We start from the raw sequence: 144,179 nt of genomic DNA, 5'->3' as shown, positions 1-144,179 counted from the left end.
AGTCCCTCCCATGGCTCCATCGGTCTTTCAGGTGCTCACATACTCAAGGCCCCTCTGCTTGAGGCCTCTTTGTTGAATGTAAAATGATGTCTGAAGGTGGAGCCTGCCAGTTCCTTCACTGGGCCAGACTCTCAATCACAGAATCTGCATCTAGGATAGAATTTCTGCAGTGATAATCTATCAGTAATGAATAGGTTAAAATACAACATGGTCAACAATATGGAGTGAGCATTAGACCACAGGCTACTGCTCTAGTTATGGCATTGTGGCAGGTGACTCAGGTTTACCTGCAGAGAGGACAAGACAGCAGTGTGCAATCAGAAAAACACGGGGTTGGGTACATCCCCGGGCCGGGTCCAGCCTCTCCCCTTCCAGCTGTATGAACTTAGGCAAGGATTATAACTCTTTTAGCCTCTGATCTTCTGTCTAAAAATGAGGACAGTCATACACAGCTTCTCATATTGTGAGGATTAGAAGCAATGGACATATAACACCCAGCACATAGAGGATACTCCATTAATACCATGACTCCCTTTCCAGGCATTTATAGGAATTTATAATCTAACAGCTGAGACAAAGCAATACCCTAAATCTTATAAATTCAGATTAAGTATTTAAAAAAAAAGAGTATAATGTCTTTGCTTTAAACACTCAACCTAAATAGAAGGCAGACAACTGTTCTCCCTCATTGATGGAGAGGTTTAATGACTCAACTTACTAGTGAAATCTGAATCAGGAAAGCTTTGTATTTTTTTAGAAAGTTCCTGACATATCTCCTCATTTCAATTTTTTTTATTGTTTATTTTTATTTTTGAGACAGAGAGAGACAGAGCATGAACGGTGGAGGGTCAGAGAGAGAGGGAGACACAGAATCCGAAGCAAGCTCCAGGCTCTGAGCTGTCAGCACAGAGCCCGATGTGGGGCTCGTACTCACAGACCGTGAGATCATCACCTGAGCAGAAGTCGGACGCTTAACTGATTGAGCCACCCAGGTGCTCCCTCTCCTCATTTCAAAAGCAATTAGAAAATTATTCTAAAGAGTTCTAATTAATATCCAGGCCTTCCATACACCGTGTGTGTTATTTTCTGTAAAATATTTAAAGCAGATAGAACCATGTGTTATGGTTCTGTCCAGTTATACCCTGGTTCTCAAAAGGACCTGCCTGGGCACTCTGCCCCCCCACACCATATGCTATAATGGCCTGGGTGCTAATTTGTGACTCATGTGGGAAGCGGAAGAGAAGAGTTCTACCTGGATTTGGTAAAATAACTTGGAAGCCCCAGTAGAAGGCATCTGAAAATGCTATTTGCAGAGAGTGAGGACTGAGAAAGATATCCTTTTGTACTTTATGGCACATAATACGATTTTTTTATGTTTTTAGAACCATATAATGACTTTTCTCTCCAAGAAATCCATCACCTGTTTGATCATTTACACTCTGTTTAACGGGAATGAAGAATCCTCTAAATGCTATAAAAATTGCTCAATTTTAGCTGAGTTTCACCTAGAATGATTTATTTTCCTTGTTCTTTTAGCAGACATTTTTGTTTTAAACTGCTGGTCTGCCACACAACTTGTCTTGCACCCACAAAAAGATAAAAAAGGGAAGCTGAGAGATGTCAGCTGTTTCTGGGCTCAGCGTCATCAGGTTCAGTGCTAGGATATCCTCAAGATAGGATATGAGTCAGGTCAAGGTTTAAGTTGTGAACATTAACAACAATGAAGGACTACCTTCTTCTTTGAGAGAAAGCTGGGGGTTACTATAATAAGGAAGGGAAAGAGATAGAAGAAGGAAAGAGAGAAAAATAAACTGACATATGCTACGCTGAACGTACAGCTTCTGGGTCAGCTCAGGCAGGACACTTAAGCTATTTCATCTGTATCTGATATAAAAATAAGGGCAATAATTTATTAAAATATTTTTATGAGTATTAGAAATAATACCCGTAGGTTGCTTACAGACCGGGGAAAAGATAAAGCTTCCTTTAAACTAATCATGACAATGTACATTTCACCAGCACTGAACGATGTCAGTAGCCCTCCAATGAGGATCAGAGGGCAGGGTTGTTGAGCTTGTCTATATGGCTAACAGTATCATGTTATGGAACGAATGGGAATTTAAAGCCAAAGAACATCCATCACTTCTTGGGATCTTTGGGAGAAGCAGTCAGCCAGAGGCCCTGAGTCTCTCTAAAACCTCCTATCTGGGCAAGACAAATATTCAAAACTCTCACCGCTCTCCACTGAAGCAGTTCCCAGGGTTGTTTACAGTGAACAGCCTTGAGGGACAAGATTATGTCTATTTTGGAGACAAAGAGCAGGTTTACTTACTGCTTGCTGTAAAATCGCAGATTTTCGAGTCCCAACATTTTTCAACTGTGATACAAACCCACTGCATGAACAGCATCCATCTGAGCCCTTGGTAGAACTTGAGGGTGGTGGTGAGGGAAACCAAAGTAAACTGTGGCGCTTGCTATGCTGTGCATAATTATGTTCTTGGTCTCTGATCCAGGAGTCTTGTGCCTCCTGTCAGGATTCATTAAACAGTAGTAGGCTTACTTACAAGCTAGTAAGTTGGACAAAATCAAATCCCAGACTTCATAATGTCCTAGATCAAATTATTTTATCTCTCAAATTCTTGGTTTGCTCATTTGCAGAATACCCACAATAGTAGTACTCTTAAAGGATTGGTGTGAGCATTTAAATGTTGTTAAATGTTAAGGGCCTGGTCCAGTTCCTAAGCATCTGTTGAGTGGTTGGATCCTATCCAAGACTTCCAAGCTGTATGGTTGTCGCTGTACCATTACTACAGTGCAATCAGAGCCACACTACCTAACAGAACATTGATTTCTTCTTTTTTCCAAGTGTCATTTTCACCTTGCCATTGGACACTAAGCAGCTTGAGAACAGGGTGTGCATTGCATGTATATTTTGTAACCCTGATTGTTGCAAAGTACCTAGCACCCAGTGATTGATGGACATTTACCCCTTCCCTTCAGGTAAGGCCTTTAGCTTCCTGCACCTTGTCCCTAACACAGAATTGATAAATAAAACCCATTTTACTCATCTCACTGTTTTTTTTTTTTTCTTGGAGGACGATGACCTCACAATGTCCTTGTAAACTTATGAATGTTTTAAATCATGAAGTCATAAGATAATAATTCACATTATCGAATGCTCCTTGTATCAACTGCTAAATCCACAAATCTCATTTAAGCCTATCATTATAGGCTCATTAAATATTTTTCTAATTATTTTACAGATTGAGAAACCAAGACTCAGCAAGTTTAATTTTCCCCAAATCACAAAGTTACTAAGTTTGATAGACTGGATTTGAATCCAGGACAGTAAGATTCTAGAGTTGTACTGTCCAATATGGTAGCCATTAGTCATATGTGGCTATTTTGATTGAAATTAATTAAAATTAAATAAAATCAATAATATTACTCTTCAATAAAGGCCATGGGCACCAAAAATCTTTCCAAGGTTAAAGTACCAGCAAGTGACAAAACCAGAATCGAAACCTAGGACTGTTGATGTAAAGCTGGTGGTACAGGTCGGTCTCCATAGTATTGTGGCTTCCCTCTTCCTGGGATATATGGTTGCTTCAGTTTGTTTTTGGCACTCAGCTTTATTCAGATGAGCAGCTGAAGCTCCAGACTTGAAAGCCCTAGGGATTAGTCTTCTTATCTAATTTATCCCATGTCATGTGAATGGAAAGCAGAGAACACACTGTCTTACAAATAATTGATGATCAACAAATGTTTGTTGAGGCAAATTATCATCCTTTTCATTAACTGACATTGTTACAGACATGAAACAGAGATATTAGATGAAAACAAGTCTGGAATCTTGGGACAAGAGAGCTGTCTCACAGCTGACATATTTATAAGTATGGGCACTAAATACTTCCCCTGGGCTGAGTGGGTGCCCAGTGAAAGACAAAGACAAGGAATGTTACAGAAAGCCAGGACATACCAGCTATGCGTAGAGAGCAGTCAGAACAATCTCAAGAAGTGGAGAGACTGATTCGGGTTTTGAAGGGTGATTGGACTAGAAGTATAAGCTTCTTAACAAGGTGAGACCCTGCTTTCTTTTCTAACGTATTTCTTGACAACTCAGCATATTTAAAGCTCCATATTGCTTGCAATTTTTACACACATTTGGCACTTCTTGCTTACCTGTGTGTTTTTGTTCCTACATTCAGCCTATAGATGATATACTCACTGTCTAGTTAGTTCCTAATGTTTCCTCACGAGTTATCCTTTAAGCCATGCATAATCCCCATAGGACTACTTGGTCATGCTCCTTTGTACTATTCGAGAATCCTGGGCTTACCTCTAAAACTTCACTTACCTGATTTGTTTACACTTCTATCTCCCTGGATCAGTTAGCTTTTTCTGCTTAAAACACCATCTCAAAACTCAGTGGCTCAAAACAACAATCATTTATTATTGACCATGAATCTAAGAGTCAGCTGAATCATTCTGCTGCGCTGAGCTAGGTTTGGCTGACTTCAGCTGGGCTCCCTCATGTGTCTGCAGTCAGTTTGTGTGTAACTTGGGGTCTGACTGATTCAGGATGGCCTTTCTTACATGGCTGTTGGTTGGGGGACAGAAGAAGTGGGCCACATGTCTCCCTCAAATTCGACCTGCTAGCCTGGGCTTATGACTATGGCAATTGGCAGAGTTCCAAGAGCAAGAGCAAAAGCTTATGAGACCTCTTGAGGTGCAGGTTTAGTAATGTCATGGTGCCGCTGCTGCTACATTGCTTTTGCTCAAAACTCAAGATTTGGTGCAAATCGTATTGCAAAGAGGTGACAATTGAGGCCATTTCTGTAAATGATCTAGCACACTCCTTGAAATCGTCCTCATCAGCAAAGATGGGAACTAAGATTTACTCATTTATCTATGTCCAGAACCCACCAGAAATTAAGGCTTTATGATATGACAGGGCTTTGTTTTATTGCAGATGCTGATGAGTGGAAAATATTGAAGATGCTCCAGGCAAGAGAAGATGGGAAAGTGGAACAAGTATGTTGGTTGTCACCATGGAAAACAGTTGCCATAAAGGAAGTCTTCTGATTTTTCTGCTACCAGGACAAACCTGGGAAGTTAGTAATCATATCATTTTCCTCTTCTCCCATATATTCCATGTATCTTCTCCTTCATTGACACCTCCCCCCACAACTCCCCCCCCCCCAACCCAACACACACACAAAGATATTTCTGATGAGGGAAATATAGCTCAGAGGATACTCCTGGTAAAGGCACTCTCTTAATTACTACATAGATCTTAAAAAAATGTTTTTAATGTTTATTTGTTTTTGAAGGAGAACAAGAGACAGAGTGCAAGTGGGGGAGGGACAGAGAGAGAGGGAGACACAGAATCTGAAGCAGGTTCCAGGCTCAGAGCTGTCAGCACAGAGCGTCATGCAGAGCTCGAACCCATGAGCCAGGAGATCATGACCTCAGCTGAAGTCGGACGCCCAACTGACTAAGTCACCCAGGCTCCCTTTGATTACTACATAGATATTTACCACTAATTCTGTCTTCTCTCTCCAAAGATTAACTGGGCTGAGTAGGTATGAAATTTGAGGGTTAATGTACCTCATGAAAATGTCTTATTTTCTAAGTGTCTTCCTGCTTCACTCTCCTCTCTATGGCTCTTAAGACCAGTGTGTAGGGACAAATCCCAAGAAGGAGCACACTGGAAACATGGAAGATGGAAACAAGTAAGAGACAGCAGTCAAATACAGGCTTAAAAGCCAATACGTCTCAGTCAAGGTCAATTTACAACCTATTAAAATTCTCTCACACAAATATCTACTGCCAAGCTGTCATCTCTAAGGACTCCATTTTGCCCTTCACCAGTTTCCTCTCCTTGGAAGAGGAGAGAGGCTGGACTGCAGCTATTCTCAAAAGAGTTTCCCAAAGTACATTTTATTAAATATAATATATCAATATCATATATTTAAGTATATATAATAATATTATATTATATTATATTATATTATATTATATTATATTATATTAACTATTAGGATTAGATGTGGGGATGAAGTTTCCATGTTCTAAAATCTTTGGGACACTTTTGGCTCAGTCAGCTCAGTTCGACTCTTGATTTTGGCTCAGGTCATGATCTCACAGTTTGGGGAGTTCAAGCCCCACCCTGTCTCTGAGCTGGCAGTACAGAGCCTGCTTGGGATTCGCTCTCTCTCTCTCCCTCCTTTTTCCCCTCCCCTACTCAAGGTGTCTCTGTATCTCTCAAAATAAAAGTAAGAAAAAAAACAAAAATGAAAAACAAAAAACAAAACACAAAAAAAAACATTTCTAGCCAAATATTAAAAAAATAAATAAATAAAAATAAAATAAATCAAATCAAATCAAATCAAATCTTTGGGACACTTTGAGACATGCTTCTAATTATATATCTACGTCATGGAGGTTAGTATTGCCTGCTATTTGCATGCTAGTTCACCACTGAAAAGTAAGGTAGAATCTATGCATTTCCTTTGAAACATATTTTAGAAAATGATGTTCCAGTTTTCAGAGGATGTAAGGAAATGATAGAATTCCCATTGATACCTAACAAATTACTCCAAAATTTAGTGGTATGACAACCATTTACCATGCTCACAGACTTTCTAGGTCAGGATTTCAGACAGCATATCAACAATGGCTTGCTTCTACTTCATGATATCTAGGATCTCAGTTGAAAGTCTCAGAGCCTGGGGGCTTGAATCATCGTAAAACTCACTTACTCAAATGTCTAATGATTAATATTGTCTATAGGCTAAAATTTCAGCTAGTGCTTCTGCCCAGAATACCTACTCATGGTCTTTCCATATAATCTGTACCTTCTCACCACATAGTGACTGACTTCCAAAAGAAGGCATCCTGAGAGAGCCAGGGGTAAGCCATGTCAACTTTTATGACCTAGCCTTGGAAGTCTTGTAGTGTCACTTCTGTTACATTCTATTCATCAAGGTGTTCACAATCTGCTGTGGTTCAAGGGGTGGGGGGGAGGGATTGATGGATGGTGGCAAGGCTCTAGGACAACATATGGGACTAGAAATATTGATGTGACTTAAAACAAACAAAAACAATATTCCATACTAATTATGTGTGGAAGGCTGTAAGTATATGAGCTTAATAAGAACAGAGAATTTGGATAGGAAAGTAGGGAAGATAAGTTTATAAATGGAGATTAGAAAACACAATATTCTAACTGGTCCATATAAACCATCATGAAATACTTGACACCAGCATATTATATTGCCACAATGAAGCAGCCCAGCATTTGGGAGTTATGAAGTCAGATAAATGAAAATATCTTCTACAATCTCTACATAAGGATGTTTCACTGTATTATCTTTCACTCAGAATTCAAAAAATGTCACTTTGAGGCACTAGTCAGAAACTTACATTCAGCTAATGACTGTGATATAGATGGGAAATTGGATCTGTGCCTATATGCTGAGTTATGAAGAGAATGATAACAAGTATTATATTTAATGAAGGATATTGAATATTAAAATACAAATTACATGTTATAAACTTCTCCAGTCTTCAGCAACCTTTTAGAATAAATAGTCATGGTTAACATAGACCCTTCAACTTTTAAGAACTTCTGTATTATGGATGTCTTAATGTTTCAGGGGAGATATATGCTCCCCCAAACTCTTGATTTTACTGGTTAAATCCAGGGCTTGGGTGAGGTTTCACTCTCCATCAATCTATACTCCACATTGCTGGGAGCCAGCAGTGCCCTGCTGGACATCAAGGGCTGCCCTGGACATGAACTCTTTCAGAGCTTGTTGGAATAGCTGGAGGGAAAAATGTATCTGTTCTTTTTTTGTTGTGCTCTGTTGTTGGAATGGTCTCAAGTTTTGATAGAGTGTTTAGCAAAGCAGCAATTCCTTAGGCATTTATCCATGGAACTGTGTGAAAGGTATAGTCACCTGAGAGTAAAAGTATTTTTCTGAAAGATTACATCTCAGGACACTTGACTAGCTCAGTCAGAAGAGCATGTGACCTTGATCTTGGGGCCATTAGTTCAAGCCCCATGTGGGGTGTAGAGATTACTTTAAAAAGTTATGTCTTACGGTCTTTTGGTTATACCAAGATGGCATCATCCATATCTCCAAGTTACTCTCCCTTATAACTAAAAGAACAAAAACAAAAACAAACCCTAGACATAACACAATAATTCAGCATGGAGAGTCCCTAAAATGTAGAAAGAATAAAGTAGGTTACTTTGGGACTTTCCTTAGAACCTGAGGGACAACATAGTGGTGAGTTCCTTGGGTCTTTTTATTGCCTCCTGTATACCACAGAGTGCTGGCAGAAGCCTCAGATCTAGAACCACCAATAAGCACAGAAAAAAAAATGTAGCTGCGAAAAAAAGTCTGTTTCCCTCAGCCAAAGAACAAGACAGGATGGCCTACCACCAGAAAAGTTTTTTGAAAATACTTTACACCAAACACTAATGAGAAAATCATACTTTTCAGCCCTGGAAGACTCATCGGGGATGAGTAGAAAGTTGATCCTCCATATCACCTTGCCATCACTCCTGGAAGCAGGGGACTTGCTCCAGTGTTCGCTCTGGATATTGCCAGTGAGGTTGAGCAGATTGCTGATCTTTTATCCCTTTTCTGGCAAAAGCAGTGGCTGTGATTTGATGTCCATACAGAGAAGTGCTGGTGAGGCTGAGTGGTGATTCATTCCCCACACAATCGGAGGAGGTAGAGTTCTGATTGTTCTCTGTTCTATATTCTATGACAATGACAATTCTAGTGGGGTCCATCAGTGAGCAGAAATGGCTCTCCCACTCAGCAGCCATGAGACTTAACCAGATGATGTGATGTGAGGCTGGTAATCACTAGTCTTCACTCTCGCTGTTCTTGCCCACCACCCTCCCCATGCCACAAGGACCCCGTGGGCAGCTAAGAATATACAACCATGCAGACATCATTCAACAGCAACAGGAAGACTGCCTATTGAATACAGAAGATTCAATAGAATACAGAGTTTTGTAACATAATATCCAAAATGTCCAGACCATAACCATAAGTAATTCATACCAAGAGCCAGAAAAATCATCCACAGACAAGTACTGAGATGAATCAGAGGTTGGAATTTCTTGACAAGTATTTTAATTTTTTTATTAGTTTTCTTTATTTTTGAGAGGCAGAAAGAGACAGCGCGTGCGGGGGAGGGGCAGAGAGCTAGGGGGAGACACAGAAACGGAAGCAGGTTCCAGGCTCTGAGCTGTAAGCACAGAGCCCAACACAGGGCTCAAACTCATGAACCGTGAGATCATGACCTGAGCCAAAGTTGGACACTCAACTGACTGAGCCACCCAGGTGCCCCTTGACAAGTATTTTAAAGCAGCCATCATAAAACTGCATGGACAAGTAATTATGAATTTCCTTGAAACACATGAAAAATTAGAAAGTCTCAGCAAAGAAAAAGTTATAAAAATAGACCAATAGAAATTATAGATCCAAAAAGTAAATAACCTCTCACTCACAAAACAAAGATACAAACAAGCATACAAACACCCCTCAGGGGGTGGGCTCAATGGTAGAGTGGAGGTAATACAGGATAGAATCAGCAAACTTTAGGACAAATCAATAGAATCTTCCTAAACTAGGTGATATGGAGAAAACAGACTGACAAAATTGAACAGAGCCTCTGGGACCTGTGGGAGAATATCAAAATATCCAACATCTGTATCATTGGATTTCAAGAAGGTGAGGAAAGATTAGGGCTGAAAAAATATTCAAAAACATAGGGGCAGAAAATTTCAAAAATGGTAAAAGACAAAAAACCTACAGATTCAAGAAGCTGAACACACTACCAAAAAGGATAAATTCAAAGAATTTCTGCCCAAAGGACATCATAATTAAACTTGGGTAATCTAAAGCCGAAGACAAAATCTTGAGAGTACCAAGAACAGAAAGACACATCCTTATGGGGTGGGCGGGGAATGCCGATTTGAATAACAGTGGATTTCTCACCCCACACGGGAGGCCAGTAGGAAATGGGACATTTTTCAGGCACTAAAGGAAAATAATTGGCAATCATGAGATCCAAAAGTATCTTTGAGGAATAAATGGAAAATAAGCACATTCTTAAATGAGGGAAGACTAGGAAAATAAGTTGTTAGCATACCTGCCTGGAAAGAAATGTTAGGGGAAGTTCCCTAAACAAAAGGAAAGCACTAACAGTAGGCCACTTGGAACTTTGGAAAGAACTTTATAATAGATGCATGTGGAGTAAATATAATAGACTATCTTTATCATTATTTTATTAAATTGTATTTGATGGTTGGAGCAAACTCATAAAACCATGTGGCGTGCAATAAATGAAGAGGGAATACTTGAGAAAATTATATTTCAGTAACTGAAGAGGGTAAAGAAACTTCACAGAAAGTAAGTTTTCTACAGTTCACTTGAAGTGGAAAGACATCGATGCCAGGTCTCTGATAAGTTATGTGAATATATTTTATTCTTGGGTAACCACTAAGAAAACTGTACAAAGTGATAGACTAAAAAACAGTGTAAATAAATCAAGTTGGTTCTTCTTCAAAAAAATCAATAAAATTGATAAAACCCTAACAAGACTGGCAAAAGTAAAAAAAAAAAAAAAAAAAAAAAAGGAAGACACAATTCACCAATATCAGGGATGAAATAAGGGACCCAGGGGATATCACGATAAATCCCTCAGTCTGCAAGGAGGTAATTAGGAAACACTGTGAACCACTTTACACTCATAAATTTGACAACTTAGAAGACATAGACCAAAAATCAAACAAAATGAAGGTGAGATCTCTAGTAGTATTTTATTCATTAAAGAATTTGAATTTGTAATTTTTTAGAAGAAAATTTTTTGGTTTATTTATTTATTTTGAGAGAGAGAGAGAAACAGAGAGACAGGGAGAGAGAGAATCCCAAGAAGGCTCCATGGTGCTGTGAGCACAAAGCCTGACACGGGGCTGGATCCCATGAACCATGAGATCATGACCTGAGCTGAAATCAAGAATTGGGCACTTAATCGAGTCAGGACATCCAGATGTCCTGAATTTGTAATTTAAAGCCTCCCCCCAAAAATCTCTAGACCCAGGTGGTTTCATTGTCAAATTTTACCCAACATTTAAAGAATTAATGCTAATTTCATTACTATCTTTTCCAGAAAATAGAGAAGGGGACAATTTCCCATTTATTTTATGAAACTAGCATTACCCTGAAAACAAAACCAGATAAAGATTACAAAAAAAAGATAACTACAGACCAATATCTCTCATGAATTTTTACATAAAATCATCAGCAAAACGTTAGCAATTCGTACTTTATCTAAAAATTAACTCAAAATGAGTCAAAATTGAAATGTAAAACATAGGGGTATCTGGGTAGTTCAGTTGGGTAAGTGTCCAACTCTTGGTTTTGGCTCGGGTCATGATCTCATAGATCGTGAAATTAAGCCCTATGTTGGACTCTGTGCTGACAGTGTGGAGCCTTGTTGGGATTCTCCCTCTCTCTCTCTCTGTCTCTTCCCCTTCTCTCACTCTCAAAAATAAATAAATAAACTTTAAAAAACATAAAACAAATAGAAGCATGTCTAGGAAAAAGGCTTCTTAGAATGATGTCCAAAAACATGGAAAACAAACAAAAATTGATAAATATGATATCATAAAAATTAAAAATATTTTCCCTGAGAAAAATTCTGTGAAGAGAATGAAAAGACAAGATTTAAACTGGCAGAAAAAATTTGCAGCCATATAGATCTGACTAAGTACTAATATCTTGAATATCTAACATTCTCATACCTCTGCCATAAAAACAAAACATATGGAGGGCCTGGCTGGCTCAGTCAGTTAAGCATCCAACTTTGGTTCAGGTCAGGATATCACAGTTTGTGGGCTTGAGCCCCACGTCGGCCTCTGTGCTGACAGCTCAGAGTCTGGAGCCTGCTTTGTATTCTGTGTCTCACTCTCTCTCTGTCCCTCCCTTGCTCATGCTCTGTTTCTCTCTCTCTCTCTCAAAAATAAATAAACATTAAAAAAATTAAAAACAAAACAAAACAAAAACAAACAAAACGTATGACAAAAATAAACCAGTCCATCTAGAATACGGACAAATGCATGAAGACACATTTTACCAAAAGGAGTTATACAGATGTTAAATATGACTGAACATCATTACTCATTAGCCACAAATGAGATACTATGGCACGCTGACCAGAGTGGCTAAAATGAAATAAATAAATAAATAAATAATGACTACACGGAAGGTTCCAAGGATGGTAGGCAAATTGGACTGCTCATACTTTGCCAGTGAGTACAATGTCACAGCCACTCTGCAACACAGTGTGGCGGTTTCTTAGTAAATCCAGTCAGGCAACCACCACATGACCCAGCAGTTGTACTTTTAGTCCGTCAAGCCAGAAAAATGAAAACTTATATTCACACAAAATTATGTACACAAATGGTCATAGTTATCTTACTCATAATATCTAAAAACAACCCAGAGGTCCTTTTGTGGGTGGATGGTTAAGGACACTGTAGAATGCTGCTCAGTAATAGAAAAAGAACTGATACACACAGCAACCTTGATGAAACTCCAGAGAATTCTACCAAGTCATAAAAGCCAGCCCTCAAAAGTTACCCATTGTATGAGTCTGTCTACAGAACATTTTTGAAATGAAAACATTGTAGAAATGTAGAACTAGTGGGTGCCAGAGGTTAGAGGAGGGAATGGGGATCACAGATAAGTGGGTATAGTTATAAAGGGGAACAAAGTGGATCTTTGTCTTGATAGAAAGGCTCTATATCTTGACTATATCAATGCTCATATTCTGGTTGATATTGTACTACAGTTTTGCAAGATATTACCACTAGAGGAAATAGAATAAAGGGTATCTAAGCTTTTTCTACATTATTTCCTACAGGTATGTTTGCACTTTCATTATCTCAAAAGAAAACAAGCATTTAATTTAAGTAACCACTTCTTCCCTTTTAATGGTGGAGGTGTTGTTACCAGGTCTGTTTGGGATACTTGCATCTTCTTTGACTTTGTGTGCATTCTTCCTGAAGAAACCTCTCATTTTTTCACAGGTCATCTTGAGAGGAGCCCAGCTGTGTGTGTGCATCTGTGCATGTATGTGTGTCTGTACGCCCATAAATACACACAATGTACATATGTTTATTATATATTTTACTGAAGCCAAGCTGCCACAAAATTTACAAATAATAAAAAATACAGTACTCTGTACTATAAATTCCATACAGCAAATCGATTCGCACAGAATGCATTGTTGGTTTTTGCCAAACTCGTAGGCACAGCCAACCTATGGTTGCAACTGACAGACAAACGTAGCTCTCCTGCGGTGTGGGTTATTTGTGTTTACATTAACAAGAAGGATGCAAAAGTAAAAAATGAAAACATGTCAGCACCTTGCTCATTTGTCAATGACCTGAGTGAGTCAGAATTATCTGCTGATTCAGATAATGATTTTTTTTTTTGATAGTGAAAGAACGTTTTCTAGATTTTTGTGCTATTTGTAATGGAACAGCTATGGACTCAACGTATTTTGAAATTTAATCTGCATTATTAACCTTTCTCTATTTTTTTTTTTTTTTTGTCTAGACAAGAGTCAGCAAACTTTTACCATAAAGTATTAAAGCATAATATTTTAGGCTTTGCAGCTCAGGCAGTCTTTGTTCTAATTACTTAGCTTTGCCATGTGGCTCTGGCATTGAAAGTAGCCACAGACAATACATAGTTAAATGGCCTGGCTGTGCTCCAATTAAATTTTATTTACAAAAACAGAGAAATTATCTCTCATCTATCTATCTATCTATCTATCTAATCTATTGAGAGTGAGTCTGGGTAGCATGTTCTCTGTTTTTAGTTTATAACCTTTTAAAAACGCAAAACACATCCTTAGCTTGCAAGCCAGATTTAAACCACTGTCTTAGTTTGGTGATCCCTGGTTTAAACAGACAATGAAACAATAAACCAAGACTTACTTTGTGTGATTTGTCTATTTCACTGGTATAAAGAATCCCATGGTTGATTTTAAGCTGCTAAAGTTATGTCAATGAACCAAGAGTTAGGAAGACAGGCATACAAAACACCATTATATGTATTTCCACAGAGCATAGAAAATAGTCAGATGCAGTGAAATCATGAGAAAAAGATGACTTTTGAGTATGCACCACCTTTGTTTTGAAACGATTTAGTTATAATTAAATTTATTAAAAAGTTTATTTATAATATGTAATATGGTAATGATGATAATTGAGTATAAATTTAATTCCACATAAATTTATTAATAATAATATAAATGGAATTAAATTTAAATCTCATCATAATTATAAGCTGGAGGTGGACATATTATTACAAGTGCAAATGTTCATGGTCCCAGGACTATGTCAGGTACAGTGTGCTGGAATAGAGTTGAAGAAGAGAATAATTAGTGGTCCCAGGAACTGCAGTAAAGATCCAGAGAGAGACCAGAAGTCCACGGGATATTAGAAAAGCAATCATTATGTTTGGATAGGTAGATGGCAAGTGGTTTGGGAAAACTTCAGAAATGGGGAACACATCCATTGTTAGACAATGACTCCCCAGCACATTTTCTAGGCCTGGGTGGGTGACTGGATGATATTTCACATCAGTGGTCTTAATAAGGACTCAACGAATAACAATAATAATGATAACAATAAAACTATTAAATAGGGAGAGAATGAGAGGATGGGACTGGAGCCCATGTACTTGTTCCACTGAACAAGAGGAAATTGTCCTTTCTAATGAGAATGTATTCTCTGGAATGCCAGATGGCCAAACCTTACTAGGTTCCCTTGTACACATGAAGCTTGCAACAAGCTTGCAAAGGAAGAATTAGCATGTATTCCCTCATTCACAAATTAACAGGAGGGCTCACTCCATTCCAGCTCCAAGCAGACATCACTAGCTGTGTGTGGCCTCAGCGTATGTTACAGCTCCCAGCTTTCCATCTACTACAATGCCAATGTCACAACGGTGTCAGGGAATTTGGCCTAGTGAAAGGAGTGAATGCCAGACAAAGCCAATGAGGGTCTATCTCTTATTCCTTGATGTTTCTCTTTGTTCATTCTTGATCTCTGACAAGTTGCAGCTGAAAGGGAAGAATTAATCTGTAGCAAATCCTATGAAACATCTGTATGAGGAGGAAGACTCCTTCATTCAGCAGCCAACAAGAATGTCTCCAAGGGTAAGGGGTGAAGTGAAAAGTGTCAGGGAGCCCTGAGGAGAGAAAGACTGCTCCATTAAACAATAATATATTGCTGATCCAAATCCTGATGAGGAAGGCAGTTTAGTTATGTAAAAATGGAAAACTGGCCCAGGGGAAAGAGGTGAGCTGCAAAGACAGGAAAAATGTGACATTCAACAAAGGTGCTATTAGAAAGAAAAATAAAGACACAATAGTGATACCAATGGAAGAAGCTAAATTTAGGGGTGATACTAAAGATATCTAGAGATACTAAATTTAGAGGTGTTGTCCACTGACAATTGGCCTTATAGAGAAACACGGCCAGGACTTGGTCAGTATGTGTCCAGAGTAGTGACTCCTGGGTCTTTGAAGACTGGAACCAGGTTTTCTTTCACTGGTGATTGCCATAAGTAATGCTAATGTAATTTTAAGAGACTGGTGCTTTCTTAGAAAAAAATATATAATCTGCATAAGCTATCCAGAGATTAGAGATGTTAGCCTTTTTTTTTTTTTTTCTATAGCACTGTAATAAAAGTACTTATGGGGGGATGGGGCAGAATGATATTGCTTCAGAGTAAGTTTTATCCAGGTGAGTTTGGTAGAATAAGCCAAGAGATGGGACTTCATTGCCTAAATATATCTTCCCAGTCAACCCCCCAAAACTCTACCCTGTTTCCCCATCTGAGTGCAGGATGATTATTAAGCTGCAGATCTAGGAAACACTCCAGCAGATATTACCACCTGGAATGACAGGGACTGCATCCTTTGTCTTCTCATCAGAAAGAATTCAGGTGACAGACCTGGAAGGCACAAGCAAGCAGAGTTTATTGAGTACAGTCACAAGAGAGGTGAGCAGGCAGCTTGAGAGAGACTCAATTGCCCAGAACAGAATTGGTACCAGGGTTTTTATTAACTAGGGGGTAGAATATTACTAGGGGGTGGAATAGTCATTACTTGTTGGGTGGGGAGAGGCAGGGTTTCCCTCCTTTTCTTCCTAATTTGGTTAGAGGTTTCCTGTCATAGCATCCGCCATCTTGGGTCCATCTGGTTTGATCTGGGTTTTTGTGGAGAGCTGCCAGGACAGGTCTCTGACTTTCCCCATACCCTTTCTTATCGTGGTGCACCTGCCCAAAATTCTTTAGTTTTATTACCTAGCATCCTCTAAGAAGGTTGGATGAAGGTGAGGATGGGCAAACCACGATGATAATTGCATTTTTTTTTTCTTTTTGTGCCTGTGCATCCTGTGGTTTCTGTATTAGAATTCCCCTTGGCCCTCGGGGCAAGATATGCCTAATTGCAGTTCACAGATGTCTCTCCTAACACATTCACCCTCCCTGCCCCCGTCTCTGTGGGACCCAGGCCTCGCACAACTATCTAACTGCCTACCACCCAGCCTGTGCTTCAGTCTCCCATATGTGGTCAGTTTCTAGGCCTGTCCATTCGACCACCTACACTGAGTCCACCTGCCTTTGAGTCAGCCACATTGTTGCCTCCCTCCCAGGCACTTGCTTCTTGTCTGGATGGTTGCTGATTTCCCTTCCTGAGTTTCACCTCTTTTCTCCATCTTCCCAACTGTTGCTGGAGCCATCTCATGGGGGCATTTGCTTGTGCGCTTGCCGTCTGTAAGTACACACAAGAATTCCTGGTTGTACTTCACAGGCACTTTGCTGTCCACTTTCTGGCAAGGCTCACCCCCAGTTCCATCCCTCTCCCAGCTTCCTCACTCCCACCCTACCCCAACAGCAGACAGCAGTGTGCATTTCCAGCAACGCTGAACTGCTAGTACATTCCCGTGGTTTTGCACACTCTCTTCTTGCTTTGAATGACCTTCCTCTTTTCTCTCTCTCTCTCATCTTGAATTGAGTTCCTAGTCATGAGACAGTGAAACCAAAGGGATCCCATGAAAGAAAAACAAAATTTTCCTTTTGCTTCTTTTCCTGCTTCTATTCTTGCTAGGGCCTACACCCCCCACTGACTCTACAATTGCCTTAATGTATGTCCTCCTTGAAAGGGACAAAGAGTTAATGCTATCTTTGGAGTCTTCCAGAAAAATAGATAATATCTAAACCATTGGCACTAGACAACTTGTTGCCCAGACTCCTGGCTTCAAGGAATAAGTGACTTATGATGGACACTTGAACTTGTCCTTGTTCTAACCAGTTCCTGGGTGCTTGAGAAGACATGTACACCAAGCCATTGTCCTCAGTAGAAACCCCCAGACCCTGAACAAAGGTGAGACTCATGCTCCTTTCTTTTACAAATCTTCCAGATGGTCTGTCTGTGTCTGGTCTCTCTCTCTCTATTTTCAATAGACTCTGTCTTCATGTCTTTCTGGTTCTATTTGATTTCCATCTTGTATGAAGCCAAGGACCCTGTTGCCTCGTCCTGTGGGATCCCCCTCCTCTGCCCTGCCCCAACCCCGCTCTGGGTCCTTGAACCGGCTTGCCTGCATCAGTTATTAGAGATGAACACTAACAGTCTTTCAATCCCTCACCCCATCTAACCTGGGTACAGATTCTTAAAACATACAAGTCTTCTTTCTAAGAAAGGAAGGAAATGGAAGGGAAGGAAAGGGAAAGAAAGGAGAGGGAAGGAGAGGGGAGGGGAGGGGAAGGGAAGGGAGGGAAGAAGAAAGAAAGAAGGAAAGAAAGAAAGAAAGAAAGAAAGAAAGAAAGAAAGAAAGAAAAGAAACAAAGAAAAAGAGAGATGAAGAATTGCCTCAATACACATAAATTTTATTCTGGAAAGATACTTACAGATGCTGCTTCCCTAGGGAGAAGTTAGGGAATTTTTTAAGGCATATATAAGTCAATTTCTTTTCTTTTTTTTATGTCTTTATTTATTTTTGAGTCAGAGAAAGACAGACCATGAGCAGGGGAGGGGCAGAGAGAGAGGGAGACACAGAATCTGAAGCAGGCTCCAGGCTCTGAGCTGTCAGCACAGAGCCTGATGCGGGGCTCGAACTCATGGACTGTGAGATCATGACCTGAGCTGAAGTTGGACACTTAACCAACTGAGCCACCCAGGCGCCCCTATAAGTGAATTTCTTAACACAGCGGTGGGAAAAAAATGTTTTTATTTTTAAAAAAGGAAATGTAAAGTCTGAGACATAAATCACACAAACATTTACTAACTGCCTGTGGATGATTATATACTGAGAGAAGTGGCAAATGAAGGAGGAAAGGTCATCTTGAAGTTTGAATTTTATTCAGTATGAAATGAAGAATTTAAAAAAGTATTGAGTAATGGAATGACATACAGTATGCTTTTTACATTTTCCTTTTTTAATGTTTTTCTATTTATTTTTGAGAGAGAGAGAGAACGCGAATGGGGTACAGGCAGAGAGAGAGGTGGGGAGAGAAAATCCCAAGCAGGCTTCTCACTGTCTGTACAGAGCCTGACATGAGCTAGATCCTACGAACTGTGAGATCATGACCTGAGCTGAAATCAAGAGTCAGACATTTAACCAATTGATCCATGCAGGTGCCCCTACATTTTCTTTTTAAAATTTTCATATTGTACAATTGCAATTTTTAAATTGGATTGTGTGTTTTTATTGTTGCTGTTGATATATAAGAGTTTTTAATATATTTTGGTATCAATCCCTTATCAGATACATGCTTTGAAATATTTTCTCCTATTCTATTGGTTGCCATTCACTCTGTTGACAGTGCCCTATGATGCACAGAAGTTTTTAATTTTGATTAAGTTCAATTTATGTAGTTCTTTTCTTTTATTGCCTCTGCTTTTAGTATCAAAACCCAATATTATAAAGCTTTTCCTTTATGTTTTCTTCTCAGAGTTTTATAGTTTTAACTATTACATTTTGGTCTTAGCCCATTTTGAGTTATTTTTTATTTATAGTATAAAGTAAGGGCCCAACTTCACTCTTTTGCATGTGAATATCCAGTCTTCCTAGCACCATTTGTAGAAAAGACCGTTCCCTATTGAATGGTCTCAACACTTGTAGAAAATTATTTGACCATGCACACAAGGCTTTACTTCTGGGTTGTTTTTTTCAATTCTATTGGTTTATATGTCTATCTTTATGCCAGTACCATGCTGTTTTGATTACTGTGCACTTGTATTAAGTTTTGAAGGCTTTTATTTCTTAAAGAAGGGTACAAATGATCTCATCTCTGGGATAATCAAGTGGGACAAATTATTCCTGGTCAGCTACATGAATGTCACTATTCTAAACCCAGGGACTAGAGGGACAGATAAGGGAAATGGGTGATGATTTCACTCAAGGGGATAATCAGGGTACAGCGACACATAAAGGAAGGTAGACTGGAGCAGTGTAGGCTGCTTTGTGGGTCTGCTGCCATGAAACAAATGAGGCCTTTTGCTATCGGCCCTGGATCTGGCCAACAGTCAAGAGACCTATATTTTCTGGGACAACATATGTACTGATTATTTGTATGGTACACCATAATGAAGTGGGGACAAGTACATCAAAAACATTGGACCTAAAAAAAAGCTAAAAATTGCTAGTGCGGCTCTTGCCACATCCTGAAGAGAGGTGGTGTCAATCACCTAATTAGTTCATGACACCAGAATGGGACCACTTGCCTGGAGAGGGGCAGAAGCTAAGACCAGCCTCTGACTCTTAGTCAAGCCCCAGGACATTTCCTGAAGAAGCCATGGGTGAAGGGATCCTTCAATCAACTTCCCTCAGGGCAAGATTTCCAGGTCACATTCAGTTACAAACAGTTGCCCACATCTGCAATCCAATTCCAGCTTTCTTTGGCTGCATTTGGGACACAAAAGGACAATTTATAAACAAAAGAGAGCTTGTGAGGGACTTCTGTTATATGTTCCCCTCTATGTCTTTGTTATAGGTAGAAGTTCAGAAAGCTTTGGTAATTTCCTGTCCCAAACAATTGTATCTAGGATTCTAAATCGTGTTGGGGCAGGGGTTGGGGGGGGGGGAATGTCATTCATTCCAAGGCTGTTGAAGTTTTCAGGGAACTTGTGATTTTTCCTGAAGATTCTCCAAACAATGTGGATCAATGTTCTCTTCATATTGTTGACTTTCTAAGCATAGTACCACAGAATCTGGGAACGTCAGCACTGGGAGGGAAAGATCCAGCTTGATGTGTATCCAGATTTATGTATACACTGTATATACCAGACTGGTCATCAGAGACAGGAACTTCCAAGCCACATGGCCTGCGGATTGCTGAGACTGCACAAAAGGCAGACTCCCTGACTCCCAGCTGTTTCTCCCTCCACTGCCCACAACACCTTGCCCCCAGTGAGTGTAATTCACAGTCACCAGTGGGAAATGGGACCAGCAGCTGCTTCCTCCAGGCACAAATCCTGAAGACTGGATGTATTCAGATGCCTCAGTGCCTTCACAGGGCACCTTGCATTGCATAAGTGCTCAGGATTGGCCTGCAGATCTACTGAGTCACTAAGTCCCCTAATTAAACATTCTTGAGTGACTAAGTAACATAATTGATTATGAGGGTGTTATCAGAATTCTTCCCCCTTCCCAGGGCTCCAGTATCCCTTAATAATATGAAGGATGCTGACCACTATACTCTAGAAGAGATTAGAAAATGTAGCCACTGTACAAATATAGTGTTTGCCCTGCAACAGGTCACATATATGTGACTACAGCAGAAAGCTGTTCTTTTGCCTTTGGGTCCTTTAATCCTTCCATTTGGAACTCTTATTTTTTCCTCAGCTCCCTTCTTCCCACCTTCCTTAAGGAAAGAATCCTTTCTACCTCCCTTTCAATGTTGGTGCCTCAAAATATCTCCTGGCTGCACCAGGTTTCACAGAGGTCCACTCAGATAAGGTAGACCCCTCTGAACCCTCATTTCTGAATGTAGTTCCTTCCAGCCTGTCCTCCCTGCCCGGGTCAGTTAGCCTGCCCTCTGCTCTCTGGATCTCTCACTCCCCTCACAAACTGTTGGGCATGAGTGTGTATGGACAGTGCCCCTGATATTATGGGAGTAAGTACTCTGCCCTAGCAAAACACAAAGCCAACAAAAATCTTGACAGGAGCTTCGAAAACCCTTTACTAGATTAGAGGTATTTGAGGAATCTGAGAGGGCTTGGGAAAGGCTGTTCTGGAGAAAGGCATTGAAGAGCTCCATAGAACTCACTCTAAGTCAGCCCTACTCTGCATATGCATGACCCCCTATGAGACTGCAAAGGAAAAGCTGTGAGAAGGTGAAGGTGGTGGTCATTTACAAAGTCTTACACTGATTCTCAAGGGTAGCTGCACATTAGAATGTGCTGGAGGATTTAACAAATACCAAAGCCCAGGCCTTATCCCAGGTCAGTTAAATCGGAAACTCTGGAGGTGGAACCCAAGGACAGTTACCCCCTTATCTGCAGGAGATAGATTCCAAAGCCCCCTGTGGATGCCTGAGACCATAGAGAGTGCTGAATGCTTTGTATACTACACGTTTTCTTATGATAATGTTTAATTTATAGATTCAGCACAGTAAGGGATTATCAGCACTGACTAATAATGAAATAAATAAAGAAAATATGCTGTAATAAAAGCTTATGTGAGTGTGCTTTCTTTCTCTAAAAATATCTTATTGTACAGTACCTACACTTCTTGTGATAAGGAGAGATGATTAGATGCCTACATGATGAAATGAAGTAGGTGAATGATGTAGGAGTTGTGATGTAATGTTAGGCTATTATTCACCCTATGACCATATGTCAGAAGAAGGACCATCTGTTTCTGGACTATGGTTGACCACGTGTGACTGAAATCGCACAAAGTGGAACTGTGGTTAAGGGCAGGACTACTGTATCAGTAGTTTCAAAGGATTCCAAGGTGATTACAACGTGTGGCCAAGACAGGAAATTTGAAATTCACAATAACATTAAAGAAAGAGAAAGAAGATTTGTGAAAATAGCAATGAGGTTATTTCTATCACCTGATAAAATCCTGGGGCCTGTGCTAAGCACGTTGTAAGATTATAAGGCATTAATTTATTTAACATTTCTAATAATGCATTGGGATTGGTAATAGAATCCTCATTTTATTTATTTATTTATTTATATTTATTTATTTTTTAAAGTTTATTTAGTTTGACAAAGAAGGAGAGAGACAGACAGAGAGAGAGAGAGAGAGAGAATCCCAAGCAAGCTCCATGCTGTCAGCACAGAGCCCGATGTGGGGCTTGACCTCAAGAACCATGAGATCATGACATGAGCCAAAACCAAGAGTCGGATGCTTAACTGAGCCATCCAGGAGCCCCTAGTATACTCATTTTAGAGATGAGGAAACTGAGAATCCAAGAGATAAATAAGTTCATCAAGATCACAACTCACAAGAGGTAGAGCTCAGTAAGCAACAACAACAGAAGCTTTGGGTCTGTTTGATTCCAACAACAGTCTGGATTCCAGCCTCTCTACCTTATTCCTTCTCTATTTTTTGTCAGTCTGCTATTGAAGAATGCCTATGGAATAGGGCTGAGCACGGTGGTGGGAAGCAGGCTAATAAAACTAGTCAGCTGCAAATAATGTGTCATCATGAAAAAGAAAGGATGACTCAGAGGGCAAACAAAACCAAGAGCCCAGAGGACAAAGTTGAGGACCATGGAGGATTATTCCAGGCTTGAAATCTAATCAAGGATTTGCAGCAAATAAGGCGGTCACAGGGAATAACTTCGAAAACTGTGATTCCCTGAGCAAGGGTGAATGGGGTCCTTTTATTTAAGGTTAGGATGAATATTTAGAAAGGAGGGGCCTCGTCATAGTACGTAGAGGTGGGCATAAGCCAGTGTATGTTCCAGAAGGAAACAAGCCTGTACATACATTGCATGTTATGTTATTGAGGCTTGTGTTCCTCCTTGAGTCGAGATGTCAGCAATATAATGAGGTAAGGGTTACTGTCAGTCATTCCATGGGTCACTCCATGGCCCATCACAGTGCATGTGTGAGTCAGGGGTTGGGCTCAAATTGGCCTGGGTTGTCTTGGCCCCAGAGCTCTTCATCTAGGCAGTCATTATTGCTTGAGGGGTAGTTTTGGTTCCTATCACAGGATGCTGTGCCCATTGGGTCTTTTGCCTGAGTTATGAGGTAACCTGGAAAGAGCTTAAGGAAAAATGGGGACAAAGGTCAATGGTCCAAGGAGGAGGTGGTAAAGGTCAGGTCTTGCAGTCTAGCTGGTGACATCCCCAGGATCCACAGTCTATTTTTTTTTTTTTTATTGAGAAACTGCTTTGGAGAAATTTAGATTGGAGGCTTATAATTTGGCTTTAAGTAATTTTGTATCTTTTCTACCATATTGGAAGGGTTGGGTAGATGGCCAGTGCTTACAAATAATATTCGAGTAAATTTGAGTATCCAACAGGCTTTATTAAGCAATTCATGCAGCATCCCATCTAGCAAGTAGTGAGATGCTCTGAGGCTTTGTACCAAAAGGAAATTTTTTTACAGGAAGGTAGGTAGGGCAAGAAGTTATGAGCAAAGGAAAAGAAAGGATTGTTTCGGGCCACAATACCTTCTTTTTGCAGGGAATCTTGCTGAGGGCAGGGTTTTTTATTGTGCAGATGACCTCACTGGTGCTGATTAAGACATTTCAGATTGCTAAAATCTCACATTCCTGGGATAGGTTGAAATTTTAATTTGTAATCCTGGGGGAAGGGGGTGCAAATGACTGCATTTGGGGCTTGTGCTTTTCTTTTTCAACACCAGTCACCACTGTCAACCTGAAGTACAGGAAATAAAGAAACTTATGGCTATTCTGAATTCTCAGACAGGATCTAACACTCCTGCAAGCCTCTGCTCTACTTTATTCAAATCTCTAACTCTGTTCCTGCAAATTTACCAGAGAAATAACTCTAATATAAAAAGAAAATAGAGAGTTTTATTTTGGCTCAAATTAGGACAGCTGCCTGGGAGATAGACTCTTCACAGGGAAGAAAGTGCTCCAGAGAATGAACAGTTTCCACAGGGGTATATACTTTTTTACATCTTGTAAAAGCTCAAAAGATTATAAATTAGCATATAGGCAAGAATCATGAGTTTTAACATAAGGAACACAGGGAGTAGAAACATTGATCAATATCTTAAGAACAAGATGGTTTTCCTTTAGGCTACTTATTCACAAAGCAGATGTACAATGCATATTTGTCGGGCTATCAATCAGTCTTTTGGTTTGAACAAAGTTTATGTATGGTGATGCTGACTTAGAAATAAATCTAAATGGCTTCCCTTGTAGATCAGGCTGTAAGAGAGTTTTTCTCTCATCAAGTCATTCTACATCATGCTCACTTAATTATGTGTAACTCTCCTTAGACTAAGATCTTAGAAAAGCAATTACAATTCATTTCCAACTTTGTATTATCATTAGTTAGATGCCAGAGAGGGCCTATGATGATTAATTGTTAATGCCCCCATTCACTTTTGGGGGCCTGACAGATGATGCTTACTGGTAGCAAGCAGGATGTGTAATGGCACTACTCAAGTTGAATATGGGTTCATTTTCTTCTCAGACATGAGAAGAAATATTTTTTTTTTCAAAAAAAGAGAAAGTTCCTTGTAATTCACATCCCTACCCCAAATATCTCTAATTGATACAGAGACTCAAGGGCCAAGTAAGCAATCATAAAACACTGTTAGGACCTTCAAAAATGCAAGCCATCAACTTTCAGAGAACAATGAAAGATTCAAGGCCCTCTTGGGAATCAAGGGATGGAGACTTGGTTTGAAAATGAACCTGGGGCGTTTGCATATGCAAAGGCCAGGTCATTTCTTCAGAGAGAAGTAACTGTTCTACTTCCTGGATGGCACTTTTTCTAATGGAAATGAAGCAAAACAGAAAGGTGCTCACAGCAGAGGGTCCTCAGAACTCACCAACACCTGACACCAATCAGTCAAAAAGAGCAATTCCAGTCCAGTGCCCAACTCTGTGGGGAGAATGCTACTTTCTTCTGACAACCTCCCAGACTTCCTTCATCCCTTAACCAAATTCTTTTCTGACTATTCTTTGGACCCTATTGAGAGTCCATGCCCTTATGACAAGAATTGAGCTCTGTACTTCCTCTTTTCACATCTGGTGCTCAGCTATACAGGATATTTTTGTGCATTCTGTTGCTTTAAAAAAAAAGACTATCAGGGAAGGGTTTCCAAATTGATGGGAGAGACCCTCCTGCTATATCTTTGATCTCTCTGCTATTTGTAGGTAAACCAAACCAGCTAGGACCTGTCTGTAGGCAGCAACTTGTTAATTTGTTAGTGTTCTCACAGTCTGCCTCTGGTATGCATAGGCTTTCTGCCTTCTGGGTTAAACTCAAGGAGGAAGCAGAAAACCTCACATAAGCCTAAAACCTACAATATTTAGCACAGATTAGTAGACTGCCGAATGCCATTTTCCTCTGAATTAACTATATTTTCTTAATTTTCTGCATTCCTTTATGCCCCGGCCTTATTGAGATAATAATTGACATAACATTCTATACATTTAATGTACAACATGATGATTTGATGTATGTATATAATGCACAATTATTAGCATAACTAGGTTAGTTAATCTGTAACCTTACACAATTACATTTGTGTGTGTGTGTGGTGAGAATTTAAAACCTATTCTTTTGGCAAATTTCAAATATATAATAAATATTGTTAACTATAGTTACTTACTGAATAATAGATCACCAGAACTTATTCATAACTATAAGTTTATATCCAACATCTCATTTCCTCGCCACACCCCATACTCCAGCCCTTTGGCAACTATTGTTCTACCTCTGGTTTTCTGTGTTTGATTTTTTTTTTTAGATCCCACACATAAGGGATATCATGCAATATTTACCTTTCTCTGTCTGACTTATTACACTTAGTTAGCATAATGCCCTCAATGTTCATCCACGTTGCTGCAAATGGTAAGATTTCTTTCTTTTTTATGGCTGAATAATATTCTGTATATGTATATATTTTTCTTTGTCTCACATTTTCTTTATCCAGTTATCTGTCAACAGACACTTAGGTCGTTTCCATGTCATGGATATTGTGATATTGACAACATGGAGATACCGTTAATTTTTCTCCTTCTTTCTTTCTTTTTTCTTTCTTTCTTTCTTCTTTCTTTCTTTCTTTCTTTCTCTCTTCTCTCTCTTTCTTTCTTTCTTTCTTTCTTTCTTTCTTTCTTTCTTTCTTTCTTTTCTTTCTTTCATGAGACAGCATGAGTGGGGAAGGGCAGAGGGAGAGGGAGAAAGAGAATATTAAGTAGGTTCCATGCCCAGCATGAAGCCCTATGCAGGGCTTGAACTCACAAACCATGAAATCATGACCTGAGCTGAAATCAAGAGTCAGATGCTTAACCGACTGGGCCACCCAGGTGCCCCTAGATAGTTTTTCTAGTTAGTTAGTGATTTCATTTCCTTATGCTACAAAATAGGATTGTTGGATCATATGGTAGCTCTATTTTTAATTTTTTGAGGAATCTTTACATGTGGCTGCACCAATTTATATTCACACCAAAGTACGTAAGAGTTCCATTTACTCCACGTCCTCGCCAGGACTTGTTACCTCTTTTCCTTTTAATAATAACATTCTAGCAGGTATACTATATCTCCTTGTGGTTTTGCTGCTAATTAGTGATGTTGAGTGCCTTTACTTGTGCCCATTGTCCACTTGTCTATCTTTTAAGTTTTAATTTTGTCTGTTTTTATCTTTTAATTTTAATTTTTAATTTTTTAATTTTTTTTCCATTGAGTTGTATAAGTTCCTGAGATATTTTGAATACTAACCCCTTATCTGATACATGGCTTGCAAATATTTTCTCCCCTTTCATAGCCCCTTTGTTATGTTGTTTCTTTTCTGCAGATAAGCCTTTCAGGTGGATGTAGTCCTACTTGTTTATTCTTGCTTTAGTTGGATGTGCTTTTGGTGTCATGTCTAAAAAACTGTTGCCAAGAGCAATGTCGAGGAGATGTTTCTCTGTGTTTTCTTTGAAGAGTTTTACAGTGTCAGGTCTTACGTTTAAGTCTTTAATCCATTTCAAGTTAATTTTTTGTGAGTGATGTAAGATAGGGGTCCACTTGTATTCTTTTGCATGTGTGTATCCAGTTTCCCCACTACCATTTATTGAAAAGAGAATGTTTCCCCCACTGAGTGTTTTTTTCAGCTCCCTTGTCAAATATTAGGTGATTGTACATACATGGATTTATTTCTGGGCTCTCTTTTATTTGTGTATGTTTTATGCCAGTATATTATGGTTTTGGTTACTATAGCTTTGTTGTATAGTTTGAAATAAAAAAGTATGATGCCTCCAGCTTTGTTTTTCCTTATGAGAATTTCATTGGCTACTGGGTTCTTTGGAGGTTCCAGACAACTCTTAGAATAGTTTTTTTCTATTTTTGTGAAAAATGCCACAGGAATTATGATACGACTTTTATTGAATTTAAAGATTCTTGGGATAGAATGGACATTTTAATGATATTAATTCTTCTGATCAATGAACGCAGGATACATTTCCATTTATTTGTGTCTTCTTAAATTTCTTTCATCAAATTCTTACAGCTTTCCATGAACTAATCTTTCACCCCCATGGTTAAATTTATTCCAAAGTGTTTTCTTCCTTTTGATGTTCTTGTAACTAAGATTATTTCCTTTCTTTCTTTTTCAGATATTTCATTAGTGTATAAAAAGCAGAACTGATTTTTGCATCATGATTTGGTGTCCTGCAACTTTACTGAACTTAATTATTAGCTTTAACAGTTTTTGGGTGGACATTTTAGGGATTTTCACATATAAGATCATGTTATCCAAAAATAGAGACAATTTTACAGCTTCCTTTCCAATTTGACTGCATTTTTTTCTTCCGTAATTTTTGTGGCTAGGACTTCTAGGATAATGTTGAATAGTAGTAGTGAGAGAAAGTACTATTGTCTTACTCTTGATTTTAGAGGAAAAGCTTTCATCTTTTCATCATTGGTATATTAGTTGTGGGTTTTACAAATATGGCCTTTATTTTTTCATGTTCTATCTATGCCCAATTTGTTGAGATCTTTTTCATGTAAGGGTGTTGATTTTTGTCAAATGCTTTTTTTTGTATCTATTAAAAGGATGATAAGATTTTTATCCTTTATTCTATTAATGTAGTGTATCACATTTGATTTGTGTATGTTGAACTACCCTTGTATCTCAGGGATAAATACCACTCCATTATGGTGTATAATCCTTTTAGTTTGAATTACTGTTGCTAGAATTTTTTTTGAGAACTTTTACATCTATATTTATCAGGAATATTTTCCTGTACATTTCTTTTCATGTGGTGTCCTTATCTGGCTTTGGTATTAAAGTAATGCTGGCATCACTTTGGCAAAGTGAGTTTGAGAGTGCTTTATTTTCAGAAGAGCATGAAAAGGATTTGAATTATTTTTTCTTTAAATGTTTGGTAGAAATCACCACTGAGACCCTCTGGTCCTGGGATTTTAGGATGTTTTATTTTCTGCATTCTTAATATTTTTCTATCTGGGGCTTCAGTGACTAAAGAGGGACTGTCCCTCCCTGGGTTAGGTCAATTCCTAAAGATGGCAAGCAATGTGCCCAAGGAATGTACCTTTCATATACAGATGAACCAATACAGAGCCTATAAGCTTCCCACCCCATCTTCTTTATTGGGTTCTTACACTCCAAGACAATGTTCCCTTTATCACCCCAGGGCGAGGTAACACACAACTAGAGAGAGCCTCTGTGCCCAAGAGCATGTTGAAATTATTCAACCTAGCCAATCCTAAATTTTGTTGGCTTGCCTTGCACTTCTTTTCTCAGGAAACGACAATAAAACCTCTCACCCACATTTTCCCCTCACTGCCCTTGATTGCTGGCCAATTCTGGTGTTTCTCCATGTAGTCTTGCATGGTGTAGATAGCATGACAGTAACTCTTAGTTACTGTGAGTAACAATACTGTCTTTTCAATTATAGTCATCCTTTGATCTTTTGGTTTCATCACACCTAAACAATAATAAAAACCACATTTTAAAACATCCTCACACTTCTTTTTACTAGCAGAATTCCTCCTATGTAGAAGGTTGTAATGCTATTCTCCTTCTCACTTTCCTCGTTAGAGGTAGCCATGGGATCCAGTTCTGGTGAATGGGACAAAAGAAGTAAAAGAAGACTGCTTTTACGAGGCATCTGGAAATGTTATTTCTACTAAATAAAATTAAGAGATGCTGGGGACAAAATTATTCTCTTTAGTGTATGGACTGAACACAATTGTCTTAGGATATGATGTCTTAATGTGAATTGTCGTCTTGCAATCAAGGAACAACATATCTCAAAATGAAAATCAACCCATTGAGGATTATGGCAGAGGCAGGAAGGAAAGTGCTTAAGTCTCAGAAGACAGTATTGAACAGCTGAGCTGTCAGCACAGGGCCTGACGTAGGGCTCAAACTCATGAACCGCGAGATCATGACCTGAGCTGAAGTCAGATGCTTAACTAAGTCACCCAGGTGCCCCAAATCCTCACATTGTAAGCCAATTTTTTATAGCATCTTCTGCAACTTCTAACCAATGACATCCTAAATGCTACAATCTGCTTTTTAGAAGATTATAGGGTTTTCTTCAAGATAATTAACATGGTACTTGATTTCTCAATTGGCTTCCAATGTGCTTTTTTTTGCCTGAAAAGAATAACAGAATCTCTAGAAGAAAAAAAATCTATGAAAAAGTGAAACTCCTCATGAAATATTTCCATCATCCATAACAAAACTTCTTGTAAGCTTTTAACTTAGGAAAAATTAGAAATTTATACAGAACGAAGAAATGAATATGGTTTATTATAGATGGCTATGAATGAGTTAACTACTATATAAAGTGCTCTTTATATCTTTTGTTTTAACAAGTACAAGAAATAAACTTTATAAATTTATATGTTAAAAATGCCTCTAGCAACACTAAACTTAGAAGTATAGATTGAAGAGGTAGATTTTTGTGGTGGTTAAAACCAGAGTCCCTGGAGATAGATGATTTCAATTTATAATCCTGGCTTAGCATCTTTCTATGTGTAAAATAATGGGGAAAGAACTCAGATTGTCTTAGTTGTTCTTTTACATTTTGAAATGGAATGATGACATATAGTACTATATATTTATATATACTCTACGTATGTCCATACACACACACACACACACACACACACAACCAATATACGTATAGTATATATTGTACTTGTATATATAAATTTCCTTAAGACACCGCTAGAAGCTTAGTAAGTGCTGAATGTATTAGCTATTATAATTATCAGCTATATTTTTACCTGCTATTCATCTGTTTTTTGCCCTACTCATCACACAAGATAAGACCCTTCAAGAAATGCTGGTTAAAAAAAAAAAAAAATATATATATATATATATATATATATATATATATATATATATATATGTTTAAGAAGTATTGCTTTCTTTATAAGTTTAATCCTTTATATTTGGTCCATGTCAACTTGATCTTCTACTTCACAGGTTAATTTTTTCAAGCAGGGGTATTGGTGTCAGCCTCAGAAGTTCAATAATTTCGATAGATAATGTTTTCCCTTATTGGTTTTATTTAAATGTCAAAATATTCTTTGCACTGAATTCCAGCTCAGGGAGAGATAAAAGACTAAAACTTGGTAGACTAATATGAGTACACCAAAACCAGGCTTCTGGGAATCACTGCTGCACATTTATAGCAAATTTCCTTACAATAAAACCAACCTCTAAATCACTGTCTTTTTACCTGTTATGTCACCTTAGAGAGCCCAAGACTACATGACCATTACTATAACCAAGCACCTACTGTACATCAAATACTATGCAAAGTGTTTGATCTGCATTAGCCGATTCTACAAGAAGCTTATGTGGTACATGTGGTTCAGGGGAATCCAGCCAGTTGTAGCCAGTAAGTTGTAGAGCCAGGAATAGAGCAAAGTGTTTTTGTCCCCAGCTTTTTCCCTGTGAAATCTTACCAAAATATTTTTTTATGGTTGATTTTTGGTAAAATACACACAACATAAAATCTACCATTAGAGACATTTAGTAAATTTACACTCTTGTGCAATTATCAACACATCTAGTTCAAGATCTTTTGCATTACCATTAAAGGAAAACTGCCACTCATTATGAACCACTCTTGGTTCCCCCTCCCCACTATCACTGATAGCCACTGATCTTCCTTCTGTTACTATGAGTGCTCCTATTCTGGATATTTCATATACATTGAATCATACAATTATTTAATGGCCTTTTCAATTAGAACTTATTTGAAATATAGAAAGTCTATATAAGATCAAATCATTGAAATGTCTTACTGTAATAGAGAATTTTGTAGATATCATAGTAAAATAATTTTGATCTTGAGTATTTAACTTAATTTACAACATGAGAAAAGCTGCCAAAAAAGCATGAGATTTGGAACAAAGGGGTTTGAATCTAGGATCTATTTCAATTATCTGCTGACTTTGTGATGCCAGGGAAATAATTCAAGATAAGATTCTAGGGGCTACAGAGCAGTCAGTCTATATCATTTTGAAGTCTAGTCTTAGAATGCTTCTCCCTAGTAGTCTATGTTCTAAAACAAGGCTTAACTCTGGTAGCAGCCCCTGGGTAGCACCATCCTTCTTTGTCCTGAGAATCAGGACTAGTTCTACCAATAATATTAAAAATAAATAAAGAGATGACTAATTATATAACATGATTTGAGGGTCATCATAAGACCTGTGCCACCCCAAATATATTCACAGTCAGATTGTCCTCTGTAGCCAAAAATTTACCTATTAAACTCATCCTCTGAATCCACTGAATAGAGGCATTGTTTCCACAGAGTCATGGTTAGACTGTGCTTGTGTTGTCTAGTTGCTAATTAATATGCTTTTACACTTTGTGTCCTGTGAATAGACCATTTTCAGCCAAGCGTTTGTAACGTAACACCATAACTACAATCAAGTTCTGCCTCTCCTAGGAGAAATAGCATGACTCTGCTGCCTGACTTCTGAGCATCTCTGCCTGAACATCTGAACACCCTGGTTGCTACCAGATCAAGTCATTTTGTCATGTCAATTAGGCCTGGTTTGCACTGTTACTGTGGCCAGTGTGAAAGCAAAGGTCTCAGCTTCCCACAACTCTGATCTCATCCCTTCTGATTTCCTTTAATTTTTTTACTGTGATGGATGCTGGAGAGAGTATAGCAAATCCCTTAAGAGCCTGGACTGTGACACCTGCAGTGTGTGCCTTCATCTCTGGCCTTTCACGTACAAGGTAAGTGTCTGTGAGCAAGTTGCCTTGCTTCACCTCAGTAAGACTCTGTTTCTCACTTGTACAGTGGAAAAAGAAGGAAATTTTGTTGACACACATCTCTGAGAAGGTGTAACTCATTTTACCAAGATGTGCATCAACATGATTAATTTAATAGAAGTTTTGTGTTTAAACTGGCATTCAGGCAAGATTGTACATAATAACTTCAAGGGGAGGTTGCAAATATGAAAAAGGGAAATGCTCTGAATGAAATGATAGCTAGTGTTCACAGCACATGCAAGATACAGAAACTATAATCCACATTTAACAGTGAGAAAACTAAAGCATAAAGAGGTTAATAGGTCCAAGGTCAACAGCTGGTGAGTCATAGGTCTAGGATTTGAACCAAGGCAGTTTAGTTCCAGAGCCTGTGATATCAGAAATTTGGTTGTATTTCCTGAACAATTAATCTAGAACAGAATTTCAATATGGTTTATGTTATTGGTTATGGTAAAGCTGGGTCCAATGGGAGTCAATAAGGAAGGCAGTTTCTGCATGTTCTAAAAATGCTAACAATGAAACTGTGGTACACCCAGGAAGAAATAAATTCTGAAGCAGTAAAGGTGTGCAAGCAGAGATTGGAACATAATCTTTGGGGACTGCAGTAAAAAGTGTTCCTGCACTAAAAATGGCAGGTGAGTTTGGTAAATCTTGGGTTTCTTCCGAAGATTCTATGAATGCGGACCTCAGTATTCTGGACTAGATCTGCCATTTTCTGCAGGATTCCATATACACAGCCTTCCACTGAAACATTCATGTGCATCAGTTCTAATCTTCAACATAGATCTGAAAAAGCCTGCTGTCATTCCCATTTCACGGAGGGAGACATTGGTCTCAGATACATACACAATGAGTAGAGTGGTGGATATTATCTCAGGCTTCCTAATTCCAAAGCTCATGCTCTTTAATAGCCACTTTTGTGTTATACTGAATTTCTCAACAATAGCCCCAAAATGAGGCATCTGTGCAGGAGGACTTGCCTGATTCATTCCTTACTGTGTTCTCTTTAATTGTTGTAATATTAATGTAGATGAGGGTGGTGATAGCATTCATAATTATAATTTGAATACCACCCTAATTGGCTTTTATTGCTTCTTGGGAATGGGTCAGGGTTGTACATGGAATATTTAAGTTGAAATGTCGTTTCCAATACTTAATAGAATCCAATTAGGATTTTATTGATTAATTAGTGTCTACATGAAGCATTCTATTTTCCAAAGGCCAGTAATGCGCCTGACTGTTCCCTAAATGTTAACATATTCAGATAATTATAACTGCATCATACTTGCTGCTTAGACTGCTTGAGTTATTTGCCTTTACTGGAGTTTCAGATTCAAGTAAGGCAATCTTTTAAAGTAAAAATGATATTTAAATAACCTGAACTAATCGTTATGGAAAACCTCTCTTAAACATTCACTAATTTATGGCTATAAACGTGCTAGCATCTTTCTACACAAAGGCTCATTTGCAAATCCTTTAAAGGTGACAAAGATGGGGTGGGTAAAAGGGCAGACTGTATAGCCAATGAAGGACCCTAAAATATTGCAGTGTTTTAGGGTTGGATGTATTAAGGAATTTCAAATTTCAAACAACTGTACAGTGGCATGAATGAGAAACATAGGTTTAAAAATCAGACCAAGTATTATCCAACGAGTGGTGTTCAGTAAAATTCCGTGTCATGTAGGAATGGTTTGTTATTATCACTTGCTTCTCTGAAATGACACGAGCTGACACTGGATGGTACTCAGTGCCTGAAGAAAGTCATGTGAGTAACTGGAAAAGATTAGGAAGAGGCAAAAATGCATGAAACAACTTTTGTTTGTTGGACCAGTGCCCATCTGTACTGGGTTGATGCTTGGGTCACAAATGGACAGACCAGCAAAAAAGTAGTTATATATTGTTATGAGGCAAATTACAAGAATGATATATCTGAGACACATATAAGTCCCAAATTGTACTCTGAAGGAAATTAAGTCACTGATGTTTGAAATATTTTCTAGTTGTATTTAAAATCAATATTGAGCATTTACTATGGAAAAATATTTTGCCAATTGCACACATATGTGGAAAGATAAATGTTCCTAAGATGCATGTGCCAGGCTGTACCATATACATGACAATGCAATGTAATATACTATTACCACAAACTGTAGTATGGTTATCCTCATGTTACATAAAAAGATGGTAATAACTTAGACAAGGTTAAGTAACTTGCCCGAGATTATCCAGTTATGTCCAAATTACAAAGTCTGTCTTTATTAGAACAATCTGGGAATAACAATAACAATACCAGTAATAATTACAAAAACAGCAAAATTCTGGGGCCATGCCTTTCCAGTAGAAACACAATCTATGGCAGTGAGATAAGCCACCTATAGTGAATTAGTTAGAGTTCTCCAGAGAGACAGAACCAACAGGATGTATGTATATGCAAGCACACACACACACACACACACACACACACACACACACACACACACAGATTTATTATCAGGAATTATGTCACACAATTATGGAGGCTAACAGGTCCCAAGATTTGCATTCAGCAATCCAGAGACCCAGAGAACCTGTGGTGTAAACCTCCAGTCTGAAAACCAGCAGCTTCAAGACCCACAAGCCAATGTTAACATTTGTGTAAGAAGGCAGGAAAGGACCCCTGTCCTGGCTCAATAGCCAGACAGAAGTTCCTCTTGCTCAAGGGTGGGTCAGCCTTTTTGTTCTATTTAGGCCTTTAACTGATTGGATGAAGGCCACTCACATTGGGGAGGACAATTTGCTTTACTCAGTCTATAGATTCGAATGTGTATCTCACCTAGAAATATCCTGACAGAAACACACAAAACAATGTTTGCCCAAGTATCTGGTCACCGCTATTTCCAGTCAAGTTTCCACATAAGATTAATCATCACATGCCATTTTGGAAATCTCCCTAGGTTATTTATATTCATAAGGGCCTGAACCCCCTGGGATATCCCTACCATTGTATTCATTAGGTCTTAAATTTGTCCATTGAAATTACTTGAAGGGCTTCAATAGTGACTTATGCCTTTGTTCCCATCCCTAGGAATTCTTCTTTAATTAATATGATTTTAATGTGTAGTCAAGCCTGAGACTAAGGTTATAGCCATTGTTCTGAAATGAAGCTGGTGGCCCTCTGTTCCTAGCTACCAGGCATTGTGGTCTTCCTGCCCCTCTTGGATGGCGTGCCACGGCCAGGGATTGTGGTCGTTCTGGCCCTCTCAGATGGTGTGTCACTGCTCACTCCATACTGAGAAGTGGCCAGGGATCAAATTACACCCACAGCTTTTAGACTCATACAAGGACAGTCCTGACATATATTTTGGCTATCTCCATCCCATTGCAAGGAGAAAGCTCTTCCCCCAAGGGATTTCAGACCTATTTCCCTTTTGCACAGAGAGAAGGAAAATGTTCATCTTTGTCCTTTAAGCCAATACTTTATGAGTTGCCAATGACGCTGACACACTAGCAAATTGCTGCTCCAGAGAAATTCAGGAATGACAGTCATTGTTTCTAAATGGTATTTCATAGGTTTTCCACATCAGCACACTTGCTGAATGGAGAAATTGCATGCAGTGGCCTCTGCTTGTATTACATTTGCAGTGACTGTGTTTAAAGAGTATGTGTTTGTACACAGGTAGGGAGAGTGGATCAAAGGTGCCTGGGTCACACCTATCCCATGTTCAGCAAGAAAAATGATCAGTAATTTGTGCATGTCATGTGCTCAACAATTGTGCATTAATAACATCAGCTCCTACTTTTGAGCATCTTCTATGTGACAATCATGGACAAATGCTGCGAGTAACCTCTGAGTATGAGTTGGGTCTCTATTCTCATAAGAACATACAGCACACAATGCACCATACACAGGTTCATGTAAAATAAGTTGAGAAAGGATATGCTAACATGTGGGAGCCACAGGGATAGGAAAACACCAGCGAATGATGGTTGGAAGAAATTGGACTAAGTCCATGTTTTTAAAAGTGCAGGTTGTGGGGGCATCTGGGTGGTTCATTTGGTTGAACATCAGACTCTTGATTTCAGCTCAGGTCATGATCTCGGGTGTGTGGGATTGAACCCCGTGTGGGGCCCTGCACTGACATCATGGAGCCTGCTTGGGATTCCCTCTCTCTGCCCCTCCTCTGCTCATGTTCTCTCTCTGTCTCAAAATAAATTAAAAATATTTTCACAAAATAAAAAGAAAATGAAAGTACAGATCAGGATATGGTAGGGAAAAATGGTGACAGAAACTTCTAGGCAGAGTACGACTTGAGCAAAAATCTGAGATTGAGGAATGAAGGCAAGAGGTGGGCAATGGAAAGACTTGCTTCTGGCAGAGAAGTCTGGAGGAGTTGGCCAGCCATGGTGTGTGTATCTATATCTATATCTATCTATATCTATATCTATATCTATATCTATATCTATATCTATATCTATATCTATATCTATATCATCTATATCTGTATCTATATCTATATCTATATCTATACCTATCTATATATCTATATTTGTATCTATCTATAGATATCTACACACATATGCATACATATATATACATATACATATTTTTTTTTCCATAAAAAATAGCAGAAACCCATGTTAGTCTGTACCTATCTCTACCATAGTTCAATTAGCCATTCTTATATTGGTCTGCTTAATCATTTTTTCCCCAACTAGAGTGTCAGTTTATTTTTAGAAAAGGTTTCATATTAATCTGTATATTCCCACTTCTAGTTTAGTATCTAGCATAGAGTAGGTGCTCAACAAACCAATGCTAAGTGAATGAATGAATGAATGAATGACCTGTTGCGTGGATACAGGATTCAAGTAATTTACTTTCCTTTTCATATACCTCTTGAGTGAAAACAATAGTTTAGGGGAAAAATGTCAGTTTTTATAACAATACTGCATTTGTTATTGTGTGTGCCAGTTATTATTATAAATAAATAGTGTATTTCTATACTAGCCACTTACTAGTTGTTGTTTTTTAAATTTATTTAAAAAGACAAAAAAATTACCACTAGATTTTGACTTGAATTGTAGGCAAAACACTTGTTGGCTTGTAAAAGCTCTGTCTCCACAGCAATGAGGGCAATGAAACAATGTTTAGGACAAAATTTAGTTTTTGAGGTCTGCCTGAATTATATTTTTTCTGCTTTGATTTATTGGACTCTTCTTAGCGCTTCATTATAAACATGTATTTCTTTGGTGCTCGGTCAGTAGAGCATGCAACTTTTAGTGTCAGGGTTGTGATTTGAACCCTACATTGGGCATGGACTCTACTAATTTAAAAAATGTATTCCTCCACTTCAGTATTGGGTAAACAAAGATGAGTAAGGCTCTCTACCTCTGGTGCCCAGTGGGAGTCAGGGAGGGTGTTGGTCAGTGTCAATAATAAACAGTAAACACACAAAAGATTTAAACACATATTTTTTAAAGTTTATTTATCTACTCTGAGAGAGAGAGAGTGAGTGAGTGAGTGAGCAAGGGGCATAAAGAGAGAGAGAATCCCAAGCAGGCTCTGTGCTGTCTGCACAGAGCCTGAGACAGGACTTGATTCCACGAATCATGAGAACATGACCTGAGCCAAAACCAAGAGCCAGCCAGTTAACCAATGAGCCACCCAGGCACCCCAAACATATTTTTGTTTTAATTGAGGTAAAATTTGCATACAATGAAATGCACAGGCAGTAAGTATACAGTTCAATAAGGTTTAGTAATAAGTACAACCATGTAACTAACACACAACAATCAAGGTATAAAATATTTCTATCAACCAAGAAGTTGGAGCCATATTGTAGGCACAAGGTGGAAGTGTGTTACATGTTTTATGACTCTATTTAAATGGAATAATTTTTTCACTGAGGTTTCCAGTTATTTCCTGCTAGTATAAAAATACTGTATCTCGCAATCTTGAGAAATTTACTTATTAGTTGAGAAATTTCTTTTGTTTTGTTTTTAGGTTCCTTAGGGAATATTGATTTGAAGTAGTAGGAGCAGATACCCTTGTCTTATTTCTGTTTTTTTGAGAAAATGTTCAAAATTTCACCATAAATATATACTAGCTGTAAGGATATTGTAGATATGCCTTATCCTATCAAGAAATTTCCCTTCTACTCCTAGTTTTCTATTTTTATCATGGATGGATAGCGATTTTTATCCAATGGTTTTCCTACATCTGTTGAGATAATTCTTTCCTCCTTTACTCAGTCAATGTGATAAATCGGTACATTTTTGAATGTTAAATCCACCTGACCACCTGGGATAAACACTATGTGGTTATATAATGTACTATTCTTTTTTATATATTGCTAAATCTGTTTGATAATATTTAGTAATTTTTTTTTTTTTTGCTATCGCTGTTTACATTCAGAAGAGACTTAGTCTGTAATTTTCTTTGTGAGGACTTTCTCAGGTTTTGGTATCAAAATCTCCTAGCTTGATATCCTTTTCAGAAAAGAGAATGTCTAAAATTTCCTTAGGTTCAGTATTATTTCACTCTTAAACATTTAATAGTATTACCCAGCATAATTATTTTGTGTTTTCTTCCTGATGAGGTTTTTAATTATGAATTCTTTCTCTTTCTCTCTTTCTCTTTCTCTTTCTCTTTCTCTTTCTCTTTCTCTTTCTCTTTCTCTTCTTTTCTTTTCTTTTCTTTTCTTTCTTTCTTTCACTTAGATTTTTATTTCTTATGAGTCAGTTTGGTAATTTCTGTTTCTTGAGTAATTGGTCCATTCTCTGAATTGTCAAATTTAATTACAAACAGTTGTTCAAAACTGTTATTTATTTTACTTTTAATGTCTGTAAGATGTATAGAGATAATGTTTATTTTATTTCTAATTGTGATAATTTTTTTATCTTTTTTAAAAAAAATCTCATTAGTCTTGCTTGAGAGTTTTCACTTTATTAATATTTTAAAAGAACCATCTTTATCCATGACTTTTTCTATTTTTGTTTTTAAGATAAAATGAATTATGTTCTTATTTTTATTATCTTCTTTTTTTCATCTTACTTTGGGTTTAACTTCCTTTTCATTTTTCTTCTTAAGACAACTGATTTTAAACCATCCTTTTCTTTTCTAAAATAAGTATTTAAAAATATAAAATTCCCTCAATTGCTACTTTGGCTGCATTCTACAAGTTCTGTTATGCTGTATTTCTGTTATAACATGAGTTAAAGTTAGTTAAAAATATTTCCTTATATGTCTTGCAATTAACTTATTACACAATTATAATTATGAAGTGTCTTGTTTAATTCCCAAATATTTGGGAACTTTTCTAAGTGTGCTATTGTAACTGAATTATAAAATAATTATGTTCTGGTCAGAAGTTGTATTATGAAATATTCCAATCATTTAATAATTTGTTGAGATTTATTTTAATGTCCCAATATGTAATCTATCTTAGTTTTTTTAAATGTATTTTTATTTTTGAGAGACAGAGCACAAGCAGGGGAGGGCAGAGAGAGGGAGACAGAGGATCTGAAACAGGCTCTGAAACGCTGATAGCAGAGAGCTAGATGTGGGGCTCGAACTCACAAATATGAGATCAAGACTTGGGCCAAAGTTGGTTGTTTAACCAACTGAGCCACCCAGGCACCCCTGTAGTCTATGTTAGTGAGGATTTCAGGTGTTATTGAAAAACAATTTACATCTGTCAGATGTCATGTTCTATAAAGTCTAATAATGTCAGTTTGATTAATAGTGTTCTTCAAATGTATATTGTTATTATTTTCCTATTGTTTTTATTGGTTACTGAGAAATTAAAATTACCTGGAGGTCAGTGCTCACCTTACACCAATTAAATCAGAATCACTGGAAATGCACCCTCGACCTCAAGTAATTATAATGTGTCAGCAGGGTTGAAAACCACCAATTTAGAAAAAATGAAATTCTTATTGATGCTATATTTGTTGACAAAAATGCCTTTTATAATTATGTTGCTTAAATGTGTACAAAATAGATATTTAAACTTTGATTATACCTTACTTATAGTATAGAACTGTAAAAACAAGATAAATATAAGAATTACATAAAAGGCACAAAACCAATATTCAAATTAACAAAATTAATTTAATGTCTTATGGATTGTGTTTTGCTAAAACAACATTGCCAGTGTTGGCTTTAATAGTGGAAAGATGTGGCTTCAGATTTTGTTCTATATTTAATTTCCTTTTACATTTTGAATTCAATAATACTTATGCAGAGATATTTCCTATAACTATGTTGTACTAAATTGTATTGATAACAGCATTATTATCTGGTTAAAAAAAATGATCATTTTCTGTTCTTAACCAAAATTTTGCCAGCAAGCAATTCTTGAAGGCTAATATTAATGAACGGTATCTTAATATTTGATATTTTTTCTATATTATGACAGAATTTTACTTTTATTCATTTGTAGAAAAACAAAAGTATTCTTAATAAAAAGCAAAAACACCATATATATTGAAAGAACTGTTCCCCATTTGTGGTGGATTCAGCTCTCTGCTACCCATTGATCCTTCCCTTTGCCATTAAATGCCTGATCATTGTAGAACCTGCCTAAAATTTTCAGAATACTGTCCAAAAAAGAAATTTTGAGGCTGTTGCTTGGAGGTGAGATGACACTCATATCTGTGTTCATTGACCCCTGCCACTGCAAAGTGTCATTGTTGAGTCACATTTATAGTTTCTGAAAAACTGGGAGTCTCTTGCTCCAAATGGCCCCTAGTCACACAACCATTGTCTTGTCAGGCAAAGGACTAGCAAAGATGGTGACCTTATTGGACATCAGACAATAAAGATGTCCAAGCTTACCTGCCAATAGCAAATCCTGTGCTACTGTGATTATGTTAGTGTGTGTACCAAGGATTTGATAAGGTCTTACAGTTACTACGTACATCACTTAATAACTCTGTTAAGTTGTTTGGTCTAGTTGAAGATCAAATTATGATTATACTGTTATTAAAATATGTCTCAATGCAATTGTTTATGGAATAGGAACACGACTCCTTCTTGCTTAGTTATTTCTGTATGTGCTACTAGTAAAACTTTGGCAAGAGTAAAACAGTGATAAAAGCAAAGTAATGCCTCAACTCTATCAGTTCAACCAGAGAAGCAGAAAGACTAGTTTACAACATAATGGGATTTATTGCAGAGGATTAGCTGACATAATTGTAAGAGGTGTTTGAATCACCTCCAGAAGACTATTGTCTTTGCTTCTGAAACTAGAGCTTGAAGTCCACCTGACAGACATGCAGAAAGAAAAGACGGAATCAAAGTGGGAGCTGTCAAGGGTAAACTGAACCTACATCAGGAGCTAAAATCCCAAAAGGAAGGACCAATATCTTCATCAGTTCTCATTGTCTCTGACTTTGGAGCTATGGGTATTCTTCAGAAGCCTGGACCTTTCATCACAGAGCTAAGCATACACATGCATCCCAGGAGTTGGGAAGTAAATGTATCTTAAAAACTGATGCAGACCTTAGAATCTTGGGTCTGAATTAGATCATAAGATGGTCATAAAATGATCCTGAATACAGAATTATAATTTTTTTATATTACCAATGAAATAAAAACAAAGCAATTAAAACTACTGTGGTTTCCGTCGGAATTGTCATAGCAATCACAGAACCCAGTTTGAAAAGCAATTGCTTCACATTGGTGATACTAAATTAATTTAGACAATAAACCCCATAAGCAATTTCAGAGTTCTGATCTGTGTTGGAAAAATATGATAAGATCTGGAGCTGCAACATTAAATCAGAGGCTCTGTTCACAAGGAGCACCTATAATCCAAGATCAATAATCACGTGTTAACACAAAGTTCTATGGTCAGAGAACAACATAGGATCCAGAGTTTTGGAGAAGATTTATATTTATTTTCTGGGGCTTTGCTGAAACAAACTGGACTGTCTATCCATCTCCCTTTACTCAATTACCACTACAGCCTAACTAGAGAGCTATTTGAATGGATATCCACTCACGGTTGTTTGTGTGATGAATATCCACTCTGAGATTCTCCCTGTTTCATCAGCTGTTGTCAGTGGCTATTTGTGTACCCACTTGCTTAAAACTGAAAAATGGGAACTGGTGTTCTAACAGCCTCTGGTAGGTTTTACATAGAGAATAGTTAAATGTAAAATTCCCCTTTAGGTTTTGTACAGCATGGTTTTGTCTCCATTTGGCATTGATGATGTCTGACTCTTGGACTATTTCTCCAGGAGTCATTAAGTTCCAGTGGACTTGCTGAGGTAGATTTAAATGTGGCAAACTATTTACATTGTCTTCAGTAGAAACTTGCCAGTTAGCCACATTCATGTTAGAAGGACTGTTTCTTTTTTTTAAATTTCTTTTCTTGCATTACTAAAATGAATCCCATCAGGTTATGGTTGTATAATTCTTTTTGTATGTTGCTTTATATGGTGTAGTATTTTTTAAGAGGATTTTGCATCAAAACATATGAGTTAAATTAGTCTTTAATTTGCTTCTCTTGTGATTTCTTTGATTTTCATGTGAGGATAATACTGACTTCATAAAATTAATTGGAAAGTGTTTACTCTTCTATTTTTTGATAGAGAATGTTGATAACTGGTATTAATTCTTTTCTAAAAGAAAAGAATTACCAGTTGAAGCCTTTTGATCCTGGTCTTTTCTTTGTGGGAAGTTCTTAATTAATAATATAGTCATTATAGATCTATTTTAATAGTTTGTATATTTCAAGATTTTTGTCTATTTCATCTAGGTTATCTAACTTGTTGGCATCCAGTTTTTCATAGTATTCTCTTATAATTCTTTTTTATCTCTGTAAAGTAAATAGTAATGCCCCCCCTTTTTTTCTGATTCTAGTAATTTGAGTTTTATCCCTATTAATGAGCCTAGCTACAGTTTTGTCAATTTTGATGATCTTTTCAAATAACTGGATTTGGGTTTTGTTGGTGCTCTCTGTTATGATTATATCCTTTAATTAATTTTTGCTCTAATCATTATTTCCTGTATTAAATTTCTTCAGGTTTAGTTTCCTTTTTTCTCTGAGTTTCTTAAGGTTACAGGATAGACTATTGATGTCATATTTTACCTCATCTTTGTAAGTTTATTTATTTTGAGAGAGTGAGAGCAAGTGGGGAGGGTCAGAGAGAGAGAAAGAGAGAGAGAGACAGGGAGAGAGAGAATCCCAAGCAAGCTCTGTATCATCAGCTCAGAGCCCAACATTGGACTTGATCACACAAACCATGAGATCATGACCTGTGCTAAGACCAAGAGTCAGAAACTTAACTGACTGAGCCACGCAGGTGACCCAGACTTCATCTCATTTCAATACAGGTGCTTATAGCTATATATTTTCTTGTGGGCACTGCTTCAGCTGAATCTTCTATGTTTGGATATATTGTTTTTTACTTTTCCATTTCTGTCAAAGTACTTTATTTTCCAAGGTATAATTGAACAACAGAATTGTAAGATATTTAAAGAATAACTTGCAATGATCTGTTATATGTATATTGTGGAAAGATTCCTCCTATAAAATTAACACATCTATCACCTCACATACTTGTCTTTGTGTGTGTGTGTGTGTGTGTGTGTGTGTGAAAGAGAGAGAGAGAGAGAGAGAGAGAGAGAGAGAGAGAGAGAAAGAGAGAACATTTCAGTTCTACTCTCTTAACAAGTGTCGATTATACACTACAGTCTTATTTACTATAGTCACCATGTTCTATATTCGATATTCAAATCTTATTCATTTTAGAGCTGACACTTTGCATCCTTTTGTAAAACTCTCCCTATTTATTACACTTCCTAGCACCTAACAGCCACTTTTCTACTCCTTGTTTCTATGTGTTCGACTTTTCTTTAAGTTCCAAATATAAGTGATTCCATTTAGTATTTGTCTTTCTGAGCATAATGCCCTCACAGCTTATCCATGTTGTAATATATCTCACATCTTTATCCATTCATCCATTGATGGGCACTTAGGTTATTCTATATCTTGGGTATTGTAAATAATGCTGGAATGAACAAAGGAGGGCAAATATCTCTGTGATATCCTGCTTTCAATCCCTTTGGATATATACCTAGAAATGGGGTTGCTGGATCATATGGTATTTCTATTTTTAATTTTTTTAAGAGCTTCCATACTGTTTTCCATATTCCATTTCCATACTTCCAATTCACATTCCCTTCAACAGTGCACAAGGGTTATTTCTTCTCCATGTCCTTGCCAGTGCTTATTATCAGTTGTCTTTTTTTTAAGTTTATTTATTTATTTTGAGAGAGAGAGAACACACATGAAGGGAGGAGGGGAACAGAAAGAGGGAGAGAGAGAATCCCAAGTAGTCCCCATGCTCAATGCAGAACCTGATGGGAGGCTCGATCTCAGATCTCATGACTGTGAGATCACAACCTGAGCCAGTATCAATATTCGGACACTAAATTGACTGAGCCACCCAGGCATCCCTGTTGTCTTTTTGAAATAGCAATTCTAGGGTGCAAGGTAGTATAACACTGTGGTTTTGATTTGCATTTCTCTGATATTAGTGATCTTGGGTATATTTTCATGTACTTTTTGGCCTTTGGGTGTCCTCTTTGGTAAAATCTGTGTTCCGGTCCTCTGGCCATTTTTAATTAAGTTTTTTTTGTTGTTGTTGTTCTTCTTCTTTGTTTTGTTTGGTTGTTTTTGCTATTGAGCTGTATAAATTTCTTGTGTAGCAGTAGATTAAGTATGCCCACGGGGAGAGGTGAACTCATGGGCTTCTATGTTGCCACTTGGACTGGAACCACTCTACCAAACTTTCTTCTAAATTTCCTTGTGGCTTATTCTTTGACCCATCAGTTGTTGGAACATCTGTAGTGAAATTTCCATATATTTACTGAATTTCCCAAGTTGGCTTCTGTTATTGATTTTTAGTTTCATTTCATGACTTTAGAGAACATGATTTTGTATGATTTAAAACCTTTTAAATTTATTCAAACATGTTTTATGGCCTATGTAGACAATGTTCCAGTGTACTTAAGAAGAATGCATATTCTGCTGCTATTATCTGTGAAGGTTGCTTGCTTTAAAGCATTTTTCAAGTCTTCTATTTTTTGCTTTTATTTTCTGTGTAGTTGTTGTAGCTGTTACTGAAGGTAATGTATTGAAGTTCCAAGTATTACTATGAAATTTCTTTCTTTTCCCTTCAATTCTGTCAGTTTTTACTTCTTATATTTTAGGATTCTTTTCTTTCATGCATATATGTTTATAATCAACTTTTATCATAAAAAAGTCTTTAGCAACATTATTTATCTTTTAATCTCTATTAGGTTTTCTATTGTTACTGTAAAAAATGACCTCAAACTTAATTGCATAAATCTCAAAGTTATTATATTTCAATTCTGGAAATCAGAAGTGCATTATGAGTCTTATAGGATAAATTTAAGCCATCAACTGAGCCAAAGTCATTTTGGAGGTTTTAGGAGAGAATACTTTTTTCTGACTTTTTTAATTTCTAGAGGCCATTTGCTTTCCTTGGCCTATGATCCCTTCCTCCATTTTGGATGCACATCATTCCAGTCAATTACTTCTTACATCATATTTCTTCTTTCTGACTTTGATTCTCATTCCTCAAGATCCATAACACAATCACACCTGCAAAGTCTCTGTCGACACATATTGTAACATATTTATGACTTCCGCGGATTAATATGTGCACTTGGGTGATGGCCATCATCCTACCTACCATAAAATATATCTTGTCTGATATTAATATAGTCAATCTATTTGTCACTATTTCCATGTATCGCTTTTCCATGATTTTATTTTCAACCTATTTGTATTTTTGAATTAACGCATGTCTCTTGTAGACAGCCTATAGTTGGATAATTTTTTAAGTTCTTTTGCCATTTTCTGCCTTTTAATAATGTTTCATTAATTTACCTGATCAATCTAATTATTGATAATGTAAGATTTATATCTACTTTTTCCTGTTTCTTTTCTGTATATCTTATGTCTTTTTTCTCCTAATTCTTCCATTATTGTCTTTTATGAGTTCAGTAAATATTTTATAGAGTAGCCTTTTACACTCTTGTCATTTCTTTTAATAGGTATTTTTTAGTTATTTTCTTGGTAACTTCCCTGGGGGTTACCATTCATGTTTTAATATATAACTGTTTAGTTCATACTAACATCAACCTAATTTTTAGTATATAATAGCTCTGGCACTTGTTTAGCTTCATTCAATCTTCTCTCTGTAGTGTTATTATATGTATCACATCTTATACATTGTGCACCCATCAACAAAGATTTATAATCATTGCTTTATAAAGTTGTTTTAAAAATATGATAAGACAGGAGAGCCTGTGTGGCTCAGTTGGTTAAGCTTCTGACTTCAGCTCAGGTCATGATCTCGCGGTCTGTGAGTTCAAACCTCATATCAGGCTCTGTGCTGACAGCTCAGAGCCTGGAGCCTGCTCCAGATTCTGTGTCTCCCTCTCTCTCTGCTCCTCTTCTGACCAATAAACTTAAAAAAAAAGATGACAAGACAAAAAGTTACATACAAAAATATATTTATACTATGTTTTATATTACCTATATATTTTAATTCTTTTCATTCTTCAGGTGGATTTGAGTTACGATCTAGTGATCTTTTGTTTCAACCTGAAGAACTCCCTTTAGTATTCCTTGCAGGGCAAGTCTGCTGGCAATAAATTCTCCCTGTTCTTGTTTATTTAGGGATGTCTTAATTTCTCCTTAATTTCTGAAGGATAGTTTTATAAGCTATAAAATTACTGGTTGACAACCTTTCTTTTAGCACTTTGAATATGTCACCCAACTGTACCTTGGTCTCTAATGTTTCTAATGAAAAACTTCATGAGGATCCCTTCTATATGACGAGTCTTATTTCTTGATGCTGTCAAGAATATCCTTGTCTTTGAGTTTTACCACTTTAGTTATGATGTCTAGGTGTAAGTCTCTTTGAATTGATCCAACATGCACTTAACTGAGATTTGGGGCTATAAAGATTAATATTTCAAAATCAAATTTGGAAAATTTTTGGTATTATTTATTCAAATATCTTTGTGCCTCCTTCTTTAACTTTTCTTCTGTGACCCCCATTATACATGTGTCCTTATTTTAGATGGTGTGCCATTGATCTCTGCAGCTCTGCCATTTTTCTTCATTCTTTTCTTCTTTCTGTTTCTCAGACTAGATAATTGATCTGTCTTCTAGTTCACTGATTCTCCCTCCTTGCTCAAGTCTCATGTCAAACTCTAGTGAAATTTTCATTTCAGTTATTATAAACTGACAGCAGTGTATAATAAAGAATGTGATTCTTTTTATAATTTTTAGAAAATTATAAAATTTTATAAAAATTATAATTTTTATAATTTAAAAAAATTTTAAATATTTATATTTGGGAGAGAGAAAGTGAGAGAAAGAAGTGCAAGTGGGGGCAGGGCAGAGAGAGGGAAACAGAATCTGAAACAGGCTCCAGGTTCCAAACTGTCAGCAAAGAGCCCAACATGGGGCTCAAACTCACAAGCCATGAGATCATGAACTGAGCTGAAGTCGGATGCTTAATGGACCGAGCTGCCCAGGCACCCCTTTATTTTATAATTTTGCTTTCTCTTTGTTGATATTCTTCATTGTGAGAAATATAGTTTTAATACTTTCTTTTAGTTCTTTATATGTGGATTTTAGTCCCTTAAGCATATTTATAATAGATGATTTATTATTTATTTATTTATTTATTTATTTATTTATTTATTTATTTTCTACTAAATCCGGTGTCTGGGCTTCTTCAGGGATAGTTTCCATTGACTATTAAACTTTGCTGTCTATGAGCCAACATTTCCTGTTTCTTTGCATGTCTTGTATTTTTGTTGTTGAAAATTGAATATTTAAAATCATATTATTTGGCATTTCTGGAGATCAGATTACTTTCCCTGCCCAGGGCTTGTTTTTGCTGCATTTTGTTGTTTTATTGTTATTTGTTTGTTTAATGACTTCTCTGAAAAAATTCTGTATAAAGTCTGTGATGTTTGTTGTGTGTGTTCACAGAAGTCTCTGCTCTATTAGATTTGTGGTCAGCTAATAATTCTATAAATATTCTAAAATGGATTGAACCAATGGTTTTCTAAGTATTTTCCAAAGAATTCCATGTGCATATTGAGGCAGGAAGTCAACACTCAGCCTGACATTTGAGAACTCTGATTTAACCTCCATTTCATGGTTGTACAGAGCCTCAAAGTTAGTGCAAGGTCAGATCTTAGGGCTTTCTCAGTCTTCTTTTCTTAGTATGTGCACAGCCCAGAGCATGCAAATAACCATATTGGATGGTGCTGGCCCAGTGCGCGTGTGAAACATGATATGTGGTTTGAACATCAAGACATAACAGTGAGATTAGTTTTAATTTTTATGAGGTGTCTCATCTGGAGTAAGTTAACCTCCCATTATTAGGGAATTTCTGTAATTCCAGAAATATGCCAGAGACTTTCAAAGACACTCTGGATATCTTCTTCTCCAGATACGTTTTTTAAGTTTTTTAAAACAATTATTATATAGTTTTCACCAACTGTTGTCCACTGCCTCAGGCAGCTGCAAAGTCAAAAATTTCTTCTCATTGTTTTTTGACAAATGCTCTGGGGAAGCTTTTGCAGCACTGGGTGTGCTCTGAGCCATGTCAAGTAAAGACAGTCTTGCAAGTAGGATCTTCCAATGACTATCAGACAGGTTAAAGTAATGACATTTCTCTGGCAATGACAGTTCTCTGGTTTGAAGGAGGTTCAACACTATCTGACTCTTCGTGTTCCTGCCAGGTTACTAGTTTACAGTGTAATTTCAGCCTACAGTTTTCCAAGGTTACTATGGAGCTGGAGTGGTATGGATGAAAATGAGACTAATGAAAGTACCACGAAGTTTACTGTTATTATTGAATTCAGCTGTTTTCTCTAATAAATTGCTTTGTGGAAACTCTGGTTAATTTCCAGAGTCTTGAAAAAAACTTGGTTCTCACAATTTTTCCTAGTTTTCTAACTTCTTTTATGGAAACAAAAATTCAGAGGTCTTTATTCCATCATTTATGCTAAGTCTAGGGATTGCATTTTGAAAAATGAAAAAAGAGTTGAAGAGAAACAGTGATGCTAGACTGAGGAAAAAATCTGAGTTAAAGAAAATTCTTTCTAAGAAAACTATTGTTTAGGCCTTTTTTGTCTATACAGTAGCCACCAGCCACATATATCTGTTTAAATTCAAATTACTAAAATTAAATGAAATTTAATATTCAATTTCTCATTCACAGTAGCAAAATTTGAAGAGTTCAATAGTCACATGGAGCTAGTGACTAACATTTTAAACAGTACAAATTTATAATATTTCCATAATTGATAAATGCTCTACTGGAAAGTGCTGGTCTAATGTGTCTGTAAAGAATCGTGATATGATTTGAACATCAGATTATGAGATTGAGATTGGCTTTAATATTTATTAGCTGTCTCATCTGAAACAAGTGACTTAATTTCTAAGTACGAGGGATCTTGAAGCAGTAGGGAATGCAATTTTTGAATCAAGAGAACACATGTGAAAGCATCTTAACTCAGATTCCAGCATGTGGTAGTATTCAATACATGTTGCTATTCCTCTCCTATGCCCATATATTTTCACTTTTACTTTCTCTTGAAATACTTGCCAAATGAACTGTCTTCTTTCCTGATAACATGGAATATTAGTCTCTCTTTCTTCATGTGAGCAGGTACTTTTAGGTAGTGGAAGAAAATATCACGGAGTCAACAACCTTCAGGGACAGAGAGGAGGTTACCTTCATTAGAGGTCTATTTATTTATATGTGGGGGGAAGACTGGATCTCAAAGTGGAATCCCTCTGTTATTTTTATTCATTATGGTTCTAGAAAGAACCATAAAACAGGACAAACCAAGCCCTTTGAGGAGCCAGATCCACCTTTGGTTTGGACCACTCTCCATTCTGTGGCACCTCACCACTCTCAGCTAGTCTCAGCATATGGTCTGTAAACCTGTTTCCACTTACAGAGACATTTTTCTGTAAGTAAATAATATTTTCTCTTTTATAGTTAAGCATGAAGCTTTTATTGAAAATTTCAATTTAAAAAAAATTTTCTAAATTTCTGTTAGGTAACATAAAGCCAAATGTCAGTTTTTGATGTACAGTTTAGTGATTCAACACTTCCATACATCACCCAGTGCTCATCACAAGTGCATCCTTAATCCCCATCACCTATTTCACCCATCCCCCCACTTACCTCCTCTCTGGTAACCAGCAGTTTGTTCTCTATAGTTAGGCATCTGATTCTTAGTTTGCCTCTCTCTTTTTTCTTCCTCCTATGATCATTTGATTCATTTCTTAAATTTCACATGTGAATGAAATCATATGGTATTTGTCTTTCTTAGTCTGACTTACTTCACTTAGCGTAATATTCTCTAATTCCATCCATGTTGTTGCAAACGGCACAATTTTGTTAAATTTTTTTTAAAAAATGTTTATTTATTTTGAGGGAGGTGGGTGGAGAGAGGGGGAGAGAGAGCGGGGGACAGAGAATCTCAAGCAGACTCCTTGCTGTCAGCACAGAGCCAGATACAAGGCTTGCACTCACAAACTGTGAGACCACGACATGAGCCAAAATCAAGAGTTGGATCCTTAACTGACTGAGCCACCCAGACAGCCCTAGATTTCATTAAATTTAAGAAAATATCACTCTTGGCTTTTTATAACTCTCATTTATTAAGAAACAAGGAATGTATTTACTTCTTTTCTAATAAAAGTATACATTTTCACTGCAACATTTTTTTCCTTAAAATCCTTAAACTAGAAGACATACAGTGAGACACTAAAAGCCATGGATTCTTTACTGGTGCATCTTAATGGTCACTTCATGTCTGAAGGAAAATGAATATTCCTTATGGGATAACTCCCAGGATTTATGAAGAAAGGACAAGGCTGTCAACAGTGATATAACTTTCCTATTAGGCTAGAATTGCACAGTGAAAGATGGACCTTGGCTTTGCTAGGAACCAAGCTCTCAGAGGAGGTTGTAATAACATGGAACCCTCCCCCAACTATCTTCTGAAAAATAAAAGAAGCTGTGATTATGGTAGCCTCCTGTAAAGCCCAAAGCTATTAAGTCAAATTTCTTTGAAAAAGTTTTGGGTTAGGAGATTCCAAAGAGTAATAAATGCTATACACTTTTCTTGAAGAAAAAAAAAGTGTATATAAACTTTTTTTAGGGAAATAAAACTACTATTTTCATAAACTTACTACATTGTTATTTTATTACTTAATAAACTATGACTTAACTGTCCAGTATTGCTTCAAGATTTTCAACATTTCAAATGTTTTTCTCGACCATTATCTCTGTTCGTCATAACACTTTGAAAGGGATTAAATTTTCTAATCGCTCTATTTAACAAATATAAAGACCATAGAACAATAGCCAACTACTTGAACTTGAGGGGAGAAAAGTCCAGCTTTCCTGCCTTATAGTTAAGGAAAGATGACTTAGCATCATAATTAAGATTTTAAAAAGGTAGCATCATGATTGCTGCTCATCTAAAGGATCCTGTACGTGTGTTGCATGGAGTTTCATGATTTCAAAGCAAAAGAAGGATCGATGGGGGAAAGAACAAGAGGCAAACAGGTAAAAAAACAAACAACATAATTCAGGAGATATGAGATGGGGTGCATTGGGTCTGTCACAAGGGGATGGTTGCACTTTGAATCTGTGCTGGTGCACATAAAGCTCACCATCTCATTGTCTTTGCAGAATCCAGGGTGATAAGAAAAAAATCATGATAAAAGATAATAGAGGAAAGAAGGGTCAGAGAGGGATTTCATTGAGTCTACTTCAGTAAGCATTGAAGCAGCCATTAGGGATTCCCCATTTAATTGTTGGGACTTTGGAGTCAAAGCTTATTGATCAATATTCTCTCCTTTGGGGTGCCTGGGTGACTTAGTTAAGCAATCGACTCTTAATTTCAGTTCAGATCATGATCTCAAGGTTTGTGAGATCAAGCCTTGCACTGGGCCGTGTGCCATTAGTGCAGAGCCTGCTTAGGATTCTCTCTTTCCCCCTCTCTTTCTCTCTGCCCTCCCCTTGCTTGTTCTCTCTCACTTTCAAAATAAACAAATAAATTAAGAAAGCATATTTTCTACTCTGATATCTAGAAATAGGCAAAAATACAACCCTGTATGATTATTCATTTAGTTAGTTACTTAAAAAAAGGCATCTGATAATAACTCTGTTTTGAAACTTTTAACTTCTCTTTTCACCCAGGTTGTTTGCAGCATTTATGGACCTTTGGGATTCCTGACTTACTGATGGTGGATTTACGGTATAATCCAATGGTTACCCCAGTACAGGATGCAGAAAAAAACTCACCCTAACACAGAACATGTTCTCATTATGGTGGAAGCAACAGGCATAGGCTGCTAAGAACCCATATGAAAAATGGATGATGGGATAGATCTCGCTGGTTAAACTGGGGCAGAAGTCAGACTTCTTTCTGGATTATGCCCTGCTCACTCCTTTGGAAAAAAATATTATATTATGGAGAACGACACAAGACTCATACTGGGAGATTCTAATGAAACCTTGTAATATGAGGAGTTTTTGGAACTTCTGAAAGCCTTGGTCAAACACGTGTGCCTTTAAGTTGAGTTGCAGACCTCTCTATCCTTGCCCTGGTTTCATTGATATTATAACACCAAAAAAAATATTCTGAAATATCTGTCATCCAGATTAATTTCTGTGTTCTCTACATCCTTGCTGCTCAACATGTGGTTTCTGAACCGGCATTGTTGTAATCTCTCACACATTTGTTAGAAAGGTAGACTCTCAAACTTTACTGTAGACTTACTGTATCTGAAATTGCATTCTCAAATGATCTCCTAGTCATTGGATACACATTTGGCAAACAATGATCTATATTACCACAGCATTCCAAGGGGCCATAGGTACTCAGTAGGGAGTTGGTTCTGACATCCAGTCATGATGAGGTGGGTGAGAAACTTCATTAGCCAATGAAAAAGAATAGTTAAGTCAGAAGACCCTGAAAGGTTTTTCTTGTCCATCTCTTAAGGCAAAATGTAAGCCAGAAGCAAGGAACAGCCTTGGGGAGGAAGAGGGCTTCATATTCCAATGAAGACACATTTGGAGTGATCTTAAATGAGAACCAAATTCATCAGCTTTAATGAACGTCTGAGAAAGTGATGGAATTTTAAGATTAGTACAAAGTAGGTGAACACTGTTTAGGATTTTCCATCTGGGTCTAGGGAAGAATCTGGGGTAATAGCCATTTATGTGCCACACTGCCTAAGAATTCTTTGCTTTTGTGCATGAACACTGTTTGCAGAAATAAACCATTTTCCTTTTTTTTTTTTTTTTTGGTGTGTTTGTTTATATTTCAGATATAATCAGGATACTGAAAAAGGATAGTAGCCATTTTCCTTGGTATTGCTACAGAGATCCCTGGTATTTCTATTTCATAGTATTTTGTATGCTTTTTACCGCTGAGTTAGAATGGCAAGACTCCCCGCCTGTTTTTACTTTAAGTTACATGAGGCCAACGGGTTTGTTGGTGGTGTTCACCAGCAGGGCTTTTGGAACCCGATGGAACAAATAGCAACTGCTACTTGTTTATGTGCAGAAGGCAAGTGATTCATATGTAGGATAAAGACTACTATGGTGGTAGGTGAGCAGAGGCTTGAGGCGGCTCAGAGAGGAGGACCTCACTACCATCTGAAAGACGACCAAGAGAAGTGGGGGTGCACCCACCCCAGTGGGGTGCTTCAGAAGAAGAATGAAATGCAGTGCTAAAATAGAGATAGTGAAGAGGAGGTGATGAGAAATCAGTAATCAGTAGAAGACCAGAATGAGCTTAAATGCTGGGGCATAAGAGAAAGATAAATGTCTCTCTTGGAGTCACTATTTTGGTGACCAAAAAACAAACAAACAAACAAACAAACAAACCAAAAAACAACAAAAACCCTAAACCAACACACACACACACACACACACACACACACACACACACAAACCTGTACAAACTAGCAGCTTAAAACAGACAAAACCAACAGTGGTATGTCCTGCCTAGCTCACCATACCACATATATAATGTGTTTCATTATTTCACAGACACACAAAAAAGTGATGGCCTATCACTGTACTTACTGAATGTGATTTGTGATAGTTTGGGTTATCATGTAATTGCATTTTGTTTAAAATATTGAACAAAGTCAATAACAGAGTTATAAGGAAAAATCCTTATCAGGATGAACAAATTACCTGGCAAGTGAATTAATTAACACCAATTTCGAGCAATGAAATACATTATTAATTACTCTCTATCACTACAGATTGCTTGCGGAATGGGTAAGTTTATTTATCACCATTAACAGTTTTAATTACTGAAACATCAACAATTAATAAATTTTGAAAGTGTTCAGTGTTAGATACTACTGTTTTATCATATTTAAAATTCTTGATCGGTACAATGTTCTTTAAACTCAGGCTAGCGCAGGTAAATCCCCAATCTGGGCACTGTTTTCCCCATTTGTAAAGTTTGCCATTGAACAAGGAAATTTCTCAAATGCCTTCCCACTCTCAGATGTTATGTTACTAATTATGAAAAAGATATAGATTTTTAATGCCTTTTACACAATATATAGGACTTCAAGTTTATAAATGTCTTTTTTTTTCAATATATGAAATTTATTGTCAAATTGGTTTCCATACAACACCCAGTGCTCATCCAAGTTTATGAATGAATGTCTTTGAGATACATTGTCTTATTTGATTTTCAAGTCAACATTCTGTCTAGGATGCTGGGTTGAGGGAATTTTTTTTTCTTTTCTAGTACATTTCATTTTTGAAAAAAGGACACACACAAGCATATATAGTATTAGTAATTCCTAGAAAACTAGAACACATTTATGCTCATCATTTTATTTTCTTTCTTTCTTTCTTTCTTTCTTTCTTTCTTTCTTTCTTTCTTTCTTTCTTTCCCTCTCTCTCTTTCTTTCCTTCTTTCTTTCTCTCTTTCCTTCCTTCCTTCCTTCCTTCCTTCTTTCTTTCTTTGAGAGAGAAAGATAGCGTGAGAGGGAGCATGAGTGGGGGAGGGGCAGAGAGAGAAGGTGTCAGAGCATCTGATGTGGGCTCTGCACTAACAGCAGTGATCCTGATGTGGGACTTGAACTCACAAACCATGAGATCCTGACCTGAGCTGAAGTGGGCCACTCAACTGACTGAGACACCCAGGTTCCCTTGCTGATCATTTTCTAATTATAATTTTAGGTAATAATTTTATTGACCTGGATATAGATTGTTAAAGAAACCATTGCTTTGTGATTTCAAACCCTTTGGCCACCTTAAAGCATGGCTGCTAGGAAGAGTCACAAGGCTAAAAACATCGCTGTAAAATGTGTGTCCATTTCTGCAAGTTTTCAAACCTTTAATGCCCAAAGTTCTGGCTCTAATGCTCTTCCTTGGAGGAACAGACTTTCCAAAGGCATCAGAGAACTCTTTCATGAATTTCAAGGTTCCTGGAAAGCCCATCCACTCCTGATACTTCTCATCTTTCTATGTTACATACAAAGCCCGAGGTTCCAGCCCACTGCTATATTTCTGATTATTGTTCACTCTAAAGTTGCTGCAGTTTTAAGCTTGATATTGCTTTACCTAATTTAGCATAGGCATCTCATAAATTTAAATTTCCAGCATCCAAAACCCAAGGTTTTGATATGCTCTTACTCCATATAATAGTACATCAATCTATGTTTTAATAATCCGTTTGCATGAAATTAATTAAAATGCAATTGCCATTGCAATTAGATGTTTACTTTTTGATTTAAAGGGCAATTTCCCTTTATCTTAATATTAAGAAAAACATTAGTAGTTCTAATCACTTGGCATTTATATATTATTGGTTTCTATATAATCAGTTTAGTTTGAAAGGATCTTTAGTAAATAAGAAATAATCCGGCATTTAACTAATAAATTATTTTCTGGTGCACGTGAAAATTTTACAAAGAGCTGCAATTATATTTGTGTATGGCAGTGGTAGCTAATTTAAAAGAAAAAAATTTTAGGCTATCAACTTTGCCTCCACAAACATATGGCCTTCTCATTAAATTCTTCTTTTATTGTACTCCATGTAAGTGATTATTGACTTTTTAGTGATCTCACTGTTCCATCACTAAATTGCTTATGTTCCAAATGCTTATGTTCTATCACTCTTCTATTACTAAATGTCATTATCTGACATGCATATCTTTGCTTTTAGTATTATTTTATAAAATTCTCCCCAAGTGGACTATAAGCCCCAAGAGAACAGGAACTGTATTGTATATAGAATTTCATCATTGTCACTGGCCCTAAAGAAAACACAGCACAGAGAGTATGCCCTTGGTCAATATTTGTTAACCATGACCATCATTTCTGCATTTCTGCAACATCTACATATGAATTTCAAGGCACCAACACAGCCCTTTAAGGGAAAGACTGTAAGACACAGAGCCAGAAAGTTATGTTTGTTTTTTTTTTCTTAACATTTTAATAGAGTATAACATGCATACAGTAAAGTACACCATCCTAAGTGTTCAGCTCAGTGCATTCTCACAAAGTGAACATACTCTGGGTTGAAAAATAGAATATTACTTGTCACTCAGAAGCCTGCCATGGGCCCTCCAGTCACTAACCTGTCCCCCCCAAATGTAACCACTATGCTATCCTCTGTCACCATTGAGTAGTTTTACTCTGACCTTCCTATAAATTGGATCTTATAATACAGATGATTTTACAATTTTTTTTTCATATAGCATTATGTTTATGGGGTTTATTTATGTTTTTGCATGCTGTTGCACTTAGCAAAAGTGGCTTACTTACCATTAGTAGACCACAATTTGTTTATGTAATCTATAGTTAATAGAAAGATTGTTTCTAGTGTGTGTGTGTGTGTGTGTGTGTGTGTGTGTGTGTGTGTCTACAAGTTGGGGAGGGGCAGAGAGAGAGAGAGAGAGAGAGAGAGAGAGAGAGAGAGAGAGAATCCCAAGCAGGCTCCAGGTTGTCAACTGTGGAGCTCTATGAGGGGCTCAAACTCACCAACTGTGAGATCATGACCTGAGCTGCAGTCAAGAGTCAGACGCTTAACCAACTGAGCCACCAGGCACCCCTGTTGGGAATTACTTTACAACTCAATTTATGACCAATTTTGGTGAATATTCTAAGAACAATTATAAATTCTGATGTCTGTGTGCACTGTTTTCTGTCAGTTTTTAATCACTTATACATATTAATACCTATAGTATTATACACATTTTAATTTGTTAATGTAAATGTACTTATATATATATATATATACATATATATATATATATGCATTTTATTAAGTTTAGAAAAAAAAAGACCATTACATCCTCAAATATTTTTTTTCTTTTTCAGATATTCCAATTTTACATACACACACTTACTTTTCCTGTTTTTATATTTGCAGTTCTTTTCCTTTAGAATTTTAGTAAATATATTCCAATTACCTGGTTTCCATCATTCCTTCTGGAAAGTCTTATTTTAGCTGTGTTATTTTTCCTTTCAGTGTGATAGGTCTTTTTTCCTCTGGCTTCTTTTAAAACCTTTTTCACATGTTCTGTTAGTGTTCTGATGTGCTTAATTTTATTGTCTTTAGATGCCTCTGCTTAGAGTTTGTATCATGTTTTGAATTTGTGAGATAATTTTTTTTCAATTTAAAAAAATGTTAATTTTTTTAATTAAAAGTTTTTAAAGTGTATTTATTTTTGGGGTGGCTGGGTGGCTCAGTTGGTTGAGCATCCAACTTTGGCTCAGGTCATGATTTCACAGTTTGTGAGTTTGAGTCCCGCGTTGGGCTCTGTGATTACAGCTTGGAGCCTGGAGCCTGCTTTCGATTCTGTGTCTCCCCCTTTCTCTATCCTTCCCATGCTCATGCTCTGTCTCTCTCTGTCTCTCAATAATAAATAAATGTTAAAAAAATTAAAGTGTATTTTTTTTTCAAGGGTGGAAAGAGACAGAGAAAGAGAGAGAGAATCCCAAGCAGGTTCTGTGCTGTCAGTGCAGAGCCTGGCGTGGTGCTTGATCACATGTATCATGAGATCATGACCTGAACTGAAATCAAGAGTCAGACACCTAACCAACTGAGCCACCCAGGTGCCCTATCAATTTTTGAGAATTTTTAGGAATTATCTCTTTTAAACCCAATCTTTTGCTTCCTACACTTTTTGGACTTTAATTATATATACATAATTACTGACAAGTTAAAACTTTTCACCTTGTATCATAGTCTTCTTAATCACTTTAAAAAAATTTCCATGCTTTTAATGGTTAATACCATATTTTTTTTTCTTCTGACTTCTTTTAGCTAATGCTGTATTCATCTGTGTCTGAGGTTAAACCCATCTGTTGTTTCTAATTTCAGTTGTCATATCTACTAATTCCATAATTACTTCTTTAAAATGTATTTTTAGGGTCACCTGGGTGGGTCAGTCAGTTTCACTCCTGGCTCCTGATTTTGGCTCAGGTCATGATCTTGCATCTGTGAGATCGAGCCCTGAATTGGGCTTTGTGCTGACAACGTGGGGCCTGCTTGGGATTCTCTGTCTCGCTCTCTCTCTGCCTTTCCCCTACTCATTGTCTGTCTCTCTCTCTCTCTCTGTCTCTCTCTTTTAAAATAAATAAACATTAAAAAAAATTTAAGTTTATTTTTAAAGCTTTACTGAGGCCCAGTTGACCTACAATAATTTGTCCATATTGAAAATGTATAATTTGATTTGTTTCACTGTACATGTACACGGAGATAGTGGTGCCAAAATCATGAAAATGAACATATTCTTTCCTTTAAGTTTCTGTGCATCTTTATAATCATAAAACAAGGGGCATAAGAGTACCCCTTGTTTTCCCTGCCATCAAGTAATTGCTGATTTATGTCATAATAAATCAGTTTTCAACTTCTAGAATTTTATGTAAATTTAGCTATATAATATTACTTTCTTTTCTGTTCATTTTTTATTGTGCTAAATAAACATGACATAAAACTTACTGTTAAAGCTATTTTTAAGTGCACAGTTAGCTGGCATTAATTACATTCGCATTGTTGTGCAACCATCACCACCATCCAGCCCAGAGCATTTTTCATCATTCTGAATTAAAAACTCTGTACCTGGTAAGCAGTAACTTTCCATTACTTCCTTCCCAGACTCCTGGTAACTACCATTCTACTTCGTTTCTACAAATTCGACTATTCTTAGATAACTTATATAAAGTACTTCATATATTTGTCCCTTTGGGTCTGGTATTTTACATAGTATAATGTCTTCAAGGTTAACATGTACTGTAACACGAATCAAAAGTCCATTGATTTTTAATGCTGAATAATATTTAATTGTGCATTTATACCATATTTTGTTTAACTGTTCATCTCTTGATGGAACCTTTGGGTTGTTTCCACCTTTAGCTATTGTGAATACTGCTTTTATGAACACTGTTGTGCAAATATGTTTTAGGCCCTCCTTCCAACATTCAGATATATACCCAGAAGTGGAATTTCTGGATCATTTGGTAATTATTTAACTTTTTTGAGGACCCATCACACTGTTTTCCAGAGTGGCTATATCATTTTATATTCCCATCAGTGATGCACAAGGTCTCCAAATTTTTCATGTTTTGGCCAACACTTACTTTGGTTGTGTTTGTTTGTTTCATGATAGCTATACTAATGGGTATAAAGTGGTACAACATTGTGGATTTTACTTCATCTCCCTAATGGTTACTAATGTTGAGTATCTTTTCATGTGTTTATTTGCTTTTTGTATGTCTTTGGAGAAATGTCTATTCAATTCTTTTGCCCATTTTTAATTGGGCTGTTTATTTTGTTGTTGATATGTACCCTTTTTTGACTGGCTTCTTTCACTTAGGGTAATTTGTTTGTTAATTGCATGATCAATAGTTCATTAGCTTTAATAGTGAACAGTATTTCACTGTGTAGATGTACCATAGTTTGTCTATACATTCACTTCTTGACATGCACATAGGCTCTTTTCAGTTTTTAGCTTAGAAATAAATCCACCATGAACATTTGCATGCAAGTCTTTGTGTGTACATATTTCCATTTCTACAAGTATGTGTAAATATATAGAAGTAGAATGACTGATTCATATTGTAATTATATATTCAAAACTACAGTTATAGAGAAACTCATCTCACCAGCAGTGTGTGAGAATGTCATTTCCTCTAAGTCTTTATCAGCACATGATTTGGTTAATCATCAATATTAGTCATTATGATAGGTGTACTGGTACCCTATTATAGTTTTGATTTGCATTTTGTTAAGTTTAGAAAAAATGACCATTACATACTCAAATATTTTTTTTCTTTTTCAGACACTCCGGTTATACATAATTTAGGCTAATGGAAGCTGTATTCCTCATTACTAATGATAAGGCTATCCTTGTTTTGTTGTTGTTGTTGTTGTTGTTTTGTTTGTTTGTTTTGAATCTTTTAGTCTTCGTTTTATTTTTAATTTGGGAAATTTCTATTGCTGTGTTCTCAGACTACTAATTATTTCTTCTGTAACATCTAAACTGTCTAACTTGTCACTAATCTTATTCAGTGTATTATATTTTATCTCAGACATAATATTTTTCATTTCTACATGTATAATGTGGGTTTTAGTATCTTTCTGTCTATTTAACATATTCAATTTGACTCCCAGCTTTTTGAACATATGGAATACAGTTGTAAAACTATTTGTGATTTTTTTCCTTGCTAATTCTAACATCTGTGTCAATTCTGGATGTTTGGATTTACTCACTTTATTCCTCCTTTTGGATCATACTTTCCTGCTTCTTTTCATGCTAGTAGTTTTTAGTTGGCTTAAAATATAGTGAATTTTACCTGGTGTTGGATATTTTTATGTTTCTAATTTTGTTTTTGAACTTTTCCCTGGAATACAGTTACAATATTCAGGAATAGTTTGATTCTTTGCATATTGCTTTCAGTATTTGTTAAATGAAGTCAGAACAGCCATTATTTTAAGGCAAATTATCTTCCACTACTTTGATAAGACCCAGGTGAGTACCCTACCCAATGTCTTGTGACTCATTAGACTTTACAATCAGTTGGGTAAGAACAGGCACTATCGCCAGTCCTCTGTGAGCTTTAAATACTATCGTGTGTGTGTGTGTGTGTGTGTGTGTGTGTGTGTGTGTGTGTTGTTTTATTTTATTAATATATTTTATTTTTGAGGGCAGTTTTAGATTCATAGAAAAAATTAGTAGAAAGTACTAAGATTTTTCATATTTACCTCCTCCTACAGATGTATAACTCCCAGTTATCTCACACCAGAGTGATAACGTTTATTATAATTGATAAACATACACTGACACATCATTATCACTTAGAGTCCATAGTTTACCTTCAGTTTTATTCTTGGTGTTGTATATCATATGGGTTTGGATAAAAGTATAATGACACATATTTGCTATTGGGAGATCATAATTTTATATCCTGAATATCCTCTGTGATCTGCTTATTTACTTCTCACTCCCTACCTAATCCCTGGAAACAATTGATGTTTTTACTCTCTCCATAGTTTTTTCCTTTTCAAAGCTGTCATGTAATTGGAATCATACAGGATGCAGCCTTTTCAGATGACTTCGTAAACTTAGTAACTTTCATTTAAGCTTTGTCCATGTCTTTTCATGGTTTAATATAACATTTTTTAAAATACTGAATATATTGCATTGTCTGGATGTACCAGAGTTTATTTATCTATTCACATAAGCATATCTTGATTAGTTTCAAGCTTTGGCAATTAATGAATCAAGCTGCTATAAACTTATGCATGAAGGTGTTTTTAATGCGTGCACAAGTTTTTAACTCCTTTGGGAAAATTTTCAAAAGCACAATTACTGTATTATATGGTAAAAATATGTTTAGTTTGTAAGAAATTGCCCCTTCTGATAATTTTGTCTTTAACATTGCTAGTTTAATTCCATTGTGGTCTCATAGCAGGCATGATAGAATTTTTATTCTTTTAAATTTTTCAAGGTATGTTTTACAGCCTAGAATGTGGTGCATCTTGGTGAATGTTCCATGTGAACTTGAGAAAACTGGGTATTCTGTTGTTGTTTTATAGTCTATAAATGCCCATTATATCCAGTTGATTGATGGTGTTGTTGAATTTAATTATGTCCCTACTGATTTTTTGTCTGAGGATCTGTACATTTCTCATGGAAGGTTGTTGAAGTCATCAAGTATAATAATGGATTCATCCATTTCTCCTTGTAGTTCTAATTGTTTTTGTCTCAATGCATTTTTATGCTCTCTTGTTACATGTGTGGATATTGAGGATTGTTATGTCTTTTTGGAAAATTGACTCCTTTATTATGTAATGCCTCTGATAACTTTCCTAGCTCTGAGGTCTACTCTTTCTGAAATTAGTATAATTTTTCTGGTTTCTTTTGATTAATGTTAGAATGGTATATTGTCTCCATATTTTTACTTTTAATTTATATTTAAAGTGGATTTCTTATGGACAACATATAGTTGGGTATTATTTCCAATCCACTCTGACAAACCCTATCTTTTAATTGGTGCATTTAGACCACTGATGTTCAATGTGATTATTGATATAGAGTGATTAATATCAACCTTATTTGTTTCTGTTTTTTACTTATTGCTCTTGCTTTTTGTTACTATCTTTGTCTTCCACTATTTTTCTCCATTTTGTTGTTTTGTGTAATAAAAAAAATATGTATCCTGACACAGAGCTCTTGAAACCCTTGTAAATTCCTAAGTGATAAGAGGACTAGGGCCATCTTTGGTTCTATTGAGGTGACTCCTACTGGGCTCTTGGATGATTTCTGGATGGGAACTGGTCACCAAAAAACTAAGCCATGATTAAAGGCTTGGAATTTTCAGCTCTACCTCCTATCCTCCAACGAGGAGAGAGGGGCCAGAAATGGGGTTAAATAATTGGTCATGCTTATGTGGGGAAGCCTCCAAAAAATTCTAATACTAGGGGGTTTGAGGAACTTCCAAGCTGGTGAAAACCTGCACAGTGAAAAGGTGATGCATCACAACTCCATGAGGTCAGAAGCTCCTGAGCTCAGGACCCTCCAAGACCTTTCCCTATGTATTTCTTCATCCAGCTCTTCATCTGTTCTTTATGACATTATTTAAATAAATAAATAAATAAATAAATAAATAAATAAACAAACAAACAAATAATACATACATACATGCATAAATGCATAAATAAATAAAGTAAACAAGTAGTATTTTTCCCCCTGAATTCTGTGAGCTGCTCTGGGAAATAAATCAAAACTGAGAAGAGGGTCATGGGAACCCCTGATTTGTAGCCACCTTGGACAGAAGTTATGGGTACCCTGGGGACCTACTACTTGAGATTGGCATCTGAAATAGGGTGGGAGCAGTCTTGTGGGAATGAGACCTTAATCTGTTGGTTCTGATGTTATCTCTGGGTATATAGTGTCAGAATTGATTTAAATTGTAGGATGCCAGCTGGTGTCACAGATAATTTCTTGGTGTAGGGTAAAACCTCCATATATTTGGTAATCAGAAGTGTCAAATTGTGAGCAGTAAAAGAGGCTCACAGAAAAGAAAGACAAAGAGGGAAGAACTGGGTTTTTCCCTACAAAAGAAGAAAAGAACTTGTTTTTCAATATAAGTTCTAATTGAGTTTTTTGTATTCTATATGATTCTATTTCTTAGCATATTTTATACACTTTTTTTTTACTTTTCTTAGAAGTTACCTTAAAGTTTGCAATATACATTAAAACTAACCCAAATTCATTTTTGAATAACACTATAGTGCTTTACATGTATTGTGTCTTATAACAATATTTCCTCTCATCCCTAATGTTGTTTTGTGTATACATAAACATATATAAGCATATATGTATGCATATATCTATATATGCATACATAACTGAATACGTTATTACTATTATTATTTTGAACACTGTTTCCTTTTAGATCAACTAATACTAAAATAATTTATTATACCTTTACTATTCCATCTTTAGTTTGTTCTTTGTTTCTTTCTTTGTTTCTTTCTTTCTTTCTAGATCAAGTTTCTTACCTATATTATTTTCCTTCTCTAAGGAACTTCTTTTAACATTTCTTGAAATATAGGTATAGGTCTTCTGATAACAAATAACCTCAATTTATGTTTATCTGAGAAAGCCTGTATTTCTTCTTCCTTTTTGAGGGATAATTTTGTAGGGTATAATATTCTAGGTTTGAGGGTTGTTTTATTATTTTTACTTGTTTTCTCTTTAACACTTTATTTCACTCCACTGTCTTCTTGGTTGCATAATTTCTTAAGGGAAATTAGATGTAATACTTATTTTTACTTCTTCATAAGTAAGGTGTTATTTTCTTTTTTTTTTTTTTTTTTTTGTTTATTTATTTATTTTGAAAGAGAGAGAGAAAGAGAGCTAGGAAGGGGCAGAGAGAGGGAGAGAGAGAATACCAAGCAGTCTTCGTGCTGCCATCACAGAGCCCAATGTGGGGCTTGATCTCAAGAACCATGAGATCATGTTCTGAGCCAAGATCAAGAGTTGACACTTAACTGACTGAGCCACCCAGGTGCCCTTAAAGTGTTATTTTTCTTGTGACTTCTTGTAGAACTTTATCTTTGATATTCTATATTTTGAAAATGATATGCCTAAGTGTTGTACATTTGGAATTTATCCTAGTGGGTGGTCTCTGAGCTTTCCAGATCTATGATTTGACTTCTGACATTAATTTGGGGGGAATTCTCAGTCGCTATTGTTACAAATATTTCTTCTGACCCTTTCTATCTTCTCCTTGAGGTATTCCTATTACACTTATGTTACATATTTTGTAGTTGTCCTATAGTTTTGGGGTATTATATTTTGTTTTGTTTTGTCTGTTTTACTTCTTGCTTTTATTTTTGGAGTTTTCTTTTGTGATATTCTCCAGCTCAGAGATTCTTTCCTCAGCTATGTCCAGTCTACTAATAAGCCCTACAAGAGCATTCCTCATTTCTCTTACATTATTCTTGATTTTTTAGCATTTATTTTGTTTCTTTCTTAAGATTCTCACCTCTACTTATAATGTTTATCTATGTTTGCATGCTACTTCCTATATCTATTAGAGCCCTTACCTTAATCATAGTTGTTTTAAATCCCTGTTATGATAATTGCAACATTCTTGTCATACCTGAGCCTGGTTCTGAAGCTTGTTCTGTTTCTTCAAACCATGGTTTTTGTTTGGTTGGTTTTGCTATTACATTTTGGTACTTTATATATATATATATATATATATATATATATATATATATATATTTGATAGATGGACATGTACGGAGTAAAAAGGACTACTCTCAGTAGGCTAATAGTAATTTGATGATAAGCATTCTATAGTCAATTAATTAGTTCTCAGTTTTTTAGAGCATTTGTTTTTTGATGTGAACTTCACAAGTGTTTATCAGCCCCTACCATCACTCTCCCCACTTAGGTGGAACAGGATATCTAGAAGGGTCTGGAGAGGGAGGTATTTCCCTTCCTCTACATGGAAGGTTAGAATTGAATGAAGCTGAAAACTTTCCTTATCCCAGGTTATATAGGTTCTGTTAAGTCCTGGAAGGCTCTAATTAAATAGTTTTTCCTGAAGTCAAACCTTTATAAGAGAAACCTTGTTAAGAAAAACACAGTGTTCTGGTATACTTAAACATGCTTCATTTTTTCCCTCTCCTTGACAGAAATTTTTTTTTTCTGATATTGACTTTGAGTATCTGTCAGAGCTTCAGGATATAAAAATATAACATAAATGCGGGGCCTCCTGATAACTGAATCCCTTGGAGTTTTTATTTCTCATACTTGCTCACACTGAGCTTCTAGCAATAAGTCAATTACAGCTCAGGTTTTCCTGCTCCAGCTCTGGTTCCCATGGAGGCTTCTGCTCTTGTGGGCTATGATTCTCTATATTTGCTTGTAGGTCTTTCCAGTTTGGGGGACAGCAGTTTTCCCTGTAAGCTCATTTCTTGTATGGATCTAAGAAGAACTTCAGATTTTTCAAATTTTTCAGCTTTTTATTTTCTGTTAGGATGGACTGACTCCCAAAGCCCTCATGTGCATTATTAGAAATGAGAAACCCCAAGTATTCTTGTCTCCAATCCTTACAGGCATTTCTTTCCAGACTTTAGGTAGTTTTCTTACAAGTATGTATCAATCAATACTCTGTGGAGTACTTAAAAGAGCGGCATCTGCAGATGTCTAGAATCCCATGTGCAGTCCTCTGTCTGTGTAGCTCTTCCTTCTCTGGTACTCCACCCTGAAAACTCTAACCTCCTTGACCTCCTCTGATGCTCAGTCCTATCTTTTCAACTCAGGGTGTCTTCTGATTTCTTCCCAGGTTTCTTTTTCTTGAGTTGCAGCCTAGAAACTCTGTCATGGAAACAATATGGGCAATTATAGGGCTCTCATTTTATTTTCAACTCATAGGAATCACTGTTTTCATTTATTGATGTTCAGTGTCTTGGAAACTATCTTTTATATTTTATTCATTATTTTATTATTTTTTTTTTCTGGTGGGAGGTCATGTCTGATTCATTTTACTCTAATTTGGTCTGAAGTAGAAGCTATGCATTCTATAATTGCTCTTTGCTTCTTTTTTATTGATTTTGCCTTCTGGTAAATTTTTATATCTTGTCATCTACTTTCTTAAACATATAAATCAAAGCAAAATTTGAGTCCATTTCAGGTAACTTAGATATCTGGACCATCTATGAGTTTATTTCTTTTCTTTCTCTCTTTCTTTCTTTCTTTCTTTCTTTCTTTCTCCTTTTCTTTCTTTCTTTCTTTCTTTCTTTCTTTCTTTCTTTCTTTCTTTCCTTCCTTCTCTTGGTACTGTTTTGGTGTTGGAATGAAAATTTATAATCAAACACTGGACATTGTGTATAGGTAAGTTATAGAGATGCTGCTTGATGCTATATACTTTATGGTGATTTAATTTAATGTTTTCTAGCCAGTTAGAAAAGGGGCAGATCACAAACTTCTATTGGGATCTAGGTGAATACAGTCTGGGTTTTTATGTTTTAATGCATGCTCTATTTCTGAGTTGTCCCTACTCTCAGTGTGAATTCCTTCAGAGTCGCAACTCTGAGCCTGGGTGTTTATATAAGGTCTCTATTTCTCGTTTAGACAAGTATTTCTTTGTGCACATTGTAGTGTAAGGCTTTCAAAAGCTCTGTTTATCTTCTCAGGTTCTTAGGCACTGCTTTATTCTTGATATTTAGACTGTCATCTTACTTTGTTTAAAAATCTGTATCAAATGCTTTCAAGGGAAACATGAAGCAGTTTATTGTCCTCACTTCTTTGTTTTTCCTTAATGTCATGAAATAGTTGTATTTGTGTGTACCTCTGTGTGTGTGTGTGTGTGTGCGTGCGTGTGTTTGCACAGTTGTCTTATTTGTTTTTGGTAGGAGGATTGTGTTGATAAAAACTCTTAATTCATATATGCAAGTGGAGGGCCATGGTACTGTTTTGAATTTCATTTTTATTGCCTTTTTAAGTCTATGATCTTTAAAAGTCTTTTAACCAGGGGTGCCTGGGTGGCTCAGCTGGTTAAGCTTTGGACTTCCGTTTAGGTCATGATCCCATTGTATGGGGTATGAGCGCTGTGTCAGGCTCTGTTCTGGCATCTCAGAGCCTGGAACCTGCTTCAGATTCTGTATCTTTCTCTCTCTCTCTGCCCCTCCCCTGCTTGTACTCTGTCTCTCTGTCTCTCTCTCAAAAAAAAAAAAAAAAACATTAAAAAATAAATAAAAATAAAAATAAATAAAAGTCACTTAACCTGAAGACATTTTTGTTTCCTTACCTTTAAAGTAGAGACATCCTACTTTATAGAGCTGATGTAAATATAATGTAAGATAATTTTCTTGAAAACACCATAAGCTAAATTTTTCTGTAAAACATGGTCACAAGTTATGTATAATATTATTTGTTTATAACATTACTTGTAATAATAATAATAATAATAATAAACTGATGTGATACCAACTGAATACAACCTGCTACATAGCAAATATACTATAATGATTTTTATTTGCATTGTTTGTGACAATCCTCACAATAAATGTATAATTCAGTTATTTATATTTTCTTTGCAAGACACCATTGAATCTAATCTTTCTTTTTAAAATTTATTTTTTTGGGGTATTTTTAGGACTCTAAACTCATTATTGTAAAAATAAGTCTCAGTAGAAAAGAATATGTATATTTTCACGTTCTGCTTTTTTGGATTCTTGTTGGGATTTTGAATTCTTAAGAGATGAGACCTTGTTTAAGCACTTTATCCTCTCTGAAACTAATTTATCTCACCTGAAGAATAGAGCTGATACTGCCTTTTTAACATGATTATTGAAGTAAGATAATGTATGTAAAGCCCCCTACCATAATGCTTTAGACATAGTTGTCATTCAAAATTGCTGTCAATGCATAGCATTTGATTTTATATAAATATTTTCATAAGCATTTGAATTGACATAGAACAGCAAGTATTTTCCACCTAGAATTCCATGCAACTTGTTGAAATAAGTTCATACTAATGATAAACTAATACTTTGCTTTTCATTTGTGTGATGTGATTCTTGAACATGAATTGGTTCTACTTGAAGTACTTCAACAAACATGGTATTTTGTCCTCTGAATTCATTCCCTCTGGCTGAAATTATCTCATCCTTTTACCTTTCTGAATGATTCCTATAATTCCTTCTAATTTTAACTATAACCAGATCAAGAAAGTTCTCTCCAATGCAATAGCATGATCTAGAAAACCTCCCATTCTTAATTAACTGCACAAACTTATGTCAAGCATTGAAGTTGAATTGCTTTCTTAAATGTCTCTATTCTGGCTCACTCCCCACCAGAAAAACTACTCTTCAAAATGACAGATGGTATATTTTTCATTTCTGAATTTCCAAGGCTTAGCTCAATGCTTGACGCATGGCAAATGCTCTGGAAATATTTGTTTCAAGAATAAATTTTATTTTATTTTACTTTATTTTATTTTTTAATGCTTATTTATTTTTGAGAGAGTGAGAAAGAGAGAGACAGAGTGTTAGTAGGGGAGGGACATAAAGAGAGGGAGACAAAGAATCTGAAGCAGGCTTCAGGCTCTGAGCTATCAGCACAGAGCCTGAAATGGGGCTTGAACCCATGAACAGTGAGATCATGACCTGATTTGAAGAGTTGAAGTCAGTCATCTGACTGAGCCACCCAGGTGCCCCTCAGGAACACAGTTTAAAAAGAATGAATGAATCAATGAATGCTAGTCTTTTTGTGTGTGTGTGTGTGTGTGTGTGTGTGGTCTTGTTTTTGCTTTTGTTTTCTTTTTTTTATAATTTATTTATTTTTAAATTTACATCCAAGTTAGCATATAGTGCAACAATGATTTCAGAAGTAGATTCCTTAATGCCCTTTACTCATTTAGCCCATCCCCCTGTCACAGCTCTTCCAGTAACACTCTGTTTGTTCTCCATATTTAAGAGTCTCATGTTTTGTCCCCGTCCCTGTTTTTATACTATTTTTGTTTCCTTTCCCTTATGTTCATCTGTCTTGTATCTTAAATTCCTCATATGAGTGAAGTCATATGATTTTGTCTTTCTCTGACTAATTTCACTTAGCATAATATCCTCCAGTTCCATCCATGTAGTTGCAAATGGCAAGATTTCTTTCTTTTTGATTGCTGAGTAATACTCCATTGTGTGTGTATATATATATCTATCTATATATATATATAAATAGATATATAGATAGATATAGATAGATAGATATAGATAGATAGATAGATATAGATATAGATCTATACATATAGATAGATATAGATCTATATATCTATATCTATCTATATCTATCTATCTATATCTGTCTATCTATATCTATCTATATATCTATTTATATATATATATATATATATAGATCTATATCTATCTATATCTATCTATCTATCTATCTATATCTATATATATATATATATCACATCTTCTTTATCCATTCATACATCGATGGACATTTGGGCTCTTTACATACTTTGGCTATTGTCAATAGTGCTACTATAAACATTGAGGTGCCTGTGCCCCTTCGAAACAGCACACCTGGATCCCTTGGATAAATACCTAGTATTGCAATTGCTGGGTCATAGGGTAGTTCTCTTTTTAATTTTTTGAGGAACTTCCATACTGTTTTCCAGAGTGGCTGCACCAGCTTGCATTCCCACCAGTGGTTGAATGCTACAGTCTTATCCACTGCTATATAGCTTTAAAATAAGTTGATCTATTGCACATGGAGCAAATTGGACTAAACTAGTGGTTTCTAATGCTGCCTGCACTTTAGAATCTTTTGGGGAACACTTAAAATATAAAATGTCTAGAGCTCTTGCCAGAGATTCTTGTTTACTTGGCTTGGGAAGAGTGAGTTCTGGAAATTGAATGTTTTAAAAGCTTCCTAGGAGATTACAAGTGTTGTCATGTTTTAGAAGCATTCTATTAAATTGGGGTGCCTGGGTGGCTCAGTCGGTTGAGCATTCGACTTCGGCTCAGGTCATGATCTCACAGTTTGTGTGTTCAAGCCCCGCTTCAGGCTCTGTGCTGACTGCTTGCTCAGAGCCTGGAGCCTGCTTCAGATTCTCTCTCCTTCTCTCTCTGCCCCTCCCCGGCTCATGCTTTGTCTCACTCTGTTTCTCAAAAATAATAAAATGTAAAAAAAAAAATGTAAAAAAAAAAAAAAAAAAAAAAAGGAAGCATTCTATTAAATCCTTCACCCCCAGTAAGGAATCCTAGACAGTTATGGTTGATTAACATATGTCTTGATTTTTTTTCGAGTTTTTATTTAAATTCCAGTTAGTTACCATACAGTGTTATATTAGTTTCAGGTATACAATGTAGTGATATATGACTTAATATATAACACCCAGGGCTCATCACAAGTGCCTTCCTTAATCCCCATAATCTATTTCACCCAAATGCCCACCCACATTCCCTCCAACAACCCTGTTTGTTGTCCATAGTTAAGAGTCTATTTTCTGGTTTGCCTCAAAAAGTTAAAAATAGAACTACCCTATGATCCAGCAATTGCACTAATAGGTATTTACTCAAAGGATACAAAAATACTGATTTGAAGGGACACATGCATCCCGATGTTTACAGCAGCATTATCAACAATAGCCGAATTATGGAAAAATATGAATTATCCATCCACTGATAGATAAATGGATACAGAAGTTTTGGTGTATATATACAATGGAATATTACTCAGCCATAAAAATAAGAATGAAATCTTGACATTTGAAATGATATGGATGGAACTAGAGAGCATTACGCTAAGTGAAATAAGTGAATCAGAAAAACAGGAATACCATATCATTTCATTCATATGTGGAATTTAAGAAACAACAATAATGAACATGGGGAGAAAAGGCACAGTATACAATTTTTAATTTTTTTCAAATGTTTCTTTATTTATTTTGAGAGAGAGTGAGAAAGAGCTTGAGCAGGAGAGGGGCAAAGAGAGAGAGAGGGAGAGAGAGAATACTGTCAGCACAGAGTCTGAAATGGGGCTTGCTCCCATGAACCATGAGATCATGACCCACGCTGAAATACAGAGTTGAATGCTTAACCGACTAAGCCACCCACGCACCCTAGTTATGAAATTTTGGTAGGGAATTGCAAATAGAACAAAATAAGCAGAAATATAGAGTTGATTGAAAATATAAATATTGGATTCTATATGTGAATGGCATTTATTCCTTTTTCTGAAGGAAACTTTCAGACACCTAGAATATAAAAGTGTTTTCTCTGACTTGAAAATGGACTTAAATCTACACACTTACATGTGTGCAAACATAAAATTTCCATTCAGTTATTGTAGAAATCCAAATCTTATTCAGCCCAAATTGTCTTGGAAGATCTAGAATATTCTCCATGAATACCAGAATGAATATGGGGCTTGTAGTTAAGGGATTACAATTTGGACCCTGGATTGACTACTTTAGGCTTTGTTAATGGAGGGGAGCCTCCTCTCATGTCTCAGCCCAAGTTTCTCTTTGTGTAAAGTCAAAGGTACTATAAGACATATTTCCCCCCTTCCTTAGAAAAGTAACCTCCATAGACCTGTGTGACCAGTTGCTCTAGAGTGAGCTTTCTGAGAATCAGGTCCTGAGATGGAATTTGCAGGATATTTGTTGGGGAATATCCTTGTGGAGGGAAAGAAAGCAAGATTTGGTACAAGTCAAATTTGAGGTAGAATGCCTGAAGACAGCCCCAGCAAACTCCATGGAGAGCTCTATTGTAAAACGACCATCAGTTATCCTTATAATGAGTTGAAAAGTTCTGGTCTTTACACCCAAGGCCTAGACCACACACACGCACATGCACACACACACACACACACACACACACACACACACACATTCTTTATTTCATGTGTCTCATCCAGGTCCTGGTATATTAAAAGAAAAATCAGTATATATCTATGAATACACTGGTACTTAAATTATTAAATTGCCATCTTAAATATTGTCACTTCAGGAATGTTCTCTTTGGCACATCATTTCTCGAACTTAAGGGTGATATCTGTCTCATATCACTTCTTTCTATTACTGCACTTAAGTAACAACTGATGTTTACAAAGAGTATGCTAAGTGTTCTAAATTTTTTAGAATTTTTTAAAGTTTATTTATTTATTTTGAGAGAGAGAGAGAGAGCACAAGCTGGGGAAGGGTAGTGAAAGAGAAAGACAAAGAGAGAGAGAGAGAGAGAGAGAGAGAGAGAGAGAGAGAGAGAGAGAAATACCAAGCAAGATCCATGCTGTCAGTGCAGAGCCTGTCGTAGGGCTCAAACTCACAAAGTGGGACATAATGACCTGAGGTGAAATCAAGTCGGATGCTTAACCAACTGAGCCACCCAGGTGTCCTTAGAACTTTTTATATATTAGCTCATTTGTTCTTCCTAATAATCATACATATAATAAAATATTTTTTACCCTCATTTTACACATGAGGAAATTGAAGAATGGGGTAAAATCATACAATCAGATTATGGTGAGTTTGAATCCAGGTAGTGTAGTAACTGCAGCCTCTGTGCCTGACTTCTCACAGCTGGTGTAAAAGTTGAGAAATAGTCTAATCTCTTAGGCAAGATAGTAAGTTCCTGGAGGAAAGGAAGAATATTGTACTCACATCATATAGATCACATTATTTTTGTACTCACATCATATAGTAGATCTATAAGATTCCTTAAAAAGTACTACAAATTTTGGGACTGAGCAGTGGGAAGAAGGACAAAGAGAAAGAAAGAGAAAAAGGAAGGAAGGATTATAATGTAATATATAAGGAGAAAGAGAAAATTCTGGCAGGGAAATGTTTTCTCAAAATCTACAAGGTTAAACATGTAATCAAGATGAGGGTAATTTTATTGAAACAGAAAGATCAATAGGTCCATTTAAATAGCTAGACATGAGAGTGTTTAATTTGAATATCTAAATGGATTTTCTTAGTGATAATGTCAGATGTCTATTGCCCCTTCAGCTTCCATTGTTAATTTCTCCTCTGCCCATATGTTTCCTGACCAGTGTACAGCTTTGCTGAGATAATGTTTCTCACTTAGCCTTGGGGTGGGCATTCCGTCCTGTCTGAATGGTATCCTGATAGCCGCAAGCACCTTGGGAAGAAGCCATATCACTGAATTCACCAGGGCATATTAACAGATAAGCTAAGTTCTAGATATGGCAATTAACACAATCACTCATTTAGAGAAATAATTTATTTAAAATTCCTTTGAGTCCTTTCGTCCTAAGATATGATTATCAAATCCATGCTTATTTTATTACCTACCAAGTTATGAGTTCTTAGCCAAATAGCTCTTGACATTTTGCAGAGGGAAATGATGAGGTTTTAAAAAATGCACTGGGAATAACTCACGTTTACCTTGATGGCTCTTTCCCCCTAAGGAGGACGCTTCCCACGGAGCAGTGGAAACTATGATGTTTATCCTCTTTTTGGTACTAGTGATCTACCCTTACAAGAATTGTAAGAAAACAGGCTCAGTGGAAAATAAATTGGAAGACTGATTATGACAGGCAAAGGCAAAGTAGGAAAATGACAGTCAAAAGAGATAGGCAACGTACGCATTCAATCAGCAAATACTGACCGCTTCTGTGTTCTGTGTTCTGTCCTAAAAGCTAGAAGCACAACCGTGAAGAGAGAAATGTTGAGTTACTAACCTTCATGGCTATGACTATCCTTGAGAGGGCTGGATAAAATGTGGGGAGGGGATCTGTTTGTCAGAGTTCATTCACTATTTATGACTCTCGCCTGAAAAAGCCTTCAAGGCTGTGTGGAAATGAGTTAAATCACTGGATTTCAAATGTGTTCATGAATCAGATTCACCCAGAAGTCTTGTGAAATCACCAATTGCTGGGTCCAATGTTAGCATTTCTGCTTCAGTCGGACTGCAAAGGGGTTGGAGAAGTTGTGTCTTTAACAAATTCACAGGCGATGTTGATGCTGCTGGTCTGAGGTCCACTATTTGAGAGTCATTGAATGGGATGATAGAACTTGAGGCAAGAGTCCCCCTTAGAAGGCCATTGCATAAAGACACACAGTAAAATATTATTTAAGTAGAGCCAAGACTTGATTAAAACAGAGCTATATTTCACGGGGCACCTGGGTGGCTCAGTCAGTTAAGCATCCGACTTTGGCTCAGGTCACGATCTTGCGGTTTGTGAGTTCAAGCCCTGTGTTGGGCTTTGTGCTGACAGCTCAGATCCTGGAGGCCGTTTTGGATTCTGTGTCTCCCTCTTTCTCTGCCCCTCCCCTGCTCATGCTCTGTTTCTCTCTCCTTCAAAAATAAATAAACATTAAAAAAAAAAGACAGAGCTAGATTTCAACTCGGCTCCATTTTTTATTAATATTTTGCCACCGTGCAAGGTCCTTAAACTAACAGACCAGTTCAAAACAAACATAACACTGTTAAGGGCATCAGACACATCACATTAGTTAAGCAGGAAAATACCATTCTCAAGACCTAAGTAGGAGCCTGATACCCTCCTTAAGAATTCTGGAAATCAGAGTTGAAGCAGAGGTTCTCAGATCAGGCTTAAAGGAAGGCTTCCATGTGTCCTTCGTAAGTTGCTTTCAGATTCTTCATTTTTTTTTTTTTCTTATCTGTTCTGAACCAGCATGGACCAAAGCCCTCGCCTTGCTCACAGGATTGATGCTACTGCAGCTTATTTGAGTACTCTATCCATCTTGCTGTATTCTAATCTATTTTTCATGATGCAATCAGAGTGATCTATACCAAAATGCAAATACGATCACATGAACCCTTTTGGAAAGATTTAATTGGCTCCCATGATATTTGGGCTGTGGTTTCACATTCTCAATATGAGCTGTGAACCCATGAATCATTTGGGTCCTGCCTGGCCCTTCAGGATCATGCATTCCACACACTGGATTTGACTCAGTACCAACCACTCTGCCCCTCCAGTCCTTAGCTGTAATGTGTTCTTTCGGCCACAGGAGAATTGCAGTTGCTGCTAATTCTTTTTGTAAAAAGTTTCTCCTTTCTGTCCACCCTCTGCCCATTTTACTTAGACTGCTCCTCCTACCTATTCTTATTATCTCAGCATGACTATCAGATTTCAAAAAAAACCTCTGTGCCTACTGCCCTCTTGCTCATCCCAGGTCCCAAGTTCCAATCACTTTAATTCATTTGCTTGTAACTCCATGTACTTTCCCTTCATTGCTTTTATGCCAATTGCAATTATATTTATTGGTTGGTTTTTATCTGTCCATCCTTACCCTAAGCTCCTTGTGGGGACACAGTCAGTGTTGTTCATTACCCGGCACTTAGCGGAGTAGCTGACACACAGTAATTGGCCAACAATTAGCCACTGAGCAAGTGAATGAATGAAGTGACCCAAAGCGATGGCCAGAATGCATGGGTCTGTGTATAGGGGGGAAAATACACACCCATATGGAGTGGAAGAGAGGGCCACGCATTGATGCATTTCTTTCAAGCACCTGATGAGTGAGTTCTGGCTTGGGGATACATTTCAACCAACATTCTAGTCTGGTGGTTTCCCAATAGAGACACAACTGTTATTTTATTTGAGGCCATTCTTCATCATGTAGTACTACTTTGTTTGATGTAGGAATTTTAACATTCTTGGTCTTGACCCACAAAATCCCAGCAGCACCTTTCCTCTAACCATTTCTAAATAGTCCCAAACATGTCCATATGCTTGTGATGAGTAATGCTGCTGTCTCTTGAGAATTACCATCTAAATCACATTAGCATCTACCTCCACCTTGCAGAGGAGAAAGAAAAGGAATGAACACCAACACAATGTCTAGGGTTGGCCTAAAGATTACTTGTTAAAGTATATATGAAGTCCTTAGTATCAGTCTAACACATAGTAAATGCTCAATAAATAGTGGCTCTAAGTAACAGGAAGTGATGTTGAAAGCCTGAACTAAAAAGTGAGGTGAAGTTGGAGAAAATACAAAAGATTCAAGAATCTATTTAGGAGGTAAAGTGAATTTATTTTGGTAACGTTGTTCGAGGTCAGAAAAAGAAAAAAAATATTTTGTAATGTATGCTTGGACAATGGGTACCATTAACTGAGATATAGAATATAACAAAAAGGATAAGCTTTCAAAGGGGAAGGTCATTAATTTGGTATGGGGCACCTGGATTTGAGCTGTCTCTGGGGTGAATTGCAAGAGATATTCAGTAGCAGTTGGGCATTGGGCAATAGTAGTTTTGGAATTCATGTTGTAGGAGGTGAAATTTGAAACTTTCACAGAAGTGATGGGAACTGTTCAACAAGAAGGTATTGAGTGGAAATCCAGGGGAATAGCCCATAAAGGTTAAGCCAAGGATGAACAGAAGGGAAGGAGACCTCCAGGGACAACTGAGAAAGAGAAGGAGGACCTTAAGTTACATGTGTCTTAGAATCCAAGGGAGGAGTGTATTTTAATAGTAAGGGAGCTGTCATCAGAGTTCAAAGTCATGGAGACGTTTACCACACATCCTGAGAGTATATAGCTCAAAGTAGTGATTTACTACTCATTTAGGATTCTATATTTGTGTTTGTCTATGGAATGGACCATTGTTTTCTTCCCAGCAGCCTTTCCTCTTTCCGTACAAATGAAAGACTTTGGAAAACTGTGGTTCCTCTAATTCACATGGTTCTGATGGATCTGCTGACATTAGGATCTCACTCTTTTCTCCCTGGTAGGCATAGGACCTTCCCTTGGCCATTCTCCAACTTAATATTCTATGTTTTTAGTCACAGGGTTTATTCCCAGGAATAAACATGTCTACTAAGCTGAGCTAATCAGAGATTTTTTGTTTTTATGTTTTTTTTTTTTTCCTGAAATTTGTATAGGGACCCTGTGGAAGAGGGCTTTCTTCAGTGGTCTCCAGCTAAAATGATGTAAGCTTGGAGTTGCTGACAGCCCTGTCCACCATCCATGCCTCCACCACTCCCACCACCAACTGGAGAAAACTGCTTACAGTAGGAGAAATGACACCAGCAAGAGAGGCAGAAGCAGAGAGAGACAGTGTCTGGACAAGTGATGAGAAGAGAACAATGGCACTCCAAAAGATTGTGAGAATAGCTGTCTCCTCAGCCTTTTGGCTACCTGAATCAATCAATTCCTATTTTCACCTATGCTAGTTTTAGTAGGGTCTTTGTCACTTGCAACTAAAGTATATTGGCTCACAATGTGCTTTGCTTCCTCAGTAAAGTTTTCTCTGACCCCCAAACCAGATCTAGATACTCAGTTTTACTGTTTCTTGCCTTCTGTGGACACTCTCCAAGCACTGCACCCCTTTCCACTTCATTCATAAAGTAGATTCCTCACAGAGGGTCTTTGACCTTCCTGCCTATGGACTTATGTCTCCACCTCAATCCCATTGCATTAACCTCTATTGTCTCACCTCTTGAGAAAGCCCTCTATGCCAACTTCCTCCACCTACTCATCCCTGCTCAGTCTTTCTGCACCTAGACACCAGCACCGGTGCCTGCTGTCTCCTCACGCCTTCCCCCCACACCAACACACCTACAAGACGCTTCTCATGTCCATCTCAGGGCTCCTTCTCTATTAACCATAACATTCCTAGTCCAGTCTAATAGCTTTTACTGCAATTAAGACAGATATGTTTCTCTCAAGTTTACATGAAGCAAACAAAGCTGTGCAAATTATTTGACTTACTAAATATTATGCAATGTAAAGTAAAACACAGATTTTTTTTTTTTTTTTTTTTTACAGACCAGGGCTCTTTCTCTCTTTTTTTTTTTTTTTTTTTTTTTTTTGTCATTTTTACTCAATTTACCATCTTTCTTTTCCTGTTCCTTTAATTATATTTACACAGAACCTACAAAGAGCTTATTAAAATAGGAGGCCCATAAATAATGTAAGAACTATATTCTCAATTCCTGCTTTTAAGAAATTTCTGATGTCCTTAATGGAACAAAGCTAACATAACATGTAATAACAATAAACAATATTACAAGGTTTTCTTTTGTGGCACAAATATCCAGCTATCAATAGATTGATTGATTGATTGATAGACAGAACTGGCTAATAAATGAGGATTGTATCAGTTGGGGAAGGCCCCTCCTCCTGGAGAAGGTTGTGTTTGAGTAAGAACTTTAACAGTGTCAAGAAGGAAAGGAAATATTATAGCACTAATGGGAACAACATCTTGCTGACTGGCCTGACTGGACCAACCAGGAAAACCCTTCATCAAGTTGAGGAAATTCCCCTCCATTCTTACGAGTTTTTAACATAAATGAGAGTTGGATTTTGCTAAATGTTATTCTGTGTCAATTGATGAGATGACACAATTTTTCTTCTTTAGCTTGCTAATATGGTGGATTACACTGATTTATTGTCAAATGTTGAACTCTTGCATACCTGGAAAAAAATCCCACTTAGACCTAAGTTATAATTCCTTTTATACAGTGATGGATTCATTTGCTAATATTTTGTTGAGGGTTTTGGAGTCTAAGTTCATTAGAGATATTGGTCTGTAGTTTCCCTTCTTAAGGAAATTTTGACTTTTTAGGCTTTTGGTATCAGGGTAATGTTGGACTTATGAAATGAATTGGAAAACACTTTGTCTTAATATTTTTCTGGAAGAGACTTTGTGAAAATTTTCTTTAAATATTTTGAGGAATTTTCCAGTTAAACTATAAATACTAGGAGATTTCTTTTTCTGGAGCATTTAATTATGAATTCAATTTCCTTAATGGTTATAAGACTGTTCAGATTAATTATTTATGTCATCTTGGTTTTTGAGGAATTCATTTATTTCTCATAAGCTGTCAAATTTATGAGTATAAAGTTGTGTGCAGTGTTCCCTAATTATCTTTATTGCTCCAGGATCTGTGGTGCTGTCTCATTTCATTCTTAATATTGCCTTCTCTTTTTGTTTTCCTGTCTTTTCAGTGGTTTACCAATTTTATTATTTTTTAAAAAAACAAATCAGCTCTTGTTTCATTGACTTTCTCTATAGCTTACCAAGTTTCAATTTCCTTTATTTCTGCTCTTATTTTAATAAAAATTATATAATTTCAAGTAAGATAGTTTTAAAAAAAGAAATATTTTATCTTTGCTTGATCTGGGCTTATATTACTTTTCCTTCCCTAGTTTTCTTTAAGATAAAAACTTAGACTGTTTATTTGAGGCCACCTTGATTAGCTTCTTCATATTTGGCCAACCTTGCATTCTTATGATAAATCTCATTTGCTAATATTGTCCTTATTGTCTATTGTTGGATTCCATTTGCTAATACTTTGTTAAGGATTTTTAGGTATATGGTCATAAATGTTTTGGTCTCTACTTTTCATTTCTTGTGCTGCCTTTGTCTGATATTGGTATCAGTATGGTGCTGGCCTCACAAGGTAAATTGGGATGACTTTCTTCTTATTATATTTTTCTAGAAGAAATTTTGTGCTTTCATGTAACTTTTTTCTTAAATATTAGGAATATTTCACCAGTGAACTTATGTATGTCTGCATTTCTCTTTGTGGAATGGGTCGTGAATAAGAATTCAATGTCTTGAATAGATACAGAACTGTTCATTATGTGTAATGCTTCTTGTGACTTTTGATGGTTTGTGGCTTTTATCCTTGTAGGATGTCTTCAACTTGTATTTTGAAAATTTGTGTCATTTATGGTTTTGGTTTATCTTTACAAGAACAAGGTTTTTTTTGTTTTGTTTTGTTTTGTTTTGTCTCATTTACTTCCTCTACTGTTTTTATGTTTCCTATATTACTAATTTCTTCTCTGATCTTCATTATTCCCTTTTGTTGGCTTGCTTGGTGTTTAATTTGCTCTACCTTTCCAAGTTTCCTGAGGCTGAAGGCTAAATAATTGATTCAAGCCATTTTTCTTTTCTAATATAAGCATTTTATATCATACATTTTCCCTTATGCACTGCTTTAGATGTATCCAAGGAATTTTTATATGTTGTATTTTTATTTTAATTTAATATAAAATATATAATGCCTTTTATATAAAGGCATTTATATGTTGTATTTTTATTTTAATTTAATATAAAATATATAATGCCTTATATAATTATATATAAAATATATAATGTGATTTCCTCTTTGATCACTGGATTATTTAGAAATATGTTGCTTAATTTATAAATATTGGCAAGTTTCCTGAATATTATTTTTTAATTGGTTTCTACTTTAATTTTATTTTGGTCCAAGAATTTACTTTGTATGCTATCAATTCTTTAAAAAATATATATATTTTTTTATGACTAAGGATATGGTCTATCATAGTGAACTCTCCACGTGCACTTGGAAAGTATGTGTATTCTGTTGTTGTTGGTTGAAGTGTTCTACAGATGTCATTTAGGTCACGTGGATAGATAATGTCCAGGTATTAAATATGTTTACTCATTTCAGTACACTTGTTTCATCACTTAAAGGGGATTACTTATGTCTATAACGATAATTGTGAATTGTTCTATTTTTTTTCTTTTAGTTTGATCAATTTCTGCTGCAAGTATTTTAAAACTGTGCTTAAAGGGCATATAAATTTACAATGGGTATGTCTTCTTGAGGAATTTACCCCCTTATAATTATGTAAAATCTCTATCCATTATATTATACCTTGCCCAGAATTCTACTTTGTCTGCTTGTAATATAGTCACTCTAGATTTATTTTTGTTATAATTTGCTTTGTGTATCTTTTCCTATCTTTTTATTTTAATATATCTTTAACTTTATATTTGATATGTTGCATTACATTTATTTATTTTTGAATGTCAGCCTTGGATACCTAGAATAACCACCTCTTGGTCACGGAGTGTAATTCTTTATACACAGTAATAGATTCATTTGCTAATATTTTTGGGGGGACTATTGTGTCTATGTTCATGAGAAATAATGTTTTGTAGTCATTTTTTGTACTATATTTTTCAGTCCTTTGATATCAGGACAATACTAGCCTCATAAAATAATTGGGAAATGTTCCATCTCCTTGTATTTTCTGGAAGGAATTGCATAAAATTAGTGTGACTCTAGTTCTGCCTACCTGGCCTGGAATCACCTAGAAGGGAAAAGGGTCTCAGACATATGGAGAAAGAGAGAATTTCTGGGCAGACTGTTTGTCATGGCTGGGTCCCTCCTGCTGATCCCATCTGCTTATGTTTGTATGTCTTGGAAGAGAATGGACATCTCAGGCATAGTGGGAAGTAGAGGCACTTCTTCTAGCCACTTATTGTTAGTGGGGTTTCCAATTGATCCCCCCTTGCTTGTGGTGTAAAGCTCTTCTGATGTTTGGGCTTCCCTTAGATCCCTGGGAGGGATTGCCTTCTGTTGCTAGGCTGAGGGTCAGGAAACACAAGGTGGCATGTTCCACTAGGTGAGGGAAGCTGAGGCACCCTCCTGCTGTGCTGTTCCTGGAGTCTCAAACCATTTTGCTCTCCTCTTCCACATCTCCCTCTTCTCCTTTGGTTATTTCTTTTGTTATTTCTATGGATCACCATTGTGTTTGGTGGGCAGAAAGAGAAATGCATCTATGTCATCTTGTCCTGTCACACATTCATGCACTTTTTTTTGTTTACTTATATGTCTTCCCCCTCTTACTATGAATTCCTTAGCAAAGGTATGGGGATTTTGTATATCTGTATGTCTCCAGGGACTTAGATTGTGCCTGGAAAGTATGTGGTAGGCACTCAATTAATGTCAAATTAATACACTGACAGTTTTATGTTTCAATAGATAAAAGGGAAAAGAGAAGAATATTTTGCTCATTAGATTATGCTAGTGGGCCATTCTTTTGGGCATATAAAAACCTTCTTGGAATACAGGAAAGGGAACAATTGACAGCATATCTTTCCATGACTAAATTCAAATAGTCTGTAATCATGACACTCTAGCCCTTACCAAAGCAAACAGTCACATGTCAAAAAAGTTGACATAATTCACCAAACAATATACCCATGTGTTGGTTTCAAGGCCTTGGCAGACTCAGACTCCATGAATGGTTCCGTCTCTATTATCTACTGATTATCTTTATAAAAAATAATTTATTTTATTCAGGAGAGGGGAGCAGAAGGAGAGAGAGAGAGAGAGAGAGGGAGAGAATCAATCTTAAGCAGACCCCACGCTCAGCATGGAGCCTGACATGGGGCTCAATCCCACAACGCTGGGATCATGACCTGAGCCAGAATCAAGAGTCGGGTGCTCTACTGACTGAGCCACCCAGGCACCCTGACTATCTATTATCTTTATACCCACTCAATCAAGCAACTATCAGAGATGGGAAAATTTGAGTCTGTAAGAAGGCAGAGAAAGAGGTACATTTCAGATAGAAAAAATTCAGTGTTGCACATTTAATCACACAATAACATTAACACGAATGCATTAATGAAACCAAATTGTGGAAGTGATGGCATGTGCCTAATACAAATTATGAAAATATAAAGAGCTACAAAATAGTAGAATGAGGTGATTCAGTTCCAGTTTATTTCATGTTTCTTGCTTTGTACATCCCTTAATTACTCAGAATGGAAAGGTAAGTGCTAGTGTTCATTAAACATTATGTGGATCAGTGCTCCAGGAGAGGAGAGAAAATGCCAACTGAAGTTACTTCAGTCTTCTGGGACTAGGCTTATCATGCAGTTCTAACCACAACTGTAGCAAAAAGGAAATCACATTAAAATATCTTAAAATTTCAGTATAATTAACATATAGTGTTATACTAGTTTCAGGTGTACAATGCGAATGATTTGACAATTCTAAACATTTCTAAGTACTCATCAAGTTAAGTGAACCTTTAATTCCCTTCACCTATTTCACCCATCCCCACCCCAGCTCCCCTCTAGGAACCAACCATCAGTTTTTTCTCTATGGTTAAGAGTCTGGTTTTTGGTTTGTCTCTTTTTTCTTTGCTTGTTTCATGTCTTAAATTCCACATATGACTGAAATCATACGGTATGTATTTCTTTGACTTAATATTATACTCTCTAGCTCCATCCATGTTGCTACAAATAGCACCGTTTCATTTTTTTTTTTTAATGGAAATCACATTTTTGAGGGGCTGTGGTCAAGGACTGACATTTCTCAGATGTGATTTTCAGGCCACCACCTGCCTCATCCCATCTCTTAACGCCACTCCAAAACATGTGTCTTAACAGTCTGTGACTTGCTTGAAATGCCATTGGTGAGACACTCATTTTGGGTTAAATTACTGTTCTCTTAGGTATAATTCTTCAAAATAACCCTGGAAACAAACGACCTTAGATAAATCATCAATTAGATGTTAATTTTTTATGAGCTGGGAATGCTTCTTAAACCATGCTGTGCCCTTTTTCCTCTTCAATGTCCTTGGCTCTGAAGCACTTCCCTGGGCTTTGAGGGCAAGGCATAGAAGGATTGAGGATATTTTTTATAGGGAGTACAAGATGGATAAGTTAGGAATGTGATGCTGTGTCAAAAGAAAACAGACCTGGATAAGAGGTTTTAGAAGGCCTGGATTGGAGGTACTGTGAAGCCAGGGGTCAATGCAATGAAGTTAATGGAAGCCCACAGACAGGGGCATGGTTACTATAGTGGAATGAGTTATAGGAAAGGGAAAAGACCAAAGAAGGAGGAAAGATATTTTTGGAGTTGGCCCCAATATATTAGGTTCACGTATAGTCTACAATGAAAGTGAGTGTTTGCTAGTTTGGCACATTAGCTACACCCTCCAACCTGTTTTTCAAGGTTGCAAGCTTCTGACAAGTCATTACTGATTTATGTATGGTTTCAGGATGTGCCTCTTGTCTTTTATTTAAAATGTCTTCTTCTCTGTCATATCTGTGTTTTATTCTTTCCTTCATTCAATATTTTTGAGCACCTTCTACATTCAGGCACTGATCTAGGAATGCAGAATGAACAACAGAAACAAAATTCCTGCCCTCCTCATGCTACCATTCCAAAGAGGGAATAAGTAAACAAATAGGTAGAGTTTATAATATGTTAGTATGTTTCATATCAATCTTGTCCCTTGTGCTCTAATCTTGGTTCTATGATTCAAGTAAGTGAACTGCCAGCCCTCTTGTTTTGGTAGGATTCCTGGCTCTCACCTTCTATGCCAGGCAGCCCCCAGGGAAATGACACCTGACATCTATCACACCTCAACCTTTACTCAAATGTTCATTACCTGCTCAAAGTCTTGTCTATCTGGGAAAGAAAATTTGATGTGAGGTACTTAGCTACTATGTGTATGTTGGATGCTCCCAATGCAGGTGTTGTATGGAAGTTTTGCTGGATAGGGGAGGGTTTCTATTGTCTATCTACCTTTTAATGAGGAACAAATGTTACACACATATAAGCGGTGATAGGTTGGGCTGGATTCCACACTCCTGGGTCTCAGCACCTGTTAACTTCCCAGAGGTTCATACTTACCCAGCTCCATTTCCTATTCTTCAACTCAAAAGTTTCAGCTTCACATCTTCTTTCCCCAGCTCCATGTCCTCCAAGTACCTTGCTTACTTCTGGTTCACTTCTCCGTGCAATAACTTTACTGGGCTACAGTGTTATTGCTGCCTATTTGTGGCTTGCCCAATATGCCACAATAGTAATTTGTGTATCAAGTACTTTATAGGTGGTGAGCATATGACTGAGCAGGAGATCCCTATTCTCTGTCCTTGTACAGCTTATAATCTAGATGAGATCTTCTCAAAGTTTAGCGTGTGTGTAAGAACCCTGAAGGATGCATCGAGATTAGACTCCCAGAACCATGCAGATGAAGATGTGTGGTTGGACCTAGGATTGAGATGCCTAATAAGCTCCCAGGTGATATTGCTGCTGTGTTGGTCTGCTGACTACATTCTGAGGGACATACAAATGAATGGTCAAGAATATTAGTTAGAACTCTATTACAAGAGATACAGATCCATTAAAAAACATAAACAAAAAAGAAAATTAGTGGTTCTAGGATTCAGAAAGATCAAGGAAGAACTTCCTGAAGTGGAATCTTAGAGTTTTCAATCAAATAACATATATCTTTCCAGAAGGTTCTTTTTGCTTCTCCCACTTCTTCTAGGTTCTGTTTGACTGTGTTCGGCAGAGAAGACTTTTCAATTACCAGGTGAATATGGCCTCTGGTGACTCTGGATTTTCATCTTCTCATTTAAAAGCTCCAATAGAGACATCCATATCAGCCCCAGTGAAAAGCTCTAATCAGTGTATTAAAGTACTTACAATCTGAGGCCCTTGTTGTTCCCAGGGGCATGAGCTATGCCAAGTATCAAAGTGGAGGGATCTAATATCAGAAGTAGAAGGGAAAAGGTTGTCATATTTAAAACAATAGTCCTCCAAGTCCTGTGGAATAGTTCCTTACAGTTGGTGAGTGTTCTCATGGGGCAAATGCAGGGTGCTTATTGATTACTCAGAGAAGCTTCATGAAGAAAGTGGCATTTGAAACTGAGACCACACAGATGAGTACGTCAGGCATGTGAAGAAAAGTAAGACTGTCCTAAGACAAAGAGAGGGACTGTGTGGAGGGAGAGGGAGTGAAGAGAGAGATGGAGAATGAGACAGGCAGACAGAAGGAGTGAGAGTATAAAAGCAAGAGAGAAGAAAGGACCCTGTGTGACTCAGGCTGAAACTTACTGGATTGCCCTGATTGTCCCCTTCAGTGCTTCCTGAAGGATTTTGATTGCCACTATACTGGAACTAATAGGAATCATCTGGATTTACAGAAGAAGCCGATTAACTGAAGATATAGAAATGATGATTGGAGCAGAGGTCGAAGTTCTGGCTATAGTGGAGAACTTGCTGGTTTTTCATTATGCCTACCCTTTTAATTACAACTTTTATCTGGTCACTAGTGAAATTTCAAAGACGCGATTATGCTTAAGTCCTACACCCTGGCTATAGAGTTGCTGTAGGCTAATATATGGTTATTTTTTTGCAATGTTTGCATTCCAATTGTGGCCATCATAAAAATAATTCAGGCTAATGAAACATCATTCAATGCATTGTAACCTGCTAGAGTTGAGCTTCTTACTGGGACGCAAATCTGAATCATCGTCAGGGAGAAGTATATGAGGGCTCCGTGGGGCCTGAAATGGAGACTGACTATGAAATACTTACTGTTAGTGCCAGTAGAAAGCTGGAAGGAAATCTCACTTCATGCCACATGCAAAGTTGTACACCAGCTGTATTAAAGACCTAATTATGAAAAGTACATACACACACACACACACACACACACACATTTTCTTCTTTAATGGAAAAAAAACACAAGAGAACATCATTTAGACGTTTTGGAGAAAGCTTCGAAAACACAAAATATAAGTAAAAACTTGCAAATTTAATTACATTGCAAATTAAAACTTTAATTAACAAATGTACTAACTGAATAGACACACATGCACAAGTATAGACACATGTATTTTGGGCTCAAATGTAAACATTTGAATAAATATTTCTTGGCTCCATATAAGTTATCATATCGGTCAATTCAAGAACCCACTTATTCATGTATTTATTTATTTGCTTATTTGTTTGCTTATTTTCTACCCTTTATCTTCATTCTGCACTCATATCCCTCTCTCCTGTCTTCATAAACAACCATTCTAACATGTGGGTGGATTGGTTTTTGTTTGTTTAACTGTCCCTGATTTTATATAGTTTTGTATAAATTCTTAAAACTTTGTTTAAATACTATTATATTATACATTTTAGATTCCTTTTTGTTTTGATTTTTTTTCCCTTTCAGCTATGTGGGTGGGCTTCAGTTCCATCCATGTTTCTTTATGTAAAATTAACCTTTTTGTATTCATAGTGTTCCATTGTGACCTATATCCTATCTTATTGATTCCACTAAATTCACATGAGGAAGTTCAATGAATAACAAAAGCAGGAAAAGAACATTTAAAAAATTTACTCCCAGACATATCATGTTGAAACTGCAGGACACCCAAAAAAGTAAACATTTAAAAGCAGCTACAGACCAAAAGATGGATCCACCACAGACGAATATTACTTAGCATGGCCTGATTTATTAAAAACAACTAGTAAAGCCAGAGTACAGTGAAATATTATCTCTAATGTGCTGAGATTACATAAATCTTTCCCCAGAATACTATACTCTGAACACTTTTCGAGAATGAGAACAAGAGAAGATAATGGCGGGGGGTGGGGGGGTGGGATCTGTACTATCAACAGATTTTTTTTTTATAAGGAAATTCTAAATGACACATATAAGGCAGAAATAAATAATATCAGGTAAGAGCTGGAATTTGTAATGAATTATGACCATTTATATAAGTATGTTGTTAAAATACGTTTACATGTACTTAATATATACGTAAGTGTGTATGGATATATTAGAAACAGTAATGCCTAATTTGTGTGTGGTGGGTGGGGGAGCATGACAAGGGAGAAGTAAACAAACAAACAACAAAAACAAATACGAACAACAAAAAAAAGCAACCCTGGAAATCAATATAATTTCAGGTGAAAGGGATAATGAAAGTTAAAATATGTCATGGTTCTTTTAGAGGAGAATAAGAACTTCGATTAACTTTATGCTGTATTATATATGTATTTTTAAAAGCTCAGGCTCTCTGCTAAAATAATAAGAACATGTAACTTCCAAACCAGTAGGAGGAATAAAAAATAATGAAGATACCGGTTGTTTCTCTATATTTATGAGTCTGTTTCTGTTTTTTAGTTTGCTTTGTTTCACTTTGTAGATTCCACATATAAGTGAAACTGTATGGTGTTTGTCTTTCCCTGACTTATGTCACTTAGCATAATAGCCTCTAGAAAGGAGGGAAGTGGGGGGTGGATGCAATAGGTGAAGGGGATTAAGAGGTACAAGCTTCCAGCTATGAAATAAGTACAGTGCAGGGCACGCCAACAGTCATGTTGCAATTACATTGTATGGTGACAGGCACTACTATGCTTATGGTGAGCACTGAATAATGTTGGGAATTGTCGAGTCACTGTATTGTGTACCTGCAACTGACATAAGATTATACGTCAACTGTTCAATAATTAAAGATAAAGAGAGTAAGAATAAGGTTAAAAAAAAGAAGCTTGTAATCTTTCTAAAAAAGAGAATATGTGTATAGAAAGTCTGTAAACCAAGTGGGCATAAAGCACTTAGTGAGATGTTAGAGATAAATGCAAGGACAACTGGTAAAATGAAAAAGTTTAAGACAAAAATTTAAAGATTAAAAACAATAAAAACAAAACAAGGTTTTTGTTGTTTTTAAGAAACAAAGCAGAAAGGAGTAGCTAAAGAGTTAAAGAATGGAAAAGCTTATCCCCAGAAATACTAACCTGAAGGAAACTGGTGTGACCAGACAAGATAGATTTTTAAAACTTAATAATATTAGAAAGAATAATTCCATTAACAATATGTATTCTGTTCATGAGGAAGATATAACAATTCTAACCTTGATATAATTGAAGGATTGGGATATAAAGAGTAATAATTGATTGAACTACAAGAAACAATTTAAAAAATCACAAACTCAGTGGGCAGATTTTAAAATTCATATTCTTTAGTAAATTATTCCTCAAGGAGACAGAGAGAGAGAGATAGAAGAGGGAGAAGAGAGAGAGAAAGAGGGAGTGGAAGAGAGCAAGAGAGAGAGAGAGAGAGAGGCAGACAGGGAAAGAGAGAATAAAGGAAGTGGAAAAAACCAACAGAAGAATTTTGAGGTTTTTGAAAAGGACAATAACTTTGGGCAAACATATATAAAATAGCCCACACAACTTTGGAAAACACACTTCTTTATAAACACGTGGTAACCAGTTTTTAAAAATTTCCACATGTGAGATAAAATTTAGTAACTACACATTTTAAAGACTGGTGTCATATGAATCACATTCTCTGTGAATAAGCGATTAAAAGAAAACTGGAAAAAGAAAAGCCATGTGTTTAGAAATTTAAAAGTAAAATTCTAAAAAAAAAAAACCACTCATAGATCAAAAGGGAAATTAGAAACCATTTGGAACTAAATGAAAATGAAAAATACTGTCATCAAAACTGGTGAAAACAGTGAGAAGCCCTGTTACAGGGAATTAGAAGCTTTTCCCATAAGAGGGCGAAATATTAAAAATCAATAGACTCTGACAAAATAGAAGTAAATGTTAAAAGATGAGAGTAAAATTGATATGGGAGAAATTACAAGGAGGTTAACAAAGGCAAAACAGGTCTTTTGAAAAGGCTAGAGAAAGGAAGAAATCTCTGGCAAGATTGAATAAGGAAGAAAAGACTACAGGCACAAAAGGCACAAAGAGCAAGAGAATGCAAAGAGGGACATTACTACAGATCAGATATGACAAAGAATGTCAGAAGACACTGCAATCAATCTGAAAATTTTATTCAATAAACTCCTACAATTCATCAGAAGTTATACCAAAGTAATAGAAAATCTATTTTAAAAACTATTAAAAAATGGAATGAATGAGCGAAGACCTTTCTTTCCACAAAGAAGTCCTAGGACCAGACTTCTGGGATTCCCTGGTAAATTCTAGAAAATATTTAAGAAAGAATGTTGCCAATCTTATATAAATTCATCTGAAAAATGGAAAAAGAAAAAAAAAAATTTCCAGCTCATTTTATGGGTTGTGCATTATGTTGATCCCAAAACCAGGAAGAAAATTAAAGCCAAACTTAGGGGTACATATGCAATTAAAAATATCATGTCAAATATTGGCAGGTAGCTCTGCCAAGCTGAATTTACCCAGAAAAGCTGGGATTACTATTAGCAAAGTGATTGTTGTAATTTATCATGTTAACCAATAGGAGAAAACTGCATGTTCATTTCAACAAATATAGAAACGGTGCCTCATGATATTCAAAAAAATAATCCTCAACAAACTAAGAATAGAAAAAAACAATTTCTTAAATAGTTACCCATCAGTAGTATCTAAACAACAACAAAAAATTATTGTAGCAGGATTCTTGCACAGAGTCACCACACCGAGGCTTCTCCTTCCAGGAAACAACTTTATTCGTGTTGGCACTGCTCAGTTGGGTTAGTACCGGAAAACTGAGCCCCGAACATCACGTGGAGTAGGTTTTTATACATTTTCTATTTCTTAGTCTCCCATATATGGTAACACACAAACATGCAATCTGATTAAGTTGTCTCATGTTACAAGGTCGTGAGGGATGTTGTCACCTTCGCTATAGCCATGTTGCCTTGAGGTTTTTTTGTTCTTTTTTCTCCTTAGTGAGGGGCCCCTACCACATTATAGCAACTCATATATTAATGGTGAAATGTTGGAAATAGTTTCCTGATGAGGAGGGACAAGATAAAGTCACAGATTATTGTTTTCATTTTTTTTTTAAATAGAATTCTCAGACAGTACAGTTAGTCAAAGAAAAACAAAGCCATACAAATTGGAAAGGAGGCATGATGGTTACTTTTGTGTGTCAACTTGACTGGACTACAGGGTGCTTGAACATTTGCTTGCACTTCTTGGGTTTGTGGGTTGGCAAACCAAGAGCTGGTGAGTTAAGAATATGCAGGGTTATGTTTGCTTGTTTCTGTTTTTGAGAGAGAGAGAGAGAGAGTGAGAGAGAGCGCATGAGCAGGGAAGGCTGCAGAGGGAGAAGATGGGAATCTTAAGCAGTCTACGTTCTCAGTGCAGAGCTCAATCTCAGGACAATGGGATCATGACCTGAGCTCAAATCAATATCGGATGCTTAAACAACTGAGCCACTCAGGTGCCCAAGAAAATGCAGATTTTGACCTGCAGAATGAGGAGGCACATGCACCCACATGGGGCCAGGGGTGAAAAACACCAGTTTTGCTTTGTTTCTTTTTTTTTTTTTAATTTAAATTTTAGTTAACATACAGTGCAATATTGGTTTCAGGAGTAAAACCCAGTGATTCATCCCTTACATACAATAGCCAGTGCTCTTCACAGCAAGTGGCCTCCTTAATACCCATCCCCCATCTAGCCCATCCCCTATCTCCCTCCCTCCCTCAACCCTCGGTTCATTCTCTAAGAATCTCTTGTGGTTTGTTTCCCTCTCTTCTCTATTTTTTTCCTCCCTTCCCATATGTTCCTCTGTTTGGTTTCTTAAATTCCACATACGAGTGCTGTTATGAGCAAAGGCAGGGTTTGAAGACACTCACACAAAGGAAGTAAGGTCATAAGGTTTATTATTTACAAATCCCAGAACCCAAGTGCCCTGAACCAGCAGAAGGGCAGTCCTCCCTCCCAGGTCACAAGCAAGCAGGAGACAGAGAAGAGGGAGCAAGCATCTGCTGCTTATAAGGTGGTTGGGGCAGTGACCATGGCTGGTTTCTCATCACAGTGTGTCTTGTGAGGGTGTTTTTGGATGAGAGCCACATTTGAAACGGTATAGACTGAGTAAAGCAGAATATCTCTTCCGATGTAAGTGGGCCTCCTCCAATCAACTGAATACCTGAATAGAACACAAACTCCAGTAAGAGGGAACTTCTGCCAGTAAGATGAGAGCTGCTATTCTCCTGTTCCTAGGCTGAAACTCACACCATCAGCTCTCCTACTTCTCAGGCCTTCAGACTCAGGCTGGAACTACACTTCGAATCTCCTGGATCCTCAGCTTGCTGACTACAGATCTGGGGATTTCTCAGCCTCCATAATTCTGTAAGCCAATTCCTTAAAATAAATCTCTCTCTCTCTCTCTCTGTTTCTATCTCTCTCTCTATCCCTATCTCTATCTCTATCTCCATTTCTATCTCTACCTCTCTCATCTATCTCTACTCTCTCTTTCTCCATCTCTATCTCTCTATCTCTATTTCTATCTCTATCTATCTCTATCTCTGTCTCTCTCTATCTCTATTTTTATCTACCTCTATCTCTATCCCTATCTCTATCTCTCTCTATCTCTATTTCTATCTATCTCTGTCTCTATCTCTATCTCTATCATCTCTATTTCTCTTTCTATCTCTATTTTTTACTATCTCTATCTCTCTATCTCTATGTTATCTCTGTCTCTGTCTCTCTATCTCTATTTTTATCTCTATCTCTCTCTATCTCTCTATCTCTCTCTTTATCATCCTCTCTCTTTCTATCTCTCTCTATCTCTATTTCTATCTATTTTTATCTCTGTCTCTGTCTCTGTCTATCTCTATTTTTATCTATCTCTTATCTCTATCATCTCTATCTCTCTCTATCTCTATTTTTATCTCTCTCTCTATATAAATCATCTATATATTTCTAACTATATCATCTATCTATATCCTTATCCATATCTATCTATCTATGCAATTGACCCTTGAGCAACATAGGGTTAAATTATGCAGGTCCACTTATGTGCCAATTGTTTTGATAAGTAAGTCCAGTTCTATAAATGTATTTTCTTTTCCTTATGATGTTCTCAATAACATTTCCTTTTCTCAACCTTAAATTATTGGAAGAATAAAGTATACAATACATAATATACAAAATATGTGATCACCAACTGTTTATGTTATTGGTGAGGTCAACAGTAGGCTATTAGTAGGTTTGAGAGAGTCAAAGTTGCCCTAACCCACATTGTTCAAGGGTCAACTGTATATATATATATATATAATTATATATATATATATAATAAAATATAAATTAAAAAAATATTAAATATAGATACCAGAGGAAGATGGTGGCGTAGGAGGACACTGGGCTCACTGCGTCCTGCTGGTCACTTAGATTCCCCCTACACCTGCCTAAATAACCCAGAAAACCACCAGAAGACTAGCAGAATGGAGTCCCTGGAGCCAAGCGCAGACGAGAGGCCTACGGAAGAGGGTAGGAAGGGGGGAGAGGCGGTGCTTGCTACACGGACTGGTGGGAGGGAGCCGGGGCGGAGGGGCAGCCTGCCGGCCAAGCAGAGACCTTGAGTCTGGCGGGCAAAAGCGGAGCGGCCAGACGGAGTGTGTTCGGACAGTGAGCGGGACTTAACATCTGGAAGGTTATAAGTTAACAGCTCTGCTCGGAGAGCGGGAAGGCTGGAAGACAATGGGAGGGAGAGTTGTTGAGCCCCGGACGACATTGCTCAGTTTGGCAGGGAACAAAGGTGCTCGCCAGTGCCATCTCCCTCTCCCACCCCCCAGCCAAATTCCCAAAGGGAACCAGTTCCTGCCAGAGAACTTGCTTGCACCCCGCAAACACTGAACGCTGTGCTTCTGTGGATCCATCCCTCCAGCGGCGGGTCTGACACCCTCCCGCTGCCACAGGGCCCCTCCTGAAGCAGACCACTGAAGGAGAAGCGAGCTAAGCCTGTCCCTCCTGCCCCCGTGCACCTTGCCCATCCACCCCAGCTAATACGCTGGATCCCAAGCACCACAATCCTGGCAGTGTGCAAGTAGCCCAGATGGGCCACAACACCACACAGTGAATCCTGCCCCTAGGAAAGGGGAAGAGAAGGTACACACCAGTATGACTGTGGCCCCAGTGGTGGGCTGGGGGCAGACATCAGGTCTGACTGCGGCCCCACCCACCAACTCCAGTTATTCAAGACACCACAGGGGAAGTGCCCTGCAGGTCCGCACCACTCCAGGGACTATCCAAAATGACCGAACAGAAGAATTCCCCTCAAAAGAATCTCCAGGAAATAACAACAGCTAATGAACTGTTCAAAAAGGATTTAAACAATATAACTGAAAGTGAATTTAGAATAATGGTCATAAAACTAATCGCTGGGCTTGAAAACAGTATAGAGGACAGCAGAGAATCTACTGCTACAGAGATCAAGAGACTAAGGAATAATCAGGAGGAGCTAAAAAAATCTATAAACGAGATGCAAAATAAAATGGAAATGACCACGGCTCGGATTGAAGAGGCAGAGGAGAGAATAGGTGAACTAGAAAATAAAATTATGGAAAAAGAGGAGGCTGAGAAAAAGAGAGATAAAAAAATCCAGGAGTATGAGGGGAAAATTAGAGAACTAAGTGATGCATTAAAGAGAAATAATATACGCATAATTGGTATTCCAGAGGAGGAAGAGAGAGGGAAAGGTGCTGAAGGTGTACTTGAAGAAATTATAGCTGAGAACTTCCCTGAACTGGAGAAGGAAAAAGGCATTGATATCCAAGAGGCACAGAGAACTCCCTTCAGATGTAACTTGAATCGATCTTCTGCATGACATATCATAGTGAAACTGGCAAAATACAAGGATAAAGAGAAAATTCTGAAAGCAGCTAGAGGTAAACGTGCCCTAACATATAAAGGGAGACCTACAAGACTTGTGACCAATCTCTCTTCTGAAACTTGGCAGGCCAGAAAGGAATGGCAGGAGATCTTCAATGTGATGAACAGAAAAAAATATGCAGCCGAGAATCCTTTATCCAGCAAGTCTGTCATTTAGAATAGAAGGAGAGATAAAGGTCTTCCCAAACAAACAAAAACTGAAGGAATTCGTCACCACTAAACCAGCCTTACAAGAGATCCTAAGGGGGATTCTGGGAGACAAAGTACCAGAGACATCACTACAAGCATGAAACACACAGACATCACAATGACTCTAAACCCATATCTTTCTGTAATAACACTGAATGTAAATGGACTAAATGCACCAACTAAAAGACATAGGGTATCAGAATGGATAAAAAAACAAGACCCATCTATTTGCTGTCTACAAGAGACTCATTTTAGACCTGAGGACACCTTCAGATTGAGAGTGAGGGGATGGAGAACTATTTATCATGCTACTGGAGGCCAAAAGAAAGCTGGAGTAGCCATACTTATATCAGACAAACTAGACTTTAAATTAAAGGCTGTAACAAGAGATGAAGAAGGGCATTATATAATAATCACAGGGTGTATCCATCAGGAAGAGCTAACAATTATAAATGTTTATGTGCCGAATACCGGAGCCCCCAAATATATAAAACAATTACTCACAAACATAAGCAACCTTATTGGTAAGAATGTGGTAATTGCAGGAGACTTTAACACTCCACTTACAGAAATGGATAGATCATCTAGACACACGGTCAATAAAGAAACAAGGCTCCTGAATGATACATTGGATCAGATGGACTTGACAGATATATTTAGAACTCTGCATCCCAAAGCAACAGAATATACTTTCTTCTCGAGTGCACATGGAACATTCTCCAAGATAGATCACATACTGAGTCATAAAACAGCCCTTAATAAGTATACACGAATTGAAATCATACCATGCATACTTTCAGACCACAATGCTATGAAGCTTGAAATCAACCACAGGAAAAAGTCTGGAAAACCTCCAAAGGAATGGAGGTTAAAGAACACCCTAGTAAAGAATGAATGGGTCAACCAGGCAATTAGAGAAGAAATTTAAAAATATATGGAAACAAAGGAAAATGAAAATACAACAATCCAAATGCTTTGGGATGCAGTGAAGGCAGTCCTGAAAGGAAAATACATTGCAATCCAGGCCTATCTCAAGAAACAAGAAAAATCCCAAATATAAAATCTAACAGCACAACTAAAGGAAATAGAACCAGAACAGCAAAGGCAGCCTAAACCCAGCATAAGAAGAGAAATAATAAAGATCAGAGCAGAAATAAACAATATAGAATCTAAAAAAACTGTAGAGCAGATCAACAAAACCAAGAGTTGGTTTTTTGAGAAAATAAACAAAATTGACAAACCTCTAGCCAGGTTTCTCAAAAAGAAAAGGGAGATGACCCAAATAGATAAAATCATGAATGAAAATGGAATTACTACAACCAATCCCTCAGAGATACAAGCAATTATCAGGGAATACTATGAAAAATTATATGCCAACAAACTGGACAACCTGGAAGAAATGGAAAAATTCCTAAGCACCCACACTCTTCCAAAACTCAATCAGGAGGAAATAGAAAGCTTGAACAGACCCATAACCAGAGAAGAAATTGAATCAGTCATCAAAAACCTCCCAACAAATAAGAGTCCAGAACCAGATGGCTTCCCAGGGGAGTTCCACCAGACGTTTAAAGCAGAGATAATACCTATCCTTCTCAAGCTATTCCAAAAAATAGAAAGGGAAGGAAAACTTCCAGACTCACTCTATGAAGCCAGTATTACTTTGATTCCTAAACCAGACAGAGACCTAGTAAAAAAAGAGAACTTCAGGCCAATATCCCTGATGAATATGGATGCAAAAATTCTCATTAAGATACTAGCAAATCGAATTCAACAGCATATAAAAAGAATTATTCACCATGATCAAGTGGGATTCATTCCTGGGATGCAGGGCTGGTTCAACATTCACAAATCAATCAATGTGATACATCACATTAATAAAAGAAAAGATAAGAACCATATGATCCTGTCAATCGATGCAGAAAAGGCATTTGACAAAATTCAGCACACTTTCTTAATAAAAACCCTTCAGAAAGTCGGGATAGAAGGAAAACTTAAACATCATAAAAGTCATTTATGAAAAGCCCACAGCTAACATCATCCTCAATGGGGAAAAACTGAGAGCTTTTTCCCTGAGATCAGGAACACGACAGGGATGCCCACTCTCACCGCTGTTGTTTAACATAGTGTTGGAAGTGCTAGCATCAGCAATCAGACAACAAAAGGAAATCAAAGGCATCAAAATTGGCAAAGATGAAGTCAAGCTTTTGCTTTTTGCAGATGACATGATATTATACATGGAAAATCCGATAGACTCCACCAAAAGTCTGCTAGAGCTGATACATGAATTCAGCAAAGTTGCAGGATACAAAATCAATGTACAGAAATCAGTTGCATTCTTATACACTAACAATGAAGCAACAGAAAGACAAATAAAGAAACTGATCCCATTCACAATTGCACCAAGAAGCAAAAAATACCTAGGAATAAATCTAACCAAAGATGTAAAAGATCTGTATGCTGAAAACTATACAAAGCTTATGAAGGAAATTGAAGAAGATATAAAGAAATGGAAAGACATTCCCTGCTCAAGGGTTGGAAGAATAAATATTGTTAAAATGTCAATACTACCCAAACCTATCTACACATTCAATGCAATCCCAATCAAAATTGCACCAGCATTCTTCTCAAAACTAGAACAAGCAATCCTAAAATTCATATGGAACCACAAAAGGCCCCGAATAGCCAAAGTCATTTTGAAGAAGAAGACCAAAACAGGAGGCATCACAATCCCAGACTTTAGCCTCTACTACAAAGCTGTAATCATCAAGACAGCATGGTATTGGCACAAAAACAGACACATAGACCAATGGAATAGAATAGAAACCCCAGAACTAGACCCACAAACGTATGGCCAACTCATCTTTGACAAAGCAGGAAAGACCATCTAATGGAAAAAAGACAGTCTCTTCAACAAATGGTGCTGGGAGAACTGGACAGCAACATGCAGAAGATTGAAACTAGACCACTTTCTCACACCATTCACAAAAATAAACTCAAAATGGATAAAGAACCTGAATGTGAGGCAGGAAACCATCAAAACCCTAGAGGATAAAGCAGGAAAAGACCTCTCTGACCTCAGCCATAGCAATCTTTTACTCGACACATCCCCAAAGGCAAGGGAATTGGTGCAGCCACTCTGGAAAACACTGTGGAGGTTTCTCAAAAATTAAAAATAGACCTACCCTATGACCCAGCAATAGCACTGCTAGGAATTTACCCAAGGGATACAGGAGTACTGATGCATAGGGGCACTTGTACCCCAGTGTTTATAGTAGCACTCTCAACAATAGCCAAATTATGGAAAGAGCCTAAATGTCCATCAACTGATGAATGGATAAAGAAATTGTGGTTTATATACACAATGGAGTACTGCGTGGCAATGAGAAAGAATGAAGTATGGCCCTTGGTAGCAACGTCGATGGAACTGGAGAGTGTGATGCTAAGTGAAATAAGCCATACAGAGAAAGACAGATACCATATGTTTTCACTCTTATGTGGATTCTGAGAAACTTAACACAAACCCATGGGGGAGGGGAAGGAAAAAAAAAAAAAGAGGTTAGAGTGGGAGAGAGCCAAAGCATAAGAGACTCTTAAAAACTGAGAACAGGGGCGCCTGGGTGGCTCAGTCGGTTGGGTGTCCAACTTCGGCTCAGGTCATGATCTCGCAGTCCGTGAGTTCGAGCCCCGCGTCGGGCTCTGTGCTGACAGCTCAGAGCCTGGAGCCTGTTTCAGATTCTGTGTCTCCCTCTCTCTCTGACCCTCCCCCGTTCATGCTCTGTCTCTCTCTGTCTCAAAAATAAATAAACGTTAAAAAAAAAAACTGAGAACAAACTGAGGGTTGATGGGGGGTGGGAAGGAGGAGAGGGTGGGTGATGAGTATTGAGGAGGGCACCTTTTGGGATGAGCACTGGGTGTTGTATGGAAACCAATTTGACAATAAATTTCATATATTGAAAAAAATATTAAATATATATATTCTACTGGTTCTGATTTTCTGAAAAATTCTGTTTAATAAAGGAGGAAACAAAATTTCTATTATTTGTATATAATATTTTCTATGTAGAAAACCTAAGAAATCTATTAATAAGGGAATTTATGTTTACTGAATTTAAAATCAATATGCAGAAGTCACTTGCCTTTCTATATGCTAGCAACAACGCTGTTAGAAAAATGTAATATAAAAAGCACTAAGACACTGTTATAGGCTGAATTGTGTCACACAAGAGACATGATGAAATCCCATTCCCTGGTACTGGTGCACCTGACCTTATTTGGAAAAAGGGTCTTTCCAAATGTAATCAACTAAGAGGAATTCATTAGAATGGACTCTAATCCAATATGACTGGTGCCCTTATAAGAAAAGAAAAGAGGCACCTGGGTGGCTCAGTTGGTTGAGCATCTGATTTCTTTTTTTTTTTTTCTTTTCTCTTTTTTTTTTTAATTTTTTTTTTTAAGTTTTTTTTTAATTTATTTTTGGGACAGAGAGAGACACAGCATGAATGGGGGAGGGTCAGAGAGAGGGAGACACAGAATCTGAAACAGGCTCCAGGCTCTGAGCTTTCAGCACAGAGCCCGACGCGGGGCTGAACTCACGGACCGCGAGATCATGACCTGAGCCGAAGTCGGCTGTTCAACCGACTGAGCCACCCAGGCGCCCCTGCATCTGATTTCAACTCAGGTCATGATCTCACAGTTTGTGAGTTCGAGCTCTGTATGCAGCTCTGCTGACAGCTCAGAGCCTGGAACCTGCTTCAGATTCTGTGTCTCCCTCTCTCTCTGTCCCTCCCCCGCTCATGCTCTGTCTCTCAAAAATAAATAAAAACATAAAAAAAAGAAGAGAAGAAACACAGAGACAGACAGAAACACAGAGACATACACAGACATTGGAGTGAGGTAGCTACAAGTCAAGGAAAGCAAACGGTCTATAGCCACCCTAGGAAGCTAGGAAGAGGCAAGAAAGGATTCTACTCAGAATCTACCAGGAAGTATGGCCAATGCTGACATTTTGGATTTAGACTTCTATTCTCCAAGACTGTGAATAAATTAGGAAACTACTACAGATACCATTTACACTCATCATTAAAAAGTTACTCAAGAAAATGTAGAAAAACTTATGCACAGTCTCTGTGCAAAAAATATAATACTCTATTAAAAGATATTAAGGGAGTCATAAATAAATGGAAAACCATACTACCATAAAATATCAATTCTAAATTGACTCAGACTTACTGGAATTCCAATTCAATTTCCAATGCAGTTTTCCTTGGAACTTGATAAGTTGATTCTAAATTTTGGTAAAATGAGCAAAAAAAAAATATGGAAGTAGTTTCATGATAGCTTTTAAATAAAAATGAAATAAATAAACACAAAACCTTCAAATGTCTTTCAACAGTAGAAAGAATACATGGATTGCAGTGCATTTAAACAGTGCTATAAAACAGTAACCATGAGTGGGCCACAGTCATGTGCATAATGTGAGTGAGTCTCAAAAGAAGAAAAATTATTTCAAAGCAAAGGGGAAAGTCATCCCAGACAAATGATATCAATCTCACTTGTAAAACATTGGAAAACACAACATTTAAGTCAATACATTCTTAAAGGAGTCATCTACAAGTGATAAAATATTATGGAAGTAAATGGAATTATTGCCACAAAAATCATTTTTGGAGTCATATCTGAGAGTGAGAGAGGAGGCCAGTCATAAGAGGGCAGATGATGGATGCTTTGAGATATTAGAAATGTCTGTTTCTTAAGGATAAATAGATGTTCAGGCCTACTGTTTAAAATTTACATATGTGCTCTGTATGATCTTTTATGTATACAGTATATTTTGTAACTGGATAGGGGTCTCTTTCATGAGGAAACATTATGTTGAATTCACATAAACTATTGGTGTTCTCGGGTCCAGCTGCAAAGAACCTTATTAAGCAAACGGTTTGAACCTGGTACTTCGTAGCTAACACTCATTGGCTATAGAACTTCAGGTAAAGTTTGAGCCTCCCAAGGCTGGTTATTGATCAATATCTTCCCAACCTTACTGGCTCTGTCATTTACTTTAAAGCCAGGTACCACTGTAATGATGGCTGATTACAGGAGGCCCATCGCCCACAACTTCATTATCACCCAGTTTGCAGGGGGAGCATTTGGTCCACAATGAACTGTAAGGTAGCCAAAGCAAATTTATGACATTGCATACTGTATCGATTTTGATGGGAACAAAAGCAGAGAAGGTCAATAGGATGGCATCCAAAGTCATTACTGGGCAGAAGAGAAGACTAAATCAAAATGAGTGATTAATTTTTTTTAGCCATTTTATGCTATGTTCCTGCAGCCTCAGAAATGATCCCATATTTTGGTGTCAGAGCTCTATAATAAAATGGCAATGCGACTGTGATAGAAAATTCAGATCTAGGGGCAAGAACATAGGAATAAATTCTTTTAAAAAATTCCCTATGAGAAAGATTCAAAGAGTTGTGTTTTAACAAAGTCACCTTGTTTGGAAGATGCTTTGTTTCTGGTCCAAACCTGGTTTTCCTTGCCTGAATGCCCTGATTCCTCTGCCTTGCTCTCAGTATGCTCACCACTGAAAAGAGAGGAAAGGAGAGAGAAAGAGAAAGACAGAGAGAGAGTCAAGGAAGGAGAGAGACAGAGGGAAAGAAGCAGGGAGGGGAGAGAGAGGAAGGAAGGAAGGAAGGAAGGAAGGAAGGAAGGAAGGAAGGGAAGAAGGCAGGAAGCAGAGAGGAAGAGAGATAAACGAAAGATATAGGGATAATATAAATAAAAATAATGCAAATAAAATGGACGCTGATAGAATTGGTGACCTTGAATTCTGATGTTTTGTATTATTTTTCCTAGAGGAAAATGGATGACTTTTCAAGGGAATAATATTTTATTTTATTTTATTTTATTTTATTTTATTTTATTTTATTTATTTTATTTTAATTTTTTATTTTTTATTTAATATTATTATTTTATTTTATTTTATTTTATTTTATTTTATTTTATTTGAGAGAGTGAAAGAACATGTGAGTGAGGGGGAGGGGCAGAGGGAGACAGAGAGAGAATCTTAAGCAGGCTTCATGCTCAGTGCAGAGCCCAACTGGGGGCTCGATCCCACAACCCTGGGATCATGACCTGAACCAAAATCAAGAGTTGGTCGCTCAGCTAACTGAAACATGCAGGCACCCCTATTTTTCTAAATATATAGAAAACAACAGACAAATATGAGCAACAATAAATAATACTAGCCTTAATTCTAATATTAATAGTTATACTAAAACTTATTACCATTCATTGATAATTTAATGGTTAACAGCCACACTGCCTCTCCTGATTTACATCTTACTTAATTCTTGTAATAACCCTGAGATGTAGGTGCTGGTGTCTGTTAGTAAAAGTAAGGAATTTGGGGCTCTTTAAGGTAGGAAAGATTAGCTTGATAGCTAATACATAGTAGGTTTTTAACACAAAAGTGCTGGACCTATACAAACTCGTGTCCCAGAACTGTTACAGTGACTTCTTATACTCACCATAGAGAAGTGTGGACATCCTCATAGCTATAGTTTATGGATACTTCTGCAGGTAGAATAACAAAAATACTGCTGTTCCCTAAAGGGGACTCCTGAAGGGCTGTCTGAGTCCTATGGTTTGAGTCCTTCAGCTTCCAGGTCACTGTGGCCACCCAAGAAGCTTCTAGCATATGTGATTAGGATACCAGCTCTGCAGCTGTGAGATACCACATGTCTGTGTTCTGCTGTGTTGACTGCCTCCATTGTAGACCCAGGAACTAAAGTTATTGGATACTAATTATCAGATTCAGAACCCCTCCCCAAGATGTCCACTTGCATCTAGGACTACAGACCCCTGCACCACGCTTCCTGTCTGTGCAGTTGCCTCAGGGCCTGTCTTCCCTGTTTTCTGTAGCTTTTCTCTCATTAGCAGCTTCCGTCTCTAACCAATCTCCCTTATGACTGGCCTCTTTCCTTTTGTCTTTTCCCTTACAGTTAGTGTTTTGACTTTCTTGAAACTCTGTACCCCAGAGTTATTGATCCCTTGGCCCTGACCTGGGGCCCATGCACGTGGTGCCACCATCTTGGAGTGGCTCCATAGCACACTTGTCCTCTCCTCATGGCGGTGTGTAATCAGGGTCAGCATTCTTCCCAGAATTCCTTTCTCAACTTTCCACATGTGGGGTTATGGAGAGATGCACACAGGACACACTTCTGAGCAGAAAGTCTACACCATGACTTGATTTGCAGGGTCTCATTTTTTTCTGATCCCAGCCTGTTCTCTTTGCATTCCCCAAAGCACTCACACATGGGCTAGATGCCTCAAAATTCTCATCTCCTGTTTTGTCTCCTCTGGGAAGCCTTCCTGCCTGCCCCAACTTCCTGTAGCCTCTTTCTCTCCTCAGAGTCTTCATAGCTGGGGTTCTCTATTGTCCCCTTCTAACACTTTCTTGGACTTCATGAAAAGACTTGCAGACTTCATGCAAATCAGCCTGGGGCACTGATCCTTTCAATATCCCCTCCTACTCTCATTCTACAGACAAAGAAAACTATAGAGTCAAGAAAATAAACGATTTGCCCAAGGCCCTACAGATCTTAGTGGTGAGGTGACTAGGAATAATGTCTTCAAGTGTGGGGAAGCAGGGATCTTTCCCCTCCCAAGGGGTTTATAAACAAAGAGGTACTTGTAGTGATGGGTGTTCAAAGAGTACAGATTTCTGGAGGCCAGAAGAGCTCTCAGATCAGAATCCCTGAGGACAAAGCCAGCCCCTCCGTGTGACCAGAATCCAGATTTCCCGCTTCCCTAGTCTTCATTAAGAACCATTCACTGCTAATTCCATCATAGTCCCTCCCTCATTCACATACACACCAGATCATTTTTGACATGTTTGCTATTTCCCAGGGGGAGGGTGGCAGCCTGCGATCATATCTACACTCAGACACGCAAATACACTGACAATATGAGAAGTTACAGAAAGGGCTCATTAAGGTTATATAAATAAGGTCAAATAAGGTTGCACAAGTGCACACGCACACGTATGGTTATATGATCTTATTTAGCTCTTTGAGGTTCTGCAATCTCTCCAAGTGTCAGTTGCATCATTTGCAAATGGGGTTAGAAATCTCATGGTATTATATTTAATTTAAACCTGACCACTTCATACACCACAGAGGTCATCAAAGAGCTTGTTTGAGTAAAAACTCAGTTCTTCCCTACAAGTCAACAACTTTATATGTGGCAATTTCTATCCTTTGCCTTCCTGGAGAAGGAAATTGGCTTTTCCAGATTTATTAAGAAACAGTGAATACAAAAATACTCTGCATTATTGGACTTTAGAAACAACTTACTAGGTAAGAGAAACAACTTTCTCCACTGTAGAAATGATAGAATGTGCAATGTTAAATGCAGGTGAGTGATAAGTACATTTAAAAAATGTCAGATAATTTAGGCTCAAGGTAAGTTAATGTTCCAGAAAAAAACAAATTTTATAAATACATTTATATAAAAGTTTATGTATACTTTCATAAATAAATCTATTATAATTTATATGGAATATATATTATAAATTTATACACACATGAAAATACACATACATGTATACACATGCAGAGGAGTCATCTTACAAGCATTTTTAGGGAAACAAATAAACATTAAAAGAGACAATGTTGGTGCAGCAAAGTTCCTCAACTCCTTCTGGGTTCCTTTTATTCTCTGTCAGGAAGAATTATCTTTGGATCGAAAAGGGTACAGCGAGCATTTCTGCTGCATGGATAAATTCATGATGGATAAAACGATTGTAAGAGTACACATGCTTGCTTTGCATGAGTTCATACCTCTGACCTGTCTAAATTACACACCAGAGTCTCAAGAGACTCTCTAAATGAGATAACTGTCATTGATTGTTCATGTTCATGTAAGGACAAAAGCTTCTGAAAGACTGGAGATGGGCAAATTCTATCAGTATTTAAAAAGAAGGAGGTTTATTCCACAAACCACTCATTAGTAAGCTTCAATAGTGACCTGCCAAAGACATTAAAATCCCTTTACACTAAAATTTACACAGTCTAAGATGTAAGTCTTCCCATGGTTAAAATTGTTTTCTCCTTTTATTCTTCTTTCTTTGTTTTTGTCCCTCCTTCCTTTCCTTCTTTCCTCCCTTCCTTCCTTCTTCTCTTACTTCTTTCCTTCCTCCCTTCTTTCCTTCCTACGTGTTAATAAAATTTTCATTTTAGAACAATTTTTGCAAAGATGGCACAAAGGTAGTACAAAGAAATCACAAAGGTAGTGACAGAGTCCCTAGATATCTTGCAACTAGTTTCCCCTATTAGTAACATCTTACATTCGTATGGTACATATGCTAAAACTAATAAACCAAAACAGGTAAACAGGTTTCCATGCTAAAAGTAGAGTGTTTCCATAAAATCTTTCATGAACAGAAATGGCATAAAGCAAAGAAGCAATTACAGTTAATTTATATGGAAATTTGAGTGTTCCCAGACCCAAAAAATAATCTCTCGGAGTTTTTTCTATTGTAAGTCATACTGCAATAAACATAGGGGATAGATCAATGGAACAGGATAAAAATATCAAAAACAAACCAATGATTATATGGCCAGTTAACCTTTGACAAAGGAGGAAAGAATATACAATGGGAAAAAAGTCCCTTCAACAAATGATGTTGAGAAAACTGGACAGCAACATGAAAAAGAATGAAACTGAAACACTGTCTTACACTATGTGCGCGCGCACACACACACACACACACATACACAAACCTCACAATGGATTAAAGACTTAAATGTGAGACCTGAAGCCATAAAAATCTTAGAAAAGAACACAGCTAGTAATTTCTCTGAGATTGGCCACAGCAACCTTTTGCTAGATGTATCTCCTGAAGCAAGGGAAACAAAAGCAAAAATAAACTATTGGGACTACATCAAAATAAAAAGCTTCTGCACAGTGAAGTAAACAATAAACAAAACTAAAAGACAACCTACAGAATGGGAGAAGATATTTGCAGATAACATATCTGATAAAGGGTTAGTATCCAAAATATATAAAGAACTTATGAAACTGAATGCACCCAAACCTGAGTAATTTGCATCCCCAAACCAAATAATCCAATTAAAAAATGACAGAAGACGTGAATAGACATTTCTCCAAAGGAGACATACAGATGACCAACAGACACATGAAAAGATGCTCAACATGACTCATCATCGGGGAAAATCAAATCAAAACTACAATGAGATACCACTGCACACCTGTCGAATCACTAAAATCAACAGAAACAAGTGTTGGCAAGGATGTGCAGATAAGGCAACATTTATGCACTGTTGGTAGGAATGAAAACTGGTGCATCCACTGTGGAAAAACAGTTTGAAAGCTCCTCAAAAAATTAAAAATAGAACTGGCTTATGATCCAGAAATTGTGCTACTGAATATTTACTAAAGAATTTGAAATAACTAATTTGAAATAATATTGGTATCTTATTATTAACTGAAGCCTTTACTGTATTCAGATTTCCTTAGTTTTCACCTATTGTGTCTTTTCTGTTTCAGGGCCCCGTAAAGGGTTGTATCATATCACAATTCGTTGCCATGGTTCCTTAGGCTGGGACAGTTTTTCATTTTTTCCTTGTTTTTTGATGACTTTGATAGTTTTGAGAAATTATAGTACAATTAGTTATTTTGTAAAATCTTCCAGACTGCAATTTGCCTGACTACCTTGGGATTATGGGTTTTGGGGAAGAAGATCAGTGAGGGGAAAGTGCCATACATAATTTATGTATTTTTTCTTTAATTTATTCTGTTGTTGCTTTCATATCTAAGAAAACATTGCCTAATACAAAGTCATTAAGATTAATATCTGTATTTTCTTCTAAAAGTTTTATAGTTTTAGTTCTCACATTTAGGTCTTTGATTTGAGTTTGTTTTTATAATGGGGTGAGATAGGAGTCTAACTTCATTTACTTGTGTGTGGTTGGCCATTTGTCCTAGCAACATTTGTTGAAAGGACTATTCTTTTCTCATTGAGTTACTTTCGAATCCTTACTGAAAGTCAATTGACTATAATGTGAGGATTTTTCAATTCTATTCTACTGATTTGTATGTTTATCCTTATGTCAGTACCACCCTGTCGTGATTAACGTTGCTTTATAATAAATTTTCTAAGTGGGAAGGGTGAGTCTCTAACTTTTTGGCTTTTCTGTTCCTTTGAGTTTTCCATAGAATTTGAAGATCAGCTTGTCAATTTCTGCAACGAAGCCAGCTGGGATTTTAAATGGGATTGTGTTGGGGGTGACTGAGGCTCTGGCGGTTGAGTGACTGACTTTGTTTCACATCATGATCTCATGGTTCATGAGTTCAAGCCCCACACTGGGTTCTGGGCTGAGAGCACGGAGTCTGCTTGGGATTCTCTCTCTCCCTCTCTCTTTGCTGCTCCTGTGTTCATGCTCTCTCTCTTTCTCTCAAAAATAAACATTAAAAAAAATTTAAAGATAAATGGGGGGGGGGTGCCTGGATGGCTTAGTCAGTTAAGCCTCTGACTTTGGCTCAGGTCGTGATCTCACGGTTCATGAGTTCTAGCCCCACATACGGCTCTGTGCTGACAGTTCAGAGCCTGGAGCCTGCTTCAGATTCTGTATCTCCCTCTCTCTCTGCCCTTCCCCCTCACTCATGCTCTGTCTCTATCTCAAAAATAAATAAAAGCTAAAAAAAATTTAAAAAGTAAATAAATGGATTGTGTTGAATTTCTATATCAATTTGAGGAGTATTGCTACCTTAATAATATTTGCATTATTAAGTCTTTGTATTATTAATGTTTGTATTATTAAGTCTTCAGGTACATGTGCATGGAATATGTTACCATTTATTTAGATCTTCTTTAATTTCTTTCAGCAATGTTCTGTAGTTTTCATAGTATAATGTTTGAACTTATTCTGTTAAATTGAATTCTAAACTTTTTGTTTTTGATGCTATTGTAAATGGAATTATTTTCTTACTTTCATTTTCAGATTGTTCATTGCTAGTATATAAAAATACAATTGACTTTTGTATATCAATCTTATATTCTACATTTCTGAACTCTTTACAATAGCTGTTTTAGTGGATTCCTTAGGACTTCTATATACAATATCATGCCTTTCGTAAATGGAGGTAATTATCTCTCTTTCCCTCCTTCTCCAATTTGGATGCCTTTGATTTCACTTTCTTATCTAATTGCCTTGGCTAGAACCTTTAATACAATGTTAAATGAAGGCAAGGAGAGTACATCTTGTCTTGTTTTTATTCTTACAATAAAAGCATCCAGTCATTTACCATTAGGTATGATGTTAGCTGCAGGGTTTTTTGTAAATTTCTTTTTATCGGGTTTTAGAAATTCCCTTCTAACCTGGTTCAATGAACATTTTCATTATGAAAAGGTCAAATGCTTTTTCCATGTCTATTAAGATAATCATGTGACCTTTGTTTCTCATTGGATTTTTGTCTTTCATTCACTGACAATACTTAATTATTTTATTTATTTATTTGGTGTATTTTTTTATTTTATTTTATTTTTTTTTTAACATTTTTTATTTATTTTTGGGACAGAGAGAGACAGAGCATGAACGGGGGAGGGGCAGAGAGAGAGGGAGACACAGAATCGGAAACAGGCTCCAGGCTCCGAGCCATCAGCCCAGAGCCTGACGCGGGGCTCGAACTCACAGACCGCGAGATCGTGACCTGGCTGAAGTCGGACGCTTAACCGACTGCGCCACCCAGGCGCCCCTATTTGGTGTATTTTTTTACTAAAATTTTTTTAATGTTTATTTATTTTTGAGAGAGAGATAGAGAGAAAGAGAAAGACCCAGTGTGAGCAGGGGAGGGGTAGAGAGAGAGGGAAGCACAGAATCCAAGGCAGGCTCCAGGCTCTAGCTGTCAGCACAGAGCCCCATATAGGGCTTGAACTCACAACTCACAAACCTCAAGATCGTGACCTGAGCTAATGTTGGCTGCCCAACTGACTGAACCACCCTAGTGCCCCTATTTATTTGGTTTTATAACATATATCTTATGTTATATGGTATATAACAAAGACTGATATTATTTCACTCGTATATGGGATCTAAAAACAAAACAAATGAACAAATAAACAAAAACAGAATAAGATTACACATTTCTATGTAAATGCAGAGAGAAAAAAAAAAAAGAAAGATCATTTCCAGAAGGGAGGGAGGTGGGGGAGTGGGCAAAATGGTAAAGGAGAATGAGAGATACAGGCTTCATGTTATAGATTGAATTAGTCACAGGAATAAAAAGCACAGATTAGGAGATACAGTCAATGATCATGTAATAGTGTTGTATGGTGACAGATGTTAACACTTGGGGGCATAGCATAATGTATAGAGAAATTGAATCACTATGTTGTATACCTGAAACCAATGTAACATTGTGTGTTAACTCTACTCAAATTAAAAAAAAATTAAAAATGATATTTGGATATTAAGCCAATCCTACATTCCTGGATAAATTCTACTTATAATTGTTCTAACTTAATTGAGTTATGTTTGCTAGTATTCTGTTTAGAATTTTTATGTCTATATTCAAAAGTGCTATTCGTCTATAGTTTTCTTTTATTGTCATTTCTTGTTTGGCTTTGGTACCAGTATAATATTGGCTCCAAGAAATAAGTTGACTAGTGTTTTTTTCTCTTCTATTTTTGAAAGGCTTTTTGAAAAGTTGTGTTAATTATTCTTTAAATATTTGGTAGAATCTACCAGAGCAGTCATTGGGACTGGGCTTTTTCTTCTCAGTAGTTGTTGCTGGTATTATTATTAATTTAATCTCTTTACTTGATATACATTTATTCAAAATTTTCTATTTTTCTTGAATCAAATTGAATAGATCATGTCTTTATAGAAACATGTCCATTTTATCTAATTTATGTAATTATTGGCATGCAATTTTTCAAAAATTCTTTCGTAATCTTTTTTATTTCTGTAAGGTCAATAGTAATGTACCATTTCATTTTTACTTCTTTATTTGAGTGCCTTTGTTTTTTATTGTCAATCTAGCTAAAGATTTATCAAATTTATTAAAACTTTCAAAAAAACCCCAAAGTTTTCTTATATTAATTTTCTCTATTTCCTGTTTTCTGTTTTGTCAAATCTTGCCCTAAATTTTATTTCCTTGATTTTGTTTGCTTTAGGTTTAGTGTTCTTTTTATTTTTTTTCAGTGATTTAAGATTTAAGTTATTAAGAATATTTCTTTTCTTTTTGACTCAGCCAATTACAGTTACACATTTCTAAACACTGCTTTAGCTGTATTGCATTGTTAGTTGTGTTTCTATTTTAATTCATCTCAAAGCACTTCCTATTTTCCCTTTAGATTTCTTCGTTGATCTGTTAGTTAGGATGTATTGTTTAATTTCCACACATTTATGACTGTCTCAAGTTTCTTTCTGTTATTTATTTATAATTTCATTCCACTGACGTCAGAAAACAAACTTTATATAATTTCCATGTGAAATTTATTGAAGTTTGTTTTATTGCCCAGCATATGGTGTGTCCTACACAATGCTCCATGCGCACATGAGAAGACTTTATATTCTTTGTTTGTGAGATGGACTATTGACACATGTGTGCTACGTCTAATTGGTTATATTATGGTTGAAATCTAATTACATGCTGATTTTTTGCCTACATGTTCTTTACATTATTGAAACGGGTTTTATTGAAAATTTCAACTATTATTGTTGAACTGTCCTCCGTTCTGTCAGTTTTTGCTACATGAGTTTTGGTTCTTCATTGTTAGGTGTATGTATGTTTATAATTGATATATCTTCCTGATGGATCGACCCTTTTATTATTATAAGATGTATCTCATTTCTAGTATTTTTTTTTTTACTTTACAATCTACTTCTCTTGTATTTGTATACCCATTCTTTCTTTCTTGTGGTTACTGTTTGCATGGTGTATATTTTTCCATCCATTTACTTTCAGTCTATGTATCTTAGAATATATAGTGTGCTTCTTGTAGGCAGAATATGATCATAGCTTGGTTTTTATCTGGTCAGACAATTATTGCCTTTCAATTAGATTGTGTAATCCATTTACATTTAATGTTACTATTAATATAATTGAATTTGCTTCTGCCATTTTATTTTCTATATGTTTCCTGTTTTTTTTGTTTCTCTGTTCTTACTTCACTCATATTTCCTGCATTATATAAATACATTTTCATTTCTTTGATAATGTTTTCTATATATAGTTTTTGACTTATTTCTTTAATGGCTGCTATATGGCTTACTATATACACTTGAACTTCTCAGAATATATTTCAGATTCATAAAACAATTTCAATTATATATAAAAATATTACTTGATCTTCCTCTTGTTTTTTGAAGTATTATTATTATATATATTACATCTATATATTTGACAAACTTCAACAATATATTGCTATAGTTTTAACTTTATGAGTATAAAAAAAGCATGTATTTATAGCTTTTTGTTATATTTGCTTTTTTATTTCATGTTTCCTGTTCTGTTCATTTGTCCTATGTTTTCAAGTTACTGTCTAGATTCACTTTTTAGCTCAGCACAGCTTTGTTCCCACTGTCTTCCTTTGCGATGTTCCAGCAAATATATTACATTATACCCATCAGTATGATCCTATACGTATTATTTTATCCAATTATTTTTTAAAGTCAGTTAAAGGAATAAAATAAAATATGCATTTAAAATATTTTTTATAATTACATAGTTCCCTGTACTAGTGTTCTATGTTTTTTTTCTGTCAGTTCATATTATTTCCTGGAATCACTTGCTTTCAGTAGGAATAACTTTGTTTAGTATTTCTTATAAGATGGATCCTCTAAAAATGAATTTCGTGTTTGTTTGATTTTGTAAAACTTTGAAGTATATTTTGCTATTATTTTTGCACTTTGCTTTACTGGATGTGGTATGCTTGCTTGGTATTTTTAATTTGAGGACGTTGAATATGTAATTTCACTGCCTTCTGGCCTCCATTATTTCAGATGAAATTTCAGTAGTCCAATCTTACTGGGGTTCCCTTTTATGTGATGATTTGTTTTCACTTGATGTTTCCAAAATGTTTTTTTGTCTTTTGTTTTCATCATCTATATATGATAGGCACATGGATATCTTTGCATTTATCCTAATAGCAGTCTATCAATCTTGTTTAATATATAGATTTTTTTTTCAAATTTGAGAAAATTTCAGCCATCATTTCTTTGAATATACTTTTTTTTTTCTGCTCCTTTCTCTCTCTCCCCTCAAGCTACTTCCCCCATTATGTATATGCTGGTGCATTTAATAGTGTCCCATCTTTTTTTGAGGCTTTGTTAATTTTTTTCCCATTCCTTTTTCTTTCTGGTTTTCAGACCGCATAATCTGCATTGGTCTCTCTTCAAGTTCTCTAATTCTTCAGCCAGTTCAAATCTACTTTGAGCCTCTCCAGGAATTTTTAATTTATAATTATACTTTTCTTCTTCTAAAGTTAGTATAAAGAACTACTAACTATGGCTTTATATACATTCTCTCTTTGATGAGACAGTTTCATCATACTTTATTTATTTAAGCACGTTTTGCTTTCATTCTCTGAACATGGTCACCTTGAAGTCTATGTCTTTTAATCTGACATCTGTTCACTCTTACATACAGTTTCTATTGCTGGTTTTTACCCTTATACAGAGATCATGTTTTTCTGTTTCTTAGCCTGCCTCAGAATTTTAACATGCCCCCCTCCCCCCAGTAATATTCTTTTATACCTTAGATGAGACAAGAAGGCTGGAGGAGGTTGAGGGGGGCAGAATGCTCTTCTTCCAGCTAGGATAAGGCTGTGGAAAAAATCTTTTCCCCTGGAGGGTATGTCGACCACTTCAGGTATATTTCACAGTGATTACCCTATTCCTCCCCATGTCAGAACCATGGCGGGCGGGCGGATCTTTCTCCGATTGTCAATATGAGAACTGGAGAGGATTACTGGGCATAAAACCACAGAAGTGTAAGGGTGTTACAGATCAGAAGCCTCCAGTAGATTCTCTGTGTCACAGTGGTTCACACTCCACCTCTGGCAATTTGTCAAAGTTATCATTTAAGTGTTCCTACTGGTGGATGGCTCCAACAGCTTCTGTTGGAGGTAAGCATATTTCAACTGTGACTCTCTGGATTCACCTGTTTCAAGATTTTGCGGTGGCAGTTTTTACTGAAATCTTCATTCTCTGATGAGTGTAAGAAGAGTCGTTAATTTTCAGTTTGTTCAGCTTGTATTTATTGATTTATTTACTTAATGTTTTTATTTATTTTTGAGACAAAGAGAGCATGAGTGGGGGAGGGGCAGAGAGAGAGGGAGACACAGAATCCGAAGCAGACTCCAGGTTCTGAGCCACCAGTACAGAGCCTGATGCAGGGCTCAAACTCACAGACTGTGAGATCATGACGTGAGCCGAAGTTGGTCGCTCAACCGTCTGAGCCACCCAGGCACCCCAGCTTGTATTTATTATAAGGATGTGAATAATGACTTCGAAGTTCTTCTAAGTTCTTTAGTCAGTACTGAAGCCAGAAATGTTGCACTTTTTTTCTTTCTTTTTTAACTTTCTAACTCATATATAATTGAATTACTCAAGTGTGAATGTGCATATTATCAGTGTCATTTAAGGGAGTGAGGGTCTGTTATCTGTCTGCATGTCCTTGGGACTCCAGTTTTCCTCACTTTGAGCAAGCTGAGAAGTCTTAATTTCAGTTAGCATTACTTTCATGCATAATTCAGCCTCTGCGAATACAGAGATAGCAATTAATTCAAGAGATTTATTTAGTTTCTTGCACATTCTCTGAGAAACTAATTTATATAGTAGTAGCATCAGGTGAGCCTCCTGTTTGTTTTAGATAAACAGAAATCTTAACTTGAAAGCTCCATTATTTGCTTCACTACCAACAATTCAAGAGATAATTTTCCTGCCCTGGTGACCTTTCTAGGAAAACACCTGGAAGTTTTTGTTGTTTTGTTTTCCTTCTCAATGTTCTCAACAGAGATGCCCCCTAGAGGCTATTACTTCATATGTTCTAAACCTTTCCGTTATTAAATTACTCTTTTCGATGTTTGAAAAGACAAGTGCATAAAACATAAATATTTCATCCAATAAAATGACATAAATCTGAACTTGTTAATTGTAACCCAAGTTAAGAAATAACATCAAATCAGGGCCCCTGGGTGGCTCAGTTGGTTAAGCAACTGACTTCGGCTTAGGTCATGATCTCACAGTTCATGAGTTCGAGCCCCACATCGTGCTCTGTGCTGACAGCTCAGAGCCTGGAGCCTGCTTTGGATTCCGTGTCTCCCTCTCACTCTGCCAATCTCTCTCTTTCTCTCTCAAAAATGAATAAAACATTTTTAAAAAAATTTAAAAAAGGTAGCACCTGGGTGACTCAGTCGGTTAAGCATCCAACTTCAGCTCAGGTCATGATCTCACAGTTTGTGAGTTCCAGCCCCATGTTGGGCTTTGTGCTGACAGCTGGGAGTCTAAGCCTGCTTCAGATTCTGTCTCGATCTCTCTCTGTCCCTATCCTGTTTATGCTTTCTCTCAAATATAAATAAACATTTAAAACAATTAAAAAAATTACAAGAAAAAGAAAGAAAATTAAATCGTTACTTAAAATTCCCCTTTAAATCCCAAGTTTCCATTGCCCCTGAAATGTTCATTACTTTCTTCCTTTAAAAGTGTAATGAGTCTTTCAAGATTCAATTCAAGAATCCTTTTCCTCCATGAACTCTCTACCAAAAAGTAATCCTAAAGGAGGATGAGTTTCCCAGAATGTAAATTAATAGATGTCAAAGATGCCTGCTGTTTTCCTCCCACTAGTGCTGAAGGTCAGTTCTTCTAACCAGGATTGTACTCTTGAATTAATTTCTAAAACCATGAAAACCTTGTCTTAGGGACAAAGCGCACAGGTTACCTCCTTATCCTGAATTACAGCACATTATTATCAGCTTTTCTGGAGACTCCTTAGTAATAAAGCAGTGCCTATTTCAGAAAGAATTCACAGTTGACTCTCCAAAGGGGTTCTCAAGGTGATCTACCGAGACGCTGAAAGAAAATGGCAAAATTTCTATTCATATAAAATTTTATAACTTTCTATTTTTCATATATAATGTACATTTTATATTGTGGGTTAACAGTACTATTTAGAAGATTTATGAATTACAAAATCAATATGTAGAGGACACAAGCACAGAGTATTTCTTTAAAAATTTTTTTTTAATGTTTACTTACTTATGAGAGAGAGAGAGAGAGCAAGCAGAGGCGGAGCAGAAAGGGAGACACAGAATCCAAAGCAGGCTCCAGGCTCTGAGCTGTCAGCACAGAGCCTGATGTGGGGCTTGAACTCACAAACCGCGAGATCATGACCCGAGCTGAAGTCAGATGCTTAACAGACTGAGCCACCCAGGCTCCCCAGCACAGAGTATTTCTTATACAAATTTGGGAGAACACTGATGTTCATTCCTTGGTGCTGTTGACTTCATTTGAGATTCATTTGTCTTGAGATCCATGTTCTTAAAGAAAACAAAGTGGTGTTTTGAGATTTGGGCTGTTTTTCTTCATCCGAGGGAAGCAAACATGAAGGAAACATACAAACCAATGATGCGCTAAGTGAACGGTTAGTCAGCCATTTCCTACTGTGGTTCTCCTTCTCTTGTCTGTTGGTGCTGAAGTCTTTGAATTTGCCAGGAAGGACCTTGCTGTTTATCGTCTGTTCCTTGGATTGTGATTCTCTCTGTGTCTGGAATACCCTTCATGCTCTTATATTCATATATACACATTCATTATATACACATCTGCTAGTATATAAACTAAATATCTATGTATATTTGAATTGATATATCAAATATGCAGAGATAAGCACAGATCATAAATATCCCATTCAATGAACAGAAAGCTAAATCCTTTTGAATCGACACCAATTTAATAAAATTAAAGTATCACCCAAATGTCACTCTCATGTCCCTTCTCACTTACTTTCCGACCATCCTCTCTCAAGTAATAATTTTTCAGAGCTCTAACACTAGGTTCTATGGCCTGGTTTTGATTTATATAAAAACTGTCATATGGTACACACTTACCTTCTGTTCCTTAGCCTTGTCTGTGGTACTTGTATATAGTATAGCTATCAATTGTTATTTTTCATTGCTCTATGGTATGCCATTGAATGGATGAATATGCCACAATTTATTTACTTATTCTACTGTTAAGGGGCATTTGTATTATCTCCAATTTGAGGCTATGAATACTACTGTTCTGAATTATTTTTACATGTCTCTTAGTGCACACGAGCAAGCGTTTCTTTGTCAACTATACCTAATTGTGGAATGGCTCAGTCATATAGCATATGAGCATTCACACTTTACAGATTTCCAGAACAACTACTGATGTAAATTCCACAGGCAATGCATAGAAAGAAAACATAGACATAATTATGGGAAATATTAGAGCTTATCCAAAATAATAGCGAAGATGTTTTCATATAACTATCTCAGTAACTAGTAAGATAAGTAAACAAAAATTAATGAAGATATAGATAATTTGAACATTCCTAAGAATATATAAACACATATATATACATATATATATAGGTGTATAGTATATACATTAATAATATAGTAGTATTATTATGTATTATTATTATGTATAGTATATACATAATAATATAGTATTATAGTGTATATATTAATTATATATATGTGTATATATATGTATATAAACACCCATAGAAAATTTTCAAAAATCACTTATCCTTGAAATAATATAGAATATGTTTTCTGACCAGAGTGGAATTAAGCTAGAAATCAATAAGAAAAATGAATTAACATACTTAAAAATTAAGTCCCAGAAAATATCTCAATGGAAATCATATCCCACAAAAAAGTCCACTTTAAGGCTATAAATGAAAAGAAAGACAGTATCAAGTCCTGACAACAATGAAGATTAACAGGATGTCCATTAAAAATATATAACTCCACATTTCAATTTGTCTCCTCCATGAAGACTTTTCTGCTCTTTCCTTCCTCAGCAGAATGAGTACTTTTTTCTTTGTGGCCTGTGTCCTACAAAGCATATTCATTTTCATATATGTCTCTTTCTCTTATCTGAGCTTCATGAAGGCAGATATCTCAAATATTTAGTAAAGTCCCAATGGGTAATAGTAATAAAACAAAGGATTAATGTGGTGGATGAAAACTCTTTTCCTCTATTTATTCTCAGTTTAGGATCAACGGCTTCAAAGTACACAGCGTCAGAGTGGACCATAGACGTATATACAGCACCTGTTTAGAAAAAGAAAGATAAAAAAAGAGTTGCAAGTCCTTTGTAACAAAATCTCAGTTTTCTTAGGTACCAGGCTTCTGATAGAACTATGGATTCTTTCTATTATTCTTTGCTGTCTTATACTATTATTCTTTCTGGACATCAGATAGGCAAGAACTTCTAGCTATATATATGAGAGGGCTGCATCACAGGGAAACTTGTACAAATTTATTATCAAGTTTTCTGTCATAAAAAGGAAATAAAGAAAATAAATCAAACCAATACAATTAAAGTTTAAAGCAATGAAAATAAATGTGTGGGAGAAAGGAGTTTGAGGAACATACTACAATGAAAATATTATTTCATTATGTAAATTTTATATTTCAAATGTATTCTAAAGAGACCTATAATGTTCCAGAAAGACCTCATGCTTCCATTGTTTAGAATGTGGAAAGTTAAGAAAAAGCATCCCAGTATGCTAGAGGCTGATAAATAACGTAACTCGGTCTTGATTTTTCTGTGATGGATTGTTTTGCCTCGCCCCATGGGCAGAGGGGCTTCAGATTAGCAAAGGGACACTTTTAGATGGAGAAAAATAAATAACCAGGTAACTATAAAATCAATACCTCATTTTGGTTCATTAGTTAAGAGATAGCTTGCTGGTCAAGGTACATTCTTCACAGTCACTGCACTCTTCTGAAGGAAAAGACTACACCTCCCAGCCCTGTTCTGATAAAGCAGCCCATGCCTGTCACTCACTATAACACCTGTTCTTGCCCTTTGTAGCCAAGCTTTTTGGTTGAAAAACCAGCACCAAATTCAAGAATAATTTGTATAAACTGATCAATGACATGTGAGATGTTTCTCTTTGAAAGTTTATTCTGTCTAAGGACAATTATAATTAATTGATTAGCTATTTCTCTTAGAAATTTGAACCAGAGATGTTACGCTTGGTATGTGATGGGGGACTCAGGGAGCTAAAAGCTAAAGAACATATAGTCAAAAAGTGCAGATGAGGAGTAAGGTGGAGTTAGGGGGAGCCATGAATAGGTTAAACTCTCCAAAGATGATGTCAGCAACATTTCTTTCATTGTGTATGGATACCTGCCTTACCCATTAAGAAATGGAATTTCTTCCTACTCTCCTCTTGTATGTAGGTTTGCCTCATAAGTTCCTTTGATAAATAGAATTCCATGAAGCCTGGTTGCCTCTGCTTTTGCTCTTCAAGTGATTTGCCAAGGAAGAATTCTGACTGATGCAGAGATCACCATGATGTGAGGAAGACCAAGCTACTGAGGTAGAAGAGCTCATAGGAGGGAGTAGTGTGATACCAGACATGCAAGTGCGAACTTCTTAGACCTCACAACCTAACCCAACTGAAGGCAGGTAAGACAATGCCACATGGTGCAGGAGAACCATACACCAGAGCCCAGTCAACCCCCAAAACCATGAAAAATAATGGTTGTTGTTTTATGTCACTGAATTTTGGTGTTGTTACACAGCAATAGATAAAGACAAGTAAGAAGACATGATTAAGCAGAAATCAAAACCACAAAAAACATGCCCTGGGGAGAGATTGATTGTTTCTATTGGAGGAGGCAAAAACAGGCCAGGCTGAGACAGAGATGTGCTGAGTTGTGTCCAATGGGTGAGCCCTCATTAGGGACCTCATTGGATAAGGGAGTTATCGGTAGTTGTGAACACCTTCAGTCTTAATCTATTGGTTATTTAAAAGGCTTATGTTTAAAATAATCATTCTTTCTCTTCCCTGTTCTTACTCATGTTCTCCACCTAAAATGTTTGACATCTGTATTTTATAACTGGCATATACAAAATTAACAATCTCAACACTTCAGGAAAAAATTAATTTAAGGGAAAAGATGTTAAATTAGAACTACAGATGAAATAGTTTATATGGTCCAGTGGGATCTACTCTTTTTGCTGCTATATATATATATATATATATATATATATATATATTTTTTTTTTTTTTTTTTTTTTTTTTCCCTCTTAAATCCAGCATCACATCATATAGTTAGAGAAGGGAGATGGGCTGCTTGCAAAGTGGAGCATCACCGTGGTGTACATTCCAGGAGACTTTTAAAAAACATTATTAAGGTTACTCTTACAATTTTTTCTTTTTGTTTTTTTCTGGCTGTCAGTCAGACTTGCGTTTTTTACCATAAGATGATACGCTTCTTCAGAAAAGATACACCAGGTGCGTTGGTGTTCTTATGACATGGCACCTGGACCCCTTGCAGAACTAAGAATATGAGAGAGAAAAATAGAGTGACAACTCATGGTAGAAAATACAGTCTTATGTAACTTAACCTGGGACTGTAGGAGGAACTACACAAGGGTTTGAATACCAAGAAGTAGGAACCATTGGGAGTCACTCTGGAGGTTCACTACAACACATGTTCATTTGATCTAGGGGGAAAAAAGGTAATATTGCATTAGAATAATATTTAAACACACCTTCTCTAGATACAAATATTAAATTATTTCCAGGCATCATCTTAAAATAATTACTATTTGTTGCAGTAGATGATGAAGCTTAGTCCGCTAATCTTTGTGTTTTGATTTTCATGTCTTTGTGATAACACTGCGATGTCTCACAGTTGATAGTAAATGTTGACACATACTTAGTGCCTTACATTCTCATCATCAACATTTTTGAAAAATGAAAATTTAGCATTTAATTTTTCATCAAACACACTCTCATTCTTTTGAGCTCATTACTACTGAAAACATTTATTATAAGAGAAGAAAAAAGGTGTTACCACCCAACAAATAGTTGTGCACCTTATAATAAATGACCAAGCCTTTGCAGCAAGACTGCTCAGATTAATCGCAATACATCTCCACAGCAGGATTGCTCAGCTTTTTATTTTTCCACCACATTTAGAGTACACCTAAGTTATGGTTTCCCTTCACTTCCCACTGACACAACCGACTGCGATCCTAGTGGCTTTGTGAATCTTATTGATTATGACACGGACCATGGGAGGTCATCAAGTGGCCATCATGGAGAACTGTGATGAATACTTCTTCACCCACATCCCAAGAGCCAAAAGAATTAGATGTGGCCAGCTGCTCCTGCCTAAAGGCACTTTGTTTTAATGTGTGTCCCCTGCATGTGCTCCTTGGAAGGGAGTCACTAGTAACCTTGTGTCTGGAAGGATATGGAAAAGAAAGATACATCCTGTGTAATCATCTTTCAGATCTAATCATGCATAAAGCAAGAACTGTTTTCTGCACACATTTCATACATGACTATGGAAGACTGTGAAAGAAGCTTAAAGTAAGTACAAAGTGGAGGCCTAAGAGCCTCCCTTGGCTTATTTTAGTGTAACCATAACAATGATACTTTGTTATGATTCCATTTATATCCAGTTCAAAATCAGGTAAAACTAATCTATGGTGTTAGAGGTTGACATACTGAATCCCTCTGGGGAGATGTCAGCTGGAATGCTCTTGAGGAGTCTGTAAGTAGCTGGAAACCTACAATAGTTGGTAGGTTTCCAGGATCTTCATTTGGGCAGTAGTTACACAGGTGCATACATACGCAAAGCATAGTACATTTAAGGGTTTTAGACTTTCCCGTGTATAATTTATACTTTAATTTTAAAACATAGTTATTGGTGGGGGGGAGGGGGAATATGGGAAGTCAATGGAAAAACACTAAACCAAATGGACCACCAAGACAACAGGCAGAAATCCAGATTGCGTCAACCAAAGGCTAAACCAGAGTTTATACTCATCTTTTCTGTATGCTAAGAGTCAGAGAGTTCTGAAAGGACTTTGTTTTTCCTTCATGGCCTCTTTTAATTTTTCACTACTTGTCCCCCCAAAAAGAAATTTCTGTGATCTTACATGCCAAAAAAAGGTGATTAAGGTCATTATAATCAAACACACAGCAATAAACTTTATATATACAGGTGTGTTTCACAATAGAAAACCTGGAAACCCCAAAAATAAGATAACAAATTTACAAAGCAAGAATGTCAGGGGCAATTAGAGATTTACCTGCAGCATTACATGGTCATAAGAATTGACAGGCAAAATCGTTGGTTGTTCAAAATCGAAACAGTTGTTCAATGTTTAGTATTAAAATTATACATGAAATTATTATTGTATAGTTAGTGCCTAAACTAAGATACATTTGCAAGTCACATTTGAAATACCACTTGCTAATCCCAAAGACATGTATATTCTAATTCTACAGTTGTTGGAAAGTTAGAAAAACACAGCCTTGTGCTATGGTCATACTCAGTCATCTTGCCTCTCAAAGATGTGGCATGGTGACAGATCAGGGAAGAACAGTTAGTAATCTTATGAATTGATTGTTTCATTTATATTTCTGTAGGAAAGAGAATAATTTATTAGAAACAGTACCACTTCAACTTCATTTAACTTTCGCAGATAAAATCATTAGTTTATTTTGGAATGAGCACAACGGAAATGATGACTCCCATCAGATGGAAATCTCTCACCACATGGAAATTAACAAGAATGTATTACCAAATAAAACTTTATACATATCTGGCTCTTTACACTTTTCAGAATTTCTGCATTTTACACTCCCTCATTGATCTTCATAATAAGACCATGTAACAGATAGATGTACAGAGAATAGATGTAATCTCTTCTCCACATGTTTGAGAAAACTAAGGCTGATGTGTTGAGCCTGGAAGGACTATAAGGAGGTTCACATCCTTGGTGATTTCTATCTTGTCAATTACACTTCACAACTGTTTTTGCTGTTTTTGTGTTACTGTCTTTATTAATGACATAAAAATTTCTTTTTAAAAAATAATGTTTATGTATTTATTTGAGAGAGGGAGTGTGCATGTGCACAAGTGGGGAAGGGGCAAAGAGAGAGGGAGAGAGAACAAGCAGGCTCTGTTCTGTCAGCATGGAGCCTGAGGTGGGACTCAATCTCATGAACTGAACTGTGAGATCATGACCTGAGCTGAAATCAAGAATCAGTTGCCTAACTGACTGAGCCACTCAGGAAACCCGACATAAAAAAAATGTCTTAAGGGAAATAAAAATTATTACATTTGACAGAAAAAACATAAATAGAATCTTTTGCTAATTTATATTCCCATGTGTATTTGGCACATAAAGTTAAGGTGAAAGTCACAAGATATATTTTGGCTTTAAAAAAAGGAATCTTCTACATTCTTTAGTGACTGGAAGGTTATCATGGTGACCTGTAGTGTCTAATTTCATTCCTGATTCACAGGATGTCTGGGTGGCTCAGCCAGTTAAGTGGCTGACTCTTGATCATGGTCTCACAGTCTTGAGTTTGAGCCCCGCTTCAAGCTTTGGGCTCACAGCACAGAGCCTGCTTGGGATCCTCTGTCTTCCTCTTCCTGCCCCTCCCCCAATCATGCTTGCATGCTCTCTCTCTTTCAAAATTAAATAAACATTAAAAAATATTTAATTTCATCCCTGATTCATTCTTTCACTGCTCTCCCATCAACTTGAAAGTTTACTTCCACTTCTTATAGTGAAGGTGGTCTACCTATGAATTGTTGGAACCCCAGAAACAGAATTCTGAATCTTGGGTACATTATGACTTTGGGAATCTATGGGAGTCAAAGCTGCTTGCCTCCCCACACCAGCCCCCCAATTAACACAGATAAGTACACAAGAAGCAGGGTACAGTGCTAATGGCTTACGGCCACCAATTAGTGGTGCAATGAGGAGGTGGACTCCAGAGTCCAGAGGCTGAAGGTTTAAATTCTGACTCCACTTGGGAAGCCCTGATCAATTGCCTGCCTGTCTCAGCCATCTGCAAAATTGAAAATATTAATAATTATTTGCAGGATTGACAGGAAAAATTAAATGTGGAAAATATATGCAAAGTGCCTAGAACACTCTAGAAATGACACCTATTATAACAGGTGGGATAGGAACATTAACTGTCGGAGGTATAAAATAAAAGAACTTCAGGTAATAAAGATAGAGACTGTTGTTCAAGGACAAAGAGAAGATCAGCTACTTTCCCAGTCTCTCTTGCTACCCCATAATGACTAAATAATCTTTGTTTCCATAATGTCATGTTTGCATAGCTCTCTGATTGCAAGCACCACATAATTGCAAAATGACTGTGTTAATGGAAGATTTAGATCATTTTTAAAAAAGTAAAGTTTTCACATTTTGCATCTAAATTCATTGATTATGCATAAAGAGGTCAGGAAAGCCTTGTGGCTTTATTAAATTGATCGGCATCTAATAACTTAATTATCTACAGAAACAGATGTTACTTCAACTGAAAACAAATTATCTTATACACAGGGAAGAAAATTAAAGCATCGAACACTGTGGAGATCTGTAAAATGACCACATTGAGGTTAAAAGGAGAGAGAAACAACAAAACATCAGGATTCCTGATTCGGACTCCACTTTGTTTAATGTGCTCCAAATGGTTTTCATCTTGAATACTTTTTATATCTCATTTGACTCCAGTTTAGGGGATTGTGCCTGCACATATACGCATACACAAACACACACACACATGCACACACACACACACACACACACACACACACGGATTTTTGTGCTATTGAAATCTAGGAGGAGATACTGAGGTATTTGCTCCTTTCAGGTTCCTGACTGAATTGTGTTTCTTGTTCTGGGAGAGGAAATAGCATTGCTCAGCTCTGTTGAGCATTTTGAAAATAAAATCCGCCTAAGAGCAACCCCTAACACAAAGAGTCCCCAGAGTTTCTGTCTTTTCTGATGTTCTGGCCTTTGCTTGGAGCACTCGCTTCCAGGTTATTCTTCCGTTGCCCACTGTCTGGGCCTCAGATTCATTGTTAACTTTGGCCTCCAAGAAACGCATCAGGACAAGCACTTCTTGTCAATCCACTTTCCCCAGTATATCCTTGGCTTTCCTTTGACACCGGGTCAGGCTCAGCCCATGATAGTGGTTTCTCAGTTCACCATGGACAAACACCTGTTCCGTTATGACCTGGGTCCAGAGCTCTTAACCTTGATAATGCTGAACTTCACTTCCATATTGGGGGAACATCTAGTATGTTTGCCTTAGATTCAAAAGGTAGAATGGGGTTATTTTTTAAATGACTAACAGGCTATAGTCATAAATTACAGGAAATTAAAGTTGAAAAAGACCTTAAATAATTCCTTAATTATCTAATTAATGTCTAGCTCCTCTATCATGGATGGAAAACTGAGGTTAAATTATGTTAAGTGATGTGTCTCTGAGATCATAGACAGGAAGTCCAACTTTGTCAGAATTAGAACTTGGAAATGCTGCATATGACTGGATTGAGGGCAAGAAGGTGGAGGTGAGAAGGTAGGAAGTCTTCGGAAGACTTCCCCAAGACTAAGTATTGAGGAATGTGCAGATTCAGGAAACAGGGCTAGCTATAAAATTCAAGGTCACTGATAATGGCAAAGATTGACAAGGGCACCAAATGCCACATCTGGGGAGGGAAGCAGTGGGGGTAGAATCTGGAGTTCAGCTGCAGCTAGAGGAAGCAGAGGTACTTGGCCTATCTTTCTCCTCATTAATATTTATAGTAGCTACCACTTATTGAGAAGTTACTGAAGCATTGTTCTAAGTCCCTAATTTGTATTAACTCATTTATCCTTGCAACAACCCTATGGCAAGTATTTTTCTTATCTTCCTTGTACAGAGGAAGAATCTGAGGCACAGACTAGGAGACAGTTTCCCAAGCCTTACAGCATGTCAGGAGATCAGACAGGTCTCATCCCCAGGCATACTAACTGCAGAATCCCAACCCTTAACTGAATCACTGTGTTGCCTCTCTGTATCCCATTGCCAAGAATGGGTATCTGGCATGTAATAAACATTTAGGAGCTGTTGTATCTGACATCAGAATGTGCCAGGACTTAGCTTCTGTGATTCTGGAAATTTCACAATGTTCTCAAGACCCATCTCCAATCACTGTCCACACCTCTTCTCCCCCACCCTCCCAACTTGTTGTACTATAAATCAGGGATGGGAACATAGTCCAGTGCCATCTAGATTGCCAGCTTGTGAGGCAATTGCCAAAGGCAGTGTAGATAGGTTACTGTACAGCTCATGGATTGAGTTCACTCTCATTGCTCTAAATGGTGAATGTGGGCTGAAAAAGAGAATTCAGTGCTGAATGAGATTCCTTTTATCATTCCTTTACTTTTATTCCCTTTGCATCTGATTGAGTCCCGATGGGCTTGGCAAGGAGGGCAGGAATCACAACTCTTCCATTTGTGTTTCTTAAGGATGTATTGAAAAGACTATCTGCACTCTACGAATGGCCCAAGAAGGTGAGTGGAGCCCAGATCTCTTACACCTGGGACTTGACACTGAGAGAGAAGCCTCATCTCTCCAGAGGCTAAGAGCTTGGTGCTGGGCTTCTGACCTAATGCTGTAATCCCCTCTACATTCATTATAAATACTCAGGGAAACCACAAAATCCAAGACAAATAAAGTCAGTCTGTTTTCAAAAGGAAAGCACCATTTCTTTTTTTTTTTTAATCATTTTTAATGTTTATTTATTTTTGAGAGAGAGAGAGAGAGACAGAGTGTAAGGGGGGGAGGGGCAGAAAGAGAGGGAGGCACAGAATCTGAAACAGGCTCCAGGCTTTGAGCTGTCAGCACAGAGCCTGACCCGGGGCTCGAACTCATGAACCCTCGAGATCATGACCTGAACTGAAGTCAAATGCTCAACCGACTGAGCCACACAGGTGCCCCAGAAAACACCATTTCTTAAATGTTGGTGATTTCAGTTGGATAAGGTCCTCCGAGAACCCCTGCCCATTTTGTAGGAAGGCGTGCAGGCTTGTTGAAGGAAGCCTGCTCTACAAGAATTTACACTCCTCATGGCCAAGAACACTGGTCTAAACATGATTGGTCATGTGATAGGTCTGTTCCTAAGTAGAATTGGGAAGTAAGTGAAGTTGTCTACCATCTTGTCGTCAGACCGATAGAAAGTACTCATTGATGTTCATGTTGCTTATGCCAACATTCCAAACATATTTAAAACCCTCACCAATGAGGATAAAACATACTTATCACATTTCTATGAATTAAGTATTATCCCCATTTCCAGATGAGCCTAATGAGCCTCAAACCTCAGTCACCTGACTCTGAAGTATAAGTCTTTCTCTCTATTCCTCCTCTGCTCCTGAATTGCCATATCTACTCCACTGCACTGATGCTACCTCTCTCTCTGGCTTTATAACTCACTTCTCAGTACATGCTTCCCCTCCCATCCCACCCATTGAACTCATTGCAAGTTGTTGTTCCCCAGAGCTTTCTAAATCCCAACAGCCATCTTGATACTGAACTTGTGTAAGCTGTATAAGTTATTTGTTTAATGAGCTAATTTTAGTATCAAATGAGAGAGAAGGTTACATACACACCACACACTGCCAGCATAAGTGTGTCTGTGGGTACAGAAGCTTTAGTTGTGACACATGGTTTTTTGAAAACTCTGCAGGCAGAAATAGCACATAGCCAATCTCTTCCTCTGAACGTTTCTTGAGACAGATAGATAGACACATAGTCCAGTCCCTTGGTTTGGAATCATATAGAAGTATCTTCACTTCAAAAACACTAATGGTAACAGTAAGAGGGGAGCAATCTGGGAAGATTAATAATATGACACTGAAAAAGTATCAACTGTTAATTAATTCAGTTGCTTATCCCTCCAGTCTTTTCCACAAATGATTCTAAATGCCTAACACACCCCAGCCCTGTGCTAGGAACTGTTGCTATGGAGAAGAGTATGATTTTCACTGTCTCGTCACCCCCTACTGTGAGTTCACAGATGAATAGGGGAGATAAACATAAACATGTATATCACAGCACAATCATTACTTGCACAAGGAAGCCCAGATGGTCATGGAAACACCAAATACAAACCAAAGGGCCCAAGAAATTTTCTCAGAGGATTGAAAGCAGAACTAAATGTTCTAGGAGGTAAAGGAATTATGGCATTTTTAGGAGAAGGACATGCCACATAGGGCAAATAAATGTGAGAGACTGCTGAAGGAGCCCAGAGTTCAATGCTTATATTGTTGGGGGGTGGTGTAGTTGGGAATGGAGAGTGATAAGACTAGAGAGTGATATTAGCTTGAAAGGTCTCATCAAAGGAGAGGCAGGGGAAAATGCAGAAGGCTTGGTTTCCTGTCCTTGGGGGAGGACATAAAAATTCAACTGTAAGATTAGTGTGTGTCAGTACCATTTCAGGTTTCATTCTCTGGAATCAGATGATAAGACACAATGGTGGGTGGGGATATAATTTAGGGATGACCATTTATAAGAGAGCAGGTGAGAAACCAGGACCAGGCAGGAGAAGCTCAACTGTGACACAAGCCTGACAAAGCCTTTGCCAAACCCAGTAGGAGCTTTGGGGTCCATATGGGAACATAGAAGGATAATTAGAGCTTTACTACTTTGGACTAACTTGGTTGATAATCAGTCATTGGATGTGGGTTGCCTGGACAGATGACAGCTCTTGCTGCTGGGGGTAGGGACTATTTGCTGACCACACTCTGAGTGCCTGGGCCATCAAGAGTGTCTGTGCTGCATAGTCCAGAGGCCACCCCAAACTCCTAGTACAGGGAGCTGCAGGTTTCTTATTTCTTTCTCATGACTCCATGGAACTGTTGAGAGTAAGAAACTGAGGTTCATGAGAATCCAGTGCTTATGGTCAGACTGCTCTTGATGACTTTGTGTTTCCCCACTTCTACCACACTTCCCACTGCTTCCTGAAACGTATCAAAGACTTGTAAGGTTTTCCTGATAATGGATTACAAAATTCTAAATATTTCCAGGAAGGAGTAAACTCAGCATGGGTTAAGATGATTTGGAAATTTTCATGAGGTCAGCATTTTATTGGGCAGGGAGGAATACATCTGGCTGTCTTTAAATAAAATGCTTCCAAAGATAGTAATGCCATATTATGGGACAAGGGTCACATAGTCACTCACTTGAGATTAATATCAAAGCTTGGTAATTATTACCAGGGTCAGAAATATAGGAACCCCAGAAAATAATGTCCAAAGGGACTTGAAATTAATTGTTAAACTCATTTAAAAATCATTTTAAAAATAGCAAGAATAAATTCAGAGTACTATTATCACTTACTCAGATAGTTAGAACTTCAGTGAGACCTAGTCTACAATGACATTTGCTTTTTAGCATACGATTTCCACACAGTTATTTTCTCCAACATTTATCTGCACTTTCTTTTAGCTAGCCTATATGTTACACCACAGAAGACAGGGTCAAATGGATCATAGACTCACATGTAAGAAAAACAGGAACCCTCCAGAGAGCATAATGATTTGTTCCAGCGAGATGGAGTGGGGCAGAGAGAAGAAGTGTTACGGTGGATTAGCTAATGCTGCTCAATAATTTACCAATCAATTAAAATGCCATTATTATTCTCCTCTGCCACTTAGCTTCTGTGATATTTAAAGGTCACATGGGCGCTATTGGGGAGGATGGCTATTAGCAGATACATGAAAATAGCATTTCCAATCTCTGTAACAGGGCGTCAAGGTAATTTGTGTCCTAGTTCAAGTTACACTCATCAGCACACAAGGGCAGATGTTTGACAAATGTAGTATACTAAAGGAAATGAGAAGAAGAAAAAGTACTTGAAGCCCTGATGAGGTATGTATGGATAACCAGAGAAGCAAAGTGGCACATGATATTATGTGATCTTTTGGATCTTTTCAACTGGGGCCAGAAGATTTCTGCCTGAAGGGAATCTTCAGGATCCTCTGTTGAGATTGATTCCGCATCAACATTGGTTACCCAAAAAGTAACTACTTGTCTGAGATCATAAAAAAAATTTAGCTATAATTACAAACAATTTATTAATTACTAGTTATTTAGTAAATATTTAATTATTTGGTAAATAATTAGTAATTAAAACATAATAAATGATTATGAATACATAGTTGGCTTTTATTGAGTATTTAATATTTGTTGAGAGTTGTGTTAGACACTTTGCATGCATATCATCTATCATAATAATAACATAGGTAATAAAGTACATTATCTCCATTTTATAGAAAATAAAACTGAGAAAGAGATGCTAAGTAGCATGTTTGAAATCTCGTGAGTAATAGGTGATGAAGCCCTGGGCCAATATTGTTAAAACTTCACAGCCCCCTTAATGACTTACTTGGAATTGGTACTTTTATGCTTTCCCCAAATGTGGGCTAATTTTTACTCGCTGTTCATATTATAAATGACTTCTAGAGGGGAGCTAAATCTTTGATGTATGTGTGTAACAAAATAATCAAATTTACACCTACACATGCAACATATGTTTAATAAATGCTTGTAGAGAAGACTACGGGATATTTCAATTTGTCCTTTGAAAGGTCGATCAGTGAAAGAAATGGTGTCATGTCCGCACATTCATATACTACTCCTGTACTTCTTCAGTGTTGATAAAAAATGTTCCCATGCTAAACTATTACTGAACAGATGGCTTAATTTTAAAGTTTGGGGCTATCTGTGCACGAACATCCATCTCAACTCTGGATGACAATATAGTATGATTATTCATCAAAGAGCAAGGCAGCACAGCATAGTCACCCATCATTGTTTAGAATTGTTCTTGACTAAAGGGTCTATCTTCTGGAATTATCTCTCTGTATAGAAACATAACCTGAAATTCCCCTCTCCACTCAGTAAAGACTCACAGGAATGGTGTCTCTGAGTCAAGCACAGTGGGATCGGCCACACTGTTCACCATCAGTGATTAATGAGATGCACATCCCTTCAATGCCCTTATTTTCTAAGTTTCTATTCATTTTCCAACTTACTCCACCAGGACATTCTCTCCACACCAGGAAAATTGAGAAAGGCATCCATGGGAAAGGCAAAAGCTTACCAAAGACCTGGAATTTTGAAAATGAGTATGCGGACCAGCTCTACTATTCCAGGACTTTGTGAAATGGTGCAAGCCACCTACATAGGCTGAATCGTAATTTCCTCCTGGAAATAATATCAGCCTTACAGGTTTTGTTTTTAAAAGATTCAATGAGAGAAATGAAAAAGATTCTTGTTGTTTTTCCTTATGCACTATGGATTCCAATCAAATTAAACTAATCAAGTTCCTTTGAGTTACCACACTTTGCCTCCTTGTCCTCAGTCCTCAACACATATCGCTTCTCCTGTCTCTGAGTCCTTCTCCTGCTTCACCTGCTACCAACAGGTCCAATCAGATTGTAAATGAATTAACAAATCTTGGAGAACAGAGGGAGAAGATTAAAACTCTAAAGGATTTTTAAAAAAAAAACTCTATTCTGTTTCTCCTACACATTAATGGAATGCTAAAAGCATCTAATGGAGATTTTCGTCAAGAAATAATTAGATATTTATCATCTTATATTTCATTAATGGACTTGGTTTTCTTATCACAATATTTTAATTGACATTTAAAAATATCCTCATTACACAGTATTTCAAATTGTGGCTGAAATAGTCTGTGTGGAGTGCCTCTGTCATTGTAAGGTGAAGATAGAAACTTGAAAAACCATTTGAATTTCTAATTGAAAAATAATTGGGTTTGAAAGAAGGGAATTATGATAATCATTAGGTGTGATAAAATGGGGGTTGATGCTGAATTTTCAATTATGAATATAAAGTGTAATCTCAAGAATGTGCTGGAGAGCAACTTTTATGTTCAATGCTTGTGTTTTACAGACCCCCAAAATGAGAGCTTATATGAGAGATCAGACAACAGAAGAAGGCTCTGGGGATTATGGTAACATTTTACCATCTAGAAAATTCTAAAGGGTAAGGATGAAGACTTTTTATTGATCAAAATCTTTTTTTAAGCCTGAAAACAATTAGGGTAATTTCTAATGTCAAAGAGATTTGAAGTGAAGCCCCTGAAGGATACTCCTTCCACTACCGCATTCCCATTTCATGGGGTCAGAACAAGAGGTTGCAAGGCCTGATGTCTTCAGTCCTTCCCTGACCCACAGAATACTTCTCTCTCCTTCACTTTTACCAGATAATAGCTTTATAATTCACATCTTCTGAAATTCACCCTCTGAGGTTTTTTGTTTGTTTGTTTGTTTTGTATATTCACAGAATTGGGCAACCAACACCACTATCTAATTTCAGAAATTTTCATCTCCCCCCAAAAGACACCCTGAACTCATTAGCAGTCCATCTCAATTTGCCCCTCCCCATCCTCTGAAAACCACCAATCCATACTGTTTCTATGGTTTGCCTAGTCTGACCATTTAGTATAAATGGAATCATATAGTACAGGGCTCTTTTGTATCTGGATTCTTCCCTGCAGCATAATGTTTTCAAGGATTATCTATCTTATGGCATATATCAGTATTTTATTCCTTTTGTTTGTTTGCTTTTTAAGTGTAGTTGACACACGATGTTACATTAGTTTCAGGTGTACAACATACATCGATTCAATAACTTTATACCTTCTGCTATGCCATTTTTTTATGTTAGTCATCATAGTGGGTGTGAAGAAATATTTCATTGGGATTTTGATTTGCGTTTCCCTGACTAATGATAGTGAGCATCTTCTCCTCAGATTATTGGTCATTTGTAGACGTTCTTTGAAGAAATATCTATTCAAGTCCTTTGCCCATATTTAAATTGGATTATTTGCAAAAGTTCTTTGTTCTGAAAACTTGTATGATTTGTAAATATTTCCTCGCATTCTGTAAATTGACTTTTCAATTTGACTATTTTTTGATGGTGCAGTACAAAATTTTAAATTTTAATGAGGTTCAACTTACCTATATTTTCTTTGGTAAATATACTCTTAGTGTTGCATCTTAAGGGTCCATAACTTAATCCAACATCCCAACAGCCCTGTTTTTTTTCTAAGAGTTTTTTTAGTTTTGCACTTGCATTTATTTCTATGAGCCATGTTGTTGTTTTTGCATATGATATAAAGTAAGAGTTGAGCTGTATTCATTTATACACAAATATCTAGTCATCTCAGTACCATTTCTTAAAAAGACATTTCATTTTCCTGACACCCTTATTGAAAATCAATTGCCATAAACTTAAGAGTTTATTTATTTTTGGACTCTCAATTATATTCTATTGATCTACATATCTAGCCTTATGCCAGTACCACATTGCCTTGGCTACTATAGCTTTATAAGTTTTTAAATTGGGAAGTATGGATCATCCAAACTTTGTCCTTTTTTAAAGATTGTTCTAGCTATTTTGGGCCCATTGTATTCCCGTATGAATTTTTCATATGAATTTTCACATGAATATATTACTTTCTGCACAAACCTCAGCCAAGATTTTGATACAGAATATATATATGTTGAATCTGTAGATTAGTGTTGGAGGACTGACATCTCAACAGAATTTTTACTTCTCTTCTAAAACCATGGATGTCTTTGCACTTATTTAAGACTTTTTAAAATATGTCAACAATATTTTTTAATTTTAATTATACAAATCTTGTATGTATTTTGTTAAATATATTCCTTAGTATTTTATCCTTTTGGACATATTTTAAATGTAATTGTTTTCTTAATTTATTTTTCGGATTGTTCATTGCTTAGGTATAGAAATGCAATTGATTTTTTTATTTTGATTTTTTATCCTGCAACCTTGATGGACTCTTTTATTTGTTCTAATAATATATTTTCTGGATTTATTAACATATTCTGTATACAAATTTTTGTCTTTTACATAGACATATGTACATGTCAAGGTAGTTTACATTCTCCTTTCCAATTTATCTAATTGCTGTCACTAGAACTTCCAGTAGAATGCTGACCAGAAATGGTGAGAGTAGACAACCTTGCCTTATTCCAGGTATGGGTCAGCATTCCCTATATCATTTCATGTCTCATAACTTTTGTTGAAAAATAAACATTTAATTAAAATGATTTGGCAAATCTCAAAATCCTATTTCTTCCCTCCCTCCAGATTATGTTGTCGTTGTTGCTGTTTCCTGTTTAGGGATTCTTTAAAAATGTTTTTATTTATTTTTAGTTTTTGAGAGGAGAGTGTGTGATGCATGCTTCTGTGTGTGCATTTGGGGAGGCATAGGGGAGGGGCAGAGAAAGAGAGAGAGAGAATCCCAAGCAGGCTTCCTGCTGTCAGCACAGAGCCTGGTGTGGGGCTTGCTCTCAGGACTACAAGATCATGACCTGAGCAGAAATCAAGAGTCAGATGCTTAACCGACTGAGCCACCCAGTCACCCCAATTGTTTAGTGACTTTTGAATTGTTTGTATTGTTTGTATTGTTTTTCATGTGTGATTCTAGGTTCTGCTCAGTTAACTTAAGGTCAATAAATTAACAGATAGAGATTTCATTAAATTGCCTTGAACCAACAAATCTCTTAGCTTTGCTGAGGGCCTTTGTGCTCATATTAAGGCTACTGCAACACGCTGGTGGCTTACAACTCCGTCTTCAGTCTTCACTCCCTGTTTGCACAGAACCTGCACGTCACTGAGTAGTGAGAGCTAGGGCTCTTCCCCACTCATGCACACAGCCCTAAGCATGCACACAGTCCTATGCATGTTCCTGTTTTTCTAGACTCCCAGGAGTGTCTCAGAACTTTTCAAACTCCACTATGGATATGTCATTCCCCAGGTTTCTCTTAAGTTTTTTGGTCATCCTTTTTTATTTTTCCTAACTTTTATCATGACCTCAGATTATTGTAATATGAAACAATTTGAAGCTGTGTTTTGAAAAAAAAAAGTCCCATGGAAATAGCTGTTCTCCCTGAACAAGTTCAGAGTCAGGACATGTACAGAAAAATCTTGAGTAGGGAGTTTCTGGGGAGCTGCCAGATAGGTTAAATAATGATAGTTTGTCAGGAATTGTGTTTCTTTTGGAGTGCCAAGTCCTTTCTTCTCATTCCAGCTGCTGGTTTCCAGAGCTACTCTGATTAGGAAGCTGTTGGTTTTCAGATAGACCATGGAGCTGGGATGAAGTGTCTGGGAATATGATGAGCTAACACACCAAAAATCTTGCTGTTCTTATTGAGATTCAGTCACCGTTTTTAAATAAATGTTACCCAGATTATTTTATAATTTTGTTAATTTCCAGAGCTCTGAAAAAGCTTATTTTGACAATTTTTCTACTGTTTTTGTTACTTTTATGGATGATCAGGAGTTTGGAAATTCTTACCCCACCATTTCAGAATTGCTTCTCTCCCAACCAAGATTTTAACATCACGTGATGATCTACATTCAACATTAGCTTTTCTCTCCCTCCTGTAGGGATTTATGTGAGATCATGTCTTTCTGGATAAAATGCTGGATGCATGAAAAGTAGTGTGTATGGAGAAAATACTGGATGAAGAAATATCCAGGGTTGTTGAAGAATGCTTTTGAAGATGGTCTTGAAAGTCAGATATTTTAATGAAGATGTCAAGTCTTGAACACATCTTCTGAAATGCAGTCAGAAAATCTTCACTTCCTGTCTCTTTGGTTAATAGCACCAGGTATTTATGGTAGCATAGGAGTTGCAATGTTGATGGAGACTTGCCAATATGAAGAACATCTTGAGTGGAAATTGTAATTATATTCACAAAATCTCACTGAAAGGTTTTCTCTATATTTTTTACTTGATTCTGTATCAGTCACCTTCTAGGTACCAACACCATCAAGAAGCCAGTAAAAGCTGCTGAGATCTGAAATGCAAATAAGTCTTAAGAACTCCATGGGATTACTAAAGAGCCATATCATTAACCAGGAAAGGAGTACCTGCAGGTTATTGAAGTTCCATGACAGAGAAAAGCTTGAGCTTCTGTTGCTCACCAGCTACATTTCCTGGGCCTCTGTATCACTATTTGCAAAATGACTATCTGACCAAGCCTCCAAAAATTTTCATCATACTGCTATTTTTATTATTATATTCTTGTTATAACACTGGTATATATCAAAAAGAAATTAAAAAGTCCATTAGAGTTTCTGATAACCATGGGACAATTGTTAGGGAAAAATCAATGGCACTTGCTAGAGATGGCAAGGGAGACTGTTCAGGACCATCATGACAGATATAGAGACCACTGCAGTGGGATCTTACAGTGGGGGACAGATTGAGCTCAACTGTGAATACAGCACAGGCAAGTGGAAATTTTAACCAAAAAGCAGGGTAGAAGGCTGTGGATGGAAAATTTGTAAGAGAAGACATCAGGGGTAAATAAGGGTTCTGGCTAAATTGACTTAACAAGGTTCTTGCTGAAGATAGTCCAGGGTGTTAAACTTTACCTGTGGGAAGGTGGAGGATGAGGAACCTGATGAAATATTGAGGGTGGGGGTTCTGGTTAAGGTTCTTGCCCAAACAGGATTTTATAAGGAAGTGCACATATGAGCTAAGAGAAGATAAATCTGACGTTGTAATGTTTAGTCCAGTGAATAGTCTTTGTCACAGTCTCTGCATTCCTGGTGTGTGGGACACAAAGAAAAGAGGACATTGACCTTCTACCTCTCAGTACAAAGACTATTCTCAGCACTGCATCTCTGATTCAATGATGAGGTTGCATTGTTTGTTTCACAGGAACTCTCTTCTCCCTGAACCCCCGTTCATCCCTCCATCTTGATCGTTCTTGAAAATCTTTCACTCTAAAAGCTTTGGCAACACATAATTTGGAAGTCCCCTTTCCTGTCTTGATCTGTGTTACTTGGGGGCAGAGCCAACCACTGTCCGTCTTAATGCGTGCATTTTGTTTTAGTCAGGTGAAACTCTCCTGATTTAAACCAGTAGTTGTGTTGGAGCCCTGTTGTGTGCCGGTATCCAGCTCCTACACCCCAGGTGGCTGCCTTGCTGGACTTCAGACTCAGCCTGTTTGGGCAGAACTGTCATTTCTACTTCCATACATTCTCATCTGTATCCATTCCTGCTTCAGAGCTTTGGCATTCATCCAGTCATAAGCCAGAAGTCCACAGGTTGTCTGGGACTCCTTCCTCTCCCTTTATCTATCTAGGTCAAGAAATCTGAGCCATATGGTAGCATTGTGAATAAAAGGAACAACATATGCAAAGATCCTGTGGCAGGAGGGAGTTCAGCTTTTTTGAAAAACTAAGTGTGACTGGAGTCAAAAATTGAGGAAAAGAATGCCATCAAAGAAAGCTGCTTCTAAACTCAGAATTTTATTGTTGATGTTATAAATTCAGCCCATGAAATAAGAAAACACACAAAAACTGAAATTCAATCCAATTCTTCTGGTTCAAAATGAAGGTGGTACAATAATATCCCAACAGTCATGTTACTATATATATATATATATATATATATATATATATGTATATATATTCCCTTATTCCATCATTTATGTGGATAATAGGTCAACAGCAGTCCTTATAAGGGAAGTAGATATATCAATTACACATGAGGAAAGAGAAAAATGATTACATTTTAAGTGTTTAGGAAAAGTTTGTGTTTTAGCAAACACACATCTACAAATAAAAATAATAAATAAGTATAAGGTACCTAAACAGCCAACCAATTCAGACCTTCATATCAAAACCACGCAGGACAAGTTGAGAAAATCAATTATATTTTCCTTTAGCGTGCTCTTCAAAGTGGAGAACTCATCTGGAGACATGCTACACTAGGGTGTCCAGTCAAGGTTGAACAGAGTGGGGCAAAGTCTCCCAAACTACATTTATTTTCATAAAAATGTCAACAGAAAATAAGCTCCAGTGATAAATCTGTGTTCGTATTATATTATAAGTGGAAAACAGTCAGTTTCACATCTTGTACCAGCACTTTCAATCACCTTTTATGGCCATGTAGTTGCCTTGTTTGGCAATTAAAAAATTAAAACGTAGATTCCAATAACAATCCATGAGTATTGATGTTAAGATTGTTTGTGGTGCCTAATTTCATTCAGGGCTGAGCCAAGACAGGTGGCTGTGGTCTAAAGGTCATAGAACGCTGCGTCTCCTCAAACTGCACTTTAAAGACATTACTGAAAATGCATTCTATTTAAATAGCTATTTGGATAATTAGATACGTCCAATCAGTAGGAGAAAACCACAAAAACAATCATTTGATGAGAAAATGCCCACATTTAAAATGCACTGGTGTCAGAAAAAAAGAGAATGATTTTATTTTCAAAGCAACTGGAGTTTGGGGAAAAGTGCTGAAGAATCAATTTATTTTCAAAGGAATGGGCTAGACTGATTATGCATTTGTTAGTTCCATCGGCACTGTTTGGATACAATATAGATGCATTGATTTTCATGCATATGCGATATGTCTTTTTCTTACACAGAAAATATGGTGTTCACAAAGAAGAGATGAGATTTTTTTGGTGGCTATAATAATAAATTCAACTTTCTGTCTTTGTCTTTTTAAGTTATTTGCCTTTTGAGCTTAATAAATTATTTGTGACTTATTATATGGAACACTTGTCCAAGATAATTAATTTCAACAGAGGGTCAGACCTGAAACCCCTCATTTTACAGCTTTGTCTTTAGAGGCAGTTTTGGGAATGGAAACAGAGAAGTCACTGCACAGACAGGCTTTTTTTTTTTTAATGGAGGGTCAGACTGGGAGACTGTTGAACATTCTGATTCTACAGAGAAGGGGAATATTATTTGGTTCCCTCCATATTCTGTTTTGAGGCATTCCAACAGGACCTGGTGCCCTCCCTGTACTCGTCCCCAGACCACTATGTGCCCTGGATTTCATCCTCACCTCGAAGAACACTAGACTTATCTTGTAAAATTCTCACCCTGGGAACCTCATGTTGATTTGACTAGTCATTATCAGGTGTGCCTGTGTGCCTGTGAAGCAGAGTTGCCTAGGAATTAGTTTAAAACGAAGATCCCATGACAACATTCAATACCTAACAAATAAGAATATAATAGATGTAGGGGAGAGGAGGACGTGTCAAGTATGGTCTCAGAAACTGCTTTTTGAAAACCTCCAGTTGCTTATAACATAATTTGCCTTTGGATTTCAGGATTTCAGTGGATTTGTTAGATAAAAAAGGTGTCTCTAGAAGGCTTATGTTTGTTAAAATCTTTTTTTAAAGGTTTATTTTGAGAGAGAGAGCAAGAGAGAGCATGAGTGGGGGAAGGACAGAGAGAGAAAGGAAGAGAGAATTCCAAGCAGGGTCTGTGCTGTCAGTGCAAAGCTGACACAGGGATGGATCCTATGAATTGTGAGATCACTACCAAAGCCAAAATCAAGAGTCTGGCACTTAACCAACTAAACCACTCAGGCATCCCTAAAATATATTTTATACGTTTTATGGTGTCTTCATTCAGTTTAATGCTTACTTGAAAGGTCCCCAGGGAGTGGGAAAAAATATGGTTACTTGATTCAATATAATTTCTTTATGTTGATTTACCCAATCCTCAAACACTACCACTATGTATGTAAATTTGAAGATAACAAGGTCTTTGCAGAGATCCTGACATATTAAGAAATGTTTTTGTTTGGTCGCCATTGAGAGAGTCTTAAAGATTCTGGCTTCTCTAGTCACACAAGAAATTTATCCCTTTCCCTGTGTCCTGCTGTTGAGAATGCAGAGGTTGTAGATTTGAAAATTCATGGCTAGAGACAATTTGAGCTGGACACAATTGCTATCAAATATTTTAATAACATGGAAAAAGATTTCTTATACGTTTTTTGTCATTTGGCATTCACAGTAAGTCTATAAGGTGGACTTCTTTTGTATTTCTATTATGTAAATGTCAGAATGTTTTTCTAAAACTACTTAGATATCAAACTGACTGTAGTTAATTCTACCTATCTGTGGTGGAAATGTCCTGTGTGACATAATACACATCAGTGGGAAAACAAATCTGGGCTACTCTCTTCTACATACAGAGATTAATGAGATTGAGTTTTGAAAGCTCCTATGTGCTGCTCATGACTGAGCCTAGGGAAAGAGGCACATCTTAGAGTCTGAAGTATGTAAAGATAGATCTACAAGTAAGAAATGGGTATTAAGTGTTTTTCTCAGCAACTACCATTTTTGCTGCATCATCCTATTTACAGATGATATGACTGTTCATGTAGAAAATCCTAAAGAATCTACAAAAAATGCCTAGAGCTAATAAGTGAGTTTAGCAAGGTCACAGAATACAAGGTTAACACAAAATAATCAATTTTACTTCTATATACTAACAATGAATGTGTGGAAACCAAAATTAAAAACACAGTATCATTTATAATAACTCCAATGAAAATGAAGTGCCTAGATATACACTTAGTAAAACATGCTGATGATCAGTACACTGAAAATGACAAAATCCTGCTGAAAAAAATCAAAGAAGACCTAAATAAATGGAGACACATAACATGTTCATGGATTGGAAGACGCAACATAGTAAAGATGTCAACTCTTTTTGAATTGATTTGTATGTTTAATCTACTTCCTTTGAAAATCCAAGGAAGTAATTTTGTAGACATAGACAAGCTTATCCTAAAATTGATATGTAAGAACAAAAACCCTAGATAGCTTTAAAAAAAAGTCGCGAAAGGACAATAAAGTGGAAAGAATTGGTCCACCCAACATTAAGGCCTACCCTATAGCTAAAATGATCAAAAGTGTGGTATTGGTCGAGAGACAGGCACATAGATCAGTCAAACTGAATAAAGAACCAGAAATAGGCCCACACAAATACATCCCACTGGTTTTGGATAAAGGTGCTAAAGGAACCAATGGAAGAATTCTCTTTACAAAAAATGGTGCTGAAACAATAGACATCCATGGCCCAGAAGTGAACCTTAACTTAAATATCATACCTTATACAAAAATTAACTAAAGGTGGATTATGGACCTAAATATAAAATTTAACTTTATGTAACTTTTAGACAAAACCCAGGAGACAATCTTTAGTATCTAGGCTGAAGCAAAGAATTCTTAGCCTTGACACCAAACACACAATCCTTAAATGAAAATTTATAAAATTGGAAATATCAAGTTAAAAGCTATTGCTCTGTGAACAACCCTGACCAGGGGATGAAAAGAGAAGCTGCACACTGGAGGGAAATATTTACACATGGCATATCTGACAAGGGGCCCATACAGAATATAGCATACAAACCTTAAACTAAACAGTAAAAATTCAAATAATCCAGTCCGATAATGGGCAAAAGACATGAACAGACATCTTACAAAAAAGGCTGTACAGATGGCAAATAAGCAAATAAAGAAGTGTTCAACCTCTTTGGGCATCAGGGAAAATGCTTATTAAAACCCAAATCAGATAACATTACACACCTACCAGAATGGCTAAAGCAAACAGTGCCAATACCAAATGCTAGAGAGGATGTGGACAACATAGATTACTCATGCGTTTTGAATGGGAGTAGGAATGGCTCAGACAGTCTGGAAATGTTTGGTAGTTTCTTTTACAACTAAACACACAACTGCCGTATGTCCCAGCAATTGTGAACTTGGTCATTTATCCGAAAGGAATTAAACTATATCCACCCAAAAGCCTATGCAAAAATGTTCATAGTAACTTTACTTAAAATAGCCAAAAACTGGAGAAAACCCAACTGTGCTTTAATAAGTAGACACTTAAACAAATTATGGTCCATCCACGTCATGGAATACCACCCAGCAATAGAAAGGAAGGAACTATGATACACAGAGCAACCTGGATCAGTCTCCAGAGAATGCACGCAAAAAGCCCATCCCAAACGCCTACATACTGTATAGCTCCGTTTATATAAAAGTTTTAAAAAACAAAATTGTAGACATTGAGAACAGATTAGCGGTTCCCAGGGGTTAATAACAACAGGGGAGTGCAAATGTAGGTGTGTTGATGGAATTGTTCTTTATCTTGACTGTGACAATGCTGATGTCCTGGTTGAAGCATTCTGATTGAATTTTGAAGGACATTCCTGATGGGGAAAACTGAGTAATGGCTAAATGAGACATCTGAGATGCCTCAATTTTATTTCTCATACCTGTATACTCATCTATATTAACCCCAAATAAACTGTTAATTAAAAACAAAAGAGGAAGAAAAGTTGATTGCCCATGGTCACGTCATCAACTTTCAGCCATTTCCTATGGCTGTGGGTAGGCTTTTCTAAAATCCTCAGTCCCATTTTGTAAAAACACTAACAATATTAACCCTCTCCGTAATTTATCGAGGTTTGCTATGAGCTATGTGGTTTCCACACATTCTCCCTAAACAGCACAGCAAGCCCTAAACATTACAAAGCTCTAAGGCACCACATAGGGTTGTCCGTACTTTACAAATGAAGAGTCCTGTGCTTCAGCAATGCTACGCCACTTACCCAAGGTCACAGGGCTGGGAAATGCCACACTAGCAATGAGTCCCAGTCTGTCTGTGTCTGAAACACATGACCTGATCCTTCCAGGTCAGCCTGACCTCAGAGCCAGTACAGATATGGGTCAGTGTCCTCATGCCAGACCACACATCCCCTTGCAGGAATCAGCCAGGTGGTCCATTAGGAAGACACTGGTGTGACTTTCAAGGTAGATGAACTCATAAAGCATTCAGTTTGTCAGGCTGGAGTCTCTGCCTTGTTTGGAAAGCACAAGATAAATTTCAGCAGGCTACAGTTTGTTTGAGGACGCTGGGAATAATCTAATCTGCTATTTCAAATATAATTTAGATTTAAGAGGTGTTTTACTGTTCTATTTCTAGAGTGCCTGAGGATCCAGCTGAGTGTATTACACATCACATTAGATTAAGGTCAATTAACAGCATTGCCAGGGATTTTTCCCTTTCATAATAAGATGGAGCGCTGAAAATTTGTGATTAAAATCCTATATGTTCGTACAGACGAACAGAAGGATTTTAGACAAGCTCCAATTATGATTAAAGCTGCAGCATGGGGTCTGGGGGGTCATGCCATGTCATAACTCCCTGAACTTTCTGATCAGCATTTATTGAATAGCTTTGTACTTGGAGTGCAGTTGGCCAGAGGTGACTATTGTGCTGAGTGTCACATATTTGGATTCAGGATTTTGGATTTAAGTGTGTTGAAAGCAGCAGAGTTCACGTGGAAAAAAAATGGCTTTGCCCACAGTGCTGTTATTTGTACACATGTGCTTCCTGTCATAGTAAAGCAGGAGGAAGCCACAGGGGTTCACTCAAGGCCGGGGAATGGCAGAGACAAGAAATTAGGGAGCTTATGTCATCAAGAAGGAAGATGGGGACAGACCTGGGTGCGGATATCGACTTTGTCACTTATAAATTGTGTGAAATTGGGCAAGTCACTTAAACTGTGTGAGCTTCTCTTTCTCAGCTGTATGGTGGCGATGACACTTTGTTTCTTCCAAAATTCTCCTGCAGGTGGGGTGCCTGGGTGGTTCAGTCTGTAATGCATTTGACTCTCGATTTCAACTCAGGTCATGATCTCATGGTTCATGAGTTTGAGCCCTCAGTCTGGCTCTACACTGACAGCACGGAGCCTGCTTGGGATTCTCTCTCTCCCTCTCTCTCTCTGCCCTTATGCTGCTTGTGCGTGCATTCTCTCTCTCTCAAAATAAATAAATAAATAAATAAATAAATAAATAAATAAATTTAAAAACAATTCCTGCAGATGAAGCAAGGTGAAATATCTAAGCAGCTTGTACATGTAGGGGCTTAAAAAGTGGCAGACATCATAAGAACAAAAAGTTACAATTTCAGCATCAAAAGGAACAGTGATTGTCACCTAGCTCATCTCCCTAATTTCAATTCAGCAGGGAAGTGGGGGTGACTTTTACAGTAGATGGCTGTTATTCTCTGTGGTTGACTGAAAATGTTATCTAAAATTCATTCCTTCAGGGGGGTCCTGGGTGGCTAAGCACCCAACTTTGACTCAGGTGATGGTCTCGCAGCCTGTGGGTTCGAGCCCTGCATAGGGCTCTGTGCTGACAGCTCAGGGCCTGGAGCCTGCTTCAAATTCTGTGTCTCCCTCCCTCTCTGCCCCTCCCCCCTTCATCCTCTGTCTCTCAAAAATGAATAAATGTGGAACAGAAATTATAAAATCAATTCATTCAGAAAATACTGATTGAATACAGATTATTGTAAAATGGACAACAGTTACTCAATTTAAGTTCTGGGAGTGAAGCAAATCCTAAATGGCTCACTGACTGAAATAAGCCCCAGAGGTATACACAGGCATCCAGGTCTCCCAACATACTCAGAAGGTGTTTGTAAGCATGGGTGCTGCAGAGAGTTACGTGAGCTCTCTGAGCCTCAGTTCTACTGCCTGCAAAGTGGGCAGAATGATTCCAGGATGTTTGTGAGGACTGAAAGAGGGGATATTTAATATATTGTGTTAGAGAGCCATCAGAGAGTAACCCCCCAATACTTAGTGGCTGTGGGAGTGACAAAGAAACCTGAGCGGCAGCCGTTTCATGACTGCAGGTGACACATCTTCAGGAAATCTCGTATGCCTCAATTTTGCCTCATCGAAGATCACATCAGTCCTTCCCTTCCAGAGTACACTCCACCCAT

The 144,179-nt window shown here is 37.0% G+C and overlaps 1 long non-coding RNA gene across 2 annotated transcripts; it reads left to right on the top strand.

Annotated features, from left to right (window-relative positions):
- Positions 1–32,120: 32,120 nt before the first annotated feature.
- On the top strand, positions 32,121–133,140 carry LOC128779034 (uncharacterized). 2 transcript variants are annotated; one of them, XR_008424917.1, is made up of 3 exons: positions 32,121–32,484; positions 118,918–119,146; positions 131,475–133,140. It is a non-coding gene; the product is annotated as an uncharacterized LOC128779034 (long non-coding RNA). The 2 variants fall into 2 exon arrangements; XR_008424920.1 differs by lacking the exons at positions 118,918–119,146; positions 131,475–133,140 and adding an exon at positions 52,792–54,554.
- The last annotated feature ends 11,039 nt before the right edge of the window (positions 133,141–144,179 follow it).

The sequence above is a fragment of the Panthera pardus genome, unplaced genomic scaffold, assembly GCF_024362965.1.
Source record: "Panthera pardus isolate Hobbes unplaced genomic scaffold, ASM2436296v1 HiC_scaffold_10, whole genome shotgun sequence".
Taxonomy (NCBI): Eukaryota; Metazoa; Chordata; class Mammalia; order Carnivora; family Felidae; genus Panthera; species Panthera pardus.
The sequence above is the reverse complement of the archived record's forward strand: the minus strand, read 5'-3'. Positions and strand labels throughout refer to the sequence as shown.